We start from the raw sequence: 110972 nt of genomic DNA on the forward strand, positions 1-110972 counted from the left end.
ACAGAAATACTGCCTTCTTGTTAGCACGGCTATCAGATGCTGAGGGAAACTAAAGACAACTTTCTCAGATACAATAACTAATCCATAATGACACAGATGAGTTGGAAAGGAAGCAGACACTTGAAAAACTTGTTCAGTGAGCGTTGACAACCATTTTCCATGGAAGTGTCTGAAACAGAGAGTAAACACACAAAATACAGCTACTGCATCATCATCGGTGTGAATCTTATTATCAACAGAGGTGTTAAAAATTACATTATAACACTGAATTTTTCCTGAGTAGTGGGATTATTTGTTCTGTTTAATGCCACGGGCCTGGGCATGAAGACCAAAATTCACTGTTAAATGATCCACCATTGCTCTTTATAGGAATAAGAAGATGACATAGTCTGTCAACAAACTGCTGGTTACTAGAGAATCTGAATTTTCAGTATGTGTCATAGTCCTCCCATGCTACCAGAAAAAAAAAATTAAAAAAAAATTAAAAAAAAATTTGCACACGTATAAGTTGCAAATAAAATACAGAATAGACTTGTTCTTCTCATGCAGAAGACAGGCTAGCAGCTGTGTGCATTCCTCAGAGTATGAAAAACCAAAGCACTGACCTGTAAAACAGAAATAGTAATAACATCTGCCAGACTGCTGGGCTCTGAAATCACATTCCCTGAGAGAGAGTTTCCAAAAGAAAGGCTGGGCAATTATGTAAGATACAATTTCCCTTTTCAATGAATTTTGCTTCTCTTTTGAAAACTTACCTAAAAGCCTGAGTGCAAAGCCACATACACCTTTCTTTTCTTGGAATAAAAGTATTAGGGTAAAGTAACAAGCTGCCATGACATGCCTTTCAGAATTTGGGATATATTAGGTCCTGTAATCACTATTCTGTGTGAAGTACAACCAGGATCTCACACAGTCAGAAATGCTGCTGCTGCTCCATCTCTCTCTGCTTGGCAGTTTAAGGTCTTTCTTATAAGTCCTCAACACTGCCAAAGCTTCTGACACTCCACAGGACTTCTTACAGGGTCAGAGTTTGCTCTCCCATGGCATGAGTACCCAGCAACTTCCTCTCAGTTGTGAGCAGATATTTAAAGCAGAACTTGGTCCCATCTTCCTCTTTCCCCTCCTATGTTTGCCAGATGGCTTTATTTAATGTCTGTTCCCTGGATTGGCTCTTAGATTGATTTTTTTCCCTCTACATTTGCCATCTGCTGGTCCAAACTGCTGAATGATACACTTGCCTTTCAATCTCATGGCATTGATTCATTTTTGCTGTCAATTTGGCATCCAAAATAGCACGGCAGGGAGACTGGCAGGTCTGGGTAAGGCCTCACTCCAGCACCAGCAATTTTCTCCTCCTTGTGCTTTTGAAAGCCACTACTGCAGGAGCAATGTTTTAGAAGGGAACAAAGCACAAAGCCAGAGCGAAAGGTAAGTAACGAGATGAACTCAGTTATGTTGTCTCCATGATGGAAAGTGATCTTTGTCCTGTCTATTGCCTAGAAGCAGGATTTGCAGCCTCAGCTGCTGGTGCTGTGTGGCTTTGTACAAAGAGAGGATACCATGTTGTGCAGTAGCTAATGGCAGAGGATCACACGTGCACTTCCGAAAGAAACAAACGCTGGATGGAAAAAAAAAAACTGGACTTAGATCCTCCAAATCGTTTTCCAGTGACTTTGGCAACGGTCTTGCTCTTTTCAGCAACAATGTACAGGGGTTCTTGTGAAATAACCAACAAGAATATGGGTACCGTGCCCATGCCCTGCAGGGTACCCAGCCTGGGCAGAGCTCCAGGGGAGAGGGAAAGGACAGGACAGGAGCCTGCAAAACAGTAACAGCAGCTGGCTGGGAATGGTGTGAGGAAGAGGGCAGAGGCAGCACAGAGGGAGGAGAAAGGGAAAGGTGCCAAGAAGTCTTCCTATGACCCCACCTAAATACCTAAAAGCAAGGTATTACTGAGCTGCCTGAATGTGCATGTTTTACCCGCCTCGTTGCTTTAAACTCCGAATTTTTTTTAGAGATGATTCCGTCTCTTGAGTGTTTGCACAGTTCCAAGCACAATAGCTCTTTGTGCTGGCTGACTCCTTTGAATGCTGTGAGAATACAATTAACTAATAAGAGCAGTAAAAAGCTTGGTGCTATTCATACTTGAGAAGACCTCGCACGGCTCTGGACAAGTAACAGCCACAGCAACGCTCTCAACAAACACACTTGCTAATCCTCTCACTATTATCATTGCTCCCTCTTACAGGTATTTTAAAGACAGAAAAAAACCTTCCTTTCATGAAAAAATATTAATTTCATTTCATATCTGAATGCCACAAAAGATCAACAGTATATTCAAATAGTCTAAGTGAACAGTAGCTTGACAACTAGCTCAACGCTTCTCTGTATGGTTACATTTGCAGGTACACTTGCCTATTTCTGTTTCTCCTGTGGTTTTGGTGGCTCAGCTGACATCCAAATAGCCTGCCTGCTGTAAGGTCAGCAACACATGGTGAAGTAAGTGGGACCAGTGTGAGGTCTGCAGTCTCTAGATCTCTTAATGTTTAGATAAATGTGGATCCTACAGAGCTGGTCCTAGTTTTCCAGAGCTTCCAACCTCAGTTATGAAACCAATAAACCTATCTCAGCTGTTCAGTGTCCATGGTCTCAGCAGCTCTGATCCAATGCCCACTGAAGCCTAAGGAAAGATTCCCTAGTTACCCAGTGAGTGTCAAATCAAGCACAATGAGAGCCACTGAAGAACAAGATGCATACAGTCTTTCACGAGGCAAATTTCCTCCCTACTTAACTGCCTTGCACTGACCCCCCTGCTCCAGGTCTTCCTGTAACCTGGTACTTGATGCAGCACCCAGCACTCAAGGGAGTGGGGCTGAGAAACAGATTTCTTGACATTCCCGAGCTGCTTTATGTACTTCACATCAGTGGTTCACAATCAGATTTCTGGTTGTCACCCTTATGAATGGAAGGATAAAAATTCAGTGACAAGTTATGAAATGTTACATCTGCTTGAGAAGGTAGAACCACCAGCCAAAAACAATGTGTCACAGAAATGTGTAAAATGGCACCAGATCTGGCCAGATCCAGCACAAGCCAGGTCTATATTTGAAAGCTGCACTGGTGCAGATGTTAGCAGGTGTACCAAATAAAGGACAGGAAGACAGTACAACCAGTTTGCATATCCATGGAAACCAACAGAGGATCTCCTGGGGAAAGGAGTGGTGAAATTATTCTGTTCCCCTTTGCAAGAGGGCTAAACAGCTTTCACATTGTAAAGTGAGATTATTTAGGCTGGGGCCTTATTCATCCCCAGAGAACAAGAGCAATGCAGAAAAAGAACAATATGGGTTCATCAGTACCCTCAGAGGGCTTGTCTAGCTCGCACCATGGTCCGTGTCTCTGCATGTTCACAGCTATTGTTCCACCTCAGCTGAAGTGAATACAAGCACACCCAGCCACATTACAGGCAACCCATTATCACACACAAAACACAGTCTAGTGCCCAAGACATACCCTGGTCAGTTGGGGCACAGAAGCTGAAGAAAGAAACAATGGCTTGCTGTCCAGATACCAGTAGACAGTGTTTAGGTACCAAGTACCGGTGTAACTCATTTCTCTTTGTGGGTATGAATGTGTTCTGAATACTTTTGTGATGAGTCAGTTGCATCCACTACAGGCAAGGTTCAACAATCTTTACTGTCTTACAACTACTCATAAAAGATCTGTTACTTCCGAAGGACAACGTCCAGAGAAAGAAGGAGCTATTGCACACTTAATGAAACGACTGGGATCTCCATGCAATGCCCGGTGATACCAGTCTCCTCCCACGTCTGCCTACTGTGTACATTAATGACCCAGAGGGAAATCCTTGGAGCTCCCCGCTCCTCTCTGTACCCCAAACAACCCTCACAGAGCCACTGTCTCCCTCCGTTTCCTTCCAATTATGACTGGGGCAGGAGGCAGCACTGTGGCTGACACCGAGCTGAGCTGCCATGCAGGAAGCCAAACAGAACCGAAGGAACAGGCATGGTCTGCCCTGTTGCTACATGTTACCTCTGAAGTAGCAGGACCTAAAAGTATTACAAATACACTTGCTTTTAATAGTCTCCTTTTCCTAGTCTCCTGCACTTGCCACAAATTTGAGTTTATTTCAGCTTTGAGTCTGATAGCTCCCTGCATGTGGCCCATTTCCCTGGCTCCTTCCTGCTGTGGGTTCTCCCTGGGCTTCACTAGAGGCAAGAAGCAGCGACATCAAGAAGGAAAGGGGAGAGAAAGAAAACTGAGGCAATAAAGCCTTAGCGTACTCAAAAAGCCTTCTGAACATCAAAACAGAAGCTGAAAACCTCATTCTTCTTTTTAAATACGTATTTTGTCTCCATGCTCTACTATCTGCAGGGCAGGTTTTTTCATCGTCCGTTCTAAAATAAGTTGGGCATGACCATGTATTGTATGAGTGGATATACATACACACAGCAGAGCAAACTACTTCCTTAATCTGGAATACATTCCTAAATTCTGCATTGCCTTTAAGAAAATTGAGGTTAAGTACCTTTTATTTCTTCAATGACATACAAGTAATTTTCTCTCTACTTTAGGTGGTTTTGAAAGTCTTGGAATTGACAGTTGTATGTAAACAATTTACACCTTCATTTTCACAGCTCCATAAAATCAACATTGATTAATGCAGCACACAGTGTCTTTATTTCTTTACTAACTTGCCCTCAGGCCTTCACTATAAGCCAGTGATATCTTATTAGAAATAACAGGGATACTTGTATTAATTTCCTTCATTATGTTCAGTTGCTTGTAACAGGCAAGTGGTGTAACTTTTAAGCTTTTTGAGTGGGAAGGTAAAAGGATTAGTTGCTTCTGACTGAAGTCCACCCCACATGCTTAGAGGCAGGTTACAGCTGCACAATGAACCTTGGTTCTGACACATTCAAGTTTGTGCTTTGACTCAGCAAAGTAAATAACACTTTTTTCAAGCAATCTGCACAAAGCTGTCAGGGTGTTCTGGTTTAACACATGGCACATTATCAGACATTACACGTTCAACACAACTAATTTAAAAAATTTAAAACTAAAGAGGTTTCCCCTGGTATTTGACAATCTGCTTTTCCTAAGCAAAGTGGCCGAGAGTTTAATAAGAAGCATCAGGTTAAAGTTTGAAGTTCATTTTTATTAAGAATCTTATTGTGTAAGTAGACCACCTGCACGTCCCTGTCACAGCAGCTCTCTCTCGCCTACACTAACAAATGGCTTTTGTTTCCTTCCCTTAACCTGTTACAGCAGATATTGTCTCCAGATCACTACATAATGTGCAGACCTGTTGTGGAATTAAATATTGCAATGACACCACAGACAAGTCTTGGGCTAAGTGAACATAAGCTCTCAGCTTCAGTCCAAATCTGATAGCAAAGCAAACAGGATGATGCTGAGTGCTACTGTACTGGTCAGTTTTATTTTGCCTTATGCTTCAGAAATAAAAGCTATTAAAATAATAACCAGTCAGGTAAGCAAAGCTAACAGTAAATGAGGCTTTATATTATGGTGACACAACTGAAAAAATTTAGTGCTGTAGGAGCAGATGTGGTTGAAAAAAAAACATTAAGCACTTTTCAGTGGAATTTGCAAGCTTGTTTTGTGAAGGTGTAGCCCTGCTAGGGGCTCCTACTGCCATCATCCACAGATCCAGAGCCCCCACGAGTCCAACAGGAAGGCTGATACTGAGATAAATCTATTTGCACACAGAGTCATCTTTTATAACTCAAATTCTTGTTGTGATTGTGGCTTTCATTCAGAATAAGACTGCAAAGCAGCCAAGCTGGTTACTAAACCAGATAGTTGAAGCAACATGAATAAAAATTACATAATTGAACCTAGAGGTTACAGTCTAACTGCCAAGAAAGCCATTTATTTCTTTTGCTTTGACTAAGAAACTTCCTCTATCAGGCTCACCGCAAGAGTTGCAGGGAACATTTTTTGCAAAGTTTCAAGAAAACTGATCAAAGATCTTTTGTGTACACATGACAAACAATTTACAGTGCTCTCTGCTCAGAGTCATTTGGCATCAGATTCACAGGACCAGCTTTTGCTAAAGAATCCACAACCACAAGTTGTGGAAACAACTTCTTTACTCTAGAGCAGAGAGCATTTACTTAAAGCACTCCACCAGAGTCCACATAAAAACCCCCCTCATGCTTGTGCTAACAGTGATGAATTACACAAGAGATGGTAACCAGCTTAAAGAGCACAATTTTGTCACAACAGCAGGTCAGCTAGCATTACCCTTCCATATACCACAGGCTCACTGCAAACATCAGAGAGGAGCCAGACCCTTTACTTGGTTCAGATATCTCTGAAACGGACCAACCTTCCATAAAGAGTTTGAACTCTACCTGTTCAAAGGTTGAAGCCCACTTGAGGATCCTGGAATATCAGATAGGCAGTATTAAATGATTACATATCCATGATTTCAATTTGCTTCTGGGAAAGAAATGTCCCTCTTTTTCTCCTGTCATCTCCCACTGTTAAATTTCAAGCTTAAAGCCGACAGGAAAACTAATAAGCCAAGTTATTGTTGTGACTAAGTTAAGCATTACTGAAGCAATGGCTGTAATTCAGAGCAAGTGTCATATGCAACAAAGCTTCTTTACCCAAGATAATGAGAGCAACAGAGCCAGCATCTACAGATGCACAGCAAGTCCAAAGAAGCAACTGATGCTGTGGGCCAAAGGAGATGTCCCTTAAGATTACTATCACAAATGCAAATACTTGTATGGCAGAGATGTTTCTGTGGGAAAGAAAGGAAGGAGAAACTCTGCAGGAAAAACAATACAGGAAAGGCAGCAGAAAGTGTGAGAGAGAGTGAGAATAGCTGTTGGGAAAACTTCCCTGAAAAGGCCTAATGACAGAGTACCACCTCACTGGAGACCTAACAAAGTAGGGAGTGGTGCTCAGAGAAGCCTTCCTCCTCTTAGAATCACAGCATGGTCGTGGTTGGAAGGGACCTCAAAGATCATCTAGATCCATCCATGGAATCAAGGATTGGGTTGTGTTTTTTTTTAACTCTCAGGATTGGATCAGGCTTCATCACCAGATTAATATTAGCTAAAGCTTATTAAAAATTGCCTGGTTTTGACCTAGGTTTTGGAAGCCTGAACTAAAGTGAATCCAGGATCACAACCCCAATTCTGACCTTGCAGCTGTTCCTTGTTCTGTCTTGTCCAAGTATGTTGGGTTTTTTTCACACATGCTACTCTGTGCTCTCAAATACCTGCAGAAAAGCAGAAGCAGCAGCAGTAGATCCACTTTCAGGTGGGTTTTATTGATTTCTTTCACAGCTGTGGCAAGAATTAATAACAGCAAACTTGTTAAAAGAAGCGAGCGAGCCTGCTGTATAGCCATGAGGCCACAGGCAGGAGGACAGTTACACACGACACTGACCCAACATTGACAGGAGCTGTGCTAGGAGGCCCTCCCTCTGGTGCTAATGTGTCACAGGAGCCAGTAATGCTGTATCCTCACTGTACTCTGCAGCCCAGCTTACCAGACATGTTACCTTCGCACCATCACAGCACCCAACACGTTGCTCCTTCAGATATCTGTACAGGGGAAGCAGGTACCTGTGCAATTCTGTCCAGCAGATAGAAGAGCAGGTTTCCTGAAGTCCCTTAGGCTTCTCAGCTGACTGCAGTATGTGCCATGGTTTCTCAAAACTAATCAGTTGTTTCTGACAAACACAAAACTTATGAGGAGGACGTGACAATTCATCCACAATATATGCTCCTCTACAAATACGTAACGCAGATTGGAACTGACATTTAAGATGACCCACACCCTATATAAGCCTCACAAAAACTGCCTAGTTATTCACTTTTCCAGCTTGGCAAACTAAGCCTCCATACTCAGTATCAAGCTAAAACATTTGTTAAAATAATTCTTGGCTTCTTTCCTCTCCAAACAAGTTCATCAGGCAGACATTTCAACTAATTTTTGACTCAAGCAAGCAGAAGTAGGAAGGTAAAAAAGTAAAGGTATAAATGCCTTCATTAGCTAGAATATGATTTTTTTCATACACCTTTTTCTGTCACGTAGGGATAATGGAAGGTTTTAGCTATTTTTTAGGTCACTGTCTCCAATTAAGAGTAACACACATGAGCTTTAAGCAAATCAGACAACCGTGGAACAATTTTAATCCCTGAATGAATAAATCCCTTGGGGGACCTGGTTGCAGAGAAATCAATGGGCAGTTCTATCAAGCCTTAACAGCAAATAAGGCACAATCTGGCTTCTACAATGAACCTCAAAGCCACAAATCCTGTCAGAAGAATTTATCAGATTCGTGTGATCAGTCGTCAGTGTACAGAGCCAGATTATACCCAGAATATCTTCTGCTTACAGCAGCTGCTGGAACAGCATTGTGCTGGATCATCTTTGGGTTAGGGACTATAATCTTGTGGAGGAAATTAAAACAGCAATAAGCATTAACTGGGTGAATATTTATTTGTTCCAGGGAACTCCTCCCCATACCAGCAGCCTGCTGCCCTCTGATCTTACCTTTAGCTCAGAAGTGTTAAGAGATGTGTCAGCTGTGACTGTGAGAAGCTTGGTATACGCTCCCACAGCCTTTCACAGCAATATATAAATTACCTGTCCTGCCCTACAGACTGGCACTGCTGGCTCTAACTGTGGGATCAAACAGAAATCATTCATACAGTGCTACAAAAATACACCACAGACTGGCACAGAAAACAGAACTCTGCTTTAAAAAAATACATATAAAATGAAAACACAGAAGGTGATTTCCTCTCCCCCTCAGTATAGCTAAACCCTCACCTACTGACATCTCTCAGGGTAAGGTCCAAGTCCCTTTGCTTGGTATGATTGAGACAGCGTAACCCCTATCTAGGAGCCTCTGTGGTATCCCTCGGGTTGCATCTGTTATTGTAAAAGGAATGTTCTCAGGACCATTCTATGACACTGGAGCAAATGTCTTGAAACCAGACTGCTAAATTTGTGCAGACCTTGGAAGAGGGTGACACTGCTTGTTGAAAACCATCATCGACCTACCCAGCCAAGACTGTTTACAAGGCTGCTCTAACAACTCGAGAGGATAGCTGCATAGTGACAGCCTGACTCAGGAATGTTCTCTGTGCTGTTCAGTAGCACAGATGCATCTTCCTGCCCAGCTACCCAAAACTGTTCAGATCTGGAGCATGTCCGAGGTAGATGACAGCTGCTTCTTGGTTTGCAGAACCAGATTTCCTATACTTAAAGGCAAGGCACATGAGCAAGGTAAGAGTGAAAAGAAAACACACACAGATACTACCCAGACAGAGATATGATACAGACAGGGCACATCCAGTGCTCAGACACTCAGAAGTACTCCCTTCTAGCATTTTTAGATACATCGTTTTACACAGTTTTCAGAGCCATTAAATGATTAAAGATAGAGATGGGAGCTATCACCCCTTGCAATAAATGGGAATCATTAGCTGGTAAGGTGTGCAGTGGGATTTTCAGGTTAGGTGCCTCGATCTGGAGGGACCTGGCGATGCTGGTTGTCAGCCAGCAGTGTGCCCAGGTGGCCAAGAAGGCCAACTCCATCCTGGCCTGCATCAGAAATAGTGTGGCCAGCAGGAGTAGGGATGTGATTCTCCCCCTGTGCTCAGCACTGGTGAGGCCTCACTTCGAGCCCCTCATTACAAGAAGGACACTGAGGTGCTGGAGCAGGTCCAGAGGAGAGCAACGAGGCTAGTGAAGAGTCTGGAGGACAAGTCATATGAGGAGCAGCTGGGGGAACTGGGGTTGTTTAGTCTGAAGAGGAGGAGGTTGAGGGCAGATCTCATTGCCCTCTACAACTACCTGAAAGAAGGTTGTAGGGAGGTGGGTGTTGGCCTCTTCTCCCAAGTATATAATGACAGGACCAGAAGAAATGCCCTGAAGTTGTGCCAGGGAAAGTTTAGAAAGGTTTAGATTGGATTAGGAAGAATTTCTCTACTGAAAGAGTGGTCAGGCACTGGAACAGCCTGCCCAGGGAGGTGGTGGAGTAATCATCCTTGAAGGTATTCAAGAAAGTGTAGGTGTGGCACTTCAGGGCATGTTCTAGTGGCTGAGGTGGGGGAAGGGATGTTTGTTTTGTTTTGTGTTGATGGTTGGACTCTGCGATCTTAGAGGTCCTTTCCAACATGACGATTTTGTGAATTCTGTGAATCCCATTGCAGTTGGCTGGAAATATATTCCTGAAGATGTTAAAAGCCTCTGTAAGAGAGAGATGCCTCTCTTCTCCCTCAGCACCCAAGTACCAGTCTCTAATCCATTTTGTTGGCTTATGGAAGAAAGAAACACGGAAGTAATACATGTGTTTTTCTCCTTTTCTGGGGTTAATAAAAGCTATGACCTGCATATTTCAGCTTTGAGATCTCATTTCCAGTCTATCTTTGAGCAAACAAATGGAAGTCCCATGGAAGCTGCTGAGGTAAATTTCCACATTGCCTGGTAGCATGAGACACAAGGAAGGCAGAAATAGTTCAGTTAACTTCACACTGGCTTGGCGTTCTGTCAAAGGGGGGGTTTGGAAGCAATTAAAAAAGGGAACCTGAAGTCATTAGAAAGAACAAATCATTTTCAGAGTAACACTTCACTTTTTTCCTCAGAATCCTTTTACTGATGCATGTTATCCAGAATTCTGTGACCACAGGATGACAGAATTGTCATGGTTGGAAAAGACCTCTGAGATAACCGTGTCCAGCCATCAGTGTCCTCTTACCCCAAAATGAATAAATAAATACATATGCACAATCAATTTAAAACCCTGATGTACAGTTATCACTTCACTTAAAAAAACTGAACTAGTAAAGAATTACAGTACTTTTCAACAGTCCAGGAACAATTAGATAAGCAACTTTACAGTCTGCAGCATACTTTCTTCCTACTTTTATCTCACAGAAAGATATGAAAAAGAGGTAGGCTGTAAAAGAAAAATAATAATAAAAAAAATTATCTACCATAGCTCCCATTATTTTGAATGAAATAAGCTTTGAGATAAGTACATATTCAAATTGAATATTTGAGAGCAGTAAACTGGACAGGATCTTCTTATAAAGCAGGCTGGTGAGGAACAAAAAACCCATGGACCAGACACAATCTATTACTTCACTTTGATAACTTGGGGTTGAGTGATTTGGGGGAGGGTTACACCTGGACAAGAGAGAAAGTGAATCTGTGTCCTGTCAAACGGGTCTCACAGTGCTCCCTGGGCTGTGGAAAAAAAAAAAAGACAGACACAATGAACTAATTTCTGCTCTAAAGCAATTAGCACACTAGGAGAAAGTGACAGCACATGCTGGCACAAAATAATATGCCATGTTAACTGTTCCCATAGCCCTTAATGGTAAGTAGAAGGGACAGAAGCAAAAAATGTTACCCTCCTGACTGGAACAAGGCATATCTTTTTTTAAAAAATAACTCGGATGCATTTGTGTTTGGAAGCCAAATTTAAGTTTCCTGGAATAGGCTCCATTTTCATAAGCTGCTGAGCACCCCTCTGTGAGGAAAATCAGCCTTTCAAGTCCATCCACCTTCAGTGTCCCAAAGACATTGCCCACCTAGGAAAATTCAGAACACTTCACTCAAATAAACTAACTTGTCTTTCGTGAAAAGCTCCTTATCAAAACCAGGAACAATACTGCTGATTAGGACAGCACTTGCTTTTTCATGCTTGGATTAGGTGGCAGTGTAGAAAAATTCTGCTGGCCTGAATGGACCAAGCAAAATACTGAGGAGGAGGAGCGTCTCTATGTGCCTGCATGTTCATTCTTGCTTACAAAACTGAGGACACACACATCTAAGAGACTGATCGACCTGTTTGAATTGTTTGCTCAAACAGTGATCAACTCCAACGAGTTTCTTCTTGGCTCTTCTAGGTTCACACCCTTTTGTACATTTGCTCATGACATGCTGTTGAAAGAACTAAGGACTGATCAGTTCAGCTAAAGACATCAAGTAAACTCTATTTTATTATGATGCTGCCACCTATAGTCTTTCTGAACACCACACTACCCCTGCACAGTTTTGGTTTTAAATTTATAAATTTATATTTATAAAAATTACATTGTTTAGCCTTTGACAAAACCCTCCGTGTAGCTGCCACTCCTGCCCACCCCCCCCCCAGACACACACCTCCACCCCCCTACACACACACTCTCACTCCCAAGAGAAACGTTTGGGGGAACCACCTTTTTTCATCTTTCCTCTGTGATTTCCAGCTTCAAAGATCTTCCCAGTTCTGCCTGCTCAGATGTTCTCTTGGCCATCGGCAGGTCTGAGGAAAGCAGACGACTCTGGGGTGACTGTTACCAAAGTGGCACGAGTGGTTACTCCCAAAAAAGAGAGACCATGCCTGAGCATGACCAGCCCACAGTGTGAAGACAGCGACAGAAACCCAACCCAGAGCTTCTGTGATGCCAAATGGAGAACTCCCACCAGCTTCTCCTGTGCGTCATTCATGCTCTTCTTCCATTCACTAAGTACTGCTGAGCAGTGACATTCATTTTCTTCCTCTCCCAATGTGTTTTTTTCCGTATGATAGGGTTTTTAAGCTAACATATCATTGAGTAAAAAAATTGATCTTGATGAGACCAGGCTCAGATGCCTTTTAGCTGCAGAGCAGCACACAAAGTGATGTAAATTCAGAACCTCCCTCCTTTGAAGTCTCCACCGAGACCTAAGACATATTGATGTTTTGCATGGCATTCCCAGCTATGAAACTGTCAACTCAGTGGTGATGCATTAAACACTACACCAGCTCAGAAATCCCATAGCTGCAGAAATTAGCAGTTCATTCTTCTTCTAGGTGTGAAAGTGGTTAGAAGGACCGGCAGCGTGTCTACACCTTCTAAACCTCCAGTTCGTCCAAGCACCTCTGTCTCTCTTGCTTGTTTCCCATGGTCAGCTGATGCACTGCAGCCTCTGCTTCTACCCAAACCCCTAACACCTTGAAAATGCTTAGTGATAGCAATCCCAGTAGTAAGGAATGAATGCCACAACTGTAAGATTTTTGGAGTTGCTAATTTTGATGGCGTACAGTGCTCCCATATCTACACATTGGAGTCCTCCTTTAAGCTCCATCTTATAAACATTGTATTTATAGCTTCTTTCTTCAGCTCTAGAGTATTTTTCATTAAGATGAAAAGAAATCTAAGTGTACAAATAAAACCCATAATTCTAAAACACAGGCAGCTGATTGCATTGTATCAGACAATGAGTTAGAAGATGAAGCTGTTTCTTTGTTATTCTATTTTTCTTTAAACAGCAGAGTTGCCAAAGCTGATGCAACAAAAAAAGAATGACTTGGAGAAAGAGAAAAAGGGTAATCTTCCCATCTGGCTTACCACTTTTCAATACAAAGGGGTAAAACTGCAATTTGCCTCCCGTGCCCAATACCTTCATGTGCTACAGATAAAAAAACAAAGGACCCTGAGTTTATAGCTTTTGGGGGAGGCAATATTAAACACCACCATTGAAAACAAATTGACTTTCATCAAGAAAACCCCAAACTCTTTTGATGTTTAAAAAAGCAGAGCTATTGTGTATTTTCATCCATAGAATATAACAAAACGTGGGTTTCCCATACTCCCAGAGCTGACTGATGAAGTCTGCTCTGAAGCAGCTCAGAGCACACAGAACTGCTGGCCTGAGTATTCTAGGAAAGAAAATGTACCGGAAGAAATACCTAAGAAACCAGTGTCCTGTTTTATCTCATTCTCTTTGGACATCAACACACAGGCTAAAAAACTGTCTGCCCTAAGTAAATACTCTTGTAATTACACTTCTCTAGACTCTTTCAAGGTCACAAAGAGTCAATAGTCATAAACACCTAAAAAATCCTACTGCCTCTCTTATACCTCTTTTGAAGCAAATCTCTCCAAGTCATTGATTCAATTTTCCTCTTGAATTATTTCCAAAATTGTCAGAATTCAAGGCATCACCAGTGCATACATTGACAATTGCTCCAAAGGTAGGTTTCAAACATGCTCTGCAAAGGTAGATACACCATCTGTTGTTTAAAGGGCTCTCAGACAGTTTTCTGTTAAATTCCTACAGCTACTGGATAAGATACGACTGCCAAAAGGAATTTTTTTTTGGCTCCAGCTGAGGCTGTACAGAGTATGGGCACAAGGAACAGCAAGACTTGCAAGAGGTATGAACACAATAAAATGTTACCCTTGAAATCAAGACAATGATTACTTAAGTCTCAGCTTCATTAAAAACATTCCTGCTGATTGTTTTTGCAGAAACACCTCCTAATACCTTTATAATATACTCCCAGACTGCTGTCTGTATTTTCCCAGGTGCCAACAGACCCAACTGCTTGGTTTTGAACTGCCAAGATTTTTAGTTTCACCCTGTTACAACTCATCAAACAGATGTAGGCATTTTGCACTCAGAATTCCACAGCACAGAATGTTCACACTTCATAGACTCTAAGAATTAAAGTACTCCAAAATGGAGTTGTTCACTTTTATATTTACTTTTAAAACCTTCCATTTTAAATGCATTTCAGAGCAGCCAAAGGACCCGTCGCCTCTTACGCTGCACTTTGTTTTTTCCACATACACCTGAAAAAATGTTATTCTAATTTTATAAGGAATTAGGAAGATCATTCCATGAATCACTATATGAAATCACACACATTTAATGAGCATATCTTAGCTTAGCCCTCTTCACATGGGGTGATGGAGTGAGAGAGGCTGCAGTGCTACACTGAGAAGGCACTGGGGAAGGACTTGTGCCAGTGCTGGCCAATTCAAAAACAAACTGGGAGGACACAACCTTATCAAGCCCAAGGCTGAAGGATGGAGAATCATGACTTTGAGGAAGTTCTGCTGAATTTAGGATGAGCAGCCATCCACAGAAGTGCTTCAGTACAGAGAAAGCCACCTTCCTTAAGGGGCAATTTCATCCATAAATGGGTATTTCACTGTCACAAAATGGGTAACTAAATGGTCTTCTTCCCTGACCTTTTTTGCATAGCCTCTCTTTTCTCTTTAATAATACAGAGCCATAAATCTCTCAGTAAGAGAGGACTGTATATTTAATACCTTAGACACTTTACATGTCAGTGGTTTATAATTGAATTTCCATCTCTCCTGTGATTGCTAACTCTCTTTCAGAGCACACAAGGCTGGGAAATCAAGTAGCTGCTTCTATATGAGTGTTACAATCCTGGCATGTACCGTCTTCATTCTACTGCCTTCCAACAAAGATTTCCATGTTCAAGTGGATGTTTTTTAGTATTTTGGACTGATACAAATGAGACACATTCAGTTCATCAGCACCTACAGTGCTGAAAGGCACTTCTAGGCATCTGAAAACATAAAGACAAATGAATTGTGGATTGCTGGATCTATACTACATTTAATGAGCCAAAGCCAGTGCTTGCTGTTAAGAGGCAAGACCTTAGAGGATGAGAGAACTGATGCACTTCAGCTGTGCAGGGCACTGGACAAGTGATCTATGACATTAGTAAAACCAGACTTAACAGACACCTTCTCTTTCAGCACAGTGAGGGCTCTGCAGGGTCCCTGTCCACAACATGGCTTGGTTATAGTGCCAGAGTGTCAGAGACTGGCTGTGCTAGCAACACACATGTCAAACCAAGTATGGAATGGACAGATGCTCTGAGAGGCAATGGCCATTCACTAAATCTTCACACAAACACAGCGAGACCTTGTCTCTGTGTCATTAGACATTGACAATTTCACTTTAGTCCTGCTGAATCTGAAATGTAGCTTTGCTACTGCAATAAATAATTGCCCAAGACATTTCCATAATGAAATCATATTTTCAGTTCCTCAGTAACAGTTCAGTGCCAGTCCCTGTTACTAAAGAGCTCTTTCTTCCCTCCTCTTTGGTTCTCTTCTGTCATGAATATATATTGAATCTGCTAGCCAATTAATATCCCACACGAAGGCAAAGCAGAGGATCATGACACTGAAGTCCTTCTCTCTGGAGAGCTCAGTGGCAGGCAGAAGACACTCATATTTTTGTACACTATATTAGAAGCAACACTTACCAGAGCAAGGTTACTGCACAAGTTACGTTTTTTTAAATTATTTTTTTTTCAAGAGAAGAATCAGACTGTAAATATCTGCAAGTACACTCCATCCTAAATAAAACATTTTTAATTAAAAATACGGCTGATTTAAAGTTCACAGGGTCATTGTGAAAGCAAAGAAACAAGACTACTGTCCATAAACTCTGACATCTGTACATAGGCAAATTAATTACCAATCACTACAACCACAGAAAGTTCCTACTTCATCACTGGACCAAGCTTAATGCACCTGCTCCCTTTAGTTTAATGATAAGCCAACTCCTTACCATGAAACTGCCTTTCAGGGATTAAAGAGCTACGAGGCAAGTGGCCAGGAACAATCTTACTTTTTTTTTTTTTTCCTTCTGTAATCTTTGCCCTGTAGAAACTGCTGATGAGAGCTCACTTCCACTTCAAATTTGCATAAAAACAATCCATATCATGTTGCATGGAAAAGGACTGGTGCCCTAGTGTTTATGGGCACAGTGATACAAGGAATGAGAAATTACTCCCACGCAAGAATTATGTACAGCCTTGTGTCAGCATCAAACAGGCTTTGATGCATGGTTACTATTTTTGGAAGCTAATGATAAAAGCAAATGAACTTTTTAATGATGGCAAATACAGCACTGAGGAGAGAACATGACATCCAACTGAAGAAAGATTAATGGAAGCTAATTACTGAGTGCTAGATTTGGAATGGAAAAGTAGGAGAAGAGGAAAAACTTCTGAAAGATCTTGTTTGTGTCAACCTGGAGGAGCAATTTAACTTTCAGACAAAGGATATAATGTATAGTCCACTCCATGCTTCTAGCTGCTATTAATATTGCTCGAGCGTTTATATGCATATAAAGCCTAAGAAGGCTCTTTTATGCAAATTAGATCGCAGAATCACAGCATCTTAGGGGTTGGAAGGGACCTCAAAAGACCATCCAGTCCAACCCCCCTGCCAGAGCAGGGTCACCCAGAGCACATCACACAGGAACGTGTCCAGGCGGGTGTTGAATGTCTCCAAACATACGTTAAAGAGAGAAAGAAGTCAGAATGTTGAAGGACGATTTCAGGCCACAGAATCAGTCAGCATTTTGCGAGATGCCTGAAGTGTGGGAGAGGACAAGGTATAGCCTTTCGGGCCGAGAAAGCAAGCCCTTGGGCTGCCCCCGGCCGGCCTGAGGGGTGCTGAGCCAGCGGGAGCGCGGGCTGGTTCACCTCAACCTTACTCACACCTTGGATAAACCTCCAAAGCCCGACGGAGAGGGAGCCTTCCGCATACACAGAAACCGGTGTCTGTGACTTCCCACTGCGTGCCTTCACCCCCTGCCACTAAATGCTTCCTTTGACTCAATTCCAGCCTCTCCCTTCACCACGCGCTCTGAAAAACAGGCTTCTCCGGAGCACCCACCGGGGAAACAGCCCTTCCCCGCCGGCCTGCCATCCCCTTACCCTCGGTTGCCGCCGGCACCAGACCCCAAAGGCCCCCCGGCCCTGAGGCCAGCGCCCCGCAGCCCAGGGCTGCAGCGGCAGGGAGCGGGGTGCGGGGCTGCGGGACTGCCCGGCTGCGGGGCTCCCGGCGGGCGGGCTGAGGCGAGGGGGCAGCGGGCATGGAAACCCTGTGCCCCCCTCTTGGCACTTCCACCTCCAAGCCCGAAGCTAAAGGGGCCGGCAGCGGGGCCGCCCACCTCCCGCCAGCAGCCGCCACCTCCGGGCACCTGCCGCCGCTGCCGGGCAGGTTGGGTTTCCTCGCCTCCCGGTAAGAGGGAGGAGCAGCAGAGCCTCCCCCCCGGGACACCGCAGAGACTTGACTTACAGGCTGGATCAGGGGCTCGGCGCTGCCCTCCCTCAGCTGGGGCCCGTGCGGGGGGCGAGGCGGCAGCCCGGGGCACCGGCAGCCCGCAGCAGCCGAGCGGTGCCCGCAGCCGAGCGGTGCCCGCAGCTGGCAGCGCCCGGGAGGCGAAGGGGAGCGAGCCAGGCGGCCCCGGCCCATCCGAGCGCTGGGTGGCGGAGCCGCTGAGCTGCAGCCACCTGCCCGCAGCCCTGCTTGCCTCCTCCCCGCCCGGCCCGAGAGCCACCTGCGGGGCAGGGCCCGCCCGCAGCCGCGGGGCCAAAGGCGAGGCTGCCCCGGGAGCCGGCGGGCAGGGTGCGGCGCTCAGGGAAAGGGCAGCCAGGGCAGCCTGAGCTAGAAGACGGGCTGAGGACAAGAGGAGAGCAGGCAAGCACTTGTAACAGAGCTGTTTCACCGCTGGCGCCGGCTGCGCTTCCTCCTTCGCCTGCCCTGAGTGTTTTAAGGGAGCAACTGGTCGTCTCCAGGTGTTGTCCCCAAGTGCATCGAAGACTGGCGAAGTCGGGGGTGTGCTTGCGACACAGTCGGTAGGTATGGCTGCTAAAAGCCCGGCAGACCCAAAGGAAGAATCCAGTCAAGATCCTTACAGCGCTATCAGAGCGGAACGCTCTGGCCGAAGTTACTTGCAGCTGTGGATGGCAGTGCGCTTGGATGTTCAAATAGTACCCTCGAAGCTTGGCTTTCATGCAAGAGGCAAGAGAGGCAGGCTGAAAGAATTGGCTGGAGGAGCTGACAAAACTAACAACAGCGTAGTTTCCCACTTCAGCATCTATCTATTTCAATAAACGTCTCTCAAACTTGTGAGTTCTACCTTCAGCACGAGCACGTTTTTGCCTGCACAGACTCTCTCTGGTGTAAAGCCGATAAGGCTGCAGACAGCAGTTTTGCATAGAAAACACAGGTGTTGCCTGAAAACCAAACCGAAACAAAATACACACTACATTGCCTCGCAGTCCAAGGTAAAAATGCTAGAATGAAAAATGCCGTGGAGCTTGCTTGTTTCTTTGGGCAGTGCTAGGGGGAGCAGGAAACAATGGAAAACCAGTGCACACTCAGGCTTGGAATGAGGAATCACTTCAACATTGCTTCTAACGCAGCCATTGTGGATCAAAAAAAAGAAATTAAATTATACATTTTATTTCTGTCGAGTCGCATGGGTTTTAAAATGTGTATGCTATTCTGGCAACAGTAATTTTATGACATTTTACCGTGTCCAAGAAAGACATACCCCTCTCTAAAGCAAGCCTGAGAAGCACGTTGTTCACCTGCTAGGTTGCGCTGCAGCTCTGACAACAAAGAAGTTTTCTGCTTTGTGTACTCTATGTAATTGGTTGGGTGTAGGCTGCATTCCAGATAAAAAATATGTTTGTTCTTCTCCCACCTCAGGAAATAAAACCACAGAAAATACAGTGTAGATGAGAAGCACAAGCTAGGAAACTCAAAACTCAGCTTGGATTTTTGCATCTGCTGAAATAGATGATTACACTGCTTCATGGATTTTAATAAAAGTCAAATGAAGGACATCCTAGATAAAAATCAAATTGCAATACATTAAGAAGCCAGGTCAAAAAATCCATTGGGTGGAAACATCATTTCAGGTCATGTCTGCTACATAATGTACAAGCAAACTTTGTTTATTTAGAGTTCATTAACAAAAAAAATCTGATCGATGTTATGAAATGAGTATATATATGTTTTGACATAGTCAATCTAAGTCAAGTCACGTGAAAATTTTATGCACTGCACCTTATCAGGCTATTTGTCTTCTGTGTGGGAAGTGTCCAAAATGTAAAATCAACTGTGAAATATCTTTCCAGGTGTTCAGGGAACTCTGCATATTAATAGCACAACCGGTATGTATGATTCATTCATGTTCATTTCACATGCTCCCTCTGCTGGAAAGTAATGTGAAGGTTCAGTGGATCAGAGGAAAGACCATAAAGAGTGCAAGAGACATTAAAAATAACTCTCTTGCTTCTCTTATTCAAAGATCACACTTCTTTAGAGACACTCCAGTCTGTATCAGTAAAACAACCTGTATTCCCTGGTGCAAGGCTAAGGAATCACTATGACTTGGAAGAGGAGTGAATGCAAATTAACTAGTTAAATAGTCCATATACACTAACTTTGTATACATTCTTTTGTCTCATTTAAGTTCTGCTAATATCAAAGTCAGATTTAAAAAGCAGACAACAGAGTTGCTAGCATATATCTGATGCTGATAGCCATGTGGCTCTCAAATACTCCACAGCCTACACTGATACCAACTGGATTAGTTGCTTGCAGAAGAGAGGAGTGAGAATATAATAAAAAACTCAGGTCCAGTACTACCTAAGAGTAACCCACACCATGAGCATTCTTCCTGGTCAAAGACTAAAGCCACTTACTTGAGCACTGGCAGCAGAATCTTAACTCCTATCACATGTTGCTAAAGTTCAAGCTTTATTAGTGACTGAAAGGAAAAAAAAAAATAATAATCTGGTTTTCTTTGGGTGGAAACAGCAGGAGAACTCACACAGGTACATGGTTCCAAACACTGCTGAAAGGTTGCTTGCATAGATTGTACAAGGAGCAGTGAAATACTTCTACCCAGCAACACACCATTAATTCTTCCTCCTTGCTGGTACTATACCAGTAATGGGGATACTGTTTTGTATGTGTAGTAGCTCCTGTTTCTTCTAGAGTGAAGAAAAAAGAGACTAAGGAGGGAGGATACCAGGGGCACAGAATTCTTCCTTCTACAAACCCTGTAAACCAGTTATGCTCAAGTACAATACCTACTATTGATGAAAAGTGACAGCTTCCATTGCCATGGGTAAGTAAACTCAGTTGGAAACAACTCCATAACCACTGGCTAGAAATCAGAAAAATATTGCTAAAGAGCATAAATCCTTTTTAAAATACTATTGGAGTCTTGGTTATGCAAACCAGGCAATTTCAGATCACCACGGAGTAGCTGAAAACAAGTTTAACGTCTTATTTCACATAAAACCATAAAATTGCATTTTCAGGTGTGTAAAAATACTGTGGTAAAAGGCAATTAAAAATGCATAAAAATCAAGTACAGCATTGTTCACAGTTGCAAGTAAGTGTCACAAATTATAAACGGATTTTTGGTGTATGCTCCTTTCCAATCAAAATACTGTACAAAACAACAATATCATGATTCCTCATTATGAGGAAACAGATACTAAAATGTCTAACACATTTCAGTTTGTGTACATTCAATAGTACTTCCTGTGTTTTGAAAAAATTAAAGTGTGTTACAGATTAGAGAGGTTGCAGCCAAAAGTAAAGAGTTAAATACTCAGTTTGAGCTCTGTCCTTGCTTAAAGATGAAGCAAAAATTCATATTCAGCAGGGGTCTCAAGATTTTTAGGATGTACTACTGGAGCAGTATATACAATTCCCAGTCAGCAAACACTGTTCAGGTCCTGTTGGGCTGCTATTACAGACACTGCCAACAAGCAGCTTATTTGTTAAACTGAAAAGTATTACTTGCAAACTTCAGCAAATTCAATTAATCCTTCCTTCCTTCCTTCCTTCCTTCCTTCCTTCCTTCCTTCCTTCCTTCCTTCCTTCCTTCCTTCCTTCCTTCCTTCCTTCCTTCCTTCCTTCCTTCCTTCCTTCCTTCCTTCCTTTTCCCTCTCTACTCAGCCCTGGTGAGACCTTGAAAATCTCCAGAGAAGGAGACTCCACAACATCTCTGGGCAGTCCTATCACAGGGCACAAGTGGAAAGAGCTTGTCCCTGCCTCCTTGACACCCAGCCCTCATGTATTTATAGACATTCATTAGATCCCCCCTCAGTCTTCTCCTCTCTAGACTGAAAAGCCCCAGGTCTCCCAGCCTTTCCTCATAGGCCAGGTGTTCCAGTCCCTTAATTATCCTCATAGTCCTTCGTTGGACTCTCTCAAGTAGATCCCTGTCCCTCTTGAACTGGGGAGCCCAGAACTGGACACAATACTCCCAAGTGAGGTCTCACCAGGGCCAAGTAGAGGGGGAGGAGAACCTCCCTTTATCTGCTGGACACACTCCTCCTAATGCACCCCAGGATACCACTGGCCTTCTTGACCACAAGGGCACATCGTTGTCCCATGGATAACTTGTTGTCTACCAGGACTCCAAGGTCCTTCTCCATGGAGCTGCTCCCTAGCAGATCACCTTCTAGCCTGTACTGATGGTACAGCATTCTTTTAAGCATAATACTCAGTTCAGCAAAAATACATCCTGCATATAGACACTTTCCCCCCAATAAAGTTCCATATTGTTATTGTTTCTTTCTTTTTTCAACTTTATCAATAACCTTTTAAAATTATGCACACTTTAAAAATAAAAGCACATTTTCAGTCAAGTCAATAGAACTTGCTTGTTTTGTTTTGTTTTGTTTAGGTAAATGTAAACAGAAACAGGGCCATCTCACACAATAACACAAGAGCTGGAAGAGGGGTGGGGAAGGAAGCTCATTCAGCAGGGAAAATTTGTAATTAAAGGAGCATTAAGCTCGAACTCTAACTCTTCAGATGGCATGCAGAGTCTTCACAAGCCACTGCGAATATAGCAGAAGTCCTTGAAGCAAGAATTCCTAGAAAGAAAAAGAGAAGAAATCTAATTTGTTTCATGTTCAGTGAATAAAGAAATACATTCAGATAATTCTGTGTGCAAAAGGTTTTGATTCTGAAAGCACTTGGAGCAGGTTTCCCACCCCCTTCAACAGCCAACCCAGATCATCTGAAGGATTAAATTTTATAGCACAAAAGTGCCTTAGTGCTCTTTGAAGTGAAAGGCAAGCTTTGGACTCCAATCACTGAAGAAAATCAGACAGGTAAGGTCTTTCTCACCAGGTCTGCAAGACAAACTACAAGGTACATCCCTTTCAGTTTACTGACACAAGGAGTCTGGTGCAATAAAGACAGCGAGAACGATGGAAGAACAAGAAAAAAGTTGCTGTCCTATTTATTTCTGATACCACATGTTCAAAATAAAAGGGGGCTGTCTGCTTTATCTCCAATCACAGTCTGTCTGCTGAAATAGCACCAAAACACTGGAGAGGAGGGAGGACACTGCTGGTGATTCCAGCACTGCTATCTCGTTCTACTTCACATACTGCAGAGTCATACATTGGCAGTGGGAGAAGTCTCCCTATCAATGAGTAGTTGTTTCTACAGTATCTTTTTCAATCCCAGGTACCTTGTCTTAAAGCAAATGAAAAGGAAGTTTCACATCCTGGAGGTCTATTTCTAGTACTGCTTTAAATCTGACAAGAACTTGCACCTAGATCATCTTTCATCAGTTCCTCCTGTATCTATTTTAGAAGTTTCAATTCTGTGATTCTGCTGATAATTACATCCAAATATTTCCGTTAGTATTCTTGCTTTTACTCTCAGGCCATCTTTTACATTGTTTTTTTCTTTCATTTTGAACTCTTTTTTTTTTTACTTGTAATTTATCAAGAATTTTAGTATTCTGGGCATTAGTCACCTAGACATACATAAATACAATGTAAATCATATAAACAAAGCAGATTCAGATCTCTCCTCTTCATTACTTGAAGGAACACCAAGAATACATGTGGGGAGAAAGTGAAAATGAGTAAAATCCAAAGTATCTATGTATCTTGGGGGAACCTAAAAAAGAACACCCATAAAACCTAGTAGGTTTACTGGAAAGGGAACAATGGATGTACCTGAGAAAATTACAGAAAAATTAAAAAAAACCAAAACCCACCACCCAAAAACCAACCAACTAACCAAAAAAAATCCACAGAGAAACCCCACCAAAAAACCCAAACCAACAACAAAAAAACCACACAACAACAACAACAACAAAACAACCAACAAAACAACCAACCAAACAAGGAGATGGTGAGTCAGGAAAATCTATGTTGAGTCAGCCACAGAAAACTGCCTGTTTTAATCTTGGTATAAGTAAACTAGATGCTATTTTTCCTTCATCTTTTCATGTATGCATTTTAGTATGTCTAACTGAGTCTATTTAGGGCCCTGCAAACACTTTTACCTGTATTTTACTCAAACCTAGTTTATTTTAAGCACAATATAATGCTCAGCTGAAGGTCATGGTAAATCTATGAACCAAGACATCTTAACAAACATCCCACCTCTCCAGCACATCCTTCAGAATTTTCAGAGGATAACCAAGAGTGTGTTCAAGCCAGGAAGATTGTGAGATTGGCTCATAGGCCAAAAAAAGTTTTAAAAAAAAAAATCAAAGAGGAAAAAATAAAAATAAAATTAAAAAGGGAACAAGGAGAAGAGGAAGGAAGTTTCTCAAAGTCCAGTCCAACCAGGCCTTGAACACTTCCAGGGATGGGATCCACAACTTTCCTGGGCAACCTGTGCCAGTGTCTCACCACCCTCACAGGAAGTAATTTCTTCCTAATGTCTAAAATAAATCTATCCTCTTCCTGTTTAAAGCCATTTTTCAGAACAAAAGAATACGGAGTACTGTAGGCAGCATAAGTTATAGGAAAATAAAAAAAACACATTAGAAACTCTGGAAGAACAGTATTATTCAGGATCAGGTTTAATTTCCACTTCTGAACATACACAGGCTGTAATCTAGGAATGCAGATTTCTGCACTGGAGACCTATGTGAAATAGGAGCCTTATCTGAAGGCTGTAAGTGGCTGCTGAGAGGTATGAAAAAATCAATGAAAAATTCCCAACTTCACCGTTTTCTCCAACGCTTCAACTGCATTTCTGCATTTTTTCTCTCCTGAAACTACTGCTGCTCTCCACAGACACAGCAAGCCCCTTTACTAACAATCTCACAGAAGGATCCAGGATGCCCTATTAGGTCTCACGAAAGCTTCTGACAAATGTCATATGCTGAAACTCTTCCCTATCACAAGCATCGTAGAGGATTCCACGAGCATAAAAAAAGACATCACACATTTGGCTGGAACAAATAAACTGTCAAGCAGCTGCTTTAACCTTTGGTGTATGGAAAAGGCATAAAAGCTAGAAGAGAATGATGCTGGGAGCCCGTGAGGACAAGAAATGATCTCAGCTGGAGCAGAGGACAGGCAAGACAGTGATAGAATCATACTGAAAATATCTGAATGACCTGAGCATGTGTGAACAATTTTTCAGAGTTTATCCAAGTTGAGGGGTTTTTTAATTGCCTATCGGATATTAATGCTGTGATTTTCATAAAAATCAAGGTCAAGTGAAATAGATTTTCAAGGGGAATTAGGGAAAGATGATTAACGAACTCTTGATACTTCCTAAAACAGCCCAGCATTACAAAGTCCGTGTCTGGTTTCTCTGCTCGTAAACCACCGCCGCGGTCCGACGGTGTCCGTACCAGACCGCGGGAGGGCAGGAGGCTCCCGCGATGCTCCTCCGTCCCTCTCCTGCAGAGAGGGCTTTTCGAGGGGCCCGAGGGCACAGGCAGGGCTCGCCTGGCACACCGGCTCGATGGCTGCTGGGCCGGACGGCACAGCGGAGACTAGAAACACCGCCCTCACCACCCCTCCCGCCAGCTGAGACCGATGCTCGGTTTACCAATTAACCGGCTTATTAAGGGTTAACACAGACGGAGGGACCAAGGTTCAGGAGAGGTAGGCTAGGGATACGTCAGGGCAATCATTCCAAAGGACCATGGTCTTATTAAATGTGCTCTCCGAGGGAGAGGTGTGGAATCAAGGGAGTAAAAAGGCAGGAGCTGAGCCCGGCAGGGAACTCGAGGGAGGGGATACGTGTGTGTCTATTTACCCTTTCCTAGCCTGTGGCTCCTGGGATGCGGATTCTCTCCCGGCTGGCAGGGCTGGGTAGCAGGTCCGGGGGGGGCAGGTACCCGCCAGCAGGGCAGACCCCCCAGCAGCTCCCGGCGGGCGCGGCTGCGGCCCGGTTCGGCTCCGGTGCTCGGCTCGGGCAGCTGCAGGCTGCCAGCTCTCTCTGGCAGGTAACACCTCTTCGCGCAGTGTTCCACCTACTGGGATGCGGTGGTTAAGACACGGACTCCAGGGCGAGAAGTAATGGAATCGTTTGTTAAGAGAAAATGCTCCCTTATACACTTTTACAGTGGCAGCTGAGGATAATCAGCCGGGGTGCAGAGAGTGTGACCAGCACTCACACCTGCTCCTGGGCACATACACGGACCTTGGGTTCCCAGGACGTAGCCAATCACACACCCAGCACACGATAAACAGTGCTCTGATTTTTGGCAACTTTCAGAGTGCTGCTCACAGCAAGCCCTGGCCCTCAGCTGGTCTCATGGTGTTCTGTCTGCTTCTTTACAGATAGAAGAGGCCCTTTTTCGTTTCCCATGGCTACTCCCCACATCAGGCCGCATCCAATGTCCTCCCTATGGGGATACTGCCTCTTTACAGCCACTAAAAGGCGGTGCCAGAGATTGCAAGTACCATTTTTCCTCCCAATAATCTTATCAATGTCTGCATTTCTGGCTAAGGACCTCAAACGCCAAGCCTCCCTGCCCTCCAGACCTACCCCATCAGCTCCTGAATCACAACACCACAACAGCCATGAGATCCATGACTCATCCACCCTACGAGTACAAATCTTCCTTATACGCCATAACTCTTTCATGGACGTGGACAATTATCTCAGGGCCTGAGTCTCTGCCGTGTGTTCTTCCTGCCCCAGGCTGACTCGCTCTTCCAACCAGTGCCCTTCCTCTCTCCCCCATGTCTCCGAGCCCTCATCCCTTGGGAACCAGCCCTGGCACACAGGGAGTACAGTCAAAAGGTGACAAGCCACTTTCGGGGCCTCCAGGCTCTAGCACAATGAACTCACCAGAGAAAGGAGGGGAATCATTTTCCGTACCACCCAAAGTCACAAAGTAGCCCTTGAACTGCCCAACCAGTCCTCAGCCCCACTCCCCCCAGCAGCAATCAGCACTAGAAGAAAATGGGAACACAATTTTGGTGGTAAACAGGACATAGAACTAGAAATCAAAAGCCCCAACAAAGCACACACAGGCCTGATAGATCAGATCTTTCAAAAACACCATTATCAATATGAGTTTTTTCAATTTCCAACCTACCAAACCTTTAAAAATAAACTAAATTTCATGCCCTGCATTGGGCACCAAATATTCTGTCCTGGTTTGAATAGTATGGATGAACTACCAACCAGAGGGCAGAAGTGCTCCCTATTATCCCCCCTCTACCTTCCCAAGGGCACATAAAAGGGGAATAAGGAAGAGAGACTGAAGGGTTGGAAATTGAAACGGGAACAAATATACTGTAACACAGAAAAGGGAGTAACACGTGGGGGAAAAGCAGATATATAAGCTTACATACAAATATATACAGAACTGATCTTGCTGATGGCAGGAATAGGTGGGTGAGAGTCCCTTGCAGCAAGGCTGCTTCAGGAGAGGGGTCCATGGCTCCTCACAGCACCCAATGGACTTGGATTCTGGAGAGCACATGGCAAGTCAAAGAACCTCCAAGCAGCACCAGCAGCAAGGAAGAAGGTGCAGGAAAAACAGGGCTGAGCTTCTGGTTCTCCTGGTATTTGTAGACTATGGCAGGAAGGGGTGGGGCAATACTGACCCCTCTCTGTTCCAACCTTTCCAGGTCCTTTGGTGTCCTGAAGACCCTCTCTATTTCCTCTTATAGGTGTCAACAAGCTGCTGGTGCCACTTAAACCGTAAGAACTGGGCCCTGTTTGGAAACAGAGGTCTATTTCCTCCTTATTTTTAGCTTTTTCCCTTCCACAAAGATTTTCATGAGCCTGAACCAAGCTGGAATTCAGCCTCTACAGCAAAGAGCAGAAAGTCCAAGGCTGGGAGTTTCCTACTTGCAGCAGCTCTCAGGCCGAGTTACTGACACCATTTGAAGGTATCCAGGGAAGTAGCTCCAAGTAGTAACTGAGTAGCCTCTAGTTCTCTAATTCAGCTATGTATGAGGGGAAAGGACCAAAGGAGATCCTACTCGTTCCCCCTAAACTGCATCTCTACAGACATTGCTGAAGATGACTGCCAGGCTTGGTGGATGACTGCTCTGACCCAAAATGTAATTTCTTATGTTCTGGTATTTTTTTTACAATAAAAGGCATATTTCATGCTAATCACCATCTCCATTTATTTATTTTCAGACCCTGTGCTTCTGTTTTCCCATTTTTTTTAGGAAGGATTAACAGCTATCACTGGGAATTATTGCAAGGGTAGAAATGTGCACACTGATACTCAGTCACGTCTGGATGGATGGTTCCAGCATTCCTGCCCACTGGCCTACTTGGGATGTACTTTTGTTCAAGGTCACTTCAGCCTGGATGGACTTAAGGCCGAGGTTATATACAGCAGGCTTCTCCAGACACTGGCTATTAAGCCAGAGGTGGACACCCTCATTGCTGAATGAGGGAAGGGTAATTCCACAGTGGCTAATCAAGGGAGAAAAAAGGACTTGCTGAGCAGCCTCCCAGGGAAAGTGCTCAAGTGCATTGTGGAATTCTTGGACAGCTTCAGTTTATCTTCAGCTGTCACAAGTGTCAGTGCTGATGAGGGACACCTGTGCCACTCTTCTTCAAGAGAAGGGAATGATCCTGTTGGTCTGGGAGAAAAAAAAAAAAAAAAAGATGGTCCCATGGTGGTACTTCATGGAAAGCTGGCAAAAAGGAAGTGACACTGGAGAAGGAGAGATGTGGGTTCTCTCCAGATAAAACACAAGCATAGCAAGGCAATGCTGCAAATAAGCATGCAGGTGTGGGGAAAGTTCACAAGGTTTTGCACTTGCACCACAGTTGTCAGGGGTTAGGACTGTAAAATGCAGTACATCTAGCAAAAGTAGGAAGGTGTAAATGGACATCTTCTGATTAGCTGAAAGTCCCCACCCAAGCTTGTCTTGGATAGCCTGTTTGCAGGTACACCATTTTTAGGCACTGGGAACTGAGAATTCCTGACATTTAGAAGTTACACACGGATTTTTGAAGAATCTTAGAAACAGAGAGTCTTAAAATGGTTTGGGTTGGAAGGGACCTTAAAGATCATCTAGTTTCAACCCCCCTGAACTTGAAGTTCATACTTCTTTGGTTTTTTACAAGCCAATCTTGGGTATGTCAAAAATAAACATGCTTTAGAATGCCAAAAAGGTAAAGAACTAGGAGATGTGGCTGTGAGAGGAGCTCAGCCATCAGCCACTGAGGGCTTTCATGATTGGTTCACAGGCTTGCCATGAGTGCCTGACTTGTTGGGTTGAGCACCTGAGGGAGCAGCATGGGAATAGAAAACTGCCTCCTGCAAAGCTGGTCTTGTGCTGGAAAATTACCCCCCTTATTTCGGTGTTGAGGCAGTCTGGAAGAAATATGCAAACACAGATCAGTCTGGGTCCTAGTTGAACAGTATTTACTGTTCACTATTTATTTTTTCTCATTAATAGTTTTGCAGCTGCTTTAACAGTTTGAAAGAATAACATTAGAGACTCCAGCATGACCAAGAAGGCAAGACAGACATCTAGGAACAAATACTGCAGAAATCCAGGGAAGACTCCCAAAAATTATTAGGGATCTGGCTTTCAGACAGACCCCTTGAAGATCTCCACCTTTCAATTCTTATCCAATGAAAGCTTAGCAGTTTATGACTCTTTATTAAGAAAAAGTACTCTTTATTAAGAGAAATCATGACGTGTGGTCAATTCAAAATCTCTGTAACAAAGTTTAGTGGCTGCAAGTTGAATTAGCCACTGAAATAATTTACTGGGGGATGTGGCTTCCTTCAGAAAAGGAAAAAATTCCATCTCAGCAATCATATAGCAATTAACTTCCATTTTCACAGTGCAATTTCAAACCAGCAGTATTGAATGTAAGGACCCTAAGCCTTTTCATGTTACCTCTCTGTACTGACCATACAGGAATTTTGTTTTCAATGCACAGACTGCTTTGTAATTATGTTTGTAATTATTCTTAATTTCCCTGCTACTGGGTATAATAGCCATGATTACTTAGAAATAGGACAGGGTCAGGTAATCTTGTGTGTAGCACACCCACATACCCCACATACTGTCCTTCTTCCACAGGAAGAAACGTGTTTAGGGAGAAAATCTCTACTATTACTTTAAAAATTCATTTGATTTAATGGTACACAGCAAATATTAAAGTGACTTAATCACAGTCATATCTCTACATGCTAGTATATCACTAAACAGCACATGGTACCACTGCAAACAGAATCTGAAATTTTTAACTGCACATTTCTCTTTTTTATAAGCTTGTATGTCCTCTAGGAATAAATTTAACATTAGATTTCCCAGGTTTGTTCTGGGGTGGGGTGAATAACAACAGTGATGTAATATTAATTACTTTGGAGTTGCTGACAGAAGGTCTTTGTGATGTCAGGTTTCATTGAGATACATCTCACATAAGCATGCTGTAGTCACTTTGCTTTATAAACATCTTGGATCACACTGTACATGTGCTGGAGTTTTCTGTAGAGGTGTGGTGGTCAGGTGTCCTGGATTCTTTCCCTTTAAGAGTGGCAAGTGATGACTAGAGCAGCAAAACCAGCAAGTATGGGGGGCATAACAATACAGACCCCATTTCCACTTGTTGTGCCAGCCCTGCACAATCAAAAGTTCACTAGCTTGTCCAGTACGAGTAATGCACGCCTACTATAAGCATATAGAGATCTTTAAAAATCTTCTATTTTTACCAACATTCCAATTTTCTCTCCCGTTTCCCGTATCAGATCTGGCAGTTCAGCAGCCTGTTCTCCACAGTTCACAAATGGCAGCACAGTGAGGTGATGTACATGTCAGAGCACCTGAAGAATTGTCCCTTTTACCAGGTGGAGAACAAGATGGACCCTGTGCTCCTGACAGGCATGTGTGAGTGTTGAGAGGAGACTCAAAAGACTTGGTTTCTACTTTCATGGGCAGGGTCTGAACAACCTGCTTCCCTTCTGCCACACTCCTTCCCAGGTCCTTGAGAAGAAGATTTGGGAATTTGGGTGTAAAGATTGTTGCTTCCAACTCTCTTTTGGATGTACAAAACTGGCTGTTCCCCAGCAGTATTTGAAATATCCTGCGTATTTTATTTTTTTTCCCCTGCATTAATTTAATTGTTAAAACTTCATCCACTGCTCATAGGTATTACATTCTTTCTGTTTATGTTTCTGTTCCTTGCTTAATGAAGCATCCTGAAGAAAGTAATAAGGATGTTGTTTTAAAACAGCATCTTCACAACCTTGAAGGTAGGCTGCCATTTCAGTACCTCAACAGGACCTGCAGGGAAGCTGGAGAGTCCCCTTCTTGGGAGATATTCAAAACCCACCTGGATGTAGCCCCAAGTAATGTGCTCTAGGGGATCCTGCTTTAGCAGGGGGGTTGGACTGGGTGATCTCTAGAGGTCCCTTCCAAATCTGACAATTCCGTGATTCTGTCCCTTCCAACCCAAACCCTTCTATGATTCTATGATAGAATCTATGATTCTATGATGATTCTATGATTCCTGTACCATGTTCCTGAGAGAAGCAAGTGCACTTAATGCATGTAGCTTGACTAGGTCTGAAACACCTTAGTTTTGGCTAGAAAGCCAAGCTCTATGACCACAAGTAGATGCCCTCCTGTCTGGCAGACCTAGGGACTGCTAATCTGTTCAGAGATGTGGGCAAAAGAAAGGGACCCTCCAAAATTAAGTAAATGAATTAAAGTCAAGTGAGGACTCAGGAATTCACTGTGCAGCCACAGACCATAATTCAGGACTCTGATCCAGACAAGTGCCCCTAGTTGAGCACAGGCATAATGCTGAGCTCATGGGAGCATTCAAACCAAAGCAAACAAACTTGGCCTTTCTTAGCAATTACCAATTAGTTGTAGGGGTTCAAATGGCTTTTTGTATTTTTCAGTTTAAAGATTTTTCTTTTTTTATTATTTAAAAATATATTAAAACCATCAAAGAATATCTGAAGTAATTTTTAGCATGCCTTACCTACTCAGTTTCACAGTTGTAAATGGCAAATTGTAATTATAAGCAACTGTAAACTAAGGCTACACATCAGCAACAATTATGTTTTATTTTTGACCTCAACCTCTTTGCATAGCCACAGTCTCCTTCCTGGTTCAGTTATTCACTTATATGAAAAAATTTATCTTCTTTTTAAAATCTGTTTTCCATGTTGATGTTGTATTATTACCTACAAACATTTGAAGAAGGGTTTTCTTCGTCGATCTCTGTTCTTACTTGTCACCTATATTTAATAACCTTGTGTCTGTTCATCCCCAGTAACTACAGAGGGGTTTTTGGCTTGTTTAATTGAGATGCAAATTCCACAGCCACTGTGCATCACCCACAGAAGTTCTGAGCTTCTCTCACATCCCGTTTCCTTGCTGCTACAGTCGATGTTAAAGAGTTTTCTTAACGCCTGGATAGTTTAAACTTTGAAACAAAACCTTCATGTGCAGTAGAGGCTGTAGCAGGACGCTCCATCTCTCAACATGTCTGCCTTAGTTTCTTTCTATGATTCAACTGCTCTTTGTCTCTCATTTTGCAGGCTCCCATGAGAAGGGAAAAGGCCTAGCAAACTCTGAGCTGGTAACAACCTTGAAAGGTACAAACAGAGGCCAAGGGGATGTTCATAACAGCAGCTGCTCTCTGGTGTTGAAGAACATGGAGCCCAGCCCAGCCACAACTAGGCCTGAAACGGAGATAAAGTAAGAACCAACAGATAAATAAAAGAGTTTGCTTGGTGAGAACGAGGCCTTCATGATTTTTTTCCACTGTTTTCCTTTTATTCTCCAATGAGAGATGTCAGAGATATGGCTAATGGTTAAATAGCAGCAGTCAATCCACTTTATTCTGGAAAAGCCTGGTCCCGTTTTTGATCAGAAGAAGAGATCTCCTTCCACCTTCCCTGGGAAGCTGCTGGACCTTCTCTCCTCCAGCAGGGACGCCTGCTAGAGAGACTGATTCTCAGGAGTTGTGGTCTGACCAAGGACACCTGGCTGTGTGGCCTGACATGGCTGAGAAATACTACTCATTCACTGTCTTTATTAGCAAACTTCACATGAAGTTTAGGATTGTAAGATGCTTTAAAGATGATGGTTGATGTCTTAGGCCTAGTATGGGATTTGAGAATAAGGAAGTTGCCAGCATTTCAGTGGTTACCCTTTGTTGTTTGATTCAGTTATAAGTAGTAAATTCACTACTATTATACCCTTTGCATCCTAACTGCACTTCTGTTCTTGTCTCCCAGTTTCCCTACACTTTTACTGTGCTCATGCCTCTCTTCCAGAATAATTAAAACCCCCAACGTTGTATGCAATAAGTCCTGATTACTGCAAATACGTATTGTCTGTCATCCATCCCTTCCAGGACACAGGCCTAATCTTTTTTAGGCTGCCTAGTCCTTACTGAGCTTCCCACTTAATTTATACGTAAGGAAATTTTGATCACACTCTACAATTTATTTTTTTTGTTGACCACCTGATCTATGACTTGAGGGCTATTTACAGCTAACATATCTCTTGTAGGTTCAGTGATGGTTTGGGAAGGAATTTGTCATCTGTCATATTGAGAATTACAGGCCTAAGGCCCATTGTGATTATCAGGCCAGACCTTTGAGATTAGTTTCCCCATAGCAGCATAGTTCTTACTGGGCTTTATCTCTTTTAGTTTTAGTTCTCCCCCAACAAGTGCAGTGATGAATTTGAGTGGTTCACAGCTGACTTCAAGCTGCACCAGAGAGAAAAGCCTCTTTCAACTTTCTGAGTTTCATCCAAACAAATATCATTCATGTGATGCCAATGCACTATTTTTATCTTCCTTTCTATCAGTTCTGAACAGCAGAATATGTTAATTCCAGGGATGACTGTTATTCTACCATACTTAAATCACTTGCCTGATAGCTAGTTAACACCTCAGATTAGTTGGTTATATTTCTTTCCTACCAAAATCCAGAAAGCAGGTACAAAGGTAATGGAATCCAAACTGCTTCTTAATAGTAGCCGGTGACATAACAATGGGCAACAGCAAAAAGTTGCAGCTTGGAAGCCTCAGGCTGAATTTCAGAAACAATGGATGGTTGACTTCAAAGAGTTGGCTTAAATGTCCAAATGGAGACCAGTGATGAGGGGCATTCCTCAAGGGTGAGTACTGGGACCGGTGCTGTTTAACATCTTTGTTGGCGATATGGACAGTGGGATGGGGTGCACCCTCAGCAAGTTTGCCCATGGCACCAGGCTGTGTGGTGAAGTCAACACACTGGAGGGAAGGGAGGCCATCCAGAGGGACCTTGACAGGCTTGAGAGGTGGGCCCATGCCAACCTCATGAAGTTCAATAAGGCCAAGTGCAAAGTCCTGCACCAGGGCTGGGGCAGTCCCAAGCACAGTTACAGGCTGGGCAGAGAAAGGATTGAGGGCAGCCCTGAGAAGAAGGACTTGGGAGTGATGGTTGATGAGAAGCTCGACATGAGCCAGCAATGTGTGCTCACAGCCCAGAAAGCCAAACGTGTCCTGGGCTGCATCAATAGCAGAGTGGCCAAGAGGTCGAAAGAGCTGGTTCTCCCCCTCTACTCTGCTCTTGTGAGACCCCACCTGGAGTGCTGTGTCCAGTTCTGGAGTCCCCAACATAAGAAGGACATGGATCTGTTGGAATGAGTCCAGAGAAGGGCCACAAAGATGATCTGAGAGCTGGAGCACCTCTCCTGTGCAGACAGACTGAAAGAGTTGGGGCTGTTCAGCCTGGAGAGGAGAAGGCTCTGGGGAGACCTCATAGCAGCCTTCCAGTGCCTGAAGGGGCTACAGGAAAGCTGGGGAGGGACTTTTTACAAGGGCTTGTAATGAGAGGACAAGGGGTAATGGATTTAAACTGGAAGAAGGAAGATTTAGGTTAGACATTAGGAAGAAATTCTTTAGTGTGAGGGTGGTGAGACACTGGTACAGTTTGCCCAGGGAAGCTGTGGAAGCCCCATCCCTGGAAGTGTTCAAGGCCAGGCGGGATGGGGCTCTGAGCAACCTGGTCTAGTGGGAGGTGTCCCTGCCCATGCAGGGGGGCAGATCTAGATGATCTTGAAGGTCCCTTCCAACCCAAACCATTCTGTGATTCCCCATGATTTTTTTTTTTTTTTTTTTTTTTTTTTTTTAACCAAAAATGAAATAGAGCACTGGAACAGGTACCCAGAAAGGTGGCAGTATCTCCACTCTTGGAGGGTTTCCTGACTTAGTTGGAAAAAATCCAGGTGACCTTATTGAACCAGAGGCTGGATCAGAGACCTCTGGAGGTCTCCTCCCACCACCACTTACCTGATTCCCTGAAGCACCTGCACATCTGCCTCCCTGACCTGACCCGCTTCCCTCAGCTGAACTAGATGGCCCTTTGGCTACTAGTATTGGCTGCTGCTCCTTCTCTCATCACAACTTCTATATACTTTCCCCTTGTTACCTAGGCCTTGCCTTGCCATCGACACCTCTTACCTGTCATCACATGCTTATTTAACTGGTTTTCATCTTCCTGCACAGGAAAACAGATACAAAGATCCCAGCAATTGCAGCATCACTGAATGGCTCTCTTGAACATGATACCTACATGGTAAAATTGTATTTACTAGCCAGCTGGGTAAGCTGCACAACTTTTTACCAGAGCTGTTCCTTTTAGCTAGTCTGATCCAGCATGCAGCTCTGGAGAATGGAAGAGAGTCCCAGCTTTAGCAGACACAAAGAATAATCAACCATGGCTTACTGCTCTGCAGAGCAATGTCTGTCACAACTGCTGTGCTGGAGCCTCCCTTCACAGGCACAGCACAGGCTGTGGAGCAACCCCAGCTCCTCTGCATAAACAGCTAATGGGCAAATCTGCTGAAGTGCAGTTTCGGCCCCACTGGAGCAGTTATAAAAACAAATCAGAGAAAGGAGTCTTAACTGAGCATAGTGCTCCATGGCATTTGCCCAGGGTGAAGAAGTTTGTGCTTGTGCTCTGCTTCACTGGCTGACAGAAAGATGTGGGTGCCCTCAGAGAGCACAGGTAATGCTGGATAACAACGTAGTTATGTGAGTGCACCTGGGATTGAAGGGGGATGCAGGGACTCCCAGGCTGAGCTGGTGGGTGTGATATTACACCAGTGAGGCAGTGGGAGAGCTAGTCAGAGGGGCTGGCCAGGTCTGACAGCTCAGAGACCCTGAGCATAGCTTCAGCAGGAAGAAGTCATATTCCTTGTGAGGTCTTTACAAGAAGGACTGAAGTGGGGAGTGAGGATGGGATTGGGATGCAAGGGTTGTGTCCGTGTCAAGAAGCTGTATCTGGCAAGGTGCTTCTTGAGCTGGGTGTCAGGTAGTTGTACGGGAAGAGCTGAGGCTGGGGGTTATCCCAGTTCCCTGCACGTGTGCATCCATGCCCCATCCCTGGCAGTGTCCAAGGCCAGGTTGGATGGGCCTCTAAGAAACCTGAAAGAGTGGGAGGTGTCCCTGCCCATGCAGAGGGGTTGGAACTAAATGATCCTTAAGGTCCCTTCCAACCCAAACCATTCTATGATCCTATGATTATCACAGCCTAAAGCACAGGAGAGTTGTGCTACTGCAGGGCTGGCGGGACAGGGAGGAGACAAACAGAGCAGCAGAGCAACAGCCCTTTTCTCTCCATGTATCTGAAAGACAGAGGGGAAAGGCAGCAGTTAAAGAAGGGTCCAGCTTCAACCTCCAAGAGTTTCACGAAGATAAAGCCTTCTGAGAAGCGAGCAGGCGGAGATCTGGCTGCTTGCAGAGGCTGCTCAGCGGGCAGGGAGGAGATGACCTTGCAGGCAGAAGCGCAGCGGGGGGAGCTGTGATGGTCCTACTTAAAGAGGGACCCGGCAGAGGCAGCGGGGCGGAGCTGGGGGGCCCCGCTTCGCTGCTGCCCGCTCTGCTGCGTGCGGCACAGCAGGAGGGAGCGGGTTGCAGCCCTGCGGGGCTTCTTAATGCCCTTTGCTTTACGGGAGAGAAAGTGAAGCCACAGGCTGCCACTGCCTGCAGCCGGGTTTGCTGCCCGCGGGGATGCCGGGGTTCGGGGGCGGCCGGGGAGGCAGGATGGCCGGGGGGCTGGTGCTGTGCGGGGCCCTGTGCCGTGCGGCTCCCTGTACTGTGCGGGGCCCTGTGCTGTGCGGGGCCCTGTGCTGTGCGGGTCCCTTGTGCTGTGCGGGGCCCCTGTTCTGTGCGGGTCCCTTGTGCTGTGCGGGGCCCTGTGCTATGCGGGTCCCTTGTGCTGGGCGGGGTCCTTGTGCTGGGCGGGGTCCCTCTGCTGTGCGGGGTCCCTGTGCTGTGCGGATCCCTTGTGCTGTGCGGGTCCCTCTGCTGTGCGGGGTCCTTGTGCTGTGCGGGTCCCTCTGCTGTGCGGGGCCCCTGTGCTGTGCGGGGTCCCTGTGCTGTGCGGGTCCCAGTGTGCTGTGCGGGTCCCTTGTGCTGTGCGGGTCCCTCTGCTGCACGGGGCCCCTGTGCTGTGTGGGGTCCCTTGTGCTGTGCGGGGTCCCTGTGCTGTGCGGGTCCCTGTGCTGTGCAGGTCCCTCTGCTGTGCGGGTCCCTCTGCTGTGCGGGGTCCCTCTGCTGTGCGGGTCCCAGTGTGCTGTGCGGGTCCCTTGTGCTGTGCAGGGCCCCTCTTCTGTGTGAGGTCCTTGTGCTGTGTGGGGTCCCTTGTGCTGTGCGACTCCCTGTGCTGTGCGGGACCCTGTGCTGTGCGGGACCCTGTGCTGTGCGGCTCCCTCTGCTGTGCGGGGTCCTTGTGCTGTGCGGGTCCCTTGTGCTGTGCGGGTCCCTTGTGCTGTGCGGGGCCCCTGTGCTGTGCGGGGTCCCTGTGCTGTGCGGGTCCCTTGTGCTGTGCGGGGCCCCTGTGCTGTGCGGGGTCCCTGTGCTGTGCGGGTCCCTGTGCTGTGCGGGTCCCTTGTGCTGTGCGGGTCCCTGTGCTGTGCGGGTCCCTGTGCTGTGCGGGGCCGTGGCTGCGGGTGAGCACAGGGACGGGGGTTCCTCGAGGGAAGGGCGGGGGCTCCTCCTGTGTTCACTCCCATCCCCCCATTCCTTTGGTGAAGGTCTTCGAGTGAAAACTAGAGGCTTCCTGAAGATGAATAGTGTTGCCTGGGGAGCATGGGTGCGGGGCTGGAGGCACCTGCTGCCAGCAGGGCTGGGAGAACAGCTCCAAAGCGGCTGCTTCCCAATTATATATCCCTCTTGGCCACCCCAGAGAAACTCTTTTACTGCTCTTCGTCCTAAGGATGCAGGAGGGTTCATGCATTCAGCCTGTTTTCTTTCCCTAAAGATCCAGCACCTCCATTTCACAAGCAGGACATGGCCCTGGGCTGCTCCTATGCGGGAGAAGATGCCAGAGGCTTCCTGCCATGCCTTAGGCAGCTCGGCCTCCCAGCATCCTGCTACCCTCATGCTGAGAAGCATCAGGATCAGAGACAATGGGAATTTGGAGGATGTAGCACAGTATAAAGTCCTGCTGGAAAATCCTGGCTCCTCCCCTTGTCTTCGAAGCTTCAGGTGAGTGGGAAAGCTGGGGTGGGAGTGCTGCCATCAAGGCTTTTGGCCACCTGCATGCACCAGGCTTCTAAAGATTTTAAGGGGATTTCTAAAGATCTAAGGGGGAGCAAGTATCTCATTTCCTTCAGGGGAAAAGAGTTTTTATGACCATAAGTGGAGCAACAGAGCAGAAGTTTGTAGTACAAGGGCTGGAGACCACTGCACAGTATCAAGAAAACAGCTGTGACTCAAGGAGTTAGGCACCCAGCTGTACTGGATGTTCAGCTGGAGACCAGTGCTGCTCAGGAACTATAGTCCCAGCAGCACAAAAAATCCTTCTTCCCATTGGATCTTTTGGAGTTCTCACTCTCCTTGCTGATGGAAGACTGCTTCTGTTGTCTCCTCCTGAGCCAGCAGGGAAAATAAAGCAATACTGCAGTTTAATGAGTTACAACACATGAGTAGAGCCAGTATAACTGGCCCTGGGTCTGTGTGGCTTTAGCTCACCTGTGTTGTGTCACATCTGTGTACCTGACAAGAGCAGGCACATGGTCAGGTGCTGGGGGAGACCATTTAACTGTGAGAACTGCAGCCAACTGTTCAGCCACTCCAGCCAACCTAACGTCACTGATGCTTCTCTTTCTCTGCAGAGTAAACAGGATGAGAAGGACTGATGAGGTCTTTCATTGATACCAACGTTTTCGTTGTTGTCCTCTTCATTGTGCTCAGGAGAAGAGCAGGTAGGAGCTTAAAATGCTGAGCCACTTCCTTTGTGGGTGAGATGCAGCAAGGAGCAGCTTCTTCTCCCCTCCATCCCTGCTCAGGAGAGATGGAGGTCAGGATATCTGAGGATTCTGGAGGGTGAGGTGGGGAGCAGATGAGCTGGAGATATATTTCTGGTGGAAAGTGGCATGCTGTGATGTTTTGCACCGCTTTGGTCTTCAAAGAATCATAGAATGGTTTACACTGGAAGTTAAAGATCACCTAGATCCAACCCCCATGCATGGGCAGAGACACCTCCCACTAGACCAGGTTGCTCAGATCCTGGCCTTGAACACCTCCTGGGCTGGGGCTTCCACAGCTTCCCTGAGCAACCTGTGCCAGTGTCTCACCACCCTCATGGTGAAGAATTGCATCCTAATGTCTAACCCAAATCTCTCCTCTTCCATTTTAAATCCATTACCCCTTGCCCTCTCACTACCAGCCCTCGTAAAAAGTCCCTCCCCAGCTTTCCTGTAGCCCCTTCAGGTACTGGAATGCTGCTATGAGGTCCCCCCAGAGCTTTCTCTTCTCCAGGCTGAACAAGCCCAACCCTCTCAACCTGTCTTTGTAGGAGAGGTGCTCCAGCCCTCTGATCATCTGCCTGCATCTTGCTACCTTTTTTTTTTTCTTTTTTTCTTCTCTCTCTCCTTTTCAGCTAAACTAAACTCTGAACAACTTTCAAGGGCTTCAGAATAGAGGAAACTCTTGTGTCACCCACCTGCAGCCATTTGTCTCCCATCACTTGACACATCCTGAGCCAGCCCTGTCCAAATATTGACAGAGCCATGGGTTGGTATGGAAGAGGTGGAGAACACATGTGACTCTTTGGAGGTGGAGTCAAAGAAAAACATGTCTTCATCTTGGGAGGGCAGCACTGACAGACTCAGCTCTTTGCTGGGATGCTGCATGACAAGGAACACACATTTTTAGAAATGCCTCTTCTCTGGTTTCAGGGAAAATGAAATTGTATATAGGCGAGTGTTTGACTGTAGATAAGTCTGTGCATATACAGGTCTACATATGTATGAGTACACACTGTAAGTAGATATTCAGCATTTACACAACTGTGTGGGCATAGGTCTGTAGATGTCTATAGGTACGTTTGCTTAATGCCTACGAGGCAGTGTTTAAATAAGATAGTTGGGTAGGTATGTGTTTTATCTGTGAAACTGGGCAAATATGTAGGCAAAACTGGTACTTCAGAAGGGTACATCCTCAAGCAGGAAGTTATGGGTTGAACTGAAAGCAAACCAAGGCATCAGAAAAAATATGGTGCTGCATGAGAAGGCTACAATAACATTTTTCATAGAAATTTCACTGCTGGAAGGTTACAAGCTGAAGAAGATCCGTGGTTCTGTAGTTGTGAAAGAGAGACACGGCTAAATGCTTTGCCTAACAAGGAATGTGGAGATAACACTTAGAAATCTTGTATATAATCAAGGGGGGGGGAAAAGGCAGAAGGAAGGTATGGATGGGAAGGAGTTATATGGCACACAATAAAAATGAGAATTTATTAAGCATAGAAGGTGATAAGGAGTGTTCAAAATAATCTGGAAAAACTGGATTGCTGCAAGTGCTGATGGCACTTGGAAGGAGTTTTTTCAAAATACGTTGAAAACCAAGAAATTCTGTCAAAGGCCTGGGCTCTTACTGGGAGGATACGGTTAAGTGTTGATAGAGAAGATTTTGTGATAGAGGGTTTTTGATACAGAGAAGTTTGTGTACAGAAAGAAACAGATCTGTGTCTTCACACTACGTGAGGAAGGTAGATAACTTCCTAACCTGTTTCTGAACTAAGGAAGGTTTATGGCATCGATTAAGCTTAAGGATTTTCAGATTAGTAGCCAAGAAAATTTACATCTCAGAGTCATAACTGATTTGGCTATGGAGGCACCTGCTCCAGTGCAGTTAGGTATTAAAAAAATCCTGGCATACTAGAGAAATTCCAAGATCTTGGAAGAGCACATTGTGCCAGCATTAACAAGGAAAAAGCAAGATGACACAAAGGACTGTTAGATGGTTCCACAGAAATAATCATAAGTGAGACAGTGTGAAGCTATTGCAAGCCAGCTAAGAAAGGCTTCAACAAAGACAATAATATGAATAATTTAGGATGTTTAGGAAGGGCAAGGGCAAGGGCAGAAGGAAGGAAGGAAGGAAGGAAGGAAGGAAGGAAGGAAGGAAGGAAGGAAGGAAGGAAGGAAGGAAGGAAGGAAGGAAGGAAGGAAGGAAGGAAGGAAGGAAGGAAGGAAGGAAGGAAGGAAGGAAGGAAGGAAGGAAGGAAGGAAATGGAAGGAAAAGTTTTGAGAAACAAACCTGAGTTTATTCTGGGACAAAATAGTAAGTTTGGTTGATAAAAGTACTGGTGCAGATTTAACAAACCAAGACATCTGTAAATTCTGAAGAAACAATATTAGTGTATGTATGCATCATAATTAGCATTCTGTGGATTAATTGCTAGCCAGCAGGCAAATGGTGCTTTAAATTAGTTATTTAGAGGAATTCTGCTCTGCATAACTGGACCATGTCGTACAGAACTTCTGTCTTAAGAGCAGGTCCCCCATTCTGTATTTAACATCCTGGTGTTTCCTAACAAACCATAACATTTGCATTTTCACTGCATTAATTAAATGTTCTTATTTTTTAGGTCATTTGTCCAATTTGACAAGGTCTTTGGAATTCTAATCCTATTCCCTTATGTGCTTGAAGTCCAGCCCTGCTTGGTGTTGGATGCATGTGTTGTGGAGTTTTCAATTTCAGCTTTTACTTCTGGTGTCCAGAAAACTGTTCCCTCCTTCTCATACACAAGAGATGAGTTAGTATTTCGTAATCAATACAGGCTTTTGCAGCTTAAGAGATTAATCCACTGCAAACAATTGTTTTGCTTTATTATTGTTATTATAAGCAAAATTGCTGACGATCCCAAGACTGTAATTTCTGTGGGAATTCTGTTGTGCTAAAACCTATAAAACCACACATGAAAACAAGGACCCTGATTCAAATTGAGAAAAGAACACTCAGGGGAGACCTTATCACCATTTCTAGTAGTTAAAGGGTGGCTACAAAGAAGATGGAGCCTCCCTTTGTACAAGGAGTTACATGGAAGAGTCAAGGGGTAATGGGTGCAAGTTACTCCTGGGGTGATTCCCATTGGACACAAGAAGGAAGTTTTTCACAATAAGAACAATCAGCCACTGGAATAATCTCCCCAGGGAAGTGGTGGATTCCACAGCACTGGACAACACCAGACTCAGCTGGACAGGGTGCTGGGCCATCTTGTTTAGACTGTGTTTTTGCCAAGGAAGGTTGGACCAGATGATCCTTGAGGTACCGTCCAACCTGGAATTCTATGAATCTGTGGTTATTTGGTGTAAGACATGAAATTTGATACGGATCTAGTCAACCTGCAAATCATAAATTTAAGTTATTTGCACTTCAGTCAACACAAGATTACTGAGGGGCTGTGGCTGCATTGTGTTGTGAATATTGCCAGAATCCCTTGAGGATAATTTCTGATGGGTATAGGAGTCCAGGAAGGCTGGCTACTCCTCAAGGAGGAAGTCTTGAAGGCCAGGAGCAGGCCATCCCCATGTGCTCTAAGGAGAGCCAGCAGCATAGAAGACCAGCCTGGCTGAACAGGAAGCTTTGGCTGGTGCTCAGGGAGAACAAGAGAATCTATGGCCTTCGGAGGAAGGGGCAGGCCACTCACGAGGAGTACAAAAATGCTGTGAGGCTCTGCAGGGAGGGAATTTGAAGGTCCAAAGCCCAGCTAGAAATCAATCTGGCCTCCATGGTAAAGGACAACAATAAAAGCTTTTATAAATACGTTAACAACAAAGGAAGAGAGACCCTCTATCCTCTATGAGTTGGACTTGATGATCTTGAAGGTCTTTTCCAACCTTGATGGTTCTATGATCCTATATGGACACAGCAACATTTCTGATGTGGTATTGAAGGAGCAGTCATTTTGTAAACAATAAAGCCAAGCTCAAGATTATCATCTCAGCATAGGTTCCCCTTGTTTGACTCTGCCTCTTCTCATTCAATTTAAGCTGGCAAAATACATCCAGCAGTCTGGCTGCATTGGTTTAGGTGGTCTGTGTGAACATAGCTGAAGCTCTACTGGTATGGGTCTCAAAGAGAGCACACATCAACTAGAAGTATTTAAATAAACTGTGTTTGCTTCAGCCTCACATTGTATCATAACTGTGCCTTCTGCAGCACTTCCAAAGCCACTGTGGAGCTTCTCAAGAGCAGGTACCACAGCCTTGTTTGGCCAAAGCCCTTTTCTGGAAGATGACAGTCGTAGCACGTAAGAGGCCATGAACGACCCTGAAGGTCAGTGTGCAGGCCATCTCCAGCCATGCAGCTGCTCCCTACACACCATTGGAGTCCAATGTAAGTAGCCCCATTGCAAGGCACCACATTAAGGACAGGCTTAGCAAGGACTGCTTCTTGAACTGTAGAGATGCCACTCTTGAAAGATTTGAGAATGACATCTCTGAAAAATGCCAGAAGTCCTGAAAGCTGTGCTCACTGTGACACATAATCATAGACTCATGGAATGGTTTGGGTTGGAAGGGACCCTATAGATCATCTAGATCCAACCCCCCTGCATGGGCAGGGACACCTCCCACTAGACCAAGTTGCTTAGAGCCCCATCCAACCTGGCCTTGAACACTTCCAAGTGCTTACTGCTGCTTCCCACTTGCCTGCATCTTTATTTCATCAACAAAACTTGATTTGTGTCAAGCTAAAGCAGAGCAATTACTTGTTCAGTGTTTGCATGCAACAGGAAATGGATTTCCACACTGACCATAGACACAACACCAAACTTTCCTATGTCTCCCCCACCTTGGTCAATGAACTGCAAGGGATGACTGCAACCCCTTTGGTAGGGGTGGGCTGGGACATTCCCATTCAGGGCCAGCATTCACAGAATGACAGAATCACAGAGTGGTCGGGGTTGGAAGGGACCTTTGGAGATCATGTAGTCCAACCTGCTAAAGCAGGATTACCTAGAGCAGGTTGCACAGGACCACATTCAGGCAGGTTTTTAATAACCCCAGAGAAGAAGACTCCACAGCCTCTGACTGTACATTTCTTCCAGGTCAGCAACTTGAAACAGCAAGTTCTGTTGCAAGAGCTTGTCTTGGCAGTCCTTGGTTGGCTCAGCACAGTGAGCAGCAGGTGGGTCACACATACACACAGTAAGATGGCTCCCACATGGCTGCAGCTTCTTGAAAGCCCATGGACATCAGGTAGTTCTTTTCAATACCTCTTTTCTTAGAGAAGGTCATCTCAGCTAGTCAGTGCCTGCTTCTCTTGCCTAGCACTGCCTGCAGGAACACTGTCCCCTGGCTTCTCTCTGGGAAGAGTATAAAATACTTTCTCTGACCTGTCCTTCATGTGGACTTCACTCACATGAGCAATGAAAAGCTAGATTGGGTAATTAAGCTCATGTAACGTTCTGCAAACTCTCAAAAAAAAAGAGGCAATAAGAAAGGAGAAAGAAGAAAAGGGAAACGAGAAACAAGGAAAAGCAGAAAGAGAAAAGGGAAAAGGGTTGGGCTTTTCTTCTCGCAAAGCTCCAGCTCTATGACAACCAGCCCTTAATTTGTGTCCCAGATAGAAGCATGGGATACGTGCTTCCTTCCGGAGCATGATGTGTCACACAAAGTCAGTCCACCTCCTACCCTCTGCTGAGACATGCTTCTCCTCCAAGGTCAGCTGAAAATTCAGCTTCCCCCAGTACACAGAATGGTGGGTTTCCATGCATCTCCCTTCAGGGAGTGATAACCAGATGCTAAAAAATGGCTGAAGCCCCCTCTGGATGAAAAATTAACTGAGAAGCTCAGAAAGCCCATCTGGAGTGGAGAGAGCTGATTTCAGCCTCCAGGACCAGCAGTAAGTCCCAGCAGCTACTGGTAAGGAGCAGAGAAATTAGGACCATCCCCAACCATGTCCCCAGGTAGATGCAATGGTTGCAGCACTGGGAGCCCCTTCTGCCCCTTAAACACCTGAATCAGGAGAGGAGGACGTGGGCCACCACCAGCAACTTCATTTCTGGCGCTGACACAAACACACCCCTCTGTCCCTGCTGCTGTCCCCTTCACCAGTAGCTGGGTCCAGGTGCCTGGACACTGCAGGTGCCAGCTGGCTCCGATGCTACCCGGCAGCATTCATCCAAGCATGTGTCCAAATCCTCAGCAGGCTGACCACAGAACACACCTTCCCTAGGCTTGCAGGTGACAGTATGGATTTCACAGCCTGCTAGGGACATAAGCATCATGGAGTGGTGTGCCAGGCTCAGGCCACCTCCTGATTCCTCCAGACCCTCTGAGACTCTAGCTGTGTTTACCTTTCATCTTTTTATTTGTGCTGTCTTCAGCTGAAGCCCAAACAACCCCAGAACCTCTTCCACCATCTGCCCCTGGGCAAACTGGCCACCTTCAGCTCCAGGAGGAGGATGTTTTATTGCAGATGGGTTCCTGGTGATTGCACAGCCTATGTCTATTCCCTTGTGCTGTTACAACTCTAATGCAGAGGATCCCAGGGCATCATCCAGCACTTAGCACTCTCAGATGCCTTCAGGAAGCAGTGGGTGTTGTTGTAGATGCTGTGCTCTGTGACCCCTCTTAAGTTTCTGGTTTATGTTTTAATCTTATTCTCTCCCCCTCTTCACTCATTTCTCACCACAAGCATTTGATTTCTCTTCCTCGATCCTCCTCCTCAGGGAGAACTCAAGATGAGCAGGGCAAACATATACTTCTCATTAATATTCTCTCCTTCAAACACTTTCAGGTCAGGGACTTTGTGACTGGGTGCAGTTTCTGTGGTTTAGCCACCCTCTGTAGACTTCTTTTCCATGAACCTGTCCATTCTCCTCTTGAACCCATGTAAAGTCCTTACAAATTGGCATTACATTCACCACTTTCACCTCCTCAGGTACCACAGCGGTGGTAACCGTGGGTTACACACCACTGGGAGCAGTTCAGCCATTTTATTCTTGAGCTCCTTGAAGATACTTGGACAAATGCCATGGCTCACATCAAGATGCTACTGTTTGCTTTGTCAGGGTGTTGAACAGCCTTTTCCACAGCCACTTCAATTTCAGACCTGCTGAAGAATGAGCTCTGCCACAATGGTACCATCACTCAACACTAAACATTGCAGAGATTTCTGCAATGACCTTATCTCCCCTGTGCACTCCTCTCATAGCCTGATCTCCAATTTGCCCTTCAGAACATCTGGCAGGTTCCTCATATGGTTCAAGAAAGATCTACTGTTAGTTTTGGTTCCTTTAGCTAGTTGTTCTTTGAAGCTTTGTTTGACCCGACTTGCTGCCTTTCTACATGCAATGTGCCAAAGCTTCTCTACTTTTCCCATTGCAGACAACTTCAGTGTTTTTTGAAAGATGCTTTTTGTGACTTACCTTGTCCCACTGAGCAACAGTTTCTGTATCTCACGTGAAAATGACGTCATGGTTTGGGCCCAACACGACAACAAAGAAACAGCCCCCTGGCTGCTCACCCAACTCACACACACACACACACACGCACACACTGTGGGATGGGGAGGACAAAGCCCAACCAGAAGCTCCTGGGTCGAGACAAAGGCCAAGGAGGGATCTTCACCGATTAAGGTCACAGGCAAAACAGACTCAACCTGGGGAAAAATAATAATGTAATTTCACACTAACCACACACACGCAGGACACAGACACACACAGAGCAGGGCTTGCATATGTTACCCCACCCCTCCCTTCTTCCCGGGCCCAAATCCCTTTGTTCCCAGTTTCTCTCCCTCCTTCCCCCCAGCAGCACAGGGGGACAGGGGATGGGGTTTAGAGTCACTTCACAGGCTGGTGGTTCCTGCTGCTCCTTCCTCCTCAGGAAGAAGGATTCCTCACAGTCCTGCCCTGCTTCCCCACAGGGTCCCTCCCATGGCAGAGAGTCCTCCACCAACCTCTCCTTCCTGAGTCCTTCCCACGAGGTCCAGAGCTGCTCCAGCCTGGGCTTCCCACAGAGTCAGGGGCTGCTTCGGGAACAGACACCTCCCCTGGCCCCAGGGTCTTCCACAGCTGGGCAATCAGAGTCCTCTGGCAGCAAATCCTCTGGCCACAACATCCAAGTCCAGTGGCCAAGTTCACCCCTCCTGGCACCTTCAGGGAATGTTCCACCACGTTCCTCCATGAGTGCAGGGGGACAGCTGCCATCTCGCCATGGGCTGCAGGGAAACTTCTGCTTGGGCACCCTCTTCCCCTTCTTCCTCTCCAGCCACCCAGGATCTTCACCCCAGCACTGTCTGTCACCTCTCCAGCTCAGCTCTTCTTCTGCTTCTCAGCTTCTTACCAGAGCTATCTGTGCCCCCCCCCCCGCTCCCCAAAAACACCTGCCAAACCAAACCAGAACAAATGTTCATCCAGTTTTTCATGACAGTGCCTGGTTAGTGAGGATAGCAAAAGGTGACAGAGAATGAATTCAGATGATGAAGATCATAGAATCATAGAATGGCTAGGATTGGATCATCTAGATCCAACCTGCCATGGCCAGGGACACCTTCCACTAGACCAGGCTGCTCAGAGCCCCATCCAATCTGCCCTTGAACACTTCCAGGGATGGGGCTTCCACAGCTTCCCTGGGCAACCTGTGCCAGTGTCTCACCGCCCTCACTAAAGAATTTCTTCCTAACATCTAACCTAAATCTCCCCTTTTGCAGTTTTAATCCATTCCCCCTTGTCCTCTCACTACAAGCCCTTGTAAAAAGCCCCTCCCCAGCTTTTCTGTAGCCCCTTCAGGTAATGAGAGGCTGCTATGAGTTCTCCCTGGAGCCTTCTATTCTCCAGGCTGAACAAGCCCAACTCTCTCAGGCTGTCTTCATAGCAGAGGTGCTCCAGCCCTCTGGTCATCTTTGTGGCCCTCCTCTGGACCTGCTCCAGGAGCTCCATGTCCTTCTTGTGTTGAGGGATGAAAATATAAAAGGGGTGGCACTTTTGTACATACAGAAGAAGACGGTTGTGGTAGGTGTTGGTATAGACCATCAATGCCAAGCAACAGGTCAAAATGACAAAGGCTGTCAAACCAGAATGGGGAGAAGTGGCAGAAAGACAACTACAGGGGGAAGGCAGGATGTTAGCAACAGTGAAGACATTAGGTGGGAAAACAGGATTATGACCCTGAGTCTTGGGATGTCACATCAAGAGGGGAAGTGAGAAGAGGGAACAGCATCATCGCCCCAACAGGTACACTTGTTGTGTTACAACAAGAGGTGTCAGAAGGGGAGAGGGGTGACAATGAAGAATGCACAGGACTGTATGGGAAAGTGACATTGACATGCAGTGGGTGAAAGCAATGACTGTCAGTAAAGCAGGGCAGCACTGGACAATGCTGAGGGACAGCCAAGGAGAGGTCCAGATCAGTTGGGCCAACAACAATAAGGTGCAGCAAAGGACGGGCAAATGACCGCAAAGGCAGCAAATATATCATTGCTTTAAGAGTTCAGGGACTAACTTCAGCCTCCTGTTCTGCAAACCGTCTGGCATGAGTCACCTTCTGAGAGACACAGAGCTTGCAGCACAAATATCAGTGTCACTGGGCAATGCAGGCCTTCCCACCACAACCAGGAGCAGCTCTTGGGGAAGGAGGGCACGGTTTTCTTCTCTGTCTGGCTTCATTCACTAGTGTTCTGTCCATTCAGCTGCCTCTCCTCCCCCTGTTCTCAACAGCACCTCTTACCATTTCCTTTTCCCCTTTTTCAAACACTTCTGAAATCACGGGTTTGCTTAATATTAGTATCTTTATGAATTGCTGTTTCTCTTCTATGCTTTTGGATATACCTAAATCACTCTCACAGACCTGCCCCCCCGTGAAATGCCATCAACATCTTGTTAAGTCCTTAGCATGAAAAACCAATTGCCTCAGCTGATAAATATGCACAGGCTCATACCAGGAGGTATGCTGCAAGTATTGTGAGATTCTTTACTTGGAAGGCAAAAGGCCCTAAGCTCTGTGAAGTGGACTATTTTTCAAGCTGCAGAGGAAGATTCTTTCTCTAATAAATAACCCAGCATGCCCATGTGTCTTACTTTAGGAATGCCCCTTCCTGACTCCAAAATTTGCTCAGGAGGATAAACTTCTTCAACTGTGAGATGTATCTGAAGCAGCTGCAGTCTTGATTAAAAAAAAGCTTAGAAGAAGAGGTGACAGAATCGGACAGTGACTATAATGAAGAAATCTCACTCTCCTCAGTATCACCAGAAGTGGCCACCTGGCTTGATAGAAAAACATGTTTTGTTGGCCAATGTCTGGCTTAAAAGAAAGGATGAAAAGAGAAAACAAAAACAACAACAACAAATTAAGGTATGAATCCATACATTGCAGGCCCCACAGAGGATGAACTTCAGATCACTGTTATAAAAACCAAGACAATGCCAAGGGGTATCCTGTCCCCTAATCCTTAAATTGAATTTATCAAGCTGCATCTTGAAAAGGAAATTAGGTTCTTTGCCTCATGGACTATTACAGAGCTCCACATCACTGCCAGACTGCGACCTTGTGAGGGAAGACAGAAAACCTCTCAAGCAGAGGAATTAATTGAATGGGTCTGAACAATTACAAAGGACATGGGGGGAGGGGGGTGATGCCTTCTGCTGTACCTTTTCAGAAGGGTGTGGTAGGAAGTGTTCCCTCAAGACATTTGGATATGAAATCTGGCCTTACCTATAACAGAAACAGGATTTATAGATTGACTTATCTTCTTAAGGGCCTAATTACCTTTTTGAGGGCATAACTTTCACCTTACATTCCAGTGGAGATCACCATCACCAGAGCAGAGCTGAGAAGCAGAAGCAAGATGAAAACACTGAGGTGGGAGTGACTGAGGGGGCCACCTGGAGAATTACATAAGGCCATGTCAGAACTGGAGGTAAACATAAACTCGGTTGTCCTAGTATCAGCTCTAGGAAAGCTCAGGTGGGCAGAAACAAGCATCTGTGTCCATCAAGCACATGCCTGCTGTGCTGTGCCAAACCTGAGATTTCTTGCGGCTGGGGAGCAGCAGGTGTCCTAAGAAAAACTGGTCTGAGGTGGCTGCATCTGCCTCAAATTTCCAGGAACACATCGGAGAGATCACGAAAGGGGTGGGGACACAGGCCTGGGGAGTCAGGTGGTTGTGATAATAGTTATATTGTTAGGGCCGGAATGAGGAAATTAAAGATTTCAGCAGGGGAGAACAGGCTGGGGGGAAAGGGGGAAGAGGGGAACTCAAGGAGGCTCCATCTGGATCTCCCCACTCATGAATTGCCCCTCAGGATAAAGCAGTCAGAAAAATCACTAGTTTTGACATCCAGTCCTGTAGCTTTGCTCTCTGTTGTTTCAGCCTGGATTGCACACCCAGCTTCCAGGCAGGCGTTACTCTTATCTTAGCTATGCCAGAGAGCAGGAGTTTTCATCTGGCCACTTCCACAGCCAATCTTAATGCAACAGGGCTGGACTGAGATCAGTATCTGAGGAGCTGTCGATCTGGCTGAGTGATCCCACGTGAGACCCTGGGTTTAGGGAATATGCAGCAGAGGTAGAGCTTGAAGGCCCCTTTTCAGGCCTTGGTGATTTTCTCATGGAGGACAGGTCACTAGCAGCAAAGGTGGCAGCTGACTCAGACATTAAGTAGTAGAGCTAATATACCTCAGGGTTTGGATCACTGGGCTGCTTCGGCACCCTGACTGATTCAGGAGGTGCTATCTCCTGCAACCCAGACAACAGGTGCGAGTGAGCTAATTCAGATTTGCCACATGAAGCAAAACGTGCAGCCACTCTGGGTTTCTAACTGCACTGCAGTGTGCAAACAGCAACGAAAGAGGATCCATACATGCTAACTTCATTCTCCTAGGAAGAGAGGCTGGGTCCCCCTCCACACGGTTTCCAGCAGGATTTGTTCGGTCCTACACCACTATTTTCATGAGCTCTAACCTACAGTCTACCACCTTTCATGGTATTTCCAGTACCTGAAGGGGGCCTACAGGAAAGCTGGAAAGGGACTTTTTACAAGGGCATGCAGCTAGAGGACAGGGAGTAATGGCTTTAAGCTGGAAGAGGGGAGATTTAGGTTAAATGTTAGGAAGAAATTCTTTAGCGTGAGGGGGGTGAGACACTGGAACAGGTTGCCCAGGGAAGATGTGGAGGCCCCATCCCTGGAAGTGTTCGAGGGCAGGTTGGATGGACCTCTGAGCAACCTGATCAAGTGGGCAGTGTCCCTGCCCATGCAGGGGGGTTGGATCTGGAGGCTCTTTAAGCTCCTTTCCAACCCAAACCATTCTGTGATTGTGTGATAACATACACTGCTTCGGTTTTCCCCCAGGGCTCCTTTTTGTGGCACCATAACAGCTCTGCAGCCACTCAGCTCCTCCGAGGTCCACATGAATAAATACATTGCAAAGCAGCCTCCTCGGGACACAAAGGTGTGGGAGTGGCCTTGCTGCTGTAGTATCAATGGCCACTTGGGACAGACACCCCTACTGCCGGGCAGGTCACACCAGCAGCAGGAGGGAAGGCATTCAGCAGCCCATTAGACTGGTTTGCAAATCCCTGGTGGCTTTTTCATAATGATCCTCTTTAGAGAGCACTATCTCTGCCTCAAGGGAGCCCAAGTGTCCTGTAATTCCCCACCAAAAAGTCACTGCAATACAAAGCATAGCCTCACGTCTACCCTTCTTTATCAGCTCCTAGGCTGGTGTTTCTTTGGCCAAACACTTCAGCTAAACTTACAGCACCATCCATGGCGCTACTCCTTGACAGTTTGGGTTGCTGGCTTTAATGCAGAAAAATATAATAAGCTGTAGCTAATCCAAAAATAATTACTGCCTTCTACCTTGCAGCAGGAGAGAAACACAATTGTATATATGTTTGTGCAAAAGAACCACACTGATCTAAGGTCTTTCAAGTAGTTAAAACCCGTGTCTAATTTGTTATCCTCAAGACTGATCAAGCATTGGAGAGAGACCTTTCTTTTTTTCCCACCACAGTAGCACTGTGTTGAAAAAAAGTTTGTCCTATTTTAAAATGTTATGTGCATTACAGATCATTATCACTTGCCTGCCTGAGCTGATAATAGACATAGCTGGTAAGGAAACATTTCAAACTTAATGCCATTAAAAATGATTCATGTTTACTCAAAGGTTGCTCAGTAGCAATAAAAAGCAATCATGCATTCAGCTTGTGAAGACATAACATACAGAAGCACTGCCAGAACAACAGCTCCCATTTCCAAAGAGAAGGACCTAGTGACAAACACCTGAAGGAAAAGGATCTTTTCAGGATAAAACTCCTTGGATTCAAGGTCTTGTTAGTGGTGAAGTAAATACTATTAATCCAAACTTCCAAAGAGAATTTATAGTGCCTAATGGAAGAGATTTTGTCCTACTGCAAGATTTCAGAAGACCATTTATCCTGTAATTGCTGAGCCTGGATGGGGGTGGGGGAAATAACTACCAGTGTCAAGACCAGTTCCATTGGGTGTGACTCACCTTGATAGGTCAACACATCAAATAAATATCCAGAAACCTGTGAATGGGCAAAATGCTCATAAGACTCTTGCAGCAAGGGAAGTTCGAGAGAGTGTAACTGAACATCCAAAATATTAACAGGAACTGCTCCTATGAACTACACTAATAATTCCACTTCAGAGTCTTCTGTCACAGGGAAGCAGAAAACAATACCATTTATGATGGACAGTCATGGCCAGAAGATGGTCCCTCGAGTGACTGAGTTCACCTACACATTGGAAAAATAAATAAAGCAAGAGCTGGGAAGATGTAAATAAATTAAAAAACCAAACCTGAAGAGTTAGGAAAGTCTGATGTTCAGCAAATGGAGACTGAGACTGGCAGCTGAGAAGGCAACAGGGCATTTCTTGTTTGCATTTTTGCAGAAGTATCTTGGGAATCGAGTGGTAATTTCAGTTGTAAGGATGATAAAAACCATTTTTGGTTGCCTTGTGAGTTGACAATCCATGTACAGCACACCTGCCTGCCCACAGGAAGATAAGAGCTTTTACAAAGCCATAGCCAGAGTGTGATATTCACATGACTGCAATGACTGGAAGTCACCTCAGGGGTGATATATGCTCTGAGGTGTGCCAGCACATCAGATAACATACCCTGGCATGAGAAAGAGAGAAAGGGAAATTGCTTCAATCACCACTGACACGGCAGCTGGAAACAGTGAAAGAGCCTGTGACTTTTTTATATCATTTAGAAGAAGAAAAAAAAAAAAAAAAAAAAAAGCAACATATTTGAAAAGTCTTCTGAAAAATAAGACAAATATGTATCTAGGTGTGCGTATAGAGATATATAGATATACAATGTACATATTTATACATATGTAAAAATAAAACATACAGTACATATACCCACACCCTCATTATCTGCTATTCTTATCCACACTGGCAAAGGCCAAAAAGTTCTCCCAAACAACATGGTGACAGAAATTGTCAGCCATGAAAAACCACTGAGAAAATTGCTTTAGACTGTCAGTCAGATACAGCAAATCAATCCAGATGTTTGAGATTTTAATTACTCTTCAAGTCAAAAGAAATGAAATAATGTAAGCTAACTTTGTTTCGCACCCAACAGAAAGGACTACGTTTCTGAAATCATTTGCAAAGACCAGTTGAAGACTTCTTGAAGTGTCTTTAAATACGGGGGAAATCAGAGAAGGCCTAACTACCAGCAGTAGCAAATTCTGCTGTAGTTGCTTGGTGGGCACTGTTAACTTACATGAGCATAAACCAGGCATTTTCAGGGGCAAAATATTTTTTGTTATTCCAGTCAGACAGAGGTGCAATTCCAGTAAGAGAAAGGTGGTTTTGGAGGATGGTCTGTTAGTATAACTGAGTAATTCCAGAAAATTACAATAATGTAAATCAAACAAGTTCTAAACATGCTGTCTATGAAGTGACTGGATTTGTAGCTCCATAGGTCACACCAGTAATTGTAACCATGTAATTGTAACCAACTTGTATTACATGAGTATGGTCACAGAGTTTAAGGCATAGGCTACAGGGCTGATGTGCATCTTCAAGGATTCTCCAGGCTTGTCTCAGTGCATAAAACAAGCAAACAGCTCAAGTCAGAAGAGCTGACATCTCCTGTGGCACTGCCCCAGAGCTGCACGGCCCATGGCTTCAACCCAAGAGAGCGTTTCTAATCCTCTGGGGAAGCTGCTTGGTAAGAGGCATTTGATACTCCTAATTCATTCCCCCATCCTTCCTGCTTTTTGCAGGATTCATAGATTCATAGAATCACAGAATGGTTTGGGTTGGAAGGGACCTTAAAGATCATCTAGCTCCAACCCCCCTGCATGAGCAGGGACACCTCCCACTAGACCAGGCTGCTCAGAGCCCCATCCAACCTGGCCTTGAACAATTCCAGGGATGGGGCAGCCACAGCTTCCCTGGGCAACCTGTGCCAGTGTCTCACCACCCTCACACTGAAGAATTTCATCCTAAAGTCTAACCTAAATCTCTCCTCTCTTCAAGCGTGAATCCATCTTTGATGACAGTTCAAAATAAACTGCGAGAGATATAATTGAATTTAGAAGTGCAGAAGAAACTTCCTTTTTGCTTTTCATTGCTTTTTGTCACAGGACAGAGCCAGGGAAGAGCTCTAAGTTGTGGCTGTAGGTTTGTAAAAAGCCTGTTCCTGGCACACTGTCAATTAGCTGCTGGCCTGAAGAGTGTGCTCCTTGCCGTTTTCCAGGGTAGTATTTTGCAATAAGAAGAGGTAAAAGTGGCTGTGTATTTTGAGTCACTAACCAAACCACTGCTAACTCCAATAAGGATTGAAATTCAGTGGCAGGTTACTCTGAACAAGGACTGATGCAAAGGAGGTACTCCTGAAGGCAAGAAAGAAGTGAAGAACTCAGGCAAAGCTAGTTTGGGAGAAAACCATTTGGAGAAAAGATTGGGAAAGAGGTTCCACTCTTATAATGGCAGGGGGGTGTTAGGGACTGCTGGTCACGTTTGGCTGCGGGTATTCCTTTCTGTGCTCTGAGGAAACGCTGCAAGGCTTCAGGTCATGATGGGAGGCCTTGATTTCCCAGGCAGAAATCAGTGAAGCCCCTTCCCACTCCCGGTGGGGCCAGGCGATTCTGCATCCACGCGCATTGCGGGGGCGCCACCAGCCTTTCCCGCCCCCAGCCCTCTAGCAAACCTCACCCAAAACACCCCATCTACGTCGGGTTTGCCCTTGAAAAGCAAAACTTGGCGATTAAAACCGCACACGGACCCTCGCGGCCGGCCCGTGAGCAGGGCAGGGAGCTGATGGAGGTGTGAGGTGGGGGGCCGTGGGGGGTCCCTGCCGGCTGGCGCTGCCTCCAGCTGGGACAAGCGCTGCCAGCTTTCTTTCTGCATCGCCTCAGCTCGCTGGGACTCCGCGTCTCCTCCGTGGGGGGTGGGAGGAGGAGGGACAGCCCGTTCCGCAGCCCTACCTGGCCGGGGCAGGGCTCCCCTTGGGGAGGACCGGGGGGGGCGGCCGCACCTTGACCCCCGCCGGTAGCCGGCAAGGTCACCGGCGCGGCCCGTCCCCGCTGCCTCGGCCGCGGACACTTGAGAGTTTAAAGAGGCTTTTCTTCCCCGGGAGCGGCACCTGGGGGGAAGGGGCAGGAGAAGGAAGGAGGGGAGGGCGGGGAGAGGCTTGCAGGGCAGCAGGCGGGCGGGGTGCTGGCTCGAACTGGAAAGGAACCGGTCCCAACCCGGCCAGGGAGGCTGCGGGAGAAGCCGGCAGCGTTCGGGGATAGCGCACCGCTCCCGCTCCCGATCCCGATCCCACTCCCGGCCCCAGCAGCCGCCGCCCGCCATGGGGACGGCGCCGCGCGTCAGTGTCGCTGCCCGGACGGGGGGGACCGGGTCGGGGGCGCAGGTGTGGGAGGGCAACGGGAGGGACGGCGGGGCTGGGCGGTGCGGGAGCATCTACCCCCCCCCCCCCCGGCACCCTGTGTGCGGGGAGCCTTGGCGCGGAGGAGTGGGGAGCTTGGGGAGAAGGCTGGGATGGGGGGCGTGAAAGCACCGAGGTTTGAGGGGGGTGGTGATGCAGAGCCAGGTGTTGCACCGGGCACAGCTTCCCAGAGCCGTGGTTTTCCAGGGTTACCCCCTAATTATGAGTTTCTGCTGTAGGGTGGGTCTGTGAAGACAGGGAAGGTGCCAGAAGGGGAGAAAACAAGGCAATGTAAGCAAGAAGAGGAGCAGCAACAGAAAGAAGAGGAGCAGGAGGGTCTCATCGAGTTCTACGGTTCCTACCAGGAGCTATTCCAGTTCTTCTGCAGCAACACGACCATCCACGGAGCTATCCGGCTGGTGTGCTCCAAAAAGAATAAGATGAAGACAGCCTTCTGGTCCGTTCTCTTCTTTCTCACCTTTGGCTTAATGTACTGGCAGTTTGGGATCCTCTACAGGGAGTATTTCAGCTACCCTGTCAACCTCAACCTCAACCTCAACTCTGACAGGCTGACTTTCCCAGCCGTGACGCTGTGCACCCTCAATCCATACAGGTAAGAAATAGACTCCCAGAGCTGTTGACTGCTTTGACTTTTGTTGGTGAAGGGTTGAAAGCATGTGTTCTTGTTCTCTTCATGGTCCTTGACCATCCCCTTCTGTAGCAGTGCCGGGGTAAAGGACAGTTTTCACAGGCCTTTGCTGCTGCAGGGCATTCACACTAAGGCATGTTAGTTTAGGCAGCATTTCTGGGTGATGTAAGTTAGCAGGCTGCACTGTAAACGCCCACAGGACAAAAGCAGACCTGGACGAGGGGACAGAGTGTATCCTCAACATGTTTGCTGATGATACCAAACTGGGAGGGGTGGCTGACACTCCAGAGGGCTGTGCTGCCATCCAGTGTGACCTGGGCAGGATGGAGAGCTGGGCAGAGAGGAACCTCATGGGGTTCAACAAGGGCAAGTGTAGGGTCCTGCACCTGGGGAGGAGCAACTCCATGCACCAGTATAGGTTGGGGGGGGACCTGCTGGAAAGCAGTTCTGAGAAGGATCTGGGAGTCCTGGTAGACAGTAAATTATCCATAAGCCAGCAATGTGCCCTTGCTGCCAAGAAGGCAAATGGAGTCCTGGGGTGCATGAGGAAGTGTGGCCAGCAGGTAAAGGGAGGTCATTTTCCCCCTCTACTCTGCCCTGGTGAGGCCACCTGTGGAATACTGCATCCAGTTCTGGGCTCCCCAGTGCAAGAGAGACAGGGAACTGCTAGAGAGAGTCCAGAGGAGGGCAGCAAAGATGACTGGGTGACTGGAGCATCTCCTGTATAAGGGAAGGCTGAGAGAGCTGGGACTGTTTAGCCTGGGGAAGAGAAGGCTGAGGGGAGACCTTATGAATGCCTCTAAATATCTAGAGGGTGTGTACAAGGAGGATGGAGCCAGACTCTTTTCAGTAGTTCCCAGTGACAGGCCAAGGGGCAAAGGGCACAAGCTGGAACACAGAAAGTTCCAGTTAAATATGAGGAAAACTTCTTTACTGTGAGGGTGACAAATCACTGGAACAGGCTGCCCAGGGGGGTTGTGGAGCCTCCTTCTCTGGAGACACTCAAGACCCCCCTGGATGCAGTCCTGGGTAATGTGCTCTAGGGGATCCTGCTTTAGCAGGGCAGTTGGACTGGGTGATCTCTAGAGGTCCCTTGACAATTCCTTGATTCCATGATACTTCTCTCCTACAAGGAAGGTAGCCGCAAGCAAGGGGCTGGATTTGTCCTGGATCACCCCAGCAAACGTTGCCACATGTCTTATTCAGTGCTGTTTATGTGCCTCCAGCCCTAAGCTTTCTCCCCTGCATAGATACAGCGCCATCCGGAAGAAGCTGGATGAGCTGGACCAGATCACCCACCAGACACTGCTAGACCTTTATGACTACAACATGTCTCTGGCACGAAGCGACTGGTCCACGCTGTCCGCGCGGAAGCGCAGCTCAAGGAGCCTGCTCCACCAGGTCCAGCGCCATCCACTGCGAAGGCAGAAGCGGGATAACTTAGTCAACATGCCAGAGAATAGTCCATCAGTGGACAAGAATGACTGGAAAATTGGCTTTGTTCTGGTGAGATCTTTACATACCCTGTGTCCTACCCACTCCAGTCTCTGCCCGGCTACTTCTGTCTCATTAGACCCTTGGCCTTGCCTTTCGCTGCATAACAAGTCTGATTAATTTGCACTGGCTTTTGCTCATGACAGATAAAGGTAGAGCTAAATCCTTTGCTCAGTGCAGTCCTGCTCCCCACATACTACCCCTGTCCATGCAGGCCCCAGGAGACTTGGGAATCTCAGTGCCCCTCTTTTCCTAGGTAGGGCAGGGAAACCTGAAGCCTGCATCAGCCTTGCAGTTGCCTTTGGAGACCCTTTTATTAACATGAACTCCAGTGTTGCCTAATAATAGCAAAGGAGAATGTAATAAAGGTTACGTTGCTCCTGGAGTGAGTCCAGAGTAGGGCCATAAAGATGATCAGAGGGCTGGACCAGCTCTGCTATGAAGACAGGCTGAAAGAGCTGGGGTTGTTCAGCCTGGAGAAGAGAAGGCTCCAGAAAGACCTCACAGCAGCCTTCCAGTGCCTGAAGGGGGCCTGCAGGAAAGCTGGGGAGGGGCTTTTTACAAGGGCTTGTAGCTAGAGGACAAGGGGAAATGGATTAAAACTGGAAAAGGTTTAGGTTAGACATTAGGAAGAGATTATTTCCTGTGAGGGGGGTGAGACACTGGCACAGGTTTCTCAGGGAAGCTGTGGAAGCCCTATCCCTGGAAGTGTTCAAGGCCAGGTTGGATGGGGCTCTGAGCAACCTGGTGTAGTGGGAGGTGTCCCTGCCCGTGCAGGGGGGTTGGAACTAGATGACCTTTAAGGTCCTTTCTAACCCAAAGCATTCTGTGATTCTATGATGGGATGGCTGTAGGCCAAGTGAAATGTGGTCCTGGTTGCTCCTAGGTATCAGCTTCTTCGCCCAAGGGTATGTGTTTGCATTTTAAAAGGCAGTGAAGGACTGAGGCTAATGGCTTGCCAGTTAACCAGAGATCCCACGGGATCAAATACTTTTTTTCTGGACACACCCTGAAGGAAGGGCTCCCCACACAACAATTTAAAGCTTCTGGTTTTATACCACATAGAATTTATGTGCAGCAGATCACCTCGCTCAGAGCACAACTCGCTCCTGGGTTTTACTCAGCTATACTCATTCACCTTGTGCTTCCCTTCCACTGAGGACCTGCCCTGGGTTTGCTTTTCCTCATCCTGCTGATTGCCTTTTGGTTTGAGCACAGGAGGCCTGTAGAGCTCGTCCTCTCCCTCGGGTTCATCTCCTGCCCATGCTGAGGGAGCACAGCTAAGCCACAGCCAAGACAAGACTTCCCTGACGTGGCTGATCTTCTCCTCTTAACAGTGCAGTGAAAACAACAAGGACTGTTTCCATCAGGCGTACTCTTCAGGGGTGGATGCCGTGCGGGAATGGTACAGCTTTCACTACATCAATATTCTGGCACAGATGCCAGATGCAAAAGCCCTGGATGAGTCTGACTTTGAGAATTTCATCTACGCTTGCCGCTTCAATGAAGCAACGTGTGACAAGGCGTAAGTGGTGGCAACATCTCACTGAGGCTGTGCCTGGGTTGCAGGCAAATTCAAGAAACCCACATTAGAGAACCTCTTTCCCCAGGTGGGATTGTTCCTCGTTCAGTTCCCCTTGTCTCAGATGATGTCTCATGAGTCTTTCCTGTGGGTTGTGCTCACCAGGGTCCCACTTGCTGTGACCTGGAACTACAGACCTCTGAGGATGGTTTCTCCTTTCACTGGGTTTCACACAAATGAAATAGTTCTACTGGTAGAAACTCAGGTGTACAGTGTAGAAGTCTCTTTATTCTGCTCTCTGCAGTGGTGAAGTGGTACCTATCAGCCCACATACAGGAGGAGGAAGAGAGAGCCATTACAAAAAGAAAGCAAAAACAATATCCCACTTTTTTCCTGCCATTATGGTCAAAAGCCCCAAAGAGGTAGTGAAATGATCCCATCAGCAAGGAAGGAAAAGGGGCAGGAAGAACTAAAGAGTTTGTCAGGAAGTTAATACAGTAATTGTTGGTACTAAAGCCCATTTGGCAGTATGAAAAAACTGGTGTAAAAACCCCACCCAGCTCCAGGACATTTTTTACGGCACATTTTAATTGCTTTTTCCTGTCTTGAGTTTACATAACAAATACTGCCCATCTGCTGTAAGCCCCTCTCCCTGCAGGTGCAAAACAGAGTCGTTCCTTTCAGAAAGCCCTCCCCCTTGGTCTCGGCAGCCCTTCTCACCCCGTGTGAATGTTTCTGTTCCCCTCTCAGGAATTACACCCACTTTCACCATCCCTTGTATGGCAACTGCTATACCTTTAATGACAACAGCAGCAGCCTGTGGACCTCCTCGCTGCCTGGCATCAATAACGGTGGGTGAGAGGCACTCTTTGGTGAGTAAGAACAGCTCAGCTGTCTTTTCCCAGGAGGAGTGACAGGCATCCTGTGGTGCTTTCACTTGTCCTGGCAGATTGCAGCCCTGCTCTGTCTCGCCCAAGCTGTTTTGCACCCATGTGGACGTGGCTGCCTCACGGACATGGCTGCCCCTTGCTGCTGCCCCACTGCCTCTGTCTCCCAGTAGTGCCTTGATCCTTATGTTTGTGGCTCCCTCTGGACCTGTGCTGGCCCTTCCTGAAGTCCCCAGCTGAGGTCCAGTGCTGTGCCCCTGAGAGCTTGATCTTGACCTCCTTCCCCACTTTCCTTTTTCCAGCAAGTGACCAGTTCGTGTTTCTAAACTGGAAGCCTCTCTAGGCCCAATCTTCAGGCTTTTCTTCCATCCAACTCAAGAGTCTCTCCATGAAGTCTCTCTCCACTCCCAGTAATGAAGAAATTTATTTTTCTCTGTCCTCTCCTGGAACTTCTAGCTTTGCCTCTGGCCTCTCTCCAGCCACCCTCCGTTGCTGCCCAGCTTTGATGCCGCCCTGGTTGATGTTTCTCTTCCTTTATCTCGAATGGACTCCTAACCACTCTGCTCTCTCTCCTTTCCCTCAGAAGGGCCAGCCGTGATGTCCGTTGTTCTTTGCCATTCCCCCAGGTCTCTCTCTGGTGGTGCGCACCGAACAGAATGATTTCATCCCTCTGTTGTCCACGGTGACAGGAGCCAGGGTCATGGTCCATGATCAGAATGAGCCAGCTTTCATGGATGATGGGGGTTTCAATGTGCGGCCAGGTATTGAGACCTCCATCAGCATGAGAAAGGTGAGGAAGCAGCAGGGTTAAGAGCTGTGGATGTGGGGATATGAGCTTCCATGGGGGAGGATTAACTTAGTAGATAGATACAGATGGGTTGCCATGGGCTCAGTGTGTGTTTAAGGAAGAGGATTAATTGCATGGAGAGAACAAAGAGGAGGAAGAGGAGCTTATTGGACTAGACAAGAAGCATTTGACTGCAATTTATCAGGGAACAATGAAGGAAGCAGAGGGACCTGGCAACCAGAGGAAAGCACAGAGAGCAGATACTGATGGACAAGCAGTGGGTGGCTTGTCCCCACTGGAAGATGGAAATGTAGAAGGAAGACTGTGAAGTGCCAATTCCTTCGTGTAACTTGATATTCTAGGAGATGACTGTGCGTCTTGGGGGCAGTTACAGCGACTGCACAGAGGATGGCAGTGACGTGCCAGTGCAAAATCTGTACTCGTCCCGCTACACGGAACAGGTAACTCATCACTGGTCCTGTGCCAGCTGGTTTCCCTTCTTTCCTGAAATGCTCCAGTCCCCTAACATCCAGACCTGTCCATGAGCAGTGTGAACAGTATGATGCAATACAGGCTGCAGTAGGTTTGGTTTCTTTGTTCAACTTTTTCCACCTCCTGTGCCTTCAGGTCTGCATCCGTTCCTGCTTTCAGCTCAACATGGTAGAGCGCTGTGGCTGTGCCTATTATTTCTATCCTTTACCTGATGGAGCAGAATACTGTGACTACACAAAGCACATGGCCTGGGGTAAGTGAACAGGAGGAATAGTAAAGTGCCTGCCCACCTGAACCTGTTTGGTCCACCTCATATTCCAATACATCTCCTCATTGTCTTCAATGAACTGTCTGGTTTGGGACATCCAAAAGACACTCTTGCCTTGGATGTCAGACCCTCTAAGCTTGTGGAGGGAAACTTGTTCTAGATTCCCCTCGCTGTTGTATATCACCTTTTGTATACAGATACTGTGCACTTACCTGGAGTTACTTTTTCCCCTGCTCAGGCTACTGCTACTACAAACTCCTGGCTGAATTCAAAGCTGACGTGCTGGGCTGTTTCCACAAGTGTCGGAAACCTTGCAAGTAAGTTTGATCATCAGTCAGATAGACTGGGAACTCTTTATTCCTAGAGATGTTGGAAAGCATTTGCTGAACAGGGCAAAAGCTTGAGTCAATAGCTGAGCTGTAACCCAAAACTATATTTCTTCCATCAGGAAGAAATCAGTGTTGGCTCAGGGGTGAGCTCCTGAAAACTGTGCGGAAGCTCAGTGGGAAGTGGGCAGAACTTCAGCATGAGGGAGCTTCACAGTGTGCTTGGGGACTGAGAGGCTGGCCTTGTGGATTCTACAGCTTCTACAGCTAATGTGGTCTCTTGTCTTCCAGGATGACAGAATACCAGCTGTCAGCTGGTTACTCCCGCTGGCCTTCTGCTGTCTCAGAGGTAAGGAGAGGGTTTCCTGGCTCCCAGCACTACTCTGAACTCCCATTTAGTCCTTCCTAGACTGGTACGAAGGCTACAGGAGGTGACTGTGGTCATGTGATACAATTCATTGCACTTTCATTTCAGGATTGGGTTTTCTACATGCTTTCGCAACAGAACAAATACAATATCACATCCAAGAGGTGAGAGCCCCTAAACAGAGGTTGCATCTGAATCAAACTCTATCCCAGTGGAGTGTGTCTGTCTGGGGGTCATAGTTCAGATTAAATCACTTATGGGAAGAATCATAGAATGGTTTGGGTTGGAAGGGACCTTGAAGATCATCTAGTTCCAACCCCCCTGCATGGGCAGGGACACCTCCCACTAGACCAGGTTGCTCAGAGCCCCATCCAGCCTGGTCTTGAACACTTCCAGGGCGAGGGTGTTTCAGAGATTAGGCATGGGATCTGTGGACAACGCCAGTGGATTTGAGTCAGACTAGAGGTAAACTGGGACTTCAACAAGAACTGGGAATCCAAGTGAAGATGAGTCTTAAGAGGATCAGCTGCTACTATGAAAATAGTAAGCCCCAGGTTGCTGCCACGTGGTCTGGAGTCACAGTAAAGGCTAGTGAAAGAGTGGGAAGGAGAGCCACACGAGCTCGGGAGCTTGTACTTAGCCAACACAGGATGCCACAGACATTGGGTTTCACAGCATAGTCTGAAAAGTGCACTGGAAGTACCAGAGATTGCATTTAGTGCAGAATGAGGGAACTGTGAAGATGAGGAAAAGCCTCTGTGTAGTTGTATGTGGGAGGAGGACAGGGGGCAGAAGTGGACAGAGAAGACAATTAAGCTTGGTGAGTAAATGCAGGGGTTGCAGGTTTGAGGTTACTGACCCCCAGCCTTCCATTGACAGGAACGGAGTTGCCAAGGTGAATATCTTTTTTGAGGAGTGGAACTACAAGACCAATGGGGAGTCTCCAGCCTTCACGGTACACACTGTACTGCCCTGTCCTCACTAGCTGCCCATTCCCCTGTGATGTCCCTCTGTATTGGCAGACACTAATTCCAGCAGCATTGCTGACTATCCAGTCTCCTCCTGTGCCAGGGTGGGAGGAACCCCCTAGCACCATTGGGGGCACTGCTGGTGGGGAGGAGGCAGGGAGACAAAAGGCTGGAACCAGGGCTGTCCTCACTACCCTTTCTCCATCTCCTGCAGGTAGTGACTCTGCTGTCCCAGCTTGGGAACCAGTGGAGTCTCTGGTTTGGATCCTCTGTCCTGTCTGTGATGGAGCTAGCAGAGCTGATTCTGGATTTCATTGCCATCACCCTTATCTTGGCCTTACGCTGGTTCCGCTCTCGGCAGCAGCTCTCCCCACCAGGACCCCCTCCAAACTGTCAGGAGAACACTGCTTTCCAAGACGAGGTGCCAGGTCTCAGTGCTCCACACCGCTTCACCGTTGAGGCTGTAGTGACCATGCTGCCATCCTACAACAGCCTGGAGCCACGTGGGCCCAACAGGGATGGTGAGGTGGGACACGAGTGAAGCAGTGGCTTATTCTACAGTTTGGATGGGAGGCAGCTGGAGCAGAGGCTGCACACTTCCTCTGTGGGACCTGCATTTCCTTATTTCTGGGGTGCTCTGCCTGGACCATAGCAGGAGACTGCACTGTGGTTGGCCCGGGTGCACTGCTTTCACTGCTGTGGGTGAATTCTTCAGACTCGTAGAATCCTATCATACAATCATAGAATGGTTTGGGTTGGAAGGGACCTTAAAGATCATCTAGATCCAACCACTCCTGCATGGGCAGGGACACCTCCCCCTAAACCAGGTTGCTCAGAGCCCCATCCAGCCTGGCCTTGAACACTGCCAGGAATGGGGCTTCCACTACTTCCCTGGGCAACCTGTGCCAGGGTCTCACCACCCTCATAGTGAAGAATTTCCTCCTAATGTCTAATCTAAATCCCCCCTCTTCCAGTTTTAATCCATTAACCCTTGTGCTTTCATAAAATACTACTGCTCTGGGAATCACCAGGAATGAGAGCTGATCTAGTGTATGTATGGGGACAATGCAAACTTGGTTTCCTTACACCCCTTGCACGTGCAGACCTATCTGTGCATGCATGCTTTCTTTTCACTGCAACAAGGATGCTGGCACCGTTCTGATCTGTCATTAAAGAGGTTTGTCAGGTGTGACTGGCCTCCTCAGTGGTATGATAAGAGATGGGAATGGCATTTCAGCTGGGATACAAGTCTCTCCACAGGCCAAGCTTTCCCTAAGGTTGGAAACAGGTTGCTCTTTCCTACTTCTTAATCATAAAATCACAGAATATGCTGAGTTGGGAGAGACCATCAGGACCATGGAGTCCAACTCCTGTCCCTGTGTAGGGCACCCCTAGAATCACACCCTGTGCCTGAGAGCATCATCCAAATGCTTCTTGAACTCAGGCAGGCTTGGTGCTGTGACCACTTCCCTGGGGAGCTTGTTCCAGTGCTCAACCACCCAAGTTTGATCCAGAGACCAAGTCACCCACCCTCTCCTCCCAGAGAAGCTACTCGTGTAACGCTGAGAGATGACATTTACTGACATCATCTCAGTTAATTTGATGCACAATACTCCAGGGAGGTGATTGACACATGCTGCCACTCTCAGATCGGAACAAAACACTCCTGGCAGAATAAGGTCTCCCTTTTTAAGCTGCCTGTGTGGCACTGGTAGATCTTAGCTCTATAGTAGTCTCCTTCCTTTTGATATAGCACACGTGTGTGAGCAGCTATTTGACTTTGCCAGAGTATTGGGGATAAACTGATCTCTGCACAGGAGCTGTGGAAACAAAGTGGCTATGCACAGCCTCAAAAACATCCCAAGAAGTGTCTCTGCTGCCATGAGATCCTGCAAAAACAATCAGAATAGGGCAAGTCACACTCTGCTGCTTCTCTGGATCACCCACAGAGGCTCTCAGAATCACCACAGAATTATCATGGTTGGAAAAGACCTCTGAGATCACCGAGTCCAACCATCAACATAAAAAATATCAAACGAACACCACGACACGCACACTCCACCAAAAAACACCCACAAAAAACCCAACCTCAGCCACTAGAACTTGCCCTTAAGTGCCACATCTACATGTTTCTTGAATACCTCCAAGGATGATGACTCAACCACCTCCCTTGGCAGCCCATTCCAGTGCCTGACCACTCTTTCAGTATAGAAATTCTTCCCAATATCCAATCTAAACCTCCCCTGCCTCAACTTCAGGCCATTTCCTCTGCTCCTATTGTTATTGACTTCAGAAAAGAGGCCAACACCCACCTCCCTACAACCTCCTTTCATGTAGATGCAGAGAGCCATGAGGTCTCCCCTTAGCCTCCTTTTCTCTAGGCTAAACAGCCCCAATTACCTCAGCCACTCCTCATATGACTTGTTCTCTAGACCCTTCACCAGCTTGGTTACCCTTCTCTGGACCTGCTCCAGCACCTCAATGTCCTTCTTGAAGTGAGGGGCCCAGAACTGCACACGGTGCTCAAGGTGCAGCTTCACCAGGGCTGAGCACAGGGGGAGAATCACATCCCTGGTCCTGCTGGCCACACTGTTCCTGATGCAGGCCAGGATGCCCTTGGCCTTCTTGGCCACCTGGGCACCCTGCTGGCTCATGTCCAGCCCCCTGTCAATCAGCACCCCCAGGTCCTTTTCTGCTGGGCAGCTCTCCAGCCTCTCTTCCCCAAGCTTGTAGCATTGCCTGGGGTTGTTGTGACCAAAATGCAGGACTTGGCCTTGTTGAACATCATACAACTGGCCTCAGCCCACTGACCCAGCCTGTCCAGGTCCCTCTGCACAGCCTTTCTATCCTCAGGCAGATCAACACTCCCACCCAATTTGGTGTCATCTGCAAACTTACTGAGGGTGCAGTCTATCCCCTCATCCAGATCATTGATAAAGATACTGAACCAGACTGGCCCCAAAACTGAGCCCTGAGGGACACCACTGGTGACCAGCCACCAGCTGGATTTGACCCCATTTACCACAACTCTCTGGGCCTGGCCATCCAGCCAGTCTTTTACCCTGTGAGGACCACACTTGTCTGTGCCATGATTCGCCAGCTGCTCCAGGAGAATGCTGTGGGAGATGGTGTCAAAGGCCTTGCCAAAGTCCAGGTAGACAACATCCACAGCCTTCCCCTCATCCAAAAGGTGGGTCACATGGTCACAGAAAGAGATCAAGCTGGTCAAGCAAGCCCTCCCTTTCACAAACCCATGCTGGCTGGCCCTGATCCCCTGGCTGCCCTGCACTTGCCATGTGAGCTCACTCAAGATGAGCCTCTCCATGATCTTTCCTGGCACCGAGGTCAGGCTGACAGGCTGTACTTCCCTGGATCTTCCTTCCAGCCCTTCCTGTAGATGGGTGTCACATTAGGCAGCCTCCTGTCATCTGGGACCTCACTTGTTGACCAGGGTAGTTGATACATGATGGAGAAAGGCTTAGTGAGCTCATCTACCAGCTCCCTCAGGACTCTAAGGTGGATCCCCTCAGGCCTCATAGACTTGTGCCTGTCAAGGTACAGAAGCAGATCATTAACTACTTCCTCCTGGTTGATGGGGGGGTTGTTCTGCTCTCCATCCTTATCTTCCAGCTCAGGAGGCTGAACACCCTGGGGGGGAGCTGGTCTGACTATTCAGTATGGATGGAAACAAAGAAGGATTTAAGTATCTCAGCCTTTTCCTCAGCCTTGGTTGCAATGTTCTCCCCACATCCAGTAAGGGGTGGAGATTCTCCCTGACTCTTTTTTTATTGTTGATGTGTTTATAAAAACTTCTTTTGTTGTCCCTTATGCCAGTGGCCAAGCTGAGCTCCAGCTGGGCTTTTGCCTTCCTAATTTTCTCTCTGCATGACCTAACAAGATCTTTGTATGCCTCTCAAGTTGCCTGTCCCTTCTTCCAAAGGTGGTAAACCCTGCTTTTTTCCCCCAAGTCCCATCAAAAGCTCCCTATTCAGCCAGGCTGGCCATCTTCCCTGCCCTTTAGTCTTGCAACACATCGGGACAGCTGCTCCTGGGCCTAGAAGGTTTCCTTCTTGAAGAGCAGCCAGCCTTCCTGGACCCCTTTGCCCTTCAGGACTGTGTCCCAAGGGACTTTCTCCACCAGTGCACTGAACAGGCCAAAGTTTGCCCTCCAGAAGTCCAAGGTAGTTTTGCTAACCCCACTCCTTACATCAATAAGAATTGAAAACTTCACCCAAGACGGCCTCCAACCACCACATCTCCCACTAGTCCTTCTGTTTGAGAGCAGGAGGTCCAGAGTGGCACCTCCCCTGGTAGCCTTGCTTACCAGTTGTGTCAGGAAGTTGTCCTTCACACACTTGAGGAACCTCCTAGGATTGTTTCTGCTCTGCTGTGCTATATTTCCAGCAGATGTCTGGTGGGTTGAAGCCCCCCACCAGAACAAGGGCTGCCCATTGTGAGACCTCAGCCAGCTGTTTATAGAATGCTTCATCTGCCTCCTGGTCCTGGTCAGGTGGTCTGTAACAGACTCCCAGCACATCTGCCTTATTCACCTTCCCCTTTATCCTTACCCATAAACACTCAACTTTATCATCACTATAATTGAGTTCTATACAGTCAAAACACTCCCTACCATACAGAGCCTTGCTGCCTCCTCTCCTTCCTTGCCTGTCCCTTCTGAAGAGCTGATATCCATCCATTGCAGCATTCCAGTCACGACAGTCATCCGACCATGTTCCTGTGATGGCAACTAGGTCACAGCTGTCCTGCTGCCAGTGGCTTCCAGCTCACCCTGTTTGTTGCCCATGCTCCATGCAGAACTGTAGATGCACTTGAGCTGGGCTATCCATTTCACCCCATCCTTGGCTCTTCACCCCTGGGCTCATCTCTGGTGGGCCTGGTTTTATCCCCCTTCAAGTCTAGTATAAAGCCCTGTCCATGAGCCCTGCTAACTCTTGCCCTGATGCCCTTTCCCCCCTGAGAGACAGGGCTTTCCCATCTTTGCAGGCCCAGTGACCTGTACATCAAACCATGGTCAAAAAACCCAAAGTCCTGCTGGTAGCACCAGGTTTGGAGCCAGGCATTGATCTGGTGGGTCTTCTTGTTTACCCAGTCATCATCCCCCAGAACTGGAGGAATAGAGGACAACAAAACTTGAGCTCCTGATCCCTTGGACCAGTCGTCCCAAGGCCCTGAAATCTTTATTCATTGCCCTTGGACTTCCTCTCTCTGCCTCATCACTGCCTACCTGAAAGATCAAAAGAGAGCAGAAACCTGAGGGTTGTACCAGACCAGGAAGCTTCCTGGTTATATCCCTAACCCAGGCCCCAGAGAGGCAGCAAACCTCCCTATGGAAAGGGTCCTGCTGGCACATGGGACCCTCAGTTCCCCTCAGAAGGGAATCTCCTGTAACAATCACCCTCCTCTCCCAAGGACTGTGAAGCACACAAGTACTGCAGGCCTTAATGTCTTTTTAGACAAACCTCCAGCCTATGGGAAGCAACCACATAGACAACTAAGGGCAGGATAAAGATGATCCTCTTCTCAGGAACTAATTTGGGGGATCTCTGCAGAAGAGCACATTATCAGATTTCTGGCAGTAACCTTGCCATACTACTTTTTACAAACAGACTTCTGATGCAATGGTGCTTAAACAGCACCTAATGTTGTATCAAGAGAGCAAGGGTGATGTCCTTACCAAACAGGATTTTCCATTTGACTGGACACAGAGATACCAGAATTTAAGCATATATAGTTTAGACAAAGACCTGGGGTACCATTAACCCAATCACATTACAAACAGCCTTTTCTGAATGTAAAAACTAGTTAATCATTGCAAAAGAAAAACTTCAGCTATTTTCAAAATTAAGGTAGAAGCAGTGCCCTTGGGAAGAGGAAGGATTTTACTGCAGTGTATAAACTGTTGCCAAATTCTTCCCTTTGAGATGTTCAATACATGCTTGCTGTGCTGCTCTTGTCTTAATTACCTAAATGCACTTTTCCCTCCCTAGCATACAATGATTTTCTTCCTCCTCACAGACATGAACATTATATTCTTTATTACACAAATATTCATGGTTTTTTTCAAACTTTATCCCAGTGCTGAGCTCATGACCCTTGTCTGAAAGTGAAGATAAGTCTCTGCTGAGAGCAGAAATGAGAAATTCCAGGGGTGTCCTTCAGCAAGGGGGGCAGCCTGGCAGCTCTGCAACCACAGGCTCTTAAGAGATGTGGGAACATGAGTTCTCCTTGAGAGACCTTCAACAGAAAAAAAATCAGAGGTCTCCTACAAATGTGAAGAAAAAGTAAATGACTTTGTGTTTATGGGTGATTTTAAATGAAGAGAGTACAAAATGAAAGAATGAAACCTCAAAGTTGCCTTCACAAAAGGGACATTCATGTTCTGTAAAAAAAACAACCTGCCTAAGAGGCAGAGTTAAAAGCTAGGTTACTGGCTAAAACAAAAAGATAATTCTGGTCACAATTAAACAAGAAAAGCAGGCAAATAGAGGAGTTAGGATGCTATACCCATAGCCTGGTTCTTGGTCATAAATCCAGTACTACCACTGCCACCTTAGGCGGCTTCTAGCACATGAAAAATAAATCTGATACTGGACATACAGATGTTTGCTTTACAAAACCTCCTCCAAAGCAAGAAAGGAGAAAGAGCAGATGCAACATCCCAAACAATCTTTGAATATAATAAATGTACAAGGATTCATTTGTTAAGTGTCTTTCTGGAATACCCAGAGTAAGAAAGTTCTTCACATTATATGGTACCTTGTGATAACCATAAAACTGATGTGACCCACTGCATCACTCATACTTAAGTGGGTAATTAAAGGAAGATTAAGATTAATCAGAGGCATAACTACTTGAAACATTAAATTACCTTCAACATCATAAAGAAAGGTGATGTAGAAGGTGATGTATGCCCTAGGGTAAGCTTGTACCATTTTGCTTCTCATTTCTGTCAGTGTTAAAATGCAAAAAAAAAAAAAAAAGGGGGAGGGGGGCTTTGACTAATGAACTCAAAGTTTTAGCCCAATTCTGGGTAGCTGTGAATCCAGAGTTTAAAGCCTGTACAAATATGAAGTTGACATACAGACTGGTAAACGGATGAATCCTTAGGATCAGTGCAAAAATTGCAGGAGAAATCAGGTGATCCTTCCTGGAACACCCTTGCACTTCTAGGCTGACAGGACCACAGAGCTCAACAGATGCAGAGTGAGCTCAGCCTGGCTGAAAACAAGAGGCAAATCCAGCAGGATTGGAATGAGAGTGGGGAAAATGGAGTGTTTTACTGAGAATGTGACACTAGAAAAAAGGGGAGAAAGTATGCATTTAGAGAGATTAATCAGTCAGCAAAAGATAAATGAAAGGTCTGTGTTAGTGTGAATTTGCACAAGAGGAGAAAGCTGAGGGGATATAAATGCTCAGTAGTCACAGGTGTTAGCAGCAGAACAGTTAATTGGATTACATGGAAAACATGCAAGAAGCAACTGTAGGTCACAGGACACAAGCAAGTTGTCTTTTTGGACTGGGAGCATCTGAGCAGCAGAGTTGAGACCCCATAAAATCTGAAGGATAAAGCAGTTGATACAAGAGTTGCATGTTTGAAGGCAGAGCTTGGATTTCTATTGATACTTTTAAAGAACTACTGTTTGCCAAAGCCTTGATCTTGTGTTCAGTGCACGTTTAAAACCATGTTTCGCCCAGGATAACAAACTGCAGGAGCAGAGGAGGTGCTGAGAGTTCAAAGGATGGCACCTCAGAAGGTAAGTTCCCAGCAGAGCATGGTACTTTAAACACCTACGAGATTTATTGTTAGACATGCAATGCTGTTTTGTCAGCTTGCACATGACTTGTGTGCCACAAACCTGGGGCAACTTTCAGCAGCATGCTCAGCCCCAGCTCTGTGGTCCAGAGCAGCTGGCCAACTATGGAAAGTAAGCACTCAAGTCCCTAGGTTTGGCTAGGGACTTGGAGACTGTGTTGTCAATTGTCTGGAAACAGCTCGTTTAAGACAAAACTTTTCCTACCCCCTACATAAACAAAGCTGAAAGCTACCAGGAAGACAACACCTCACTTGGCAAGAATTGCAGCATGACTAGCTAGTTCAGGTTCTGCAGGCCTGATCTGTGCTGAGGTTCAAACTGTACATGCTGCTTTAATCCACGAGCCCATCCCAACACCCTCCTTTTCTGGGAAGACACATCTTTGGAAGAATTAGCCTAGCTGCACTGCTCCAGATTTCCCACTGACCATACATTGTTCTAATATGATTTTGGTGATGTCTAAGATTAGACAAAGACAGGTCATAAGGGAACCACAAGCCAAAAGGAGCACTGTTTTGCAACCAGAAGTTTCTAATAGAAGGGGCAAATAAGGGCACAAGACCTCCTTTTAAAATAAGTCTGCACTGGACAAAGCTCTGTCATTTCTTTTTAATGAGTTTCAAGTGTACAGTGAAGCAAAACAAGGGAGCACTCACCTTTATTCCAGCTGTGCCTTGGACAGCATCCTGCTCTTGGACATCTTCATCTGGATCATGAACACATGTCCAAACACCAACCCAGAAGTGTTTTCAGGGTTTAAGGATCTGAGAACAGGTTGTTGAAACGCAGAGGCAGCACTTCTAGAAACTAGAAGGCACCAGCAAGACATCCTCCCATGCAGGGGAACACCTCCCCATGCACTACACAGTGGCTCAACAGAAGGTGGACAGAATTTGGGTTGGATTAGGCAGCCTCTTCCCCAGAGCTGCTGGTTCATAAATCTTGTTACAGACTTACCAGGGAGTCAGTCCAGCACATGGTTCCACTACAACTGGAACTACCACCATTGCAATGGAAGACTACCCACCACTCTGAGGGCCAGAATTTCAGGTGTGTAGAGTATGGAAGTGACCCAAAAAAGATGTTCCCCAAAAGAGTTTTATATCCCAGCCCCTCCCCACCCACTGACAGACCAGACAGACTCAGTAAGGTGGTGAATTGTGTTTCTTAGAGACCAATTTAAAGTACATGAGCTGATTACTATACCATGCTAGAGGAGATTACAGTCATGTTGGTAGAGGAAGGAAATAAACTGCACGTGCGTGAGCAGCTGTAATGCTGAGGACAGCAGAGTCCCTTGCTTTTACTCAGAGGGCCTTGGTGATATTTCTTTTTTGCCCATGCAGAGACACAAAGGAAAGGAAAGGGAGCAGAATAGGCAACGCACAACATTTAAGAGAAAGAAATGGAAGAGACAGCCTAGGGAGACCTCAGGCCCCAGAGAAACTGGAGGGATGGGGCACCAAAGGCTTGTTTAAAAGAGTTCAAGAGAACTGCTAGTCTGGGGGACTCAAGCTTGTATGCCCACCCCCTAAAATGACAGCAGTAAGTAGTACAAGCAGGCCCTGGCTCCTCTTCAGTAGATGCACTTCTGACCATCCATCACATCTCAGTTCCACAGGGAATTAGAAAAGTGCTCAGGGGATGAGGGCTGCTTCACTCCAGATCTTCATCTCTGCCCTCACCCAAGGTGGAGAGGGATGGAATTGCAGGGAGATGAACTCAGTGCAAATGAAATGCTGTGGCATGGAAGTGAGCATGCAAAACCTAGCCCCTTCCCAAATGCCCTGTGAGGAGGAAAGGGGCTTCCCTGACACACAATGAAATAAAAAGCATCTACTTCTCCCAGCTTTCATACTTCACTGCGACCCAGGAACTCCAGTGATGTTCTCCCCTGCCTCCCTGCATTCTCTTAAGCCTAGGCAGATCCCAGTGTATTCTAGAACTGAAGCAGAGCTTCCTAAATTAAAGTGCCCTTTTTCCAATCTAGGCTACAGCTCAGGTTGTAGAAGACAAGATTGACATTCCTCAGAAGAATGCAGAAACTGAGGAACAGGGCAGCTCATTTAACCCAGGTTTGACAACACATTCAAGCAATTAATTCACAGCTCTTGCTATTTTTGAAGGAGGAGAACCAGGAGATTGCTCACAGAAAGCCCTTGCATTCCATGCTGCAGGTTTACTTCCAGGAGAGACCACCTTAGATCTAAATTCAAGAGAACTCCTAGCAAGGAGTTGTTCAGTTTGATAGGCAAGGTCTCTAGATACCTAAAGCTGCCATACAGGGACATCTGATGCCACTTTGTAACACCCACGCCCAGAGCAACATTTCCCTTTGAATCCCTACCTAATCATTCCAAGTACTTCCCAACTCCTGCTGAAAGGGCTTTGGGGTATCAGAAACAGAACAGGCAATCAAAAAACTGTGGTTTGTTCAGTCTTGTCCAGAATACCTCCAGTCTCCTTCACCTCCATCTGCCACATAGGAGACCTCCTTTGGTGTTCCACCCAGAAACACAGAAGCAGAACATCCACACCCAGTCTTGCCACTACCCCAAAGTCTTCTGGAAAGCTACAAGATAGTAGAAAGCCACAGAGTCCTGGCTTGTGTCTGCATAGATTAAAAGAATACTTGACACCCCCCACCAGGCTCCTTACTGTTGTTTTTTTTCCTTCTGGCAGGAGATTTTACTCCCACACATGCCTTTTTGACAGTGACAAACCTCCTTTCCCTTAACCATGTTTAGTCTGTTGCACTTGTCTGAGGTAACTATGTAGGCTCTCCTTTATAACAACTGAAAGGGCCTCGTTCAGACAGCAAGTTATCTGAAAATAAGGACAGGAAGAGTAAACTGTTCCTTTAAGTGCACATCTCTCTATGGCTAGAGAAATCTAGATGACTATCTAGCTCAGTCAGATGGCTCACAATCACTGACCAACACAAACTAGCCTTTATTCCATGCTGCCCCTTTTTAGGCAGAACACACATGCTGAAGTCCTTCACCCCCAAAGGCACTGCATTAAGGCATTCTTATTTTGCTAGTGTTCACACAGGCACTATTTGACAAGATGACACTCAAATCACTAAAATCCCCTGCAGGAGAACAGGAGCAATAGCTACCCACTCCTCCTCTATTTCCCCTTCCTCTAAACTCAGATGACCCTCCCTAAAGCTGCAGCAGCTGTTGAAGAGTCTACCCATGCTCAGAAGAGCACTTGAGTTCTACACAGAAAACAAATTAAAACCAATAAGGAAATTAATGAAAAAGCTAGGTGGAAGGGAAGGGAAGATTCACGGGCAAGAAGAGACAGGCAAGGTGACAAGGGACAGTAGGCTGCAGACTGAAGGAGCTACATTCAAGTAAAAAAGTAAACTGGAGACAAAGCAATAGGAAAAAAAGGAAAGAACAAAAGGGGAAGTTACACCAAAGGTCCCCCAGAGACCTCCAAACCCCCCACCAGGGGAAGGACTTGCCAACCCACCCGCTCAAGGGTAAATGCCCCTCATACTTACAGGTGTACCTGACCTGGCAGACAGAATTTCCCATTCCTATAATGATGGCCACCCCCAATTCCTTCCCTGATTCTGTAAAGCATACCATTTCCACAGTAACTGTGGGAGTTCCAGCACCACCACCTCCCTTCCCCAAGGACTGAAGTTAACACTTATGCAACCAAGACCCTCCAGATCTTAAACCAAAAAGGAGGTTTAAAGCACTCTCAAGTTGGTGCTGCTTCACCTTTGATCCTGGGCTTTTCAGTACTTACTTACAATCACCACCACCACAATGGCACAAATCACTCCCATCATGATCATCATCTGGAGAGAGAGAGAGATGGATTGTCAAACAGTAGTTAGAACAGTATCTCCCCTGACAGTCAGGGAACATAAAGACAGACCCTGAAGGCAGGACAGCCAAGGCCTCAAAGTCTTTGCACAGGAAAAGAATCCTATGCATTTGAAATAGTTATTAAGTCCAAAACACCCTCTCAAAGCCCTGCAGAAGGGGACTCGCCCAATGAAGAAGAGCATGGAGCTAGGAAACTCACCTTGCAGTTCTTCCACCAGTACTTCCTCTTGAGTTTTGCTGCACTGCTTTCAAACTGAGAGGCACCAGCCTGAAGTGCATCTGCCCGGTCATCTAGCTCGGACAGCTTCTGGTCTCGTTCCAGCACCTTGTCTACATTTACACGGAATATATCAACCACCTGCAGAAGGAAGAACAGTAGCAGAGCTGAAAAAGTAAGAGGGGTAACTTGGCCAGTAACACCCAGATGCTAACAACTGAAAGCCCCCAAACAAGGCAAAAAGCTCAGCATAAGAAACAGCTCTGAAGTCAAGAAAAAAGATCCTAGCCCCGCTGTTAGAGTGTAGGTTCAAGTACACTTAAACCAGGCCCTGAGGCCCACATTCTCACTTGTTTTTAAGAGCTCTCCAATCCAGCACGCTTCAGCCGCCCCCCTCACAAGAAAAAAACACCCACACATGCTCACCCCCTGCGAACTGCAAGGGTAACGTAGAGCTCCATGTTGCTGCCCCAGCGAGGCACGAAGGCGTTACTGCACAGCAGGCCCTGACCCTGGCAAGGCAGGCAGTGTTCCCTCCACAGCCCACTGAGCCTGCACACGGGTTCTTCCCTTGAAGCAGCCAGCAGGGGTTAAGAGCTTCTTGGGGATGCTGCACAGCTTCGTTTCCTTAACAGATGCACAACGCGAGGTACAAAAACCCAACAGGCCTGCTCCTTAGAAGGCACATCAGGAATTAAGCAGCTTTTAAACGCCAAAGAAATCACCCCTCCAGCGTCTTTGTCAAGTCTGCCATCGTTTTTTGGGTATGCGTTGCTGGCACGGGCACAACAAAAGCATCAGCTCCCTCAGCAACAGATGCCTGTCAGGACCATCCCTGCTGCAGAGGGGCTGGAGAAGAGCCCGGGGAAGCCAGAGGGGCCGGCAGGGCTACTGACCTCCTCCACTTGGGCCTGTGTCTGCTGCAGGCGGCGGTTACTGGTCAGATTGGGGGGTGGCCCAGGGGGGCCCCCGCCAGGGGCTGCCCCTTCGGGGGCCCCGGGAGCAGGTTCCTGAGCTGGGTCAGACCTGAGGAAACACGCACAGGGGCAAAGAGAAAAACCCAGTCAGCCGCTGCGGAGAGAGGGCACAGCCCATCCACGCCCCAGTCCCACCCGGCTGGGGCAGGGCCAGCAGCAGCAGCGCCCGTGCGCTCCCGCATCAACCCGGCCAGGGCAGGCGAGCTTGGGAGGAAACGCAAGAGCGGGAGGGCAGCGGGAAAGGGTCAGCCCGAGGCGGGGAGCTCGGGGGTGCGGCTGCACAGGGCGCTGCAGCCTCCCGGGGGCCGGGGAAGGGGGTGACACCCCCCCCAGGGGCGCGGAGGGGACCAGAAGGCGGCTCACGGGGCAGCGGCGGGAGGAGGGCGGGGAGGGGAGGGCTGTCCCGGCGGGTGCGGGGAAAGGCGGCAGCCCCCGGCCGGCTGAGCTCAGCGGGGGCCATCGGCCAGCTTAGAGGCGGCGGGGAGAGGGCGCGACAAGCCAGGGCCCCACCGGTGGCGGCCGGCCCACCCGCACAGGGCACTGGAGACAGGAGCGGGGCCATGCGGGGGTGGGAGAGGGAGCGGTGCGGGCAGCGCTGCCCGCGGCTGCTGCAATGCGCCACTCGGCCCCGCCAGCAGGCAGGGCACGGGCTGGGGGCCGGTCCATTCCCTCCCGCGCGGCTCGCCCCCGCACCTCCCCGCCCACGGCCGGACACTCACATGGCCGGGCCCGCCCGGGACACCCGCACACACCGCAGCCGCCACCCCGCACCAGCGCCGCCGCCGCCGGGCTGCCCCTCTTATAGGCGGCGCGGCCCCGCCCCCTGCAGCCGCCAGCAAATCACAAGCGGCTCCCGGCAGGAGCAGCCAATCAGCACCGCTTGTGGCAGCGCCGCAGCCAATCAGCCCGCGCTCTCTCGCCGGGCCCCGCTGCGTCTCGCCCAATGGGAGCAGGGCCCGCCCCCCGCCCCGCCTTTGCGGAAGGGGCCGGGGAGCAGCAGGTGGGGGTGCGGGGCCATGGGGTGCGGGGCTTGGGCCGCTCCCGGGGGCCCGCAGGGCTCTGTCCCCGCCGGGCCCCGCCACCGTGCCCCTCCGGGGGCAGGGAGGGCCCGAGCACGGCCACCCGCCCCGCCCGGCCTTCCCCGGCGAGCCCAGCCGGTGCGGGTGCGGGTGCTGGTGCAGGATGGGGGCTGCGGGGCGTTCCCGCTGTGCGGTGCCTCTGGCTCAGCCGCTCTCCCGGCAAGGAGGAGATGGCGTTGTTGGCCGGCCTCCCGCATCCCGCACGGCGCACAGCGGAGCTTGGAGGAGCCCCCCGCGGTGGCCGCCGTCTAGCCTGGGCTGCCCGCCAGGGAGACGAGGCCCCAGCCGGACGATCGGGTTTGGGTTTTCCCCTCTAGAGGCGGTGGGAAGGCTGCTGGAGCAGGAGGACTCCTCACTGCGAGACAAGGAGGGAGGCAGGAGGGCACGGGAACTCCTCGTGTCGTCCCTGTGTGGTGAGTAGGGTGGGGAGCAGCTGCTTCACACCTGTGCTGAGCTTCAGCTGCCTTTTGTGAGGTGATACATGCCATTAATTAAAGTGTTTAGTGTCAGACCTGATGGGTGAGTAGGTGCATACAATAGAGACACTCTAGTTTATAGCCTGGGAGCGTAGGAGCATGGCTACCAGGAAGGTGAAGACTGGAGCCAGGTAAGTTTGCAGATAGGGCTGCTGAGGAGCAAGCTGAAGGTTTTTAAGCTCTGCCTTCAGAGAAGCTGCAAAGGGACAAGTCATGAAAGAAACCTCTGTAGCTTGGCCACCTTCCTGCTGCAGCTGGAGGCCCGTTCCAATAACTATTGCAGTAACAGAAGATGGAGCTTGTGGAGCTACAGACCCACAGAGCCTTGGCCAAGTTGGGGCTGGAAGACTAAGGGCTGACAAAGGTTACAAAGGGCTTGGTTGCTTTGTGCTTTCAGCCAAGGATTTGCTACACCCATAGTTTATGTTTCTAATAACCACCCACTGCTCTCTTCCAGGTGTTCAATCTGAGATCCACAACACCTTTTAGCAAAAGTCCTGCAGCTCTGCCACCCTGCTCCCAAGAACATGGACTTCTTAAGCTGCTTGAATAGAGACTTCAGCTCCACCTCCCTAAAGCTGAAAGCTAAAGGAAGTTCTTCTCATTCCCCACAGCTTCCACCCAAGCGTTTTTAAAGACAAGAGGGATGTTGCTCTGTTAGAGGATACATCACATCACCAGTTAACTCTCCAGTTAGCTACCAGCAGAATTAACAACTAAGGGAGTAGAGACAGGCAAACACCTGCTTGTTCCACAGCCTTTTCTGGAGCTGGATTAGCAGCATGCCAGCTCTGACACACCATAACTTGTCTAAAGAAACCAGCCACAGTTAGAGAAAACTAGAGCTTTTAAAACCAGTTAAGTGCCTGAATCACTTTTGCAAATCCTGACTACATTATAAAAAAAAGGCCACCAGTCATTAGTAAAGGATTAAGTCATCATCAGTGTGAAAAGCAAATTCTGTTTTTAAGACAGGTCTGGATGCATTTCAACTGACATTTGCATTTGAAGCTTAATCACAGACACATGGAGGGCAAGGGGGCATCAGGAAGCAAGAAGACATAGGCAGGTGCTCTTAGCACTGCCTCAAGAACTTAGCTATGAGGAAAAACCTACGCTGGAGTGTACTGAAATTGTCAAGCAGGACGTGAGAACCTGGGGCTCACAGAGAAGGAAAGGATGCTTCAGGCCTGGCCAGAGAACAAGAGGATTCAGAGGTCACGTTCAGAAATGCAGGCTGAGACATGTCTGTATGTCAGAAACGCCTGAGGGGAGCAGGACTTGCACAGAGCTCAGGCCTGGAGCAGCAACAGGACCTTGGGGCTGGGCCAGGAGGGCAACAGTGAAGCACTGGGAACCCAACTGTACGAAAGCTGGCTTTATTCTGACCACGACGCCACAAAAACCGCCGCGCTGCAGGAGCCAAAGCCATCCTCGCCCCTAGCGGTGCTGGCCGGTGCGATTGAAGCGCCGGTACAAGTACCGGATCCTCTTGTTGAGCTTGTGCAGGTCATCGACAAACATCCGGTCTCCCACCATCCGCTTCTTGCGGAGGCACCGCTGCAGCTCGTTCCCCCGCCAGCCCCGCAGCCACCGGGGCCCTACAATGAGACTCTTCGGGTGGATCTGGAAGCCACCTGAAAGCAGGAAGGCAGAGGCCAGAGGGTAAGGCAGGGCGCCGGAGGGCAGCCGCCGACCCGCTTTCCCCCCCCCGCGCCCTCTCGCTGCCGGAGGAGCCGCAGGTGAGCCCGGCCTCCCTCCTCTCCTGCCGCAGCCGGGAGGCCTTACCCAGGATCCCCACGTTGTCGTAGAGGCCGAACAAGGCCCGTTTTTCCGTCCAGCGATCCACCTGCTTGGGCTTGGGGGGCTCCCTGATGCGGAAGGCCCGGGTGAGCCCTGCCAGGGGCGACGAGAGGGGCACGGGAAGGCCGGGCCGCACGGGCCCCCGGCAGGCCCCGCCGCCGCTAAGGCTCCGCTGGGCCCCCGGCAGCTGCGGGGCCCGGCCCAGGAGGGCTCGCCCCGCCGCTCGCAGCAGCGTGGCCAGGGGGGTGGCCATGGGGGGGGAGGGTGACAGGGGGTGACCCTGCGGGCGCGGCGCTGGCTCCGGGGCCCTCGCTTCGGCGGCGCCGCGCCCGCCCCTGCCGGCCGCGGTGGCCGTCGGGAAGGGGGAGGGGGCGGGGGCGGGCGTGACGTCGCGCTAACGGCCGAGGAGCCGGCGGGGATTGGGCGCGCGGCCGCGCTGCTGGGCGCTGATAGGGCCAGGGCGGGGAGGGGGCGGGGCCGGCGCGGCCCGCGCGCGCTGCTTGGAGTGCCCGGGCTGAGGGGACGGGATGATGGCGGCGGTGGCGGCGGCGGGGGCCGTGGGGCCCGCGGCGGCGGGCTGGGAGTTCCACCTGCCTCTCGCCCCCGCCGACCTGCTGCGGGACGGCGGCCCCGGGCGCTACACGGTGCAGGAGGTGCTGCCCGCCCGCGAGCTCCTGCCCGCCCTCTCAGGTAAGCCCCGGTAAGGGGTGCCCCCCCAGCTCCCCGGGCCTGCTCCGCTCCCAGGGCCGTGCCCGCTGGTTTCCTCCCCGCTGTGTTTCCCCCCCGCAGCTTTCCGGGCCGCCTTCCGGGCGCGGGGCGCGCTGGCGGTGCTGCAGCACTTCGACCCCCTCTACAGCTTGCTGCAGTAAGTACCGAGCGGCGGGCGCGGGGCTGAGGCTCCCGGGGACACCGGGGGTTGCCGAGAGGCTGGTGCTCCCAGGCGCTCGCGTCTCTGCCTGGGGGCGTTTCCTCGCTGTTCTGATGCGCTCTGCTTCTCCTGCAGCCACTTCGGAGCTGTGGGGACCGATGTGAAGGAGGATGCCCTGGAGCTGATGATGCAGGGTGGGTGTTGGCTGCTGCCAGCTGCAGCAGGGGTGATGGGGAGGCTGCCCTCCTTCAGCAGCTCGATGATGACAGAAAGGCTAATGTGACTTGACCAGCTGGGTTGCACCCTCAGCCCATTCCAGCAACATGGGTCTGTAATCTTGGTGGACACTGCAGAGCTGTGCGTGTTCGCTGTAAGGGCAGGCCGACAGGAAATCCCCTTCCCTGCATCCCTGGGAAAATGCGTCTTTGGGAGGCATCAGCTCTGAGTGAGTGTTTCTGTGAGCTGATGGGGGGCTGTGGGGATAGGACAGGACAGCACATCCAAGGTTTGGGTTGCAGGGGGCAGCCCACATTCCAGCTGGTAGGATGTGAGCACACATCTTTGGTAATCTGATGGCTGCTCTAGGTCTCCAAAAGAGGATGGCTGAGGGGTGTGGCAAGGAGTGCTCATGACTTTCTGCCTCTCCTCAGTGGTGTCCCGTCATTCCAATGAGCTTCCCACCATCTTGGGTGATTCTGGGCTGAGCTGTGGGGAGCGTGCTGCTCATCTCAACGCTCTCAAGATGAACTGCTATTTGCTGACTGGCCTGGTAGATGCCTTTGAGACAGAAACATGCAAGAGTGCTTTGCTGGAGGTGGATCCTGGTGGGAAGGTAAGCGAGGGGACTAAGGGAAAACCAAGATGATCATGGAAAACTTGTGACCTTGCTGAACTCGCTAGTATTTGTCAGATGTTTATAGCTGGGTTTATTTGAATGTTATGCTGGCAAAAGCAGTACATAATATGGAGTCGTTTGGGTTGGAAGGGACCTTAAAGATCACCTAGATCCAACCGCCCTGCATGGGCAGGGACACCTCCCACTGGACCAGGTTGCTCAGAGCCCCATCCAGCCTGGCCTTGAACACTGCCAGGGAGGGGGCAGCCACAACTTCCCTGGGCAACCTGTGCCAGTGTCTCACCTCCCTCACACTGAAGAATTTCTTCCTGATTTCTACCCTAAATCTCCCCTTTTCCAGCTCAAAGCCATTACCCTGTGTCCTATCGCTGCACACCCTTGTAAAAAGTCTCTGGGTACTGGGATTTCTGTGAAACAGAAAACAGTCAAAGGGACAATATGTGTCTACACATCAGCAGGGATTCAGATGCCCAGGTCTCTCTGTTTCGCTCTCCGGTGTCTGGCTGGTCCTTTCTGTGCTGGTGATTTCTCAAGAGTTCCCTTCTGTGCTCAAAGATGACAGCCATGGTCATTTGCTGTGGGCTTGGAAGCTTCTGGTGTATCTCACTAGATGTCCCTTAGTGCAGCAGCATTTAACAGTCGTTTTTTGTTTGGAGGGAAGCAGTGCGATGGTGGTGGTTTTCATCATGTCAAGCTGCTGATGTATCACATCATGTCATCTCCTGTCTAGAACAAGAAGAACCGTGCCAAGACCTCTGGATCCTTGTGGGAAGAGGAGAGGGATCCGCTCTTAAGATTGCTCACACAGCTGTTGCAACTGGATCTCCGTCAGCTTTGGAGTGGTTTGGTGGTGGAAGAAGAGTTTGTCAGGTCGGGGATGGAGTGGTTGTAGAGGTGTTATGGGGGACAGTGGTATTCTGGAAGGGAGGGTGAAATGTTAAATTTGCCAGTCAGGTGGTTTTTCAGCCCTCAGCAGGGTGCAGAGATTGCTGGGAAATGGACAAAACTCTTCCTTTTCTCATGGAGGTCTCTAAAGTTCAGATTATGTTTGCTCAGTTTTTTTAAGGATACTGGAGAATCTCTCTGGTTTGAGGGAAATGTTTGCCCAGTGCCATGTGCTAGAATGATGTTGGTGCAAGTCGTGATGCTGAGGTTGACTTGTCTCTTCTGTGGCTTTAGCTTAATGACAGGAACCTGCTATCGTATCCTGGAGAATCCAGGTATCGGTCTTCAGAAGTACCGGGCCACGCGGGAGGCTGTGATACACCTGCTTGCTGCAGCTCTGACTCACTATGATCACATGTTCAGTGAGTTCCTGCTCTTCTGCCTGCTTCCTCTGGGCCTTCCCCAGTCCCTTTCCCTGACCTCTTTCTCCCTCCTCACGTGCAAAAGGTGCCACGCTGAAGATCACACAGATGCTGCAGCACTTTGAACACGTAGCCCCAGTGTTTGCCCAGGCTGTGAGCCTCTGGGCTACCGAGTATGGTCTGAAGAGCCTGGTGGGCGAATTGCTGAGGTGAGAAAAACACCCCAAGGCTTGTCCTTCTGTCTCTAGCAACTTGAGGCACCCTATTCCTTCTTTCATCTTTCTGTGCAGGGAAATCGGACAAAAATGTCCGCAGGATGTGGCTCGTGATGCTTCTGGAATGAAGGGTTATGCTGCCTTTGTAACAGAACTGGCTGAGCAGATCCCAGCTCTGATGTTATCCAACATGAGTGTTCTCCTGCGTCACTTGGATGGGGAGGTACATTTGCACAGTACTACCCTGTCTGGAGGAGTCAAGTGGAGGTGCTACCATCTAGCTTTTCTGTCTGAAAACAGAACCTCTTTCACAGAGATCAAGTAGCCCAAACCTGCTGTTTGGAACAGCTTCTTCCCTTACCTATAAGATGCAAAGCAAATGGAAACCATGACGTCTACTGTCTGGTTCTCACTCCCAGATAGCAGAGAATGGAGATCCCAGCTGTTGTCCCTTGTTCTTCAGTACTTAATGAGTTTGTCATTGTGTTACCTTTTCTTAAACTGCCCTTAAAAGTTTCTCATATCAGTCCTTGGCTTCGGTGGATCTAGCTCGATAGCAGGGTTGGATTGCTCTCCCTTGCAGCCACAATGATGCTCACCCAAGGTTAATAAAAAGCTCACAGGGAAGAAATTCACTTAAGGCTGAAGCTTGGAACTCAGAAGGCTCAAACTCTGGGCCATCCTTCCCCTTGGCACATCACGTCAGGCCCGTTTGTCTTTTCCTAGTTCAACAACTCTTCTTTTTGCAGAGCTACATGATGCGGAACGCTGTGCTGGCAGCCATGGCAGAAGTGCTGCTGCAGGTGCTGAATGGTGACCAGCTGGAGGAAGCTGCCCGTGGCACTCGGGACCAGTTCCTGGGTATCCTGCAGGCCCATGTCTGTGACATCCACAGCTTCGTTCGCAGCCGTGTGCTCCAGCTCTTCACTCGCATCGTTCAGTGCAAGGTCAGCCTGTGCTGGGGAAGTGGCCTTGCCTCAGCCATCCTTTTCCCTGGAGTGTTTCCCCAGGGAGTCTCTGTCACCTGGCTCTCTGCTTGCAGAGACTGAAGTTTAACGGGAAAAGGTATTGTCTCTGTGTACTGTGGTGCCTGCAGTTTCCATTTCCCAAGAGAACTAAGATACTAGGGGTGAGAGAACTGGGGAAGAGAAATTAAATTCTGCTTTTCATTACTGGGACAGACTGGCAGGAAGAGCACAGTACACAAGCTCTTCTTGGACACTGGAATGGGAAAACATCACCCTAGATATAATAAGACTCAACAGGACTCAGGGTAACCTAGTGTCCTTGCTTTCAACAGAGGCTGGACCAGGAGATATCCAGAGATCCCTTCAGACTTAGATTTTTCTATAAATCTGTAACTGCCTTTTGGCAAATTAATATGTCTGCAGTAAAATAGTTTTCATGACTCTCTAGACCACCTTAATAACTGTGTCCTTGCTCTCATTCTGTGCTAGGTCCTGCCTTTGACTCAGTTTCAGTCTGTGGTATCACTGGCCGTTGGACGCCTCCAAGACAAATCTGTGGTGGTAGTTAAAAATGCAATCCAGCTCTTGGCTGCATTTTTGTCCAACAATCCCTTCTCCTGCAAGGTAATTGTGACTAATATGATGAATATGATAGATGTCTGTTTGCTGGCTGAATATCTACAGGGTGCTATAGCCAGGGCAACAGCCCTCTGTGTCCTGTGGGAGGGACAATGTAGCCTTTAACTCTGCAGGTGAGAGCTTTCTGGTTTTCCCAAGTTCAGATCTTGCCTTCTCTGTCTTTTCCCTCACATGTTGTCATTTTGAGGTATGCTGGAGGCTTGGAGGGATGTGTTGATAGTGGAAAACCTGCAGCAGTTGGATTTGAATCCGTTGTGGTAGTTCTTTCCTTAGGATCAGAAGGAGTCTTTTGTATCACTGCACAGGGCCGTAGCTCCTTGTGTTTAGCTGCACCTTCTCCCAAGCAGTTCACATTCTAGGACGATGGTCAGAGTCTACTATTCCAGTTTCCAAAACCAGGGTTATCTGAGGGAATTGCCAACTTAGAGCAGGGAGTGGAAGAGAAAGAAAAACTCAAGCATTTCAGAGAAAGAAGAATAACTAACATATTTCTTCTTCTCTTCCAGTTAAGCTGTGCTGACTTGGCTGAGCCACTGAAGAAAGAGGTGAGGAAGCTGCAAGAAATGAGGAACTGTGGCAGATCCACAGCAGGTAATTTCCCTTCTTCCTTTTTGCCCTTCCTAGGGCACACCAGGGGCTTACTTTTCCTCGTCTTAAATTTGCTCCCAGGTTGCAGTGACTGTTTGGAGATCTGACTCAACATGAGACCGTGAGGTCAGATAACTGGGATTAAATTCACTTTTTTTCCTACAGCAGTGTTATAAAAGGACTGTCTGTATCTTGATCAACAGTCCTCTTAGCAAAATACCCTGTTTTCAGGGTAAGAACTGAAAACAACTATGAACACCCTCCCAAGTTTCCGTTTGCAACCATTCAAGGACTGCTTGAGCCATAATTTTGGTCAGATACTAATTTAAACTTGATTAACCTTGGAACTGGGGCTGCCTACAAAAAATAAACAGCAAATGATGGTTCTCTCTTACCCATAATTTTTTTACCCTCAGTGTTTTGGAGCTTTTTATGCTAAGGAGTTCTTGTCTGTTCTTACTGCAGTCTGGGTGGGATCAGCAATGGGAATAGTGCCTCCCTGTGAGGTGAAGGGGGGAGAAGTAGAATTCCTAAGTTCCAGATGAGTTTCTCTCCCTCTTTGAGCCTCTATATTCTTCATTCCCTCTGTTGTTTTTTTTTTAATAGCTCCAGTGATCAGCCCAGAGGAAGAGTGGGAAGCAATGCTGCCAGAAGTCAGGGCTGCCGTGCAGCACCTCTTTCAGCCACTGCAAGAAGGGGAAGAGGAGGTGCTGGAAGTTGAGGAAACAGTGGAGAGTACCTTGGAGCAAATCACTGGGCTGCTGAGGAAGCTGAATTACAAGTAAGAGGTCTCTGTAGTTTGAGAGAGTGTTTATCCTAAGGGATATGTTGGTCTCTAGCTGTCTGTTCAAGAAAGGTTTGAGCTCCAGTGTAGAGGGGTGATTTCCAGTAACATTGCTCTTTAGGAAGAGACTAACATGGGCACCCAGCACAAGATACTGACTGGCAGGAGCTGCTTTCCAGGTCTTCAGGGCAAAGTGGGGTGGTTTCCCTGGTGTTCTGCCCTCAGGGGTTGCTGATGTTTTTCACTTGGGCTATGTCACTGTCCAGGAGCGCAGCCCGCCTGACGCAGAAGGCCCTGTGTCGCTTCCCCGGGAAGGAGCCATTCAGTGGCCCTGTGGAGGAAAATGAGGAGGCAGCAATCCTGGGTGTTCTGAAGAGACTTTACACAGGTAACTATTTTGGGTCACTGTGTCTCTTCCTTAAGTCCAAGCTGATGCCAGAGTTAGACCTCTGGAATGCCCTGTCCCTCCTTCCAACCTGTGGAGCTTAGTCTATGTGTACGTGACAGCTCAGAGAACTGCACCGTCTCTGGGTCATTCGCTTGTTTAGTGGCCTGACGTTTTGGTTGGATCACAGTAGTTCTCTTATTTCTAGTCCGAACAGCTGTGTTCCCACTAGAAGTGCATTTCTGATGCTCTAACTCACATAATATCTGCTGAGGGGAGTGAAGCCACTATTATCTGCTCACACCCTTCTGTCCTGTCCAAATTCGTCAGTTCTGCTTCCTGAACAGTTGGTGGCACGTAACACTTACCCTCAGCAGCCTTGACCAAATTCAAAGTCTTGCTGATCCGGGGCTCAATCCTCTGGGCATGTTTATAAGACTTCATATGCCTTATCTTTGGTTTTGCTTCTGAATAAGGTTTCCTAGCTAATCCCTTGAGCTCATTTCTGTCAAAAGGCTACCGTCTAAATAATTTAATCTTCTTAACTTTGTCAGCTCTCCACACTTGCACAAACTTTGCTAGAGAGTAGTAGTGTTTGCCTTCTCCCAACTCTGCCCTGATTCTCTTTTAGGGCCTTATCCATCTTTGGAGAGCTGCAAAGGTCAGATGAACCCCTTCAGCATTTTAATGGACTTTGTCTCAAGTTGACCATGCCTTTCTCCGCACCCATATTAAGTTGGCATTTCTGTGGTGCATCACATTGTAGTAGTGGAACTTGCTCTACACCTCTACACAGCTCTACTTGCTGAGATTTTGTCTTTGTAGCTAAGTCTGATGGCAGAATTTGGATGTTTGTCTCCTGCCTCTTGGAAGGTGTTGCTATGGGGTGAAGAGATAACAGTTAAAATACCCTAAACTGTGCCTGTTTCTGTTGTACCTTCAATACTGCTCACAAATGAGTGTTCGTGCTGTGCAGGTTCCTGCCCAGGTGAGAACAGTGAGGATTCTCCAAGTGTCACCAGTAGTCTTAAGGCTGAAGAAGTTGTACCAGAAGAGCAGCCTCAAACAGAGCTGGTCAAACAGGAGATGTTGGTGCAGTACCTGCAAGATGCTTACAACTTCTCGGTGAAAATCACAGAAGCCCTGGGGCTGATCAGCAAGATGATGTATGAAAACTGTGTCTCAGGTGTGTGAAATAGCTGTGGGACCCTTTCTGCCCTGTTCAGTGTTTCTAGATCTTTCCCCTTGCTGAAGAGAAGGAGATGTGGGAGTAGTGGATTTCCAGAGGAAAGGGAAAGGTTTGGAGGAGCTGCTTTTCACTGACTGGATGTCATAGACACTTCCAGACTATTGGAACAGCAAGCACCATCTAAATAGGTGTCACACAGAGATTGTGTTAGGGCCTGAATGGGCTTTTCAGGAATCCATTTTTTTTTCATTATCACGATTGAAAATAATTTTCAAGGTCAGATGACCAAAATGACTTATTTTATGGAGGCTCCCCCCATCCCATGGGAGGGGTTGTATCTTCATCTCAGCCAAGGTTCTCCCAAAGTAAGCATGGCCAACAAAGCTGGGTTCTGCTACCTGCTCAGTGCCCTGATGCAGCTCCCGGTGTTATGCTGGCCACAAGAGGGCAAGTGAGCAGCTTGTCTTGTCCAGCTCACCTTTCATTAAACTTTGTAACTAACAGTGATCCTGATCAACAGGTTCTACGGCCTGGTTCTTTCCAGTGCTGTAGTGAAAGGTGGTGGTGAGTAGGCCTTTGAGTTAAATCAGCTATTCATATTTCATATTAGAACTGCTGTAACCAATTAGACTTCTCAAGTGCTAATTGTGAATTGGCACCCCTAAGGGGGCTGGGGCATGGGGGGACACAGCTCCTTCCTCTCCCATCCTCCTTGGAACATCCTCTTGCCAACCACTCCCATGGTTCTGGGGTACAGATGCATCTGGGCACTACAGCACCCTAGATTCATGCAAGCACTCTTGAGGCTTCATCTGTACTGAGAACTTGTACCTGACCTGTAATAAGTGTGCCTGGGCTCGAACTCTAGAGTTCAGTGTCTTTACAGGTCATTTGCAGGCCAAAGGGGAGGCCCCACTTGATACTGAAACACTGGGGCTTTGGATTATTTTTGTTTTGGCTGCTCAGATTTTACAGCTTTTTCACCTTCCTCTTGTCCCATGCTGTAGGAAGGCAAGTTGGGTGTCTAGACACCAGAGACATTTTGAGACATTGTCTCCATTTGGGGACGGGATGCTGCTGGGTGAGGGGCTTGGTGGTAAGGGATGTGTATGCTCAGACTTAGGTGTTTTAATTAAAGATGGAAGATTTAGGTTTATTTTTTCTGTTGCAAATGTGTATCTTCTGGTGTGATTTGGGGCAGGGGAAGCATGCCAGCTTGTCTGATCTTTATTCAGACGCACAAGTTGCGGCTTATATTGGTGTAAGCTCCCACTTACCAGAGGTCAGACTCCATGAACTGTTCACTGCACAGTTCCTCTGATCATTACTGTGGCCCTTGTGTAGCTCTCCAGCTCAATGCTTTTTCCTTGTCTCACGAGCAGAAGACTGGGCACTGTATTTCAGGAGCAGTCAAGCTGAAATCAAACACCTTACCCTTACCCCATGTATACATGAAATAGCCTAGTTTCTCTGGTTGCAGCATTGCACTGGGACTTATATTCAACTGCTCTTGTCTGCTGTGACCAGATTTATTTCTTTTTTTCCCCCTAAGCTACCATTTCCCAGAAGAGAATTTGGTTCTTCCTCAGATAAGGTCTTTGTGCTCCTTGAAATGTATCATACTAGATTTAGCTGTTAAGCCATGCTTGTTTCCTCGAGGACATAGATACATCTTTGTGACCTTATTCTGACTTGAGCCCTCTGTAGACAGTAGCAGTGATCTTAGAGGCTTGTAGAGCTTGCTGTGAGAGCAGTCCACCTAGGAATTAGAACAGTCTCTCTAGTGAGGGTAAGGAAAAAACTGCACTAATGCAACTGTTCTTCTCTCTGCAGTGGTGCAGGAAGCCATTGAGTTCTTTGTGACAGTCTCCCAGTTTGGTGTGCCCCAGGCACTGCCTGGAGTCCGCAGGATGCTCCCCCTCATATGGTCAAAAGAGCCTGGGATTAAGGAGGCTGTGCTGAACGCCTATAGGAGGCTCTATCTGAGCCCCAGTGGGAATTCAGAGAGGTATGGGTCTTCCTCATCAGAGGGTTTTTTCTTTTTCTCCTGTTCCTTCTTTTGGGGAGCTGTTGGGAATGGGGTATGGACAGGAAAGAAAGTTGGCGTGTTTCATGCTCAGCTGAAATTTAACATTTGTGTCCACTAGGCAAGGTGCTTTTTCTATGAGCTGTTACCAACACTTGTGCAGTTTCAAGATGTTTTTAGAAACATCTGAGTGTCCTGGTCATCCTGTGGGACCTCCTGCTGAGCTTCTGCTTGTAGTTTGTTGTAGTGTTCAGGTGTAGGAAATTCATGCATAAAACTTCATATGAGACCTTATAGAAGGAGAAGCTGAGAATTATTTTTTATGAAACTGGTATCAGACACTCACACTTAACTTTCTCATAAATCCACTCATACAAATCACTTCACCAAGATATGTGTGCGCAAATGATGTGGGTAGGGTCCCTATAGGATAGGGAACAAGGGATGTCAGTTAGGAATGTCTGTCATGTCAGCAGGGTTATTAATTGGCAACTACAAACTCACTTTTTGATGGCATTTTCAACCCTTTGTGTTGTTATGGTGTCATCCCACATCTAAGAATCCTGAGTACTTCACCCTCAGTGGGCAGAGTTGTTGCCCAATGTCTGTTCCCTCATTCTGTGTTTCTTATGGCTGTAGTTGGGATAATAATAAGAATGTATATCGCGTGGTCTAAAATTGGAGCTATCTTTCTGTTCCCAGAGCTCAGGACAAGTCACACATGCTGTGACCTTATCTGAGTGTAGGCATTCTGTAAACTACACATTCCTTTGTGTTTACTGGTTTTCTTACTGTTAGTTGTGTCCTTGATTGTTCAATACAGTTTCCTTATCCCCCACACTGCACAAGGTTAGTTGGTATTATTATTGTTGGGATGCTCTCACACACATTTCTGTTTGTTATTAATTCAGACCAGTCTTTTTTGTAACAAACTTCTCCACCTGACAGATGAGAGCACCTTAATGGTGTCTTTCTTGCTGATCCTTATGGAGGAGCTGGAGGTGGGAGCTGGGTACCACTTGTGTGTTTGTGTCTTCCATGCTAGGAAGGAGCTGTGTCTCCTCTACTGTGGCAGTTGCTCTTTTTTCTTAGCACTTGCTCACATGTAAATCCTCTTGGATACACACATTCATCAGATAAGTGTGACCCCTGGTGAGATGCACCATACCTCACCCTCATCTGTACCATCAGGGCAATAAAAGGCACCCACTAATTCTTATTTATTTGTGATACTATTTCCTGGAGGCACATCTCCTGCAGTTTGAGCTCTGGACTTACTTGTTCACAGAGAGATTTTCAGTTTCATATGCTCTAGTACTTGTGTTTGTGAGCAAACTGGGAAGAGGGTGGTGAGTGCCTCTTGTTGGGCCTTTGAGCACCAGGAGGAGCAGCAGCACAAAGGCACATTTAAGCTCCTGTCATGCTCATTGGCAGTTGAGCAGGGTGACTTGGAAAACTCAAGCTTGTGGAGGGGGAAGTTTTTCTGTCCCTAAGGATCAGGTCTGTTATCTAATAGACATCCTCAGCTCTCTGAATAGGAGAGGGATTGTGACAGTTGCTTTTTTCTTTACCTTTTCATATTTTATTTTCTTTTCCTTTCCCCCTTCAAAGGGCCAGGGCCCAGGGCCTGGTGCATTCTCTCTCTCTCATCATGGTGGATGCATCTCTAGGAATGATACAGTGCTTAGAAGAAATAGTGAGTACTTGCCTTGCCTGAGTCTGGATTGTATTTGTGATCTTAGATGTCTGTGATATTAAACTGGTAGTCCTTGCAGTTAATGTCTTTGTTGGTTTGAAGCCCATTCTCCCCTGCCTGTCCCTCCTTGGTTTTATTGCATTTCTTTTCCAGATCTCCGAGTTTGTGCAGAAGGATGAAATAAAACCTGCTGTGATCCAGCTGCTTTGGGAACGATTCACGGGCAAATCTCCGTGCTCGTCACTGGAACGCCGTGCTGCTGTGATGCTGCTGGGGATGATGGCACGGTGAGCCCAGGGCTTGCTCTGATCCGGGGAGTTGATTTTTATTGAAGAACTGTGAGTGCTGTGTCAGCTGACCCTTTGTTCTGCAGCTTTGAAATAGTAACCAGGTCAGGGGGTAATGAAGCCTGGATTTAAACATAGTTGTGCTGGGTCCCACCAGCTCCATCTCTGAACGAGTATGGTAACGTTACTTTCTTTGTGCTCTGAATGTCTATCCCCTCTCAGAGTTTACTGTGCCACAGCTCTGCAGCTTTGTCTGTGTTTGGATAAGAACAGTGAGAAGCTGCTGAGTAGAGATGTCTGAAGCCTTTAGTGTGGAAGGAAATTAATCTCACCCTTTTGCTGGGGGCAAAAAGAGTGTAATTGCACTATCAGGTTTTAATTTCTTTATTTTTCCGGCCTGATGACCCTCTGACATTTAGCTTACCTGCTGATTTCTTCTTGCTACTTGTGTCCTTTATCAGTTGAAAATAGACCTGCATAGTGATGATCTTAATGTCCTTGGCTCTAGAGTTGGAGCCATTTCTGGAGCCTGCAGCCAGCTCTGCAATTTCAGTATTAGATGTTCCTTCCAAGGTGTTTCTACCACTCCATCCCACATGCTTGCAGCAGAATTGCAGGCGTCATCTCAAAATTAATATCCTTCCCTAAAATAATGGGATTTAAAGGAAAATCTAGGCTTCCAGAGTATCCCATGAGATCCCATGTGGGGTCCATGAGTATGTGAGTGTGTGAAATAAGAACAGCATTGCCCTCTCCACAAATCTGCTAAGGGAGGTGATTTTGCTTTTTGCCTTACAGATGCCTGTGTTAAACTTTTTAGATTATCTTTTTAAATACGTGAGATTCTTTTCTTGCCTTCTTCACCCAGTGAATCATGTATTCCTCAGAGCAGGCCTGCATAATTCTACCTTTCAGAGGTAGAAAGGGAGTGGGGGATCTAGGCATGGTTTTCTGGGGGGTTTTGTTGTTGTTTTGTTTCCTGTGGTAGGGGAGTAAGTGTCACCCATCACCAGTTGTGAGCTGCTGGACTCTGTTCTGCTTTGCAACATTTTTCGTACTCTTTTTAAGTTTTGCTCCTTTCTGATAAGAGAGAAGAGTCAAGAATCTTCTTTCTTTACAAAACCTGCCCGGTGATGTTCACTTTGGAGAACCTCATCTCTTAGTGGAGTGTGGATTATACTGGCTTTTGTGGAATATTGCTTGCTGCTCCTGTACCTATATCTTGAGCTGTTGGATGGATTTCCCCTTCCCCCCCTTACTCAAACCACTGCCTTCCACAGGGCACAAGGAGCAATTTTATTGGTTATCCATACATGTGTAAACTTTCAGCAGCAACTTGGGTAATACCCCCCTGAACTTTCCATTCCACAGAGGGAAGCCAGAGATCATAGGTAGCAACTTGGATGTCTTGGTGACAGTAGGACTGTCTGAGAAGGTATGTGAAGACTATCACCTGGCTCAAGAAGTGTGCTATGTCATCTCCAAACTTGCTACTCCCCCTAAGGTAAGACTTTTAGCTTATTCTCAGGGTCATCCAGAAACAAAGAAGGGGAAGGCCAAAAGGGTTGTACTGAGAAGAGAGAGAAGTGATTAAATTTTGTACCGACTTTGAAATTAAGTAGGTTGAGACCATTCAGCAGCACTGTCTGGAAAGCTTAGCACACATCAGTGAACATGTAATAAAAATATTTTCATTAGGCAACAGACTGAATTCAATTAGTAAAGAGTTCAGTGCACAAGAAAATCTGTTTTCCTTTCAATTTTCTTCCTCAGACTCCCAGTTCTAAGCTGATTGGTGTTTCCTCAACCATGAAGCCCTTTCCTCTACTGATGTTTTCTGGTGTTGTGATTCTTTTGCCCTCCCTATTAATTGATATTTGAGAGTTGTCAGCTGTACAGCTGAATATAAAACATGAAAGGTTTTCAAACCTGTCCATGTTGTACTTATAACAACATGCTGGTCGCCTATCAGATGGCTTCTTTGTCTGGGGAACAATTTATACTTTATTTTTGTAATGAACTTGAAAATAAAAAGCTCTTTGGTTTTGGACTCAAGAATGCATGACATTTTGGTTCAGAAGTTCCATCATAAAAGCAGTCCTCCTTTACACAACACCACTATTCTGCATTTGCCCCTTCTACTGGGGATGTTTCCACAGGACCCTCACAAATTAATGTGCATTACAACATTCTTAAATACTCTGAAGATGGTCATAATTCAATTTTAGGTTGACTTAACTCTGCAGTTAAGTTTGTATGTGAGAAGGAATTGAACTGTAGATACTTGAATGACTGTGGTAGCCCTTCCTTCCCCTTCCTGCCACCATCAGAAATTCAGTACAGAGAATAGGATTGCAATAAATTGAGAAATAGTTTCCAGCAACAGAAACCTGGTAAATCCCCAAGCAGTAGATTGTTTTGGTCAAGTGTGTCTTGATCAGGCTGCCATGGACATGCTGGGATATCTCAGGCACTGTCATACTCGGTTTAGTAATTTGCTAGGTTGTCTATTCCCAACCTAAAACGTGGTGGGACTGATACAGAGCACATGCAGTAGCCTAAGCGTGAGTTGGTGTTGGAGCCAGAGCTATTCTCTGTTATTTCTACTGATTATATATATATTTAAGCAAAACCTCATGATCCTGGAGTTAACCCTAGGCAAGGGTGTCTTGGTTTACTGTTGGTAACTCTGGAGGGTTCAGTCATCATTCACTGTGGAGAACAAGTAAATTATATCAGCTATAAAAAGGGCCACTTTGAGATTTCCAATGAGTTCTTTTTATTTAAAATGAAATAGTGGAACTTTCTGGGTTGGCCTGGGATCACCATTTGGCCAAGCTTTAAGTCAATCCAGTGCTGCTGCCGTGCCTCTCAGAAGTGACAGTAATGTCCCTTCTGTGTGTTGAGTTGCAGAGCAGTACTGGATGTCCCTGCCATGGGCCTAGCATGGGTTTGATCAGCATTGTCCCATGCTAGGGACAATCTGTTACATGGTAAGAGTAATTTCTCTCTTCTCCTTGTAGCCAGCACAGGGGAAGAACAAAGCACCCTTTCGACTGCCACAGGACCACATGCTCTTTGGTTGCCTGAGTGAGGCTTTGAGTAAAGGTGAGCTCAAGTCAGCAGCAGGTTTGGAGGAGATGAAGCTGGGCTGTGAGGCAGCCTGTGTTGACCTTACGACGTGTGCTACATGGCTCCCTTTTCTCATTAGGCTTTGCCAAGCCAAGTGGGCACTGGATCCCCTTCATGGAGGCAGCAGTTATGCTCATCTACCAGCTAGCAGAAGGGGCAGAGGAGATATGTGCCCACATCCTGCAGGTGTGCAGTCAGCAAGCTCTAGAGAAGCTGCAGGAGGCTGATGGGGAGAAAGCTGGTGAGGAAAAAAACTGGTGAAGAAAATGTGTACTCATGATTCTAATGCTGTGATTGGGGGGCCAAGAGTAATTGCAGGAGGAGAACAGAGCTGAGGAGCTAGTGGAGATGTTGGCATGGAAGGGTGCAAATGCTGTGAAGGACTCTTTGGAGCATGGAGATGGGTTGTACAGTGAGACTTGACAGTAACTGATGGGGAAGGGGTCAACACTGAACTGTGGCCATTTTTCTCCACTAGACCCAAGGGTTTCTCCTGGCAGAGTCTCTGATGGTGCTAGCAGTCTCCCCACATTCCTGCTGATGCACCTGCTGTCCCTTGTGGGACAGGTGGCACTGCAGCAGGTGGCACATTTGGAAGTGTCAGTAAGCGCAGAACTCCGCAGGCGCCGCATCCTCAGGGAGGAGGAGAAGACCAAAAAGCAGTCTGACAGCAGCATGAAGAAGAAGAGGCCACAGGTGAGAACTGAGGGTCTGTTTTTTTTCCTGTGGGCAGCTCTTCTAGTGTTCCAGCTACTGTCCCAGCAAACTTCTGGGGAGTGCTCTCCTGCTGATGCACGAGGTCCAGCGTAATATGCACTTTGGGAATAAAAATGGATGTGTTGGTCAGGATTGTCAGGAGCTGAGGTCCTTCAGTGACCCTGTTTGATAAAACTCACTGTTACTGGGTTTTGAACAGGCAGAGGGAGGAAATGAAGGGTGATGTCCTGGCCGTGCATATCTTCCTGCTTCAGACAAACACTTTTCACCTCCTTTCTTACCAATGCAATCTTTTGCACCTGCTGCTAGCAGTGAAGAGCACCTACTGGTGCCCAGAGTTTTGGAAAAGGCTGTCTGGAACCTTTATCCATAGGGCTGGGGATCCTAGGCTCTCTCAGGTAGTCATGATTAAAGTGTAATAGTAACCTTCTTAATAGGACCTGTATTACAGAAATCCTGTTTGGTTAGGTTCATGTCAGAACATTTTCCAGATGAGGCTGACTTTCTTGGGTAAGAGTAGAGAAGAATGTTGTGTGTCCCTAGGTATCCAGTCTCTATTAGATGCCTACATTGCAGTGTCCAGAGAAACTAGTTGTTCCTTTCCTCATCCACCCTGCTTACTGTGTCACTACCATTTCCCACACAGGAGGAGGTTACTATGAGATTTTCCTAAGCAGCAGCAGTTGGATGCAGATCCCTGTGCAATGCCTGGATCTCTTTTCTTCCCTTGTGTTGCTTTTGCCTTGCTACAATGTTTCCCATCATCTTGCTCCCAAGACCAGCAATTCAAAGGCCCCTTTGAACTTCTTCCTTTTAGGATTTGCATGTCCTTTAAGTTGGGTTGGGCCTTAATGGCAGATGTGTCCTATGTCTGTCTCAGCTCAGTAGCTTCAGCAGCTTGGGCTGTCTGCTCACTGGTGTGCTGTGGCATGTGGGCTGGCAAATCCTGGACTTGCTTCGTCCAGTTCTTAGGGAAAAGTGGGTTATCAAACTCTGCATCAGCCTGTCGTTCTCAACTGAGAAGAGTCCTTTGTGAAGGGAGGGGTTATTGTTGCCTGTTCATCTTTCTTACCCTCTTCCTTTCTGCACAGAGCACAGGAAATGAGACCACCATGGAGGAGGAGCTGGGCCTCGTGGGAGCCTCAGCTGATGACACTGAGGCCGAGCTCATCCGCAGTATTTGTGAGACAGAACTTCTGGATGGTACGTGTGGCTGCCACCAAGGAGCACTGGCTCTGTCTGCCTGTGTGAAAGAACAGGTGCTGTGGGGAACAGCTCCAAGAGGAAGGCAGTTTCCTTCATAAGGAAACACTGTCATTTTTTTGTCTGGTGTCAGTTTCTGTGTAGGCTGGCTGTTTTTTTGAGCTGCCTCTCTGGAAGTGGTGAGTGAAGATGACTCAACCAGTTTCTATCGCTTGCAGGAGTTCTGGGATAAATGGACTAATAGCTCTTAAAGAGGGACACCCAAACAGTGCTCTCATGCTTGTTGTCTTTATCCCTGTTCTCTAGGGAAGCACCTGTTTTCTGCCTTTGTTCCACTGGTGCTCAAGATCTGCAACAACCCTGGGCTCTACAGTGATCCAGCACTCTCAGCTGCTGCAGCCCTGACTCTTGGCAAAGTCTGCATGATCAGGTAATGCCTCCCTGTGCCACTCTTCTCTTCTCAGCCTTCCTACTACTGAAGCACAAGCAAACATTGCAAATCATTTCCTGTGGAGAGAACAAAGACTAGTGTTCCTAGGTCACAGAATCACAGAATGACAGGGGTTGGAAGGGAGCTCTGGAGATCATCTAGTCCAGCCTCCCTGTTAGAGCAGGATCCCATAGAACACATCACACAGGAACATGTCCAGGCAGGTTTTTTATGTCTCCAGGGATGGAGACTCCACAACCTCCCTGGGCAGCCTGTTCCAGGGCTCTGTCACCCTCAGAGTAGTGAAGTAGTTTCTCATATTTATGTTAAACCTCCTGTTTACCAGTTTGTGACTGTTGCCCCTTGTTCTCTCACTGGACACCACTGAGAAGAATGGACCCATCCTCCTGACACCTGCCCGTTAGATAATTACAAGCATTGATGAGATCCCCCCTCAGCCTCCTTTTCTGTAAGCTGAACAGACCCAGCTCTCTCAGCCTTTCCTCACAGGGTAGAAGTTCCAGTCCCTTAATCATCATAGTGGCCCTGTGCTGGACTCTCTACAGTAGTTCCTTGTCCTTCCTGAACTGGGGAGCCCAGAACTGCACACAGTGCTCCAGGTGGGGCCTCACCAGGGCAGAGTAGAGGGGAGAATAACCTCCCTTGACCTGCTGGCCACACTCTTCCTGATGCACCCCAGGATGGCATTGGCCCTCTTGGCTGTGAGGGCACATTGTTGGCTCACGGTCAGCCTGGTATCCACCAGGACTCCCTGGTCTTTTTCCCCAGAGCTGCTTTCCAGCAGGTCACCCCCTAACTTCCACTGGTACATGGGGTTGTTCTTCCCCAGATGGAGTACTCTACACTTGCCCTTGTTGAACTTCATTAGGTTTCTCTCTGTCCAGCTCTTCCAGCCTGTCCAGGTTATGCTAGATTGTGGGTTGTTTGGGGTTTGGTTTTTTTGTCTCATTGCTCTCTGAGAAATGGAATTTTGGTATCTATGCCATCTTTTCTTTACCCTAACTTGTCAGCTCGGAGTTCTGTGACTCCCACTTGCGCCTGCTATTCACTATGATGGAGAAGTCCAGTCTGCCTGGTGTGAGATCCAACCTCATCCTTGCAGCAGGAGATCTGGCCATCCGTTTCCCCAACCTGGTGGAGCCTTGGACATCACATCTCTATGCCAGGTAATGCTATGCTCATTGCTGGGAGATGACAGATGATGAGACTTCTGTGGAAGGGTAACACTGGGCCTCCAGAATCATAAAATCATGGAATGGTTTGGGTTGGAAGGGAGCTTAAAGATCATCTAGGTCAAACCACCCCTGCATGGGCAGGGACACCTCCCACTAGACCAGGTTGCTCAGAGCCCCATCCAACCTGGCCTTGAACACTTCCAGGGAGGGGGCTTCCACAGCTTCCCTGGGCAGCCTGTGCCAGTGTCTCACCACCCTCATAGTGAGGAATTTCCTCCTAATGTCCAAATTTCTTCCTAATGTCTAAACCATTATCAAACCAATATCAAACCACGGATCCATTCAAATCAGTGTCCTGTCTCTGGACGTGGCCAACAGCAGTTATCTTGGAGGAGGTGAGAATGACTCAGGAAACCAAATTTGAAGGTGTCAGAGCAGGGAGACAACAGACCAAGGCTGTGGAGTAGGCTGTAATGGGTATCAGTAACTTAGAGGGACTCACTCAGCTGCTTTCAGTGGTAACTATGTGCTTCTGTCAGGCTTCAGGACCCCTGCCCAAGTGTGAGGCAGACAGCTGGGCTGGTGATGACTCACCTCATCCTCAAAGACATGGTAAAGGTGAAGGGCCAAGTGAGCGAAATGGCAACCCTGCTTGTAGACCCAGAGGACACAATCATGGGAGTGGCTCAGAACTTTTTCAATGAACTCTCCAACAAGGCAAGTGGATGCTTGGGGGCCTTGATTCATAAGAGTGGAGAAAGGCTGGTGGAGGCTGAGTCAATGACACTAGAGTTAAGTTCCGGAGAAGGTGCATCAGGGACGTAGAGCACCTATGTCCCTCTAAGTTGCCTAAATTAGGGTAGATAAAAGAAATTTTGCCACACAAGTTGTTTTTCAATCCCTGAATTTGACCTCATCCATTCACATCAGAAGGAAGGCTCCAAACCAGTGCCTTGTCCCTTTGCTTTCTTGTGTACACCTAGCACAGGGCTGGGGACAGTTTCATGCAGCTTACCTTTAGGCCCTACAACAGACTTCCCTAACCTTGTGGCTCAGGCAATGCACCATCTCTGAAGTTGTTCAGAGTTGTTTGTTCTTGGCTTAAATTATACTTACATTGATACTTAATACTTAAATTGACACTTAAATTGATAGCAGTTACAGCCCAAGGAGATAAGAGCAGAACCAGCGTCACCCTCTGGACATTTCATTTGACAGGAAAGCTGCTGTGGACCCTTCAGTAGATTTGGGGTGGGGAGAAAGGAGCTGATTTTAACTGGGCAGCTTTCCCCTTGCACTGTTGGACTCAAGTTGTCCTTCATGATTCTGTGTCTCATGTAGAACCTTGTTTTCTGCACAGGGTAATGCCATCTATAACTTGCTTCCAGACATAATCAGTCGTCTCTCAGATCCCAGCTGCAACCTAGAGGAGGAATCTTTCCACACTATTATGAGGTATCCTGGGGTTGAAATATCTTTTGACCAGGGCTGTGTTTATGTAAGAGGGGTAGCAGATCTGGGGAAGAGAAACTACAGTGACATCTACAGAAGGCTTTTTCAGTTGTTCAGTATCAGTTTGTGTCTGAAAGAGTCATGTTGAGAGGAATCAATTCTAAATCCCACATAGTTGGGAGTGAGGAGAGACTCCACAAAGAGCTTCCATTAGCTCATTTAAAATTACTTTCCCTCTAGAAAAGAAAACCAGTTGATTTTTATGCATGGGAATGTGGATCTGTAACATTAGAATAAAATAACAGACTTTAAAGACTCTGCTGCCTTTTGGGATTTTAGTGGGAATTTTAGTAAAATTGTAGTTAAAGCAACAGTTCTCTGCTTGGTTTGATTTTTTGGTTGGTTTTTTTGGTTGGTTTATTTTATTTTGTCATGAAAGACTCCCTAGTATAGACACATACTGGAGTATTGCAGTCTGAGGCTACTGGTTTCTCACTAACAGCAAAAAGAATCTCATTAGTGGTACATTGCAGAAATATTCTCTCACATCTGCAACAGAACCACATGAGGGTTTTTCTTGGTTCCTTGAATCCTTGCAAGGGGAGTGTTGAACTAAACAAAAGCTTTGCTGTTGCTGAAGGGAACACTAAAATCTCCAGTGATTTTTCAACTAGTCTTTCTGTCTGTGAGACTCCAGTGTGTTTATGAAGAGGTATGGAATTTTGGATAGGTAGGAATTGCAAGGCACAGCAAAGGTCTATCAGTGAAACTGAAATTGGGACTGAAAATAATTTATGGCTGCAGAAGTATTCAGAGGTTTTGCTTTAGCTTTCAGTAGGAGGGTAATGTCAAATAATGGGAAGTAAAGCATGTGGCTGCAGACAACACATGTAGAAGAGGAGGAGGTTTGTGTCTGAAGTGGAAGCAAACCATCACAAAGAAACAAGAAGGCATGTATAAAAAGAATGGAACATCATTCTGGAATTTGCAGTGGTTCTAAATAAATGTCGAACTTGAGGTGTCACCACAGACTTGGAGAATAGTAAGAGCAGCACTTGCATTAAAGTGTGATTAGTGTGATTAAGACAGCTACAGGTGGACTTTTTGTGACTTCCAGCAACATCCAGGGAGAGAACTGGAGGCACCTGGCCAGTAAGAGAAAGGACAGTATTGATTTAACAAAGTAGACAGGTATCAAATTAGACAAAAGCTAATTAATTAACAGAAGAGCTGATCATAAGCACTCCACATCATATCCTTTAAATGGAGAAAAAAGGGAATAGTAGCTGAAATGGAACTGTTTTCCCATATTTAATGCTTACATTGTGGAGAGGATCCAGTTTAACTTGGAAACTATGGTGGAGAAGAGCACAGGCTAAGAAGGAAGCAGTGGCTTATGTTCCAGGGATACTTGCCAAACTAGAGAAGAGAAAAGTGTAAAACAGAGAAGGGTAGTGGGGGGACCATCACTGTTAAAGGACTAACTCATGCAGAGTGAGAGTCTTACAGTAATAACTGAGATGGAACTAGCAGAGCAAACTGTAAAGCTGAATGTTTAGAAATTAACCTCTGCTGCAAAACTATGGCTACAGTTAGAGATGCCTTCCACCTGCTATTTTAGCAGTCAAGTTACTTCTGGTTTCCATACAGGGAAGCATTGGTCGTGCTGGTGAGACCTTGCCTGGAATGCTGCCATTGGTTCTGGGCACTTAAGTTAAAGAAAGATGAGTGGATGGAGGCCAGAAGAACCTTCTTAATAAATAGAAGTTATTCAGTGATTTCTGTGAGGTCATCATGTAAAATGCACAAGTACTTTACTGTGTGAAAGTCCACGTCTTCCTGTTCCTCAAGAAGCTAAGAAAAATGTGCCATCAGGTTAGCACTGAAGTTCTGTTAGGCTTTGTTCCCTGCTACTGAAGTAGATATATGCTTATAGCTTCTCCTGGACCAAGTCAGAGCTCTCTTGTCTTCTGCAGGACCAACCCAGTGGATCACTGGATAGGACAGCTTCAAGCATCACATTGTGCAAGCAGAAATGGGGTTTGTCTTAATTTTGCCTTTTTTTTTTTCCTTTGCAGACATCTCTTTTCTTATATTACAAAAGACAAACAAACAGAAAGCTTGGTGGAGAAACTTTGTCAGCGATTCCGGACTGCCAGGTGTGTGGTAATCCTATTTTTCCTGACAAGCAAGCCTGCTTCTTAGGAATTGTTTTCAAAAATTGAACTTTCCACACTGTTCTAAGCTATTTGGTTAACAGCTAGAAGAGATGAAACACTACACAGTGTGCTGCTTGGGTAGGACCTGCAGGGAATGGACATGTGTATTGACCTGGTGGGTGGTCCCTAAAGAGTCACATAAATTAGGGCAGTGATTTAACTGCTACACATTGCTCTGGCTTAGCCTGAGATCAACTGTGGTTAGAGAATTTTGGAGCTGAGAACAGCTGCCTGACTTATGCTAAGAAGATTCATCTGGAAGCAAAATTTAACTTGATATTTTTAATAGGTTATTGAGACAAAAACATCTAGGTGAGGGTTTGTTTCCTGGCCCGGAAGGCCAATGGCATCCTGGCTTGTATCGGGAATAGTGTGGCCGGCAGGAGTGGGGATGTGATTCTCCCCCTGTGCTCACCTTGAGTCCTGTGTCCAGTTCTGGGCCCCTCACTGTTGACAGGACAAGAGGGCCTGGCCTGAAGTTCCTTCAGGGGAGGTTTAGGTTGGATATTAGGAAGTACTTCCTAATGGAGAGGGTGATCAGACATTGGAATGGACTTCCCAGGGAGGTGGTGGAGGCACCTTTCCTGGATGTGTTCAAGGAAAGGCTGGATGTGGCACTTAGTGCCATGGTCTGGCTGATGTGGTGGTGTTAGATCATAGGCTGGACTTGATGATCTTAAAGGTCTTTTCCAGCCTTGGTGATTCTGTGAAATCTGTGAAACTAGCTTGTATATGATGGTTGTAACATATTTCCATCCTGTTCTTCACATGACAAAGTGACAAATTCTGACATAACCTGGAATAGGTCCTTTTTTTTTTTCTATCTAGAAATGTATCTGCCTCTTTGTAGTTTCAGAGATAATCTTCACTTTGCCTTCCACCAGATTTGGTGTGCCCTGCCTTGCTCCATTTCTGTGGTTTTCCTTCTCCATCCTTGTGGCTTTGCCCTTGAGGTTTGAGCTGTGTCTGCTTATCTTGGCCATTGGTACACACAGTGCCCAGGCATGTGACCTGCTCAGCTGCCTCAGGGAGTTGCACATTCCCCAGAAATATTTGGATTTTGTTTTATAAGCTGGAGTGGACAGGGGCCCCTCTTTCCAAAACTGCCTCCCAGGAACTCTTGTGATCTTCTCACACTGCATTTGTAAAGAGCCATCTGTGTGTGAGCCACAGGTGGCCTTTCCTAACATGCCCTAATATTTCTGTACCACAAAAACTTACCAGTTTAATGCCTACTAGCAGTAAAGCTAGAGCAAGACTCTCACTCCAGGCTAAAAAAGGAGCTTATCAGGAAAGATTTTGCAGCTCACTGTCCTCGGCATTTCTTTCTGGAGCTCTAAGCACAGCAACATGCCAAGTATCATTCAGGCTTTAGATGTGGAAGCACAGTAGTGTTCTCCAGCTCTGTATTTGGGTAGTGCATTCTGAGACTATATGCAGGACAGGTTTCTGTCCTTCTGCTTTCTGTCTGTTAATAATAGGAGGCTCAGCCTAGCTTTTTTCCCTCCCATTCCATCACAGTGGGCTACATGAAGGGTGTTCATTTGATGGGCTTTCCCCCACCTTTTTTTTTTTTTCCCCAAAAAACTTTTGCTGGCGTTGGAATGTCATCTTCCTTTGATATAGGTATTTGCTCATTTTATATCTTAATGAAAAGGGCCTTTTTTATCTAACTGGCCTGGCAAGGGACAGAGCATATCAAACACAGCTTCTGCTTGAGACTATTTCAGACATGTGAAATGAGCAGCCAAGGGTTTTTTTAATTATTCAGTTGAAATAAGGCACTTTGAGAGGAGTCATCACCTCGCGGTGTATTTTTTTCCCCTCATAGCCAGCAATGACTCCTGACACGTTTTAAACAAGGGACCCTGTTCTTTAATAGTGAAGCCTTCATGTTTTTCTGACAGCCACTGAGTAGGTGTCTTTGATGGGATACAGTGGTGGTTGTGGATGGTATGGGCACAGCACTCTGTGAGCGCCCTGGGACAGAACAGCCTGACTTTCATGTTCTGCAGGGCAGAAGCACCTGGGAAATGCTTTACCTTTCCCTGCAAATCAGGGAAATGCTTTACCCTCATGTGCTGTGGTTCTAGGTAAGGTGTGCTCATCCTTACCCTCCCCTTCTCATAAGACCTCACTGCAATCTTTGCCTTTCCCAGAACTGAGCGGCAATACCGGGATCTGTCCCACTGCCTTACTCTGCTTCCCCTCTCGGAACGGGGTCTTCACAAACTGCAGGACAACTTTGACTGCTTTGCAGACAAGCTTCAAGACCCAGCTGTCTACAGCTGCTTCCAAACTCTGCTGGCTCGATTCCGCAGAGCAGTCAGCAAACCTGAGACTAAAGTAAGGATTGGGGCGGGGTGGGGGGGGGGCAAGTGTCCAGGCCAGGAAAATGATTGCATTTGACACACAATTAATGGAAAATCCTTCAGTTCTCCATATGGGGCAGGCTGCTCCTCACCCCCAACAATTCATCAGAGAACCTGATGGCAATTCTGCTATGCATATAATGCTTCTCTCCACACCACCTTCTCTCTTAATTATTCTTTTTTTTTTCTGTTACATCTCCTTCAGGCTCTGGCTGAAGAGCTGGAGCAGAAGATGTCTGCCTCCCACAACAGAGGTCTGGATTCAGCAGAAATGTGCCAGGAAGGTCGTGGAACTCCAGTGCCAGAGACAGCCAAGCAGAAACCGACAGGAAGTACGTTCTTTTTGTGAGACTGCAGCCCTTCCCCCTGATCCTGCAGTCCAGCAGAGACACCTAGGGACTTCTCCATACACTTACAGACAGAATGACTCCTACCTTTCTCTTTCTTGTTTTTCCCTTGGCAGGTTCACGCCGCCAGCCCCTGAGCACAGCCAACAGGGATGAAGACTTTGTCACACCCCCACCTCGCACCCTCCGGAACCAGAAACGTGCCCAGAAGCGCCATCCACCTAAAAAAGCTGTTATCACTTTCTCCAGTGATGAGGAGGACAGCTCTGAGGATGATGGTAAGACATGGTTACAGGCAAGCTCAAAAGGGGAGAAAGACTATGGATTTTATAGTGGCCTTTCAGTGCCTGAAGGGGCTACAGGAAAGCTGGGGAGGGACTGTTTACAAGGGCTTGTAGTGAGAGGACACGAGGGAATGGATTAAAACTGGAAGAGGGGATAATTAGGTTAGATGTTAGGAGGAAATTATTTCCTGTGAGGGTGGTGAGACACTGGAACAGGTTGCCCCGGGAAGCTGTGGATGTGTTCAAGGAAGTGTTCAAGGGCAGGTTGGATGGGGCTCTGAGCAACCTGGTCTAATGGGAGGTGTCCCTGCCCATGCAGGGGGGTTGGATCTAGGTGATCTTTAAGGTCCTTTCCAACCCAAACCATTCTATGACCTGGCCCATCAGGTATTTTCCTTTGGTGATGGGCAGAAGGTGTGCAGTGGTTCATAGCACTGTCTAGGTTGCCTGTGTTCAAGGTAGTGGAGTGCTGGTTATTTTCACATTTTACTCTCTTAGAGCTATCAGCAGAATTAACAGAGGAAGAAACCCCCACCACGACAACTCCCATCACCAGATCTTCAGCCCGCCGGCGGCACTGAGGGAACCATCTGCCACTGTCTTTAACTAAAAATAAAACCCTTTTTATGCAGTAGTAGTCTTCTCTGAACTACCCCACGACATGACAGTGCTTTAAATGAGGACAAAATGGCAGTTACGCACCAGGCTGAAGCCCTTCCCAACCTGTATTTTGATATCTCCACAACGAAAGGCAGTGATGGACATAGCTGCTGCTGGGACTGGTTTTGCTCTGGCTTTGCTGATCAAAGTCAGCTGCTCTGATTATTAAAAAAAAAAAAAAAAAAAAAAAAAAAAAAAAACACAAAAACAAACCAAAACAAACTATGAGCCAGCAGTGTGCCCAGGTGGCCAAGAAAGCCAATGGCATCCTGGCTTGTATTAGAAATAGTGTGACCAGCAGAAGTAGAGAGGTGGTTGTCCCTCTGTACTCAGCACTGGTGAGGCCACACCTGGAGTGTTGTGTCCAGTTTTGGGCACCTCAATTCCAGAGAGATCTCGAGGTGCTGGAGCGAGTACAGAGGAGGGCAACAAAGCTGGTGAAGGGCCTAGAGAGTAAATCTTATGAAGAACACTTGAAGGAGCTGGGAATGTTTAGTTTGAGAAAGAGGAGGCTGAGGGGAGACCTCATCAGTCTCTACAACTACCTGAAAGGTCATTGTAGAGGGCTTGGTGCTGGTCTCTTCTCACAGGTAATTAGTGACAGAACAAGAGGGAAGGGCTTCAAGCTGCAACAGGGCAGGTTTAGACTGGACATTAGGAAGAATTCTTTCACAGAAAGAGTGGTTGGACACTGGAATAGGCTGCCCAGGGAGGTGGTGGAGTCACCATCCCTGGATGGGTTTAAGGGTCATCTGGATGTGGTGTTGGTGGATGTGGTTTAGGGGAGAACTTTGTAGAGTAGGGATGATGGTTGGACTTGGTGATCCCAAGGGGGTTTTCCAACCTGAATGGTTCTATGATTCTATGAAAATCATCTTTGGAAGACAGTCTCTAAGAAGAGCCAAAAGTGAGTACAAAATGCCCATTCCCTTCTCATTCTGTACACACACCATTCGGCTTCTTCAGCCCTTTGATGTTCATATGATTTTTGAAGCTCTCTCCCTGCCAAGCCCAGCAGGACTTTGAGGGGAAGTTTCCTGCATCTTTTTCTTGTACAGACGAGTTGAGGTGTTGGGGGGGTGAGGAGAGAGAAAGACTGACTCTCAACAGAGAGTATGCCAAGTGTGTAGGAATAAAATACAACTTTTAAAAGTTTGTCAAAAAAGTCCAAACATAAAAACATTAGAATTATCTTTGCCTAGCTCTGATTTGCTCAAGTTACCAAGTATACTGGTAATATCAATTGTCTTGCTGTGCTTTTTGGGATGTATTTGTTATAAATCCAGTTATGTTCCAAATAAGACTAGCATTTAAGCTTTGTCCTTCCAGGAGTGCCACACATCAGTGTTCAAGTCACTCTTGGCACTCTTTGGACTGCCATGTGAACATGAAGTGCCCTGAACTTGAATTTGTGTTAGTCACATACACAACCTTTAACCTCCTGTCTCACAGGCAAATTAATTGGCAGTTGTCCCAGAGCTATCAATACAGAATCATTTCCTCCTACCTGTCAAGTTGCCTAGAAAGCAGACTAGTCACTAGCTGGACAGGACTTAGAGTCCTCTTATCAGCAGGTTCCTGCCGATCTTCTGACTCAGGTTCTACCAAATTCCTGCACTTGTCCTTGGTTCACCAGCCAGTAGAGCCTGCTTCTCAGTTCTCTGGTCTGGCTGCATCAGTAGTGATAAAAGACTAGTGGAGCTTATTTTGAACCCTGTTGAAAAAGAAAAAAAGTATCATTAGAAATTGCAAAGCTTTGCCTTGGCCTGGGCATACTTTTTTTTTTAATGCCAATACCTGAATGGACATCAGGGTGTTAGATGCTTGTAGAAACAGGTAGATGGAATGATGGGATGACAGGTGTACCTGCTGGGATGGGACCTGTGGACCAAACACCACCCTCAAGTCCCATGACTCAGTTGTTGTTGCCACTAGTGTAACAGTCAGATACTGCCATAGATGCCCTCCCCTCTTCTAGTGTAAGTAAGAACAGGACAACGACATGATATACGAAGATTAGAAAGCTACAGCAAGATTGTCCTTCTTGCCTGTCCTCTTGTGACAGAGTATTCAGTGAAGGCTACAGGAGACAGGCAGCAGCTACAACATGAACAGTAAACAGGACACAGAATCATACATATTATATGTGATTCCCCCACCACCACCCACTGGGAATGAAAGACAAAGGACAACACATGGATTTCTACCCAGGCTCAAGGTTTTATGAGTCTGTGCAGTAAATCTTGTGTATATATGAGATAATACGCCGATAATAGTGCAGTGAGGAAGACAGGAATGGGTAGATGGAGGAAGCAAGGTGGCCATAAAACTCTAGGCATTGGCTTACCTTCAGACCATGCTTTTCCACTACAAGTGTTTAAACTTCTTCCTTCAGGAATGCTGCCCAGTCACCTTTCTGAGATGAAGGGTTTGGCAGTCAATGGCCAGACTGACAAGGTGGCCCCTTTGCTGCTTGCACTCCACCTTTTGCCCTTTCCTGGGCACGGCACTGCCTGGTCCACTGAGAGTGGGAGCTCAGTGAGTGGGAGCTCCTGTTGGTCCCTTTCTGCAGGCGGTCCAGGTGGCGTGTTCCCCTCTCCTCCCTGGCCTCCTGGCACTGGAGAAACTGGCAGTCCTGTGTCAGGGACAAAGGATGTCCTGCAGAAAGAGGAAGCAAAAACCAAGAAGGGTTTGAGCAGCAACACAGTGGCTGCTGCCTTAAGCAGCCAGTTGCTGCCCTTCAGTTCCTCACAAGCAGTTATTTTGGTGGCTGCCGTGATGACCAGGAATTGCTACTGAAGGAGCAATCCCACCCCCTCACTTCTGAGGCAGTGGAACTGGTGCCAAGATCATCAGTTTCCATTCTCCAAGGGACTCCTGACCACAGTAGGCTCCCAGATTCCTACACGTGGTACCAGGGGAACAACATGAGTATCATTCCTGCAGCAACCACCACCAGGCCTTTCCATCACCACGGGCCTGGGGGTGTTCCTCCAGGGTACTTCACCCAACTCCTAGTCCTCCCACTCTCCAGTTGCCCTGTTCCTTTGCTTTAGATGCAACTGTTGGTAAAAGACTGATTGTAATTCAGTGGGAGATCACTTTTCTGGTGATCTTGCAAGCTTGAGAATCAGTGCCTCAGCATCAGAGAGGGAAGGGTTTTTATAGGAGAAACTTGTTAGCACCAGAGAAGAAAGAAGGACAATAACCTACTTGAGTCTGAGAAAACTGGGGCAATCGGGGACTCGTCTGTCAAAGCCTTTTCACTTCACAGCCATTGCCAGGACATGTCAGAGCAACTATTGAGTTGTACTGCAGTCCCAGCAAGGATCTGGGACACAGAGCAGCTGCAATTTCACTGCACCTGGGTCACTGAGCACCTGCAATTTATACAGGCTTTGCTGGTTTGCAAGAATTTGCAAGAAACTGCAAATTCTCTACAGTTCTCTAAGTGTATTGTTTGGTAGGGTGCAGTGATGACTGTTTCCCTCCTCCTAGCCCCAGCTCTTGCAGGACTCAAGAAGGGGATGAGGCACTTGAGAGCTCAGAGCCTGTCCATCCCTGCAGGGCTCAGCCTTCATGCAAGTGGGTTGGAATTCTGAGCAGCTGCAAACACATTTCTGGCATTCTTCTTGCAGCATGGGGGCCACCACATTTGAGGGGTGCCGGATCAAACAACCACTGCATTTTGTATCAAAAACAAAGCTTTTTTTGCTTTTGTACTTACCTTTTGCTCAGGAAAGAGATGACCCCCTGGAACCTGTGTGTTCAACACGAGCTGCATCTGCCTGCGGCTGTCTTGCTGGGAGCATGAATGTGCTAGCAGGCTGACTCAGCTGCTTCTGGATGGTCAAATGTGACTAGGAAGTACAGAACAACATCCTCTGGGATATCTGGCATGTGGGATGAACATGTGCTCCCTTCCCACCCTCCTTCCTCTCTTTCTCACTCCTCTGAAGCTTTTACACCACGAAGCCAGCAGGCAAGAGGGGCTGCCCGTGAGCACACATCCCACGCTCTGTGCACAGTCATCCAGTGGAATGTCCTCTCCAGCAGTCACCTGGGCTTTCAGGTTTAAAAGGCTGATATAAAAATAATCTTGTTCCCCACAAAATGTCTTGGTGGAGGCCATCATCCAGCATGCCCAGGGAGCCCTTCTATCTGCTAGCATGCCCAGGTGAGGTGGTGACAGGGGACTGCCAGGCAGGACCACCCATGGGTCACAGGTGTCAGGTGAAGCCAACATACCTGGGTGACAGCACCTGTGGGAATTCTCTGCTTCCAGCATCAGTGCTGCAGACTGAAGCCCCACACTCACATGGACTGGATGCAAAAGTTTGTAAAACTTGCTGGCTCCTTGGGCAGGGAATAAAAGGAACCCACAAACCTGCAAGTGGAAAATGCTTGGAAGGAAGGAAAGACAGGGCAAACATCTGAACTGTATTTTTTGTTATGTCTGCAAAAGACTTTTTTTTTTTTCTTATTTTCTTCTTTACCTGAAAGAAAAAATATAAACAAAAGCAGGCAGCAGAACACTGCCTGTCAAGTTCTGACCCAATTGCTTTGTGCAACAGCACTGAATAAAGGGAAGTTTAAGGTGCTATTAAACTCACCCAGCACATCCACTACTGATCCTGTATAGGGGTGCAGTTGCCCCTTTCCCTCCCCTGACAAACTTTCCCGATTAGTTTCTGTCTTCACACTCCAGCTGACTTCTGGACCCTGATCTCCAAACAGTGACCTCATTGCCTTGTTCAGCTGGTGAGAAACTACAGTAAAATGGGAGAGGTAAACAAAGGGCGGGGGAACTAATGGCCAGAAGATTTAGGAGGTAGGAATCTGCTCCTCACCATCCTCCTTCCATTGTGTGCCTGAGCTTGAGAAAGTGCAGGCTGAGCCTGGACAACCTCTTTTCTGTGCTGGTTCCTCTGGAAACTCAGTCCAGCCCTCCAGATCGTGTATGTTGAGTGACTCAGGACAACCAGCCTGCAAGTTATATGCCCACTAGCGTTAGACTCACCCTCCCGTCACCACCACTAACATAGAGTTAGTGCTGCAATTCAAACACCTTCTGCAGCAAAAGCTCTTCATTCCCAGGCCAGCCTGCTCACCAAGATATACAT

General features: G+C 47.2%; 4 protein-coding genes, 1 long non-coding RNA gene and 1 other non-coding gene across 9 annotated transcripts; 3 read left to right on the forward strand and 3 right to left on the reverse strand.

Annotated features, from left to right (window-relative positions):
- Positions 1-22292: 22292 nt before the first annotated feature.
- LOC127380934 (uncharacterized) lies at positions 22293-56482 on the reverse strand. The gene is made up of 2 exons (XR_007888610.1): positions 56394-56482; positions 22293-22522 (listed from the first exon to the last, which is right to left on the reverse strand). It is a non-coding gene; the product is annotated as an uncharacterized LOC127380934 (long non-coding RNA).
- On the forward strand, positions 55807-64980 carry SCNN1A (sodium channel epithelial 1 subunit alpha). The gene is made up of 13 exons (XM_051610470.1): positions 55807-55971; positions 56271-56644; positions 57931-58186; positions 59512-59699; positions 60447-60547; positions 61210-61373; positions 61733-61831; positions 61998-62115; positions 62369-62447; positions 62748-62805; positions 62932-62987; positions 63703-63778; positions 64006-64980. The coding sequence occupies exons 1-13, from the start codon at positions 55954-55956 to the stop codon at positions 64330-64332; spliced, it is 1914 nt and encodes a 637-aa protein (XP_051466430.1). The 5' UTR covers positions 55807-55953; the 3' UTR covers positions 64333-64980.
- A 7792-nt stretch (positions 64981-72772) lies between these two features.
- On the reverse strand, positions 72773-77449 carry VAMP1 (vesicle associated membrane protein 1). The gene is made up of 5 exons (XM_051610543.1): positions 77391-77449; positions 76591-76720; positions 75677-75835; positions 75395-75446; positions 72773-75000 (listed from the first exon to the last, which is right to left on the reverse strand). Coding segments are annotated over exons 1-5 (360 nt in total). The 5' UTR covers positions 77393-77449; the 3' UTR covers positions 72773-74983.
- Positions 77450-79589: 2140 nt separating this feature from the next.
- MRPL51 (mitochondrial ribosomal protein L51) lies at positions 79590-80381 on the reverse strand. The gene is made up of 2 exons (XM_051610529.1): positions 80015-80381; positions 79590-79863 (listed from the first exon to the last, which is right to left on the reverse strand). Exons 1-2 carry the CDS (start codon positions 80280-80282, stop codon positions 79667-79669), a joined length of 465 nt encoding a protein of 154 aa, XP_051466489.1. The 5' UTR covers positions 80283-80381; the 3' UTR covers positions 79590-79666.
- NCAPD2 (non-SMC condensin I complex subunit D2) lies at positions 79858-105820 on the forward strand. Of its 4 annotated transcripts, none has more exons than XM_051610289.1 (31): positions 79858-79968; positions 80720-80894; positions 81033-81091; positions 81548-81729; positions 82484-82623; positions 82933-83060; positions 83146-83269; positions 83351-83498; positions 84025-84222; positions 84733-84867; positions 85389-85473; positions 86077-86251; positions 86521-86642; positions 87616-87825; positions 89662-89836; positions 91466-91550; positions 91704-91837; positions 93209-93341; positions 94861-94945; positions 95049-95210; positions 95448-95665; positions 96778-96889; positions 97196-97319; positions 98351-98506; positions 99055-99232; positions 99876-99970; positions 102046-102126; positions 104346-104532; positions 104764-104890; positions 105022-105183; positions 105688-105820. In XM_051610289.1, exons 3-31 carry the CDS (start codon positions 81082-81084, stop codon positions 105768-105770), a joined length of 3954 nt encoding a protein of 1317 aa, XP_051466249.1. In that variant the 5' UTR covers positions 79858-79968; positions 80720-80894; positions 81033-81081; the 3' UTR covers positions 105771-105820. The 4 variants fall into 4 exon arrangements, with proteins under 4 accessions (XP_051466249.1, XP_051466262.1, XP_051466255.1 ...); XM_051610302.1 differs by having other exon boundaries at positions 80819-80894; XM_051610295.1 differs by having other exon boundaries at positions 79858-79891.
- Positions 81152-81475, forward strand: LOC127380326 (small nucleolar RNA U85). The gene has a single exon (XR_007888484.1). It is a non-coding gene; the product is annotated as a small nucleolar RNA U85 (small nucleolar RNA).
- Positions 105821-110972: the final 5152 nt, after the last annotated feature.

The sequence above is a fragment of the Apus apus genome, chromosome 1, assembly GCF_020740795.1.
Source record: "Apus apus isolate bApuApu2 chromosome 1, bApuApu2.pri.cur, whole genome shotgun sequence".
Taxonomy (NCBI): Eukaryota; Metazoa; Chordata; class Aves; order Apodiformes; family Apodidae; genus Apus; species Apus apus.

Coding starts and splice junctions, on each gene's coding strand:
- MRPL51 (XM_051610529.1), bottom strand. CDS start 80,282: ATGGCCACCCCCCTGGCCACGCTGCTGCGAGCGGCGGGGCGAGCCCTC. Junction 79,864..80,014: donor CGACAACGTGGGGATCCTGG/GTAAGGCCTCCC, acceptor TCCTGCTTTCAG/GTGGCTTCCAGATCCACCCG.
- NCAPD2 (XM_051610282.1), top strand. CDS start 80,557: ATGATGGCGGCGGTGGCGGCGGCGGGGGCCGTGGGGCCCGCGGCGGCG. Junction 87,826..89,661: donor GTATGAAAACTGTGTCTCAG/GTGTGTGAAATA, acceptor TTCTCTCTGCAG/TGGTGCAGGAAGCCATTGAG. Junction 95,666..96,777: donor TGAAGAAGAAGAGGCCACAG/GTGAGAACTGAG, acceptor CTTTCTGCACAG/AGCACAGGAAATGAGACCAC.
- VAMP1 (XM_051610543.1), bottom strand. Junction 75,836..76,590: donor CACAGGCCCAAGTGGAGGAG/GTCAGTAGCCCT, acceptor TTCCTTCTGCAG/GTGGTTGATATATTCCGTGT. Junction 75,447..75,676: donor ACTGGTGGAAGAACTGCAAG/GTGAGTTTCCTA, acceptor CTCTCTCTCCAG/ATGATGATCATGATGGGAGT.
- SCNN1A (XM_051610470.1), top strand. Junction 56,645..57,930: donor TGCACCCTCAATCCATACAG/GTAAGAAATAGA, acceptor TCCCCTGCATAG/ATACAGCGCCATCCGGAAGA. Junction 62,806..62,931: donor GGCCTTCTGCTGTCTCAGAG/GTAAGGAGAGGG, acceptor CTTTCATTTCAG/GATTGGGTTTTCTACATGCT.